General features: G+C 51.8%; 10 protein-coding genes and 4 non-coding genes across 18 annotated transcripts; 6 read left to right on the forward strand and 8 right to left on the reverse strand.

Moving 5' to 3' along the window:
- Nucleotides 1–8,052: 8,052 nt before the first annotated feature.
- Nucleotides 8,053–37,980, reverse strand: TBL3 (transducin beta like 3). Of its 3 annotated transcripts, XM_066275276.1 has the most exons (23): nt 37,877–37,980; nt 36,022–36,073; nt 35,844–35,939; nt 35,709–35,756; nt 35,423–35,564; nt 35,243–35,327; nt 34,989–35,159; nt 34,830–34,905; nt 34,655–34,748; nt 34,387–34,568; nt 34,159–34,300; nt 34,022–34,080; nt 33,835–33,938; nt 33,174–33,321; nt 32,858–33,088; nt 32,715–32,785; nt 32,476–32,632; nt 32,339–32,397; nt 31,966–32,069; nt 31,793–31,864; nt 31,547–31,705; nt 31,014–31,466; nt 8,053–9,041 (listed from the first exon to the last, which is right to left on the reverse strand). In XM_066275276.1, the coding sequence occupies exons 1-22, from the start codon at nt 37,915–37,917 to the stop codon at nt 31,357–31,359; spliced, it is 2,403 nt and encodes an 800-aa protein (XP_066131373.1). In that variant the 5' UTR covers nt 37,918–37,980; the 3' UTR covers nt 8,053–9,041; nt 31,014–31,356. The 3 variants fall into 3 exon arrangements, with proteins under 3 accessions (XP_066131373.1, XP_066131371.1, XP_066131372.1); XM_066275274.1 differs by having other exon boundaries at nt 35,844–36,073; XM_066275275.1 differs by lacking the exon at nt 8,053–9,041 and adding an exon at nt 24,988–25,935 and having other exon boundaries at nt 31,346–31,466; nt 35,844–36,073.
- Nucleotides 9,038–13,158, reverse strand: SYNGR3 (synaptogyrin 3). Its single transcript, XM_066275282.1, has 4 exons — nt 12,714–13,158; nt 10,064–10,301; nt 9,716–9,858; nt 9,038–9,630 (listed from the first exon to the last, which is right to left on the reverse strand). The coding sequence occupies exons 1-4, from the start codon at nt 12,810–12,812 to the stop codon at nt 9,421–9,423; spliced, it is 690 nt and encodes a 229-aa protein (XP_066131379.1). The 5' UTR covers nt 12,813–13,158; the 3' UTR covers nt 9,038–9,420.
- On the reverse strand, nt 17,402–20,540 carry GFER (growth factor, augmenter of liver regeneration). The gene is made up of 3 exons (XM_066275273.1): nt 19,964–20,540; nt 19,379–19,575; nt 17,402–17,985 (listed from the first exon to the last, which is right to left on the reverse strand). The coding sequence occupies exons 1-3, from the start codon at nt 20,225–20,227 to the stop codon at nt 17,823–17,825; spliced, it is 624 nt and encodes a 207-aa protein (XP_066131370.1). The 5' UTR covers nt 20,228–20,540; the 3' UTR covers nt 17,402–17,822.
- Nucleotides 27,031–27,123, reverse strand: TRNAP-AGG (transfer RNA proline (anticodon AGG)). Its single transcript is given in 2 exon segments — nt 27,031–27,065; nt 27,083–27,123. It is a non-coding gene; the product is annotated as a tRNA-Pro (tRNA).
- Nucleotides 27,691–31,204, forward strand: NOXO1 (NADPH oxidase organizer 1). 3 transcript variants are annotated; one of them, XM_066275279.1, is made up of 8 exons: nt 27,691–28,955; nt 29,045–29,140; nt 29,354–29,429; nt 29,541–29,721; nt 29,875–30,056; nt 30,151–30,258; nt 30,534–30,651; nt 30,733–31,204. In XM_066275279.1, the coding sequence occupies exons 1-8, from the start codon at nt 28,890–28,892 to the stop codon at nt 30,998–31,000; spliced, it is 1,095 nt and encodes a 364-aa protein (XP_066131376.1). In that variant the 5' UTR covers nt 27,691–28,889; the 3' UTR covers nt 31,001–31,204. The 3 variants fall into 3 exon arrangements, with proteins under 3 accessions (XP_066131376.1, XP_066131374.1, XP_066131377.1); XM_066275277.1 differs by having other exon boundaries at nt 27,692–28,955; nt 30,151–30,264; XM_066275280.1 differs by having other exon boundaries at nt 27,693–28,955; nt 29,060–29,140; nt 30,151–30,264.
- A 4,005-nt stretch (nt 37,981–41,985) lies between the features above and the next one.
- Nucleotides 41,986–48,906, reverse strand: RNF151 (ring finger protein 151; the record flags this gene model as incomplete). Its single annotated transcript, XM_066276839.1, has 5 exons — nt 41,986–42,452; nt 43,005–43,101; nt 43,406–43,551; nt 48,300–48,348; nt 48,608–48,906. Coding segments are annotated over 5 exons (1,026 nt in total), but the record flags the coding sequence as incomplete, so codon positions are not given.
- On the reverse strand, nt 48,424–48,547 carry LOC136336734 (small nucleolar RNA ACA64). The gene has a single exon (XR_010731556.1). It is a non-coding gene; the product is annotated as a small nucleolar RNA ACA64 (small nucleolar RNA).
- A 99-nt stretch (nt 48,907–49,005) lies between the features above and the next one.
- Nucleotides 49,006–51,449, forward strand: RPS2 (ribosomal protein S2). Its single transcript, XM_066275281.1, has 7 exons — nt 49,006–49,213; nt 49,299–49,388; nt 49,689–49,796; nt 50,052–50,225; nt 50,307–50,466; nt 50,739–50,830; nt 51,314–51,449. The coding sequence occupies exons 1-7, from the start codon at nt 49,037–49,039 to the stop codon at nt 51,392–51,394; spliced, it is 882 nt and encodes a 293-aa protein (XP_066131378.1). The 5' UTR covers nt 49,006–49,036; the 3' UTR covers nt 51,395–51,449.
- On the forward strand, nt 49,852–49,985 carry LOC136337094 (small nucleolar RNA SNORA64/SNORA10 family). Its single transcript, XR_010731804.1, has one exon. It is a non-coding gene; the product is annotated as a small nucleolar RNA SNORA64/SNORA10 family (small nucleolar RNA).
- Nucleotides 51,450–51,529: 80 nt separating the features above from the next.
- Nucleotides 51,530–53,864, reverse strand: NDUFB10 (NADH:ubiquinone oxidoreductase subunit B10). Its single transcript, XM_066275283.1, has 4 exons — nt 53,592–53,864; nt 52,264–52,402; nt 51,957–52,096; nt 51,530–51,692 (listed from the first exon to the last, which is right to left on the reverse strand). Exons 1-4 carry the CDS (start codon nt 53,737–53,739, stop codon nt 51,583–51,585), a joined length of 537 nt encoding a protein of 178 aa, XP_066131380.1. The 5' UTR covers nt 53,740–53,864; the 3' UTR covers nt 51,530–51,582.
- A 4,992-nt stretch (nt 53,865–58,856) lies between these two features.
- Nucleotides 58,857–68,882, forward strand: RPL3L (ribosomal protein L3 like). The gene is given in 11 exon segments (XM_066278327.1): nt 58,857–58,906; nt 58,908–58,986; nt 59,430–59,622; nt 62,167–62,335; nt 64,555–64,690; nt 66,748–66,934; nt 67,029–67,189; nt 67,391–67,492; nt 68,006–68,101; nt 68,337–68,456; nt 68,741–68,882. Coding segments are annotated over 11 exon segments (1,350 nt in total). The 3' UTR covers nt 68,798–68,882.
- A 368-nt stretch (nt 68,883–69,250) lies between these two features.
- Nucleotides 69,251–73,727, forward strand: MSRB1 (methionine sulfoxide reductase B1). Its single transcript, XM_066275284.1, has 4 exons — nt 69,251–69,401; nt 71,407–71,555; nt 71,899–72,013; nt 72,889–73,727. The coding sequence occupies exons 1-4, from the start codon at nt 69,347–69,349 to the stop codon at nt 72,918–72,920; spliced, it is 351 nt and encodes a 116-aa protein (XP_066131381.1). The 5' UTR covers nt 69,251–69,346; the 3' UTR covers nt 72,921–73,727.
- A 12,096-nt stretch (nt 73,728–85,823) lies between these two features.
- HS3ST6 (heparan sulfate-glucosamine 3-sulfotransferase 6) lies at nt 85,824–94,022 on the forward strand. Its single transcript, XM_066278328.1, has 2 exons — nt 85,824–86,347; nt 92,731–94,022. Exons 1-2 carry the CDS (start codon nt 85,935–85,937, stop codon nt 93,344–93,346), a joined length of 1,029 nt encoding a protein of 342 aa, XP_066134425.1. The 5' UTR covers nt 85,824–85,934; the 3' UTR covers nt 93,347–94,022.
- Nucleotides 94,023–118,425: 24,403 nt separating this feature from the next.
- Nucleotides 118,426–118,531, reverse strand: LOC136336945 (U6 spliceosomal RNA). The gene has a single exon (XR_010731679.1). It is a non-coding gene; the product is annotated as a U6 spliceosomal RNA (small nuclear RNA).
- Nucleotides 118,532–121,896: the final 3,365 nt, after the last annotated feature.

The following is a 121,896-nucleotide window of genomic DNA, read 5'->3' on the forward strand; positions in this document are numbered from 1 at the left end:
GAGGAAAAAGGGACACTGGAAGGTAGGCTTCCCCCTCACTCCTCTAAGGGAGGGTTCAGTCTCTTCCAGCCCTGCTCCAGCCACCTATGACCTAACCTTGCCCAGAATGCTGGGGTTTGTCACTGAAGGCTGAGGTGCCCAGGGCCGTTGGCCCCATCTACAACACTGTGGACGAGCCTAGGGTATTTCTTCCAAGAAGCAGGTAAACTGATCTCATTTGCACAAGGGCCACTTAACTATGTCTTGCCTGAATAGTCAGGTTTTTAGTTCTTCCCTCAAAGATCTCTGTTGTGGGTGTTGATAGTCCTATTTTCTGCTGCTTTGTTTAATATATAGTGTTTCCTTTATTCCTCCTACCTCAATGCCCCACTCATATTTCAGGCTGGGACCTACTCCTAATTTAGAGCTCTCTTTCCCCCTTTTGCCAACTTCTTTTTTTTTTTTTTTTACAGAGGCAGAGATAGACAGGGACAGACAGACAGGAACAGAGAGAGATGAAAAGCATCAATCATCAGTTTCTCGTTGCGCATTGCGACTTCCTAGTTGTTCATTGATTGCCTTCTCTCATGTGCCTTGACCGTGGGCCCTCAGCAGACCGAGTAACCCCTTGCTGGAGCCAGCGACCCTGGGTCCAAGCTGGCGAGCTCTTTGCTCAAGCCAGATGAGCCCGCGTGCAACCTCGGAGTCTCGAACCTGGGTCCTTCCGCATCCCAGTCCGACGCTCCATCCACTGCGCCACCGCCTGGCCAGGCCCTTTTGCCAACTTCTATTATGAATTTATCTTTGCCACCCAGCTTAGTGTATCCCAAGGTTCTCTTTACCATGCCACAGTCGCAGAGCTCCAGGGAAAAGCAACCTGGTCTCATCTCTCCAGGCAGAGGAGAACAGAAGCTCCATCTCCACACATGCTGCAGATGGCTTTTCCAATCTACCTGAATCATTACCAGCTAGAAGCAGCGGTCATTGGGACTTGGACGTGAGCTGCAAAGTATAGAATTGTGACAACAATTCCAGTGCCATGCGGACTTTTCCTGGACTCCTGCTCCTTGTGACAGCTCCTAACAGACTGGGGTTGGGTTGCATTTGCAGGGATCTAGAATGGTGTTGGTGCCAACTTGGACTTGGTGAACATGTTAAGGACACTACTCAGTTATGGATTGTTGTTGTATTGACCAAGAGTTTGCTTAAAGGCTTTAATCACAGTAAAAAAATAAATAAATAAAAAATAGAAGACTGGATAAAGAAGATGTGGCACATATACACTAGGGTATGCTACTCAGCCATAAGAAATGATGACATCAGATCATTTACAACAAAATGGGATCTTGATAACATTATACGGAGTGAACTAAGTAAATCAGAAAAAAACAAGAACTGCATGATTCCATACATTGGTGGGACATAAAAACAAGACTAAGAGACATGGACAAGAGTGTGGTGGTTACAGGGGTGGGGGGAGGGAAGGAGGGAGAAGGGAGTGGGGAGGGGGAGGGGCACAAAGAAAACTAGATAGAAGGTGACAGAAGACAATCTGACTTTGGGTGATGGGTATGCAACATAATTGAAGGACAAGATAACCTGGACATGTTTTCTTTGAATATATGTACCCTGATTTATTGATGCCATCCCATTAAAATTAATAAAAATTTATTTATAAATAAAAAAATTAATTAAAAAAAAGGAAAACTCTCCCAGTTTTTGTAGGATGATGTAGCAGCACGTGTGCATGCAATGATGACATAACACCGTGTATACAGTAGAGCAGCCCACGCCATGCCAGTCGAGATGTGGACGGTACAGAGGAAAGTTCAGTGTGTTCTGCGGCTCGCTAAATTCGAATCCATAACCAAAGTGCAACGTGAATATCGGCGCGCTTATAATGAAGCGCCACCACATAGGAATAACATTACTTGGTGGGATAAGCAGTTGAAGGAAACCGGCAGTTTGGTGGAGAAACCCCGTTCTGGTAGGCCATCAGTCAGTGACGAGTCTGTAGAGGCTATACGGGATAGCTCCCTAAGGAGCCCTAAAAAATCTGTGTGTTAGCCCACATCGAACTGCACTGAATAGGTATGAAACTGGGAGAGTTTTCCTTTTATTTGGTGCATATTTCACATTTCTATCGTCTTTTTTTTTTTTTAACTTTTTTATTTATTTATTTTAGAGAGGAGAGGGAGAGACAGAGAGAGAGAAGGGGGGGAGGAGCTGGAAGCATCAACTCCCATATGTGCCTTGACCAGGCAAGCCCAGGGTTTCGAACCGGCGACCTCAGCATTTCCAGGTCGACGCTTTATCCACTGCGCCACCACAGGTCAGGCCCCTCTATCGTCTTTTGTTGCTTTCCTGTGACTGGTTAAAAGTGCACCATGACTTTACGGACACACTGTAGTTTGAAACCCAGGCTTGCCAGGTCAAGGCACATACAAGAAGCAACTACAGTACTATTACTACTAATACAAGTTGATGTTTCCTGCTCCTTTCCCCTCCCCTCTAAAAAAAAAATCTATAAATAAAATCTTTAAAAAAAATTAAACAACTAAAGTGAAGCAACTACAAGTTTATGCTTCTCATTTCACTCCTCCCCCTCTCTCCCTTCCTGTCTCGCTCTTTCTGTTAAATAAAGTAAAGAAACACAACCCATAATACTTGGGACTACTTTAGTTCTGGCTGTGTGACAAGCACTGCTTTGAACTCTTTACATGTGTTAACATTAATGTATTTACATGTTACACCCCACTCTACGTGATAAGAACTATTATCCTTTTACAGAAAGGGGACCTGAGGCACAGACAAGTTAAAAGACTTGCCTGGCCCTGGCCAGTGTATCAGTGGATAGAGCGTCGGCCCAGCATATAAACGTCCCAGGTTCGATTCCCAGTCAAGGCACATAGGAGAAGTGGCCATCTTCTTCTTTCCTCCTCCCTCTCCCCCTTCTGTTCCTCTTGCTCTCCCACAGCCAGTGGCTTGATTGGTTTGAGCATAGCCCCAGGTGCTGATAGCTCTGTTGGAGCGCATCAGCCTCAGGCACTAAAAATAGCTCAGTACTAGAACATTGGCCCTAGATTGGGTTGCCGAGTCCTGGTCAGGGTGCCTGTGAGAGTCTGCCTCACTATCTTCCTTCCTCTCACCTAAAAAATAAAAAACAAACAGAAACGACTTGCCCAAGATAACCAAGCTCGAATGTGGCAAAGCCAGCATGCCAGCTCCAGAGATGTTTTTATTTTTTAAGTGAGAGGGACAGAGAGACAAAAAGAGAGAGAGATGAGAAGCATCAATTCTTCATTGCGGCACCTTAGTTGTTCACTGATTGCTTTCTCATATGTGCCTTGACTGAGGGGCTCCACCTGAGCCAGTGACCCCTTGCTCAAGCCAACAACCTTGGGCTCAAGTCAGCGACTTTGGGCTTCAAACCAGTGACCTTTGGGTTCAAGCCAGCAATCGTGAAGTCATGTCTATGATCCCACGCTCAAGCCAGCAACCCTGCACTCAAGCTAGTGAGCCCACACTCAAGCCAGTGACCTCAGCGTTTCGAACCTGGGTCCTCTGCGTACCAGGTCATGTTCTATCCACTGTGCCACCCTCCGGTCAGGCAAGAGATGGTTCTTAACTGCTTCACTTAACCAGGAGGTTACTAACCAATTAGAAATCTTAGAAATGAAAATAGTTGGTTTCAAAAGTAAACAAGACTGCCCCAGCCAGATAGCTTGGTTGGTTAGAGCATTGTCCTTAAGTGCCAAGGTGGCCTGACCTGTGGTGGCGCAGTGGATAAAGCATTGACCTGGAATGCTGAGGTCGCCGGTTCAATACTCTGCACTTGCCTGGTCTGAGGCACATATGGGAGTTGAAGCTTCCTGCTCCTCCCCCCTTTCTCTCTCTCTCTCTCTCTCTCTCTCTCTCTCTCTCACTCTCTCCTCTCAAAATAAATAAATAAGTAAAAATAAAAATAAAAAAAAGTGCCAAGGTGGTTGGTTCGATCCGCAGTTGGGGCAAATGCAGGAATGGATCCATATTCCTGTCTCCACTCTCCCTTCCTCTCTAAAATCAATAAATTTAAAAAAAAATTTTAAGTAAACGAGACCAAACTGGGCAAATCTCCAAAGGGCCGTTGGTCATGGAATGTGGCTGTGAACGCTGCATGGTACACCAGGTGGAGACCCCAAGAGCAGAAGGTGGTGAGAGGGGACATTTGGGGAAATCATGACTTTTTCCCAAGCACCGAAGAAAGATAAAAAAAAACAAGCACTAAAGCCTGACCAGGTGGTAGATAGAGTGTGGACCTGGGACACTGAGGACCTAGGTCACAGGTTGTCATCTTGAGCACAGGGTCACCAGCTTGAGCATGGGGTTGCTGGCTTGAAGCCCAGGGTCACTGGCTCCGTTGCGAGCCCCTCAGTAAAGACACATATAAAAAAGGAATCGGTGAAAAACTAAGGTGCCACAACAAAGAATTGATGCTTCTCATCTCTCTCTCTTCCTGCCTGTCTGTCCCTGTCTCTCTCACTAATAAAAAATAAAAAAAGGGAGAGAGAGAAAGCAATCAATGAAAACTAAAGTGCTGCAACTATGAGTTGATGCTTATCTCTCTTTCTGTCTCTCTCTCACTAACCAAAGGAAAAAAAAAAAGCACTAAGGATAATTTTTAAGCCACAGCTCATGGAAAAATAAAATTAGTATCAAAAAGGAAAAAAAAATTATTACCAAAATGACAGATACAAAGGAATGCAAATTGTACTGTTATCACTGTTCTCATCAGCAGTGTAAGATTCTTTTTTTTTTTTTTTTAAGTATTTTATTTATTGATTTTTAGAGAGAGAGGAGTGAGAGAGAGAGAAATAGAGAGAGAAGGGGGGAGGAGCAGGAAGCATCAACTCCCATATGTGCCTTGACCATGCAAGCCCAAGGTTTCGAACCAGCGACCTCAGTGTTCCAGGTCGAAGCTTTATCCCACTCTGCCACCACAGGTCAGGCTCTTTTTTTTTTTTTTTACAGAGACAGAGAGTCAGAGAGAGGGATAGACAGGGACAGACAGACAGGAACAGAGATGAGAAGCATCAATTATTAGTTTTTCGTTGCGCAATGCGACACCTTAGTTGTTCATTGATTGCTTTCTCATATGTGCCTTGACCATGGGGCTACAGCAGACCGAGTAACCCCTTGCTGTAGCCAGCGACCTTGGGTCCAAGTTGGTGAGCTTTGCTCAAACCAGATGAGCCCACGCTCAAGCTGGCAACCTCGGGGTCTCGAACCTGGGTCCTCTGCCTCCCAGTCCGACGCTCTATCCACTGCGCCACCACCTGGTCAGGCAGCAGTGTAAGATTCTAAAAGAACCTCCCAAGATTGTATCTAGAGAGTGGCTAATATTCTGCCAGCTTTGGAAATGGGAGAGAATGGCAGAGATACACATTCCAGTCCTGGCCCGCTCCAGTAGCTGGTAATGGGACACTTTGTCACAATGTTCAAGAAGAAAAAAAAGAAACAACTGTTCCTGATCTGTGGTAGCACAGTAGATAAAGCATTGACCTGGAATGCTGAGGTTCCTGGTTCGAAACCCTGGGCTTTCTCACTCAAGACACATATAGGAAGAAACTACGAGTTGCTCCTTGCCCACTTTCTCTCTCTAAAAATTTTTTTCTCCTTTTCCAAATGGAAGGAGGGGAGATAGAGACAGATACCCGCATGTGCCCTGACTGGGATGCTCTGCCCATCTGCAGCGTTGCTCCATTGCTCAGCAACTGAGCTCTTCTTAGCACCTGAGGCAGAGGTCATGGAGCCATCTTCAGTGCCTGGGGCCAACTCGCTCCAATCAAGCCATGGCTGTAGGAGGGGAAGAGAGAGAGAGAGAGAAGCGAGAGGGAGTGGTGGAGAAGCAGATGGTCACTGCTCCAGTGTGCTTTGGCCAGGAATTGAACCCAGGATATCCACACGCCAGGCTGATGCTCTACCACTAAGCCAACTGGCCAAGGTTCTTCTAAAATTAATAAATAATATTGTTTAAAAAAATATCCTGAAAAATAATAGAGAACTACCTCCTTTCAAGTTCTAAGGAAGCCTGACCTGTGGTGGCACGGTGGATAAAGCATTGACCTGGAATTCGAACTGGCAACTCGAATGCTGAGTTGCCAGTTCGAAACCCTGGGCTCGCCTGGTCAAAGCACATATAAGAGTTTATGCTTCCTGCTCCTCCCCCTGCCCTTCTCTCCCTCTCTACCCTGCCACCTCTCTAAAATGAATAATAATAAAAAAAACTTTAAAGTTTTAAGGAAAATGACTTAATATTTATATACCCAGTAAAACGATCTGTCAAGCCCTGGCTGGGTAGCTCAGTTGGTTAGTGTTGTCCTGATATGCCAAGGTTGTGGGTTCCATCTTCAGTCAGAGCACATACAAAATCAACCAATGACCCTGAACCAGGTGGTGGCATAGTGGATAGAGTGTCAGCCTGGGATGCTGAGGATCCAGGTTCAAAACCCGAGGTCACTGGCTTGAGTGCGAGCTCATTCAGCTTGAATGTAGGTTCATCAGCTTGGGTGTGGGGTCACTGGCTTGAACATGGATCATAGACATGACCCCATAGTCACTGGCTTGAGCCCAAAATGTTTCTGGCTTAAAGCCCAAGGTTGCTGGCTTGAGCAAGGGGTCACTCGCTCTACTGTAGTGTGCGCCCACCCCACCCCCCAAGGTACATATGAGAAAGCAATAAAAAAACAACTAAGGTGCAGCAATGAAGAATTGATGCTCGGCCCTGGCCCATTGGCTCAGCAGTAGAGCGTCGGCCTGGCGTGCGGGGGACCCGGGTTCGATTCCCGGCCAGGGCACATAGGAGAAGCACCCATTTGCTTCTCCACCCCCCCCCCTTCCTTCCTCTCTGTCTCTCTCTTCCCCTCCCGCAGCCAAGGCTCCATTGGAGCAAAGATGGCCCGGGCGCTGGGGATGGCTCCTTGGCCTCTGCCCCAGGCGCTAGAGTGGCTCTGGTCGCCGCAGAGCGACGCCCTGGAGGGGCAGAGCATCGCCCCCTGGTGGGCAGAGCGTCGCCCCTGGTGGGCGTGCCGGGTGGATCCCGGTCGGGCGCATGCGGGAGTCTGTCTGACTGTCTTTCCCCGTTTCCAGCTTCAGAAAAATACAAAAAAAAAAAAAAAAAAAAAAAATAATTGATGCTTCTCATCTCCCTTCCTGTCTGTCCCTATCTTTCCCTCTCTCTGCCTCTCTCTCTCACACACACACACAAAAGAATCAACCAATGAATGCATAAATAAGTAGAACAATAAATCGATGTTTTTCTCTCTTCTTCCTCACTCTTATTTAAAAATAATTTTTAAAACTATCAAGAAAAGGGAAATAGCCTGACCTGGCGGTGGCGCAGTGGATAGAGCGTCGGACTGGGATACAGAGGACCCAGGTTCGAGACCCCGAGGTCACCTGCTTGAGTGCAGGCTCATCTGATTTGAGGAAAAGCTCAGCAGCTTGAACCCAAGGGTCGCTGGCTCTGGCTCCAGCAAGGGGTAACTCGGTCTGCTGAAGGCCCACGGTCAAGGCACATATGAGAAAGCAATCAATGAACAACTAAAGTGTTGCAACACGCAATGAAAAACTAATGATTGATGCTTCTCATCTCTCTCCGTTCCTGTCTGTCTGTCCCTGTCTATCCCTTTCTCTGACTCACTCTCTGTCTCTGTAAAAAAAAAAAATAAACATTTTTTTTAAAAAAAAAAAAAGGGAAATAATATAAAGTCTCAAAGTTTACATCCATTGACTAATCAACTACTAAAAATATATGCCCACAAGAAATATTTAGTATTCCTGCTATTATGAAAGAGTTAAGAGATGGAGATCTCCAGCATTTCCGAGAGCCTGCTCATTTGAGCAATCCAGTTTCAGACAAGTGTGACGTGTGGGGGGAGGCTGGTGGACCTGGAACGTCCAGAACATGGAGGCCAGCCTGGCTTCCACCTCCCTGCCCTTCCTAGATTCTGGACCCTGGTGCTCAGATCCCAGCCATTGCCGCTGGGAGGGGCAGCGGTAGAAATGAGTGCCAGAGTATCTAGGCCACAGTAATCTCATTTACAGTCTTTATTGTAAAGAAGTTGCAGTTGGAATATGGGACACTGAAAATACACAATCACGGATTGTTCTTTCAGAGGCGGGAAGGAAAGATCCATATATACAAAAATTGTAAACATGTTCACTTAAATATCCACTTAATAACTGACCTATGCTACAATGTACAGGGTTGTCACTCAACTGCAACTCCAGAGGGAGGCATTTCTAAGAATAAAATGTGGCAACCTCACTGGTATAATATGAAAAGCCAGTTTCAAGCAATGCATGAATAGTCAGCTATGCAGAGGGATCCCAACCCTGAACTGGGCCTTAAAATGGGGTGCAGGCTGGGGAGCTGAAGAACGGGTCCAGGAAGCAAAGGTAAAGGGGTTTACATGGAATGGCTGTCTCAAGGGCACCATGGGCAGATGGAGCCTCTCTCCACACCAAGGGCTTGTCTTGCCAGGCACGCAGGTGTCCCAAGACTCCCTTGAGTAATTTCTTACAGAAGGACAGGGAGAGGGCTAGTGCTCAGACCTACAGCCATGTAGTGCCTTCCTGGCCAGGAACACTCACACCCAAAGCAGAGGCTTGGGCCAAGGCATGGAGGGGCTGGAGCAGGGGCCACAGAGGGGCTGCTGTGGGAAACTACTAGGTGAAACTTGAAGACTTGACCACAATCACAACACCGACAGGGCCAGGCTACTCTAGTGAGCAGGTGAGAGGAAATGAAGGGAGGCTCCAGACAGAGCATGTGCCCCAACAGGATGAACCACCGTGACAAGTACAAGCACTGTGACTACCCACTGGGACATGGGATGGGGAACAATGACCATGCTCCCTGGGACATAGTATGGAGGTGGAAGCAGTATTCCTGCTCCCTGCACCTGGCTATTGAGGGTAGCTGGATCCCTGATGCCAGTGTGGACCAGTGAGCCCCAGGCAGGCTGCCTCATGAGGGGAATGAGCCCTGCCCAGTCTGATCCACTGGAGGCTTGAGGACACTGGCGGGTAGTTCATTTGGTTAGAACATCATCCAGATACACCACGGTTGCCAGTTTGAGTCCGTCAGGGCACACACAAGAAATCAACCAACGAATGCATAAATAAGTGGAACAACAAATCGATGTTTCTCTCTACCTCTTTCCCTTCTTCTCTCTCTAAAATCAATAAATAAGTTTTAAAAAAATAACGGTACTGGGGGGACTTGGGGGGTATAGCCCGGGCAACCTGGGGGCCACCCTCTCTTGGCCCCATAGAGCTCATAGTGACCACTTCTCCATCCCTGGTGCTGGGCCAGGAGGACATGAGGGAGGTCCCAGGGGGCCTTAGGCCCTGCACTGGTGGGGTAACCTTCCAGCCCTGGGCTGGGCCCACCAGCCCTTAGTAGGCAGGCACCTGGTACCCTCTGGGGCTGGTGTCCAGGGTCTCGGTGAAGGGCGGGCTCTGGTAGGTCTCGGTGCACTCCACACCGCTGCCCACTGGGTAGCCGGGGTAAGTCTGGCCTGCCCCGGTGCCCAGCTGTTCCGCGGCAAAGAGGGACATGTCGGTGCCTAGGCGGAACCGCTGCAGGGCCTTCACGGTGAGCGCCACCTAAAGAGGAGCCGGAGTCAGCCAGAGCAGCCACAGCCTGGCCTGGCCCAGCCCTACCTGGCCCTCACCCACAGTCCGCACTCACCCAACTGAGGATGGAGAAGAAGCTGAAGGTGATGGCGGCCCGCGCTGCGTCTCCCGCCTGCATGGTGCCTCGTCCCGGCGCTGTGCGCTGCCACTGGTTAGTGAGGAAGCAGAAGCCCACGAACCACAAGAAGGACCAGAGCCCTGCGGGTGGGAAGGTTATAGGGACGCTCCTCTGGAAGACTCCGCTTAACCAAGCTGGCAACGGGCGCCTGGATACACAGAGGCCCCGCCCAGGGCTGCACCTATCCCATCCCCTCGTAATCACAATGACCTCCACCACACGGTCCACTAGAAGCCCCGCGCATTCCCCTCCCAGGCCCGCCTCTCTTGGCCCGGCCATGCCCACCTGAGAAGCCCAGATCTAGCAGCACCGCGCGACGGCGGTCGCGGACGCTGCTGATCTGCTGGAAGCGCACGTCGAGCAGCAGGAAAGCGGCGCAGGCGAGGAAGGCCCCGAGGCCGAGCACGATGCCGAAGCGGCAGGCACCTGCGTTCCCATTGAAGACACAGCGCAGCTCCGGACCGCTGTCGTTGTTCACGTAGCCCTCATTAACGATGGGCCCGAAGACGGCAATGGAGAACACCTACGGGCAGCGGGTGTTGCTCAGGGCCTGGCGGTGGCGCCTGCCCTGCCAACGACTGCAGTCTCCAGGGTCCATCGCGTGCGGCCACACCCTCGGGTCTGTCTGTGCGTTCCCTTGCGAAACAGGACCAGTTTCTGGGTGAGGGTCTTCAGGCACCTTTCCCTCAATACCTCCCTCAGGCATTTAGTAGTTATGGACGAGTACCATTTAGTGAGCATCTCATATGCTCAAGCTACTTTACAGGTGTTCGCTCATATAATCCTCCTAGAAAACCAGGAAGGTGCCATTCGTTGTTCTTATTCCCTTTACAGATGAGGAAATTAGAGCTCCAACGGGTGAAGTGATTTGTTTGAAGTCACATTGCTGATAAGAGCCAGGGATGACATTTGAGCTGGATCTTCCACACTGAGTAGGTCACTTCATGTTCCCACACTCAAGAGTGTACGCACAGGAGCCTTTACGGCACCCATGATTCCAGGCTTGCAAGGGTGCTGGGGGAGGTAGGTGTGGAGCCAGGAGAGAGGCCACAGAGTACAGCCAAAACAGAGGGACAGCTGCACAGAACTGTGGGTCAGGTCCTACATGGAACCTGCCCTCAGCATTTAGGAGCTGTGTGGCCCTGTTTTCTAGCATGTCATGTGTAGTAACAGGCTCAGCTCATGGGTGTTGGGACAGAAATAATGCCCACCCAACATCCTACACTTGATGGGCACTCAGGGGATGATGACCCCGTGTGACTATGATTAATTATTAATACCACTCACAAGTGTTTGGGCTTAAAAGGCAACAGCTAGCCTGACCAGGTGGTGCGCAGTGGATAGAGCGTCAGACTGGGATGCGGAAGACCCAAGTTCGAGACCCCGAGGTCACCAGCTTGAGCGTGGGCTCATCTGGTTTGAGCAAAAATTCACCAGCTTGGACCCAAGGTCGCTGGCTCAAGCAAGGAGTTGCTTGGTCTGCTGAAGGCCCACGGTCAAGGCACATACGAAAAAGCAATCAATGAACAACTAAGGTGTCACAATACGCAACGAAAAACTAATGATTGATGCTTCTCATCTCTCCATTCCTGTCTGTCTATCCCTCACTCTGACTCTGTTTCTGTAAAAAAAATTAAAAAAAAAAAAAAAAAGGCAACAGCTCTGGGCAAGTCACCGCTTTTATAAAAAAATACTTCCAGACCTGTGGTGATGCAGTGGATAAAACGTTGGCCTGGCATGCAGAGGTCCCTGGTTCGAAACCCTGGGCTTGCCTAATCAAGGTACATACGAGAAGCAGCAACTATGAATTTATGCTTCCCACTCCACCCACTGCCTTTCTCTCTCTCTCTCTCTCTCTCTCTCTCTCACACTCTCTCTCTCTCTGTGTATATATATATATATACACACACACATATACATACATATATATATATATATATATCCTCTCTCTCAAATCAACAAAAAAATCTAAAAAAAATAAAAAAAACTTCCAGTTTTTCTCTCCTTTCCCACCCCAGCTCCTAGAGATCTAGTCAAGAGGTAGACTGAGGCCCAGGATGTGGACTCACACCCCCAAGAATGGTCCACAAATCGAACCACAAATGGGACCAGAAGGGAAGGTTGCTACAGCCTGGTCCAGCCAGAGTCGCTGCACAGGACAGTGCAGGCCCCCTGCCCCACCCTGGGCACCGTCCTGTTTGAAGACCAGAGAGTAGGTACAGCTACCACCTACCGTTACCGGCTGAACAAAACCCAGTTTGGCACCCCATCTCCCATCTCCCCTACCTGGGAGAAGAGCGGGAAGGACAGGCCACCCTGCCTAGGGATGCCCCAGTAAGCTAGGATGTCCCAAAATCTGCCCCTCCCACACCACCTCCAGTCAGCCCTCCCAAAGCAGAGTCCTATCTGGCTGGCTGCCCCACCCAGAAGGATCTCTGAGCATCGCGCCCTCCAACTCACAGATGCAACTGGGGAGACCTGCCTGGGAAAGGCCAGCTCCCTTCAAAGGAGCCTGGAAGTTGTGTGTGCCAGAAAGCAGAGGAACGCTCTGCCTGATCTTCTCGGCTCCCGTAGCCCCTCCTCAGGCTGAGGCTGAGTGCCCGAGGCCCTCCGCGAATCCCGTCCCCACCCCGATGCCTGCTTCCAGGTCACGAGAACAGGAAGAACGGAGCGAGGGTTGAGGAAGGGAACTGTTAGACCTAAAGAGCAAGCAATTGGGGGTGGGGGACGGCGGGCGGTGACCTCTCAAGGTCCCAGGCTGTCGCCACCGGCCCCTCCCCCGCCCGCAGGTGGGCGCGCCCGGCCGGTTGACGTCACCCCAACCTGCGGCCGACGGGTGGGACCCGCGAGGAAGAGGATGGGGTAGAGGGGCAGGGGGCAGGGATGAGGGATGCAAGGTGAGACGCGATCAGGTATCCGGGCACGGGCCACTCACCCAGGACACGACTCGCAGCAGTGTCTGAGGCCGCCGCACGAAGCTCACGGGGTCCAGGGCGGCCCCCGCGCGGCCCGCGCCGAACGAAGCTCCTTCCATGGCCGGCCCACCGGGCCGCGCGCTCCTGGTGTCCTCTGTCCGTCTGTCTGGCCGGCTGGCCGGCTGAGCTCGAGACCTCCCGGGGCTGCTGTGGAAGCTGCTGGTGCTGTCGCTGCCTCTGCCGCCTCCCGGGAACGCGCGCTGGCCGCGGCGGGGGCGCGCGGGGCGGGGCCGAGCCCCCTCCCGCCTCAACCCCCCTCCTGGTCCACGCGCGCGGCTGGAGCCCGCGGGTCCTTCCGCCCCGCCCTCCTTCCACTCCCAGTCTTCAGCGGCAGGACCCGTTTCCGAGGTGGACTCGCCAGTTCACCATCAGGGGGCAGGGCCAAAGGGCTGGGGCTTCCACCGCTCCTCACGAAGAGGAGTCAGCGGTACAGGCTGACACTGGGCCCCGCCTTTGCTATATCCAGGTGGGTGGACAGAGGGGACCTGACCCCGCTCCTCCAACAAGCAGGGCTCTGTCATGAATGTGTAACCGAGGCTCTAGGTCTCCAGAATCCACCCTCCCACCCCACCCCCGGCGCTCAGGAAAGGGAGCCCGACTCCCTGGTTCTGGTCCTTTGCAGACCAGAGATTGGTCACTGGGGCCTTTTTCCCCATGACTGCTCACTGCACCCTCGCTTTTCCTTCAAGGAGTTCTAGCCAGGGGCACTTGTCCAGGTGAGCAGAGACCGCAGGCCAGTATGGGTAGGAGTTGGGGCATCTCTGCTCCTTTCCTGTAGGTAAGACAGCTGTCATTCCCAGGGTGAATAAGCCTTCCACACTCCTGCGTTTCCTGGACTGACTTGTGGCTGACATTTAGTTTGGGGCCAGGGAGTGGGGAGAAGCATCAGAGATAGTTTAGCCCTGGCTGGATAGTTTGGTTGGTTAGACTAGCATCACCCCAGAGCACTGAGGTTGCTAGTTCGATCCCTGGTCAGGACACATACAGGAACAACTTGATGTTCCTGTCTCTCTCCCCCGCCCTTTGTTGAAATTAATAATTTTTTTTTTTTTTTACAGAGAGAGGGATAGACAGGGACAGACAGACAGGAATGGAGAGATGAGAAGCATCAATCATTAGTTTTTCGTTGCACATTGCAACACCTTAATTGTTCATTGATTGCTTTTTCATACGTGCCTTGACCACGGGCCTTCAGCAGACCGAGTAACCTCTTGCTTGAGCCAGCAAGCTTGGGCTCAAGCTGGTGAGCTTTTTGCTCAAACCAGATGAGCCCTCGCTCAAGCTGGCAACCTCGGGGTCTCGAACCTGGGTTTTCCGCATCCCAGTCTGATGCTCTATCCCCTGCGCCACCGCCCGGTCAGGCGAAATTAATAAAAATTTTTAAGAAAGGAGATGGAGGCCCTGGCCAGTTGGCTCAATGGTAGAGCGTTGGCCTGGTGTGCAGGAGTCCCGGGTTTGATTCCCAGCCAGGGCACACAGAAGCGCCCATCTGCTTCTCCACCCCTCCCCCTCTCCTTCCTCTCTGTCTCTCTCTTCCCCTCCTGCAGCTGAGGCTCTGTTGGAGCAAAGTTGGCCCGGGCGCTGAGGATGGCTCCATGGCCTCTGCCTCAGGCGCTATAATGACTCTGGTTGCAACAGAGCAACGCCCCAAATGGGCAGAGCATCGCCCCCTGGTGGGCATGCCAGGTGGATCCTGGTCAGGCGCATGCAGGAGTCTGTCTGCCTTCCCGTTTCCAACTTCAGAAAAAAAAAAAAAGAAAAAAAAAAAAAGAAAAAAAAAAAAAGAAAGGAGATGGGAGTTTGGCTGAACTAGGGCTTACTAGCCCCATGTGATTGCTGGGTCTTTTCTACAGAACCCCTAGCCCCCAGTTAGACAGTGTCCCTTCAGGGTTCCTTCCAGCAGGAGCCCGGATGACTCCTGTGTTTCTATCCAGGACTCGAAGACAAGTCTGCATTTGTTGAGCAAGTACTTCACAATGACCTGCGGGAGAAGGAACTATTATCACTCCCATTTCTCAGGTGGTAAATAGGCAGGCCTGATGAGTTCCTAGATCATAGAAAGTGAAGAGCTATGACTCAGATCCAGGTCCCTGCCATGGCATCTGTGTGGACAGAGGGAACCCATCCCAGGGCACATGTGGCCAGAGGTGCTGCCCAGCAGTCTTCTGGCAAGTGCATTACACTGCATCTAGCCCTACCACATCTCACCTGTCAGCAACTGTTCCCCATCTTGGTCTCTTGCATTATCCACTTACCTCATTTTAATCACTTACATCAACACCCAAACATGCTACACCTTCTTCTGTCTTAAACATTCACTCTTGACTCCAATTGCCCTCCATTGATTGATTTTTTTTAGAGAGAGAGGAGTGAGAGAGAGAGACAGAGAGAGAGAGAGAAGGGGGAGGAGCAGGAAGCATCAACTCCCATATGTGCCTTGACCAGGCAAGCCCAAGGTTTCGAACCGGCGACCTCAGTGTTCCAGGTCGACGCTTTATCCCACTGCGCCACGACAGGTCAGGCCTCCAATTGCCCTCCAGTTGTCTATGTCATCACTGCTCCCTTTTATCCCAGGAGCAATTCAGACACAAGTCCAGACCCTCCTGGAAAGGCTTCTAGATGTCACCCACTCCTGTTTATCTTACGTCATAGGCCCTTTCTTGTCACCCCTTTCAGGTTCCCTCTTGTCCAACCTGTGACCATTAAGCCTTACGGGCCCCAGGACATGGTCATGGCTCTTTTCCTGTCTATGCTCACTGTATTGGACTACGCTAATAGCTCCAGCCAGAACCTTCCCCTGAACTAGAAATCTCGCTTCTCTTAGCCTGGCTGCCCTGGAAAACAGTCTGCAGTGAAGTCTGAGTTTTATGGGGAGTGAAACTTCAGGGAAGCCAGAGTTAGGAAATAAGGGAAGTGAAGCAAGGAAGAGGGAGCAAGTATAGGTGGTGTTTTCCTGAGCTGACCACAAAGGCTCACAGGCTACTCAGGAAAGGTCAGAGAGAAAGAAGATTCGTGCTGGGGACAGCCCATCTGGGGGAGGCACAGCTTATCTGCTGGCAGCTCCCCACCCAATTCTTTGTGGCGCCTGGCCCCTTGGGTAGCACCTTGTGGAAGCCAGAACCCCTGCAAGAATTGTCAAGTGAAGGTGCTGAGGAGGCTGTGGCAAAGGCTGGCCTAGGAAGAGACTGAAAGACCATGGGAATAGAGGTGACCAGGGCTTTATGGCTCCAGAAATGAAGCACATTGTTGCTGGGCCATCCTGGCAGGGAGCAGGTCTGGCTGAGCAGATCAGAAAGGCTCCAAAGATGGGGCTAGGTCACCCCTAGACCTGCTCCACTCACAACCTTTCTCTATCACACTGAATCACAGAGCAACTCTATCCTTCCAGCTTCTTGGGCCAGAACCCAAACCCCTTTGGCTCTTCCTCTTGGCTACAACTCAGAGTATATCCAGCATCCTCTCCCATCCACCATAGGCCAGCTTCCCCCTCAGTTGCCACATGGGTGCCTGCCTCATCCCAGCTCAGAGGAACCTTTCCAAAATCGGTGTACCCATGCCTTTCTTCCTTCTCAGGCGTGTTATCTCCTAAACTCTAAGGGTCCTCATGTGAGACTTGCAACTAGGGGAGTAATGGGCAGCAGCAACTTGTCCTGGGCTAACCCCCTGAACCTGTCCACAAAGGCCCCTTTTCTCTTACTTTCCAATGAGCCAAAGCAGGTGCACCTAGGCTCTCTCCTGTTACTTCTTCTATCCTAAGCCTTCCTTGTTTCACTGTCCCCAGGTTTAATAAGCATACTCTCAAAATCACCTGGACTCGTACTGTGAAACCCTTCCTGTATGAAATCAACCTACACACTACTGGCCAGCTCAAGGCAGATCCACTCGGGTCTGGTTCCTATCCAGTAACAAGAGCAGTGACCCTTGGGTTGGGGAAGGCTAATGACTAGGTTGGCATTCTAAGAGGACTTCTGAGGGCGAGTGAAATTCTGATTCTTGATCTAGGTGCTGGGCCATCATGGGGGTGTGTTCAGCTTGAGAAAATTCACTCTGATTTGTGCTGTTTTTCAATAAAAAGCTATAAAATAAATGAACATTCCTTAGCCTCAGTTCCTCCAAGACCTTACTGTCACAGAAGCTGAATACTAAAACCACACCTTTACTGCAGCCTTGAAGACTTCATGCTGACTCCCCTCCTCTCTCTGACCCTCCCCCAGCTCTAAGAACTCAGACTCCTTGCTGTTCCTGGAATATCTGGGCCCACTCTTGCCTTGGGACCTCTCCTTTCTCCATTGGAGACAGAACCTGGACAGGAAGAAACAGCTGACCACAGAGGGGTGAGGGCAGGCCCTGCCCATTGCTGCAAGTCCCAGCACAAAATACACGGAAGTCAAGATTCTCAGTCACTTCAGCATTATATTTTTGTCTGAAATTCCAAGGAAGCTTGCCCCAGAAAGCCTCCGACAGGCCTGGTACAGCTATAGAAGGCCAGAGGCCATGTGCTGGGCAGAAAATGGGCTGCAGGGTCAGTGGACTCTCAGAAAAGAACCTGTACTTTCTCTCCCCAAGGGACTGACCAGGGTGAATTCAACTTAGTCCCCATGCCTCTTTCTTGAAGTGCAGACTGCACCCCGCCTCTAGGCCACAGTCATTGTGGCTGTCCCTAACTTCACAGTAGGGAGATGATGGCCTGATCTTGAGGGTTTTGTGGAACAGGGGAGCCCAGCCAAGCCTATCACCTTCCTGTGTGGGGAATTGGGCACCAGGGTGTGAGGTGGGCGGGAGGCTGCATCCTGGACAAAAGGGACAGCCTAGGCTGTTCCTCCTCCTTCACAGGCAGCCCCACAGGGCCGCAGCTAAGGAGGAGGCCATTGGAGTGTCTGCAGCAGGCACCTTTCCTTCAACTCCAAACCTGAGAAGGAAGGGGCCCCATGGGCAGTGTCTGGGGATCACCAGACTGAAACACAACAGGCTCTGGCTCAGCTGCAGTCTCATGAGTGCTCTGGTGCACTTTAATGAACGCCCTGCCCCGCTCAAGCCAGGGAGCCTCATGGGCTCTGGCTGGCCACCCTCTAGTCACAGGAGCCATCCTTCCAGCCATCACGCCAGCGCTCGTCCACTTTAGAGCAGTCAAAGTCCGGCTTGCCTAGCTTGCGGTTCACCTCGTTGTGCAGGCGGCACAGCCATTGCGTTAAACATGTCCTTGTGCGCGTGTCAGGCTGGTTCCTACATATCCTGCATAGGGGGAAACACAAGAATAAGGGCAGGCAGGACCTGACCAGGTGGTGGCGCAGTGGATAGAGCATTGGACTGGACACGGAGGACCCGGGTTTGAGGCCCCGAGGTCGCCAGCTTGAGCATGGGCTCATCTGGTTTGAGCAAAGCTCACCAGTTTGGACCCAAGGTCATTGACTCGAGCAAGGGGTTACTCTCTCTGCTGTAGCCCTGCGGTCAAGGCACATATGAGAAAGCAATCAATGGACAACTAAGGTGTTGTATCGTGCAATGAAAAACTAATGATTGATGCTTCTCATCTCTCTGTTCCTGTCTGTCTGTCCCTGTCTATCCCTCTCTCTGACTCACTCTGTCTCTGTAAAAAAAAAAAAGAGAGAGAGAATAAGGGCAGGCAGGGAGTTCCACTTCCCCTGCTCCACTTTGCCTGCTCAATTCAGGCAGAGATGGGTATGCCCTTATGTTCTGAGAGTAATTTCCAGAGCAGGGTTGACCCTGTAGCATCCAGGCATGGTGGACTCCTAGACTTGCTCAAAACCCCACTTGGGGAGCTTGGTAAACACTGAAAAGAACCTAGGGCAAAACATTAACATGGACCAGGCAACTTTACAACCTCATAACAATCATAAAGTCTCACCCCAGCTTCCCTTGCCCCAAGCAGTGTGTGGAAGAGGGTGGGGCATGCATAACTAAAAATCAGACCTGTTTCTTAGCACATGGGGCCCTAGTGCCTTAGCTCAGCAAGAGGCCTCCTTCTGCCTGACCTGTGGTGGTGCAGTGGATAAAGCATCGACCTGGAACGCTGAGGTTGCTGGTTTGAAATCATGGGCTTGTCTGGTCAAGGCACACATGGGAGTTGAATCTTCCTGCTCTGCCATTCCTTGTCTCTTTCTCTCTCCCCCCTCTCTCAAATGATAAATAAAATCTTTTTTTTAAAAAAAGAGGCCTCCTTCTAACCTCCCAGGCTTCAAACAGCAAGGGCTGCTCTGCCCCCCATATCCAGCCCAGAAATGCCTATGGGTGCCGAACAATGGCTCTTGGACTACCTAACGAGAACGTGGCTTTTGTAAGCAAAAAGCAGTGACTTCTCAAGGTCCTGAAATCGGCAGTCCTACTCTAGAAATCAGGCAAAGTGGAGTCCTCCTTAACCTGTGGTATATCCTCCATCAGTACTAATCAAGGGACTTCATGAGGGAAACCCTCCTTGTGGGCTGCATGACCTTTGAGTAGAAAGATGGCTCATATGATCCAATCCCCACTCTGTTGGTCCCTGCTCTTGGCAACCCTCTGCCACCTTTGGGCCTATTTCTCTAGGCTTTCTTTTATATCAGTCAGTCAGGGGCCCCAGGCCCAGGCGGGATGCTCTGTTGCCTGCAGATGGTGCTGTGAAACTTACCTCTCCCTTATGTCTTCTGCACACTCCTCACAGGGGTAAAACTTGGAAAATAAATGTATGAGTTGGGCCATGTCTTGCTGCTGTTCTGGGGTAGGCAGGTCAGGGTAGTAGGCCGCCAGGGTGTGGAGCACAGACCAGCTGTGGCGGCCCAGTTCCTCACGATCCTGAGGGCAATCTTCCCTAAATTTGCTGTCCCGCTGCGGAAGGAGGCCGACCAAGAATCAGTTCAGTCACCCCGGACCAGAAGCCTACAAAGCTCCCCTTTTTTCCTCCCCAGTACGAAGTCAACTATCCCCAGACATTAGTCCTGCAGCGGAGCGGGCCCACATGAGGCTGAAAGCCAAAAGGCCGGGCCTACCTTGGCTATAAAGTTCAGAAACAGCTAACCCTGACGGACATAAGCCTGTCAGTGATGGGACCTGTGTGACCGCTTGGTCTAAGCGTTGGGAAGTCTGTCTCGGGAACCTGAGAACAAGATGTGGGCACCGAGGGTTGGGGGCAGGGGAATCGTGTGCGTGCCGCGGGTAGGGGTGAGCAGGGCTCGCGGGCCTCTGCGGGGAAGTGGCGCTCCCCTGTCATTTGCACCTTCTGCTGCGTCCTCATCCATGACCTGAAATCCACGCAGGCACGGCAGGGGCGTCTCCGGGAGATGTCCTCCGCGACCTGAGAGTCGGGGGTCGGCGCCACGGTTGGAGTCGGGGCAAAGGCTGCGGCAGCATCTCTCCGCCCCGCGCCCCGGCCGCGCGCGTCCGTCACCAGGTCCTCCATTGCTTCGGAGCGCGCGCCGCCGGGCAGGAAGGAGAAGAGGTTCCCGCCGCCGAAGCGACCCCGTTCGCTGGGTGCCGCCATATTGCCCGCGCAGTGCCTGCCGGGCCAGCTCGGTCTCCAGAAGTGGCTCCAGGTCGGCCTCCAGGTCGGCCTCCAGGCCAGCGCACGCGCCGCCGCCAGGACACCTGGCGCGCGCGCCGCTGGTTCGGGCTTGGAGACCTGGCCCGAGGTGGGGCTGGGGTTGGAGTCGGGATTGGGGTCAGAGTCCGGAATGGGGGCGGGGTTCGGCGTGGAGGCGGGGCTAGGTGTCGGGGTAGGCACCCGCGAGGAAGCTAAGCGGGAGGCCGGGGTTCTGGCCACGGACGCGCCCGAGGCACGGGCTGGGACAAAGGCGGGGCCGAAGGCCCGGGTCCTAGCCACGCCCCTGGGTCTAGTTCCCCGGCCCGAGACCAGTTTGCGTCGTCCATGGCGATGCTCCCGCTTCCTCCAGTAGAAAACCAGCGTGTTGCGGAAGCTGCGCCGTGGCCGCGCCGTGGAATCGGGCTGCGGCCGAGGCGAAGTCTGTGTTGCAGTCCTGGAGGCCCTCATTGATCAACTCTGGCAATCTCGCGTACCTGAGGCCAGGCTCTGTACCATCAACTGGGGGCACGCCCCCAAACCCGCTGCGCGGCGCCATGGCAACGTGGGGCGGGGCCATGAGCACATAGAGGTCCGAGCGCGCTAGGGCCTGGTCCTGGGTCCGCCCCCCAAGGCGGACGCCATGACAGTGAAAGCTAGGCAAAGCTAGGTAGGAGGCGCAGACTTCTCTGGGCTTCTACGCAAAGCCGGTGTCCCTGATCCTCCAGCCTGCATGAAGAAGTTTAACCCACATCAGCAGCCTTGGCCAGGTAGCCCAGTTGGTTAGAGCCTTGTACCAGATGCCAAGGTTACAGTCCGTCAGGGCACATACAGGAATCAACCAGTGAATGCATAAATAAGTGGAACAACAAATTGATGTTTCTCTCGCCCTTCCTCTGTCTCTAAAATCAATTTTAAAAAACAGGAAAAAACAAAACATTTGCCCTGGCCAGATAGCTCAGTTGGTTACAGCATCATCCCAAAGCACAGAGATTGCCGGTTGGATTCCCCAGTCAGGGCACATACAGGAACAGCTTGATTTATTTCCTGTCTCTCCTTTCTCAAATCAACAAAACAAACATTTTTTTCTACTTTTTTTTATACATATTTTTTCCAAAGTGAGTGAGAAGTGAGGTGGGGAGGAGGCAGACAGACTCCCAAATGCACCCAACAGGGATCCACCTGGCATGACCACCAGGGGGTGATGCTCTGTCCCTCTGGGGTGTTCCTCCACTGCAATCGGAGCTATTCTAGCGCCTGGGCCAACTTTGCTTCAATGGAGCCTTGGCTGCGGGAGGGGAAGAGAGAGACAGAGAGGAAGGAGAGGGGGAAGGGTGGAGAAGCAGATGGGCGCCTCTCCTGTGTGCCCTGGCTGGGAATTGAACCTGAGACTTCCACATACCCGACTGACGCTCTAACGCTGAGCCAACAGGCTAGGGCCCCTAAAATAAAAATTTTTTTTAAAGAATGTTTAGCCGGTCAGGCTAAAACAAACTTTTTTTTTTAAGTACCTAATATGTTATTTATTTATTTTTTTTCCTGAAGCTGGAAACGGGGAGGCAGCCAGACAGACTCCTGCATGCGCCCGACCGGGATCCACCCGGCACGCCCACCAGGGGGCGACGCTCTGTCCTGACCAGAGCCACTCCAGAGCCTGGGGCAGAGGCCAAGGAGCCATCCCCAGCGCCCGGACCATCTTTTTGCTCCAATGGAGTCTCGGCTGTGGGAGGAGAAGAGAGAGATAGAGAGAACGGAGAGGGAGAGAGGTGGAGAAGCAGATGGGCTCTTCTCCTGTGTGCCCTGGCCGGGAATCAAACCCGGGACTCCTGCACACCAGGCTGAAGCTCTACCACTGAGCCAACCGGCCAGGGCCTAAAACAAACATTTTTTAAAAACCACACATCAGCCTGACCAGGCAGTGGCGCAGTGGATAGAGCATCGGACTGGGATGCAGAGGACCCAGGTTTGAGACCCTGAGGTCACCAGTTTGAGCGCTGTCTCATCTGGTTTGAGCAAAAGCTCACCAGCTTGGACCCGAGGTCTCTGGCTCAAGCAAGGGGTTATTTGGTCTGCTGTAGCCCCACGGTCAAGGCACATATGAGAAAGCAATCAGTGAACAACTAAGGTGTCGCAACGAAAAACTGATGATTGATGCTTCTCATCTCTCTTCGTTCCTGTCTGTCTGTCCCTATCTATCCCTCTCTCTGACTTTCTCTCTCTCTCTGTCATTGTGAAAAACAAAACAAAAACAAAAAACACACTTCAGGAGTGGCCTAAGGCATTGGTCCCCAACCCCCAGGCCGCGGACCGGTACTGGTCCATGGGCCATTTGGTACTGGTCTGCAGAGAAAGAATAAATAACTTACATTATTTCCGTTTTATTTATATTTAAGTCTGAACGATGTTTTATTTTAAAAAAATGACCAGATTCCGCCTGACCAGGCGGTGGCGCAGTGGATAGAGCGTCAGACTGGGATGCGGAGGACCCAGGTTCGAGACCCCGAGGTCGCCAGCTTAAGTGCGGGCTCATCTGGTTTGAGCAAAAAAAAAGCCCACCAGCATGAACCCAAGGTCGCTGGCTCCAGCAGGGCGTTACTCAGCCTGCTGAAGGTCCACGGTCAAGGCACATATGAGAAAGCAATCAATGAACAACTAAGGTGTTGCAACTCGCAATGAAAAACTAATGATTGATGCTTCTCATCTCTCTCCGTTCCTGTCTGTCTGTCCCTGTCTATCCCTCTCTCTGACTCACTCTGTAAAAAAAATTAAAATAAAAAATAAATAATTAAAAAAAAGAAAAAACTAATGATTGATGTTTCTTATCTCTCTCCATTCCTGTCTGTCCCTCTCTCTGACTCACTCTGTCTCTGAAAAAAAAAAAAAAAGAGAAAAGAAAAAATGACCAGATTCCCTCTGTTACATCCATCTAAGACTCACTCTTGACGCTTGTCTCGGTCATGTGATACATTTAATCGTCCCACCCTAAAGGCCAGTCTGTGAAAATATTTTCTGACATTAAACCGGTTCGTGGCCCAAAATAGGTTGGGGACTACTGGCCTAAGGGATACCTCTGCTTCCATAGGAGCACTCATTCATTCTGCAAATATTTGTGCAATACTTAATCTGTTGCAGGCACTGTTCCAGATGCTGGGCAGGGCAGAGAACAAGATCCAACCTGACCTCCTCAGCTCACCGACCAGATGGAAAAACCGAAAACATAAAAAGGAAGTACATTAATAAACATTCACTTACAAACTAGGGTGGCTGCCATAACAGGGCATAGTAAATTTAGGTGACCTCCTTGAGAAGGGGATCCTTAGGCAAAGACCTGAAGGATGAGGAATCAGCTGAGGAGGGCAATAAAGGACAAGGCTGAGGTTAGAGGGTCTTAGCCGCTTGCATAGGCAGAAAGTCCAGTAGGGCCTGATTGGTAGTGGCACAATGGATAAACTGTCAATATGGAAGGCTGAGGTTGCCAGTTCAAAGCTCCAAGGTTGTTGGCTCTGAGTGCAGGCTCGTAAGCACAGGGTTTGCTGGCTAGAGCCGGAGATCATCCACATGATCACAAAGCTTGCCAGCTTGAGCCCAAAGGCTGCTGGCTTGAGCAAGAGGATACTGGCTCTGCCTCTGACACAATCAATACATAGTAAAATGAAAGCAACTGTGAGTTGATGCTTCTCATCCTCTCTCCTTTCCTGTCCATCTCTCTCTCTCACTCTCTTAAAAAAAAAAAAAAAAAGCCAACCTGACGTGTGGTGGCACAGTGAATAAAGCATCAACCTGGAATGCTGAGGTCGCTGGTTCAAAACCCTGGGTTTGCCTGGTCAAGGCACATATGGGAGTTGATGCTTCCTGCTCCTCCCCTTCTCTCTCTCTCTCCTCTCTAAAATGAATAAATAAATAAAGTCTTTAAAAAAATAAAGCCAGTGGAACAGGACCTGGGGAGGATAGATCCAGAGGTGGGCAAGGCCCTTGTCAGCAGATATGGGAACTGGGAATTTATTCTAAGGACCATGGGAAAGTACTGAACAGTTTTGGGTAGGGCAACCTCCACCTGATCTCATTTCTGTTTTGCAAAGATTTCTCTGGAGAGTCAAATTTCTGGGAACAAGTGAGGGACCATGGGCACTGGTTTGGGGGACTGTTGTAGTTGTCCAGGTGAGAGATAAGGGTAGGGGCGTTGCAAAGGGAAAGAATAGAAAGGATCCAGGGTTGCAGGGAGTGTGGAGCAGGAGTTGTCAGTTGGGGAAGTTGAGGGGGTCTCAGTACCCTTCTAGGACCCTGGCTGTTAGTAAATTGACCATTCCCTAGCTTCTAGCCTTAGTCTTCTAGAGGAGAGGGGCCTGTTCCAACCTAGACTCTGCCAGGCCAGGTTCCCTCAACATGGCCCCCACCGAGGTTGGGGCGAGTACAACAGGTGGGCTAAAGGCATTCTGCAAATCAGGCCTATGCCATCAGGTGTTCATCGCCTAGGCCAAAACCAGGGCGGGTCTGAAAGCTTCAGAGAGAGCCGCTGGAAGCACACACAAATGCTCTTTGTCCAAGGTGGTTTCCTGGAAGGATGCTGTTGGGCAGATAAAATATATTATGCTCACTTTGTTAAAGGTAGTGCTGCCTGCCGGGGTCCAGCCCCGGGGGGAATCCAGGGGTCCCACAGGAAGAGACGGCGTTGGCGAAATCGAGTGAGAGAGCCAAATTCTTTTCTTTCTCTTTATTCTCTAGTTAGCATTTACTGCCAGGCATCTCTGCCAAATGCTGGTCTAGCTTTCTTTTTATGCACACACACTAAGTTACAATCACATGGTATTTTGTTTCACTATGGTTACATATTTCCAGATAACAGTTCATTCATATCTATAAGCTATAAATCAGGTGGTAAGTCATTCAAAGTAGTTATACAATAGCAATAACAATATTGGTACAAACTTCTAAAAGATCAGTACTAATTAATAACTCTACTGTTGTGAGTCAAGGGCGCAGAGAGAGAGATTAACAGACGAAATCATCAAGGACTAGCAAAGGACCACCGCTTGCTCAGGCAAATGGCCTTGAGTTCATGCATTGTCCTAATTTTTTCACAAGACTACAAAAAGCTTGTTTTACTGAGAAATTGGCGTAACATCAAGAGTAACTTTTGCTTAAAGATACATAGAAAAAAAAAAAGATACATAGAGTGCACCTGCAAGATAGCTTAGTAGCAACATAATATCAGAAGGCATTAATTGCTATTGCTTCTATGGATCCCACCATATTCCTCTCCTTATCCTTGGAAAATACAAAAATCTCTTGAGAATGTTTCACTGAGAAAAGCCCAGCAACTGCCTTCAGTCACAAAACAAGTCTCTTATTTTTTTATTTTTATTTTTTTTTACAGAGGCAGAGATAGACAGGGACAGACAGACAGGAACAGAGAGAGATGAGAAGCATCAATCATCAGTTTCTCGTTGCGTGTTGCGACTTCTTAGTTGTTCATTGATTGCTTTCTCACATGTGCCTTGACCGTGGGTCTTCAGCAGACCGAGTAACCCCCTGCTGGAGCCAGCGACCTTGGGTCCAAGCTGGTGAGCTCTTTGCTCAAGCCAGATGAGCCCGTGCTCAAGCTGGTGAGCTCGGGGTCTCGAACCTGGGTCCTTCCGCATCCCAGTCCGACGCTCTATCCACAGCGCCACCACCTGGTCAGGCCAAAACAAGTCTCTTAGCAAAACATTCTTTTCTTGCCAGCTGCGCTCCCATCCAAGGCCACGCAACGGGCCACTCCACTACACCTTACCTAAGATTCTATTGTCTAGTCAAATTTTATTTACTATATTCATACACTAGTTAAGTTCTAACTTTATTCTTTCTAACATGATTAATAAGAAGAAATTCTTCTACAAACTTAACCCTTTACGAGGGATATCATAGCCAGCCTCTTATGTTTATGAGCCCAGTTCAAGGGGCTAACAGGCTTTTCTGTGGAATTTACACCTTTTGTCTCATTTCCAAAGAAATTACTACAAATCTACAGGGAAAGCACGGTACTATTATCCCTGTGCCATAAACAATAGCACACACCTAGAAAAAGGGGGTATAAGGCCAGATTAATTCAAAAGGTCAAAGGGGGAAGTATCGTTGTGCCTTTCCTTTGCGGTGACTTTGTCAACCAGCAGCCGTTGGTCTTCTCTGCTGTGACTTTGTCAATCAGCAGTTTTTGATCTTCTTCTGCTGTGACCTTGTCAGCCAGCAGTTGTGGGTCTTCTCCTGCTGTGACCTTGTCAGCCAGCAGTTGTGGATCTTCTCTGCTGTGTGACCTTGTCAGCCAGCAGTCCTTGATCGGCTTCCGACAGCTGCCCACATGGAAGCTGTTGCCCAGGTGATATTAATGTGTGTTGGGGGCGGGCTGTGGGCAGGCAGGGCCTTTGTAGCCTGGGGCTTGGTTTTAGGACTAAGCCTTTCCCACTCTTTTTTTTTTTTTTTTTTCATTTTTCTGAAGCTGGAAACAGGGAGAGACAGTCAGATAGACTCCCGCATGCGCCCGACCGGGATCCACCCGGCACGCCCACCATGGGGCGACTGCTCTGCCCACCAGGGGGCGATGCTCTGCCCATCCTGGGCGTCGCCATGTTGCGACCAGAGCCACTCTAGCGCCTGAGGCAGAGGCCACAGAGCCATCCCCAGCGCCCGGGCCATCTTTGCTCCAATGGAGCCTTGGCAGCGGGAGGGGAAGAGAGAGACAGAGAGGAAAGCGCGGCGGAGGGGTGGAGAAGCAAATGGGTGCTTCTCCTGTGTGCCCTGGCCGGGAATCGAACCCGGGTCCTCCGCACGCTAGGCCGACGCTCTACCTAGGCCGACGCTCTACCGCTGAGCCAACCGGCCAGGGCTTCCCACTCTTTTTGATGTGGGGTGGTGCAATCCCATCATGTCTATGATAAGTGACTTTGTATTAGAGACTTCCCTATTTTGTGTATTGGATTAAAGGTTTGGATTTCTACACAATAAAGTGGGGGCAGAACAGAAGCTTGCTCTTGGTTCCTGAGATTAGCATTAGAGAGCAGAGAGCAGAGAAAGGCCACCTGGAAGAGGCCAGGAGAAGCAGCCAAGATGGCGGAGTGTTGAGTGAGAAGCCAGTTTGTGCAGAGGTTGTGTAGGGAGAAGGAAGGAGATGGGGAACAGAGGTGAGTAAGTCTGGTGAGCTAGAAACTTTTTTTTTTTTTTTAAATTAATTTATTTTTAATTCATTTTTAGAGAGGAGAGAGAGGGAGAGAGAGGAGAGAGAGACAGAGAGAGAGAAGGGGGGAGGAGCTGGAAGCATCAACTCCCATATGTGCCTTGACCAGGCAAGCCCAGGGTTTCGAACCGGCGACCTCAGCATTTCCAGGTCGACGCTTTATCCACTGCACCACCACAGGTCAGGCCTAGAAACTTTTGATTCTAGGAAACTCGGATAAGTCAGTAGCTTTGTGAGCACTGAATGTGAGTGGGTTTTGGAGCCCAGTGTGTGTTTTTACTTGCCTGCCGGGTGCAAGCTAGGATTAAAAATGATGGCTCATCAGTTTTTGGCTCCATTGTTTCTTTACCGACTGTCCGAATCCAATGCGAACCTGCATGGGCCAGGCTGCTGTGATGGTGGCCCTGGCTACTGGCTTTACAGATGCCCTCCAGACTGACCCCTCCCTGAAGGACTTGGAATAGGATGAGGGTTCCAACACAGAACAGGTGGCCACAACAGGCAGGAGGAACCACTGTGTGCCAAGGTTATATGGGGCTCCATTAGTCTCCCCTATAAGGAAACATCCCAGAATTGTGGGGCACCTCCTCTGGAGATTCTAGGGTCTTCTCAACACTCTAGTGGGGAAATGGTCACTCCTGATCTCAGAAGCTGCATTTGTAGTAACTTGTAATAAATTGCTGTATAAGTACTGCACGCTAACTGCTTAATTGTGCCACTGGAGCCTCAACTTGTAATAAATTGTAAATTAAGAGGCAGCTCTCAAAACAGACCTAGTCACTGCCACCCCCAAATGCCAGTGACTATAGAGATGGACCACCACAGAGGGAAACCCTCTTGGTTGAGCCTGTGAGGCCCAACCCTCCTCAACACACAGGAAAACTGACATTTCCACTTAACACAAACTTCCTCCTTGTGACTTTGGGAACTTAAGAGATCTTTCATCTAATGTGAGGATTAAGCTTTTCCTGGTGACAACTGCATATCAGCTCTCCAGGCAGGTTCAAAGACAGTGCAGTGGGGCACACCCTAGCAGGAGGCATTCACCAATCCCAGCATTACACAGGGCGTGCCATTGCTGCAAGGGTGAGCCAGGCCCAGCGGCACTTTGATGGCTCTTCCTTCTCCTCCCTCGGTCAGATCTGGGCAGAAGGGCCTCAGGCAGCAGTCCCAGACCCTCCACTGCTTTTGTGCTCCCCCTCCTACACCCCACCCCCACCCCCATGCTCCTGCTCCACCCAGATCTTCAGTTTGGGGATCACTGAGGAAGCTGACAAGTACTTCAAGGACCTGGCAGGGGAATTCCAATCCCCAACTTCCGGGTGCCCAGGGACACCTCCACTCCCCGTGTTGGCGGCAAGAGACTCGCCCACACATTGGTCCCAGAAGCCTAGGACCTGAAGCAACAAGGCCACAGCCATGGCAGGCCCTCGGCACCCTGCGTCAGTACATGCAGCAGCTCTGGTGCAGACGAAGAGGCTCCAAGTACGACCTAGTCCCTGCCTACCTCAGGAGAAAACAGGGAGGAAGGGAGGGCGGGAATTCACGGTCCAGTCCCTCTCAGGTGCCCCCAGTCTTTCCTTCAACAGACGTTCGCCTTCTCTGTGGGCTGGTCGGATGACAGCAACACCTTCATACGAAGGAGCTGGGACGATTTCAGGAGGCTCCACGTGAGTGAACCTGGGGTGACCCTGCCTTCCTCCAACTGAACGACACCCCCCCATCCCCATAGTACTTGCCCTTGACCCCTTCCCCCATCCCCATAGTACCTGCCCTCATGCCCATGCTGGCTTCCAGCCCCTACGATACCAGCAAGGGACTCCTGACCTCCCAGGGTAACCCAGTGGTTTCTCAAAGACCAATAAGCCGGTTCTCGCCCATAGAAGACTCTCAAGGAGACCTTCCCGGTGGAGGCAGGCCTGCTGCGGAGATCCGACCGAATTCTCCCCAAGCTTCCGGGTCAGGCCGCGGGATCCTGGGAGGGGTAGGGGCGGCAGTGGCAGCAGCAGCGTTGTGGTGAAAGCCCTGTGGCGGGGTCCCATGGTCTGTCCCTTCGTGTCCTGCCTACAGACTCATCTGCATGGCTGTTGGTGCGCGGGGGACGTACGGGCCGTGGCCTGGCGCGCCTGCGGCAGCTGGAGACCTATTTGCGGATGCTGCTGGTGGCAGAGCGCGTTTCCAGGGGCCCAGTGCTCATTGGCTTCTTTGAGCCACAGCCCCAAGACCTGGAGCCCTCGCTGCCACCTGGCAGGTGCCTGACCTGATTCTAACTCCCTGCGGGAAGCATCTAGAGGGTAGGCCCATCGTGGACAAAGGGCCTAGGAGGTACAGTGCTGGGTGTACAGTGAGAGGGATGGCTGCCTATCCCCACACACCTGTCCACTGCAACCACTGCCCTTTCCAGCCTGGTGATCTTGCCTGTCCAGAAAGAGCCCCTGCCTCGCCCTGTGGGCAGTCTTGTCACAGGCAGCCTGGTGGCTCTGAGCCTGCACTGCCTGCAGCCCTTCAGCACTCAAGACACGCGGGGCCAACCTTTCCACGCACAGGCCCAGGAATCCCTAGATGTGCTGCTCCGCCACCCCTCAGGTGGGGCTGGGCAGGAGTTTGGGGACTTGATCTGCTGCCCCAAAGACCCCAGCATGCCTGGGGATTTGAACCCCCACCCACCTCTTGTACACAGGGTGGTGGCTGGTGGCTAATGAAGACCAACAGATGGCATGGTTTCCTGCTTCCTACTTGGAGGAGGTGGCCCTGGGCCAGGGACAAGAGAGGGGACAGCCCTTAGGAGGTAGTGGTATGTCCTCCCCATGCCCACCTCCCCTACTGGGCAGTGTGTAGCAAGGCTGGGTGGCAGGAAGCACCTGACCCAGGGGAGGGCTAGACAGCAGCCCCCTAGTATGAGAATGGTCCTCAGAGCAGGCAGGAGCCCCACTGGTTTTTAGTGGTCCTTGATATCAGCAGAGATCTAAAGAGAAAGGGAGAGCCTGGAGGTGGGGATTCAGTCAGACTGATGGGGAAACAGAGATGGGAGCCCTGTGGTAACCTCCCAAGTGCCATTCCCAGCGTCCCAGTTCTGCGCTTCCCAAGCCTACAAGGGCAGCCAGGCTGACGAGCTGTCAGTGCCTGCAGGGGCAAGAGTGCAAGTGCTGGAAACGTCGGACCGAGGCTGGTGGCTGTGCAGGTGCGGGCCTTTGGTGGGAGAGTTTAGCTGGGAAGGGGGGGCGCAGGGCCAAGCGCTAACTAAACCCTGCCTTCCTTGCAGGTTCAGTGGCCGTACTGGTCTTCTCCCTTCTGTGCTACTGCAGCCAGACGGGCTGGGTGCGTTCCTGAGCACACCAGGGCTCCACTCCGTGGCGGAAGAGGGGCAGGACAAGGCAGAGAAGGTCCAGAGCTCCTCTGAGTACCCCCAGGCCATGACTCCTCCTCCAGTGGTACCTGCCCGCCCCCTTCCGAGTGCCATTCAGAGCCGCTGCTGCACCATCACCCGGAGAGCACTGAGGAGGGACCCACAGGGTCAGGGACCTCCTTGAGGGTGAATGGAACCACATGGAGGGCTGTGCTGTGCACCCCACTGCTAGAGCAGCTGCCAGAGGCTCCAGACCCCAGGGACGATTGATGGCAGCCACATCATCCCCAGGGCAGGGGGAGATGCATCTGAGGATGGGACTCCCTGACTGGTAGAGCCAAAAGGCCACACTCTCCCATTTCCTCTGAATAAAGTTGATTAACCCACACCCAGTGTCCATGCTGAGGGGCAGGCCTGTTGGGTTGCAGCCAGGCCAAGGTACAGGGATGGTACTTGGCCAAGATTGTGACCAGACCTGGGTTGATACAAAGCCCAAACAGACACAGGGAACTTAGATAGAAAAGTACACCTTTGTATGTTTCAGAGAGCAGAGGGGGCTGCAGGGAGGGTGGGCAACTTCATGTTGTGCCACAGGAAGTCTAGGAAGGTAGCTGCCTGCAGGGTCCGGCTGAGCCGCTGAAAGTGCCGCTCTGCGGATGACAGATGTCGTCAGGGGATCCAGAGTCTGGCCTGGCTATTCCTCACCCCCACCCAGGGCACGTCCATGTACCAGTGTAGGGCAGCAGGGCCTCAAGTGAGGCCTGTACACCCTCGTAGGCCAGCAGCTCTTCTGGGGCCTCGTGCCGCAGCAGCACACCCAGCACGGCCTGGGCTTCATGGCAATGCCGGGAATTGGTGTTCCACGTCACACAGAAGCGCAGCAAGGCCTCTGCAGGTGACAGGGACACTCAGAACTGCCTGTTGGTCCCCCCGCTCATATCAGCCCTGGTCAAGCCTCTACCCACCCACCCCAAACCTTTCTGGTCTCGCCGCAGTCGGAGCACTGTGGCTTCCAGTTTCTCACAGGCCTCAGGGTCCCTCCGGATGGCTGTGGGAGGAGGAAAGGTAAGCCCCAGGGAAAGAGCAGGACAGACCCCAGGGAGAGTGCCCCCACCCCTGCCACTTCCAGGAGCCTTTGGCAGCACTGACCCTGGACAACAGTCAGCACAGTATGGGGCCGGTCCAGGGAGATGGCCAAGCCCAGAGCCTGCAGGTACCGCTTCTCCTGGAGCAGGTTGTCCAGTTCTTGCTGTCTGGCAGGGGAAGGAGGGAAGAGGACAGGGCCACAGGGTAAGCTGAAGGCAGAGCCATCAAGGGGCTGGCTCAGGAGTCAGCAGACCAGGCCTCAGCAACCACTGATGGAGAGCTGTGTCGCCGCTCCAAGCCTCAGTTTCCCCATGCAATAAAATAGGGGTGATGCCAATATACCTCCTCTCGGTAGGGGGGTGATGATCATGCATGGGAAGTGCCAGACACATGGGTGACACTCACAGGAAGCCAGATGGGGACCCTTCCGACTTACTTGACTACCTGTTCCTCCTGCTTGGCCCGCTCCTCTGCCTGCTCCATCTCAGTAACATCCTAGGGTCAGATTAGGGTCAGAGGAAAAGCCCACTCTGCCCTTCCCACTCCACATCGATCCCATCCACGCCCACACACCTTCCAGATGATGACCCGGGAGTCGCTAGCGCCAGTAAGAGCGCGGTCATCCAGCTGGCTGCAGTGCAGCCCCCAGACCTTGTCCTGGTGGGCATCTAGTGTCCTCACGCACTCATTGTTCTTGATAGTCCAGAGTTTCACGAGCCCGTCGGAGCCGCTGGGTTTGGGATTGGGATGGGGCTCAGCACTGGAGCCCGTCCCTCAGCTTGCCCAACCCCTTCCTGCCCCAGCCAACCCACCTGGACAGCAGCTGTGTACCACGGCTCACAAAGGCCACCTTCAGCACAGAAGCATCATGCCCCTCGAAAGTCTACAGGGTTAGGATAAGGAGGGCATGAGAAAGCATCAAGTAAGGGCTGGGCCTGGGGTGGGGGCAGCTTACCTTAAGGCAGCTGAAGTCCTGCAGTGCCCAGAGTTTGACAGTGCCATCGGCTGAGGCAGTGGCCAGCACCTGGTCCATGGGTGAGAACTGGACACACCAGAGGCCACGCCGGTGGCCTGAGAAGACACCCAGCAATTGGCACTGCGGCAGGGCCCAGAGCTTGGCTGTACGGTCCTGTGAGCCTGTGGCCAGCAGCTTGTCATTGGGGGCAACAGCTACACTGTTGATGTCCTAGTGATGGGAACAGGCAGCAGCTCAGATACCTCTATCCCAGTGAGGACCTTGCCACACTGCCATCCCAGTGCGCTGTGATTACCTTGTCATGGCAGCGCTGTGTGGCCTGGGCCTGTAGGAGGACAGGGCCACTGTCTGGGGCTATACTTTTGGACAGCAGGGCTTTGGGGAGGGGCCACAACTTCACAGTGCAGTCCTGGCTGCCCGTCACCAGAAAGGTCTCCTTTAACCTGTGGTCCAAATGGGGGGGAGGGGAAGACATCTAATGAGACCCTACCAGTGCATGCCTACAGGACCATGGTCCAGACCAGGGGGCTGTCCCAGAACGCAGATGGCCCGAGTCACCCAAACACACCTCTGAAACAACTTGCCTACACTTAAGCCCACACTGCCCACCCTTGGTGCCACCACACCAGGTGACTTTGTCCCAATAATGGGATTCCCAGCTCTAAATGCAGGAAGCACCTTCCCACCTGGAACTTGTTCATTGTCATTCTCTCTCTGCCCCAACACCCTGCCCCTTTTATCCACCCAGCCCCAAAGCCACTTCTGAAGACACCCCCCAGGAACAGCGCCTGGAGTGCCCTAGCCCTTGTTCTTTATTCCAGATTCCTAGGCTGAAGCTTTAGAGAATAAGGCCAAAGCCACCACCTTCTCCTCCTATCTCCCTGAGCTGGAGCTCCATCAGCAGGGACTAGGCCTCCATGTCCGTGACACACTGGACCCCAGCACTGGCCCACTACCTAGAACAGCAGATGGTGCCCACGCTGTGGGTGTGCCCAGAGCCCTGAGCCACACAGGTCACCTCGCCAGCCTTGTTCATCCTCCAGACGCGAATGCTCTGGTCCTGGGGATGGGAGGGGTGAGGACAAAGGCTGGGACAGGCCTTCCCGTTGGGGACCCACACCTCCACACCTTGGGGAACCTCACCTTGGCAGCACTGGCAAAGAGCCACCCCTTCCGAAATACATCCAGGGCCAGGACAATGTCTGGGAGAAAGTGGAAGGGGAATAGTCAGAGATCAATTAAGGAAAGGGGTCCTAGGGGCATCAGACTGGCACCCTCACCTGTGTGGCCATGGAGAATCTGGCAGGCTGATGTCTGTAGCTCAAATACTTTCAGGCAGGGGCTGTTGGAGGCCACAACAATGTGGGAGTCCTCAGACCCAAGGAACCGGACATCCAAAACCTCCTCACTGTAGCCAGCAAACTGCAGGGTGGAGAGATGGGAGCCAGGGTCCATGTGAGAAGAGGGTCAGTGTCCACAGGCCATAGGTTGACCGGGGTGGTCCTCACCTGTTTCTGCAGCTGTAGGGAATGTGCTTCATAGAGCAGAAGGTTGTGGTCAGCAGTGACACTGAGGAGCAGGCCGGCAGCTCGGCCCAGGGTGCAGTGGGTCAGCTCCCGTCCAGGGCCTGCCAACTGCTGCTGTGTGTACACACACTGCCCAGAGGCTGCCTCCCACACGCGCAGTACGCCTGTATGGGGACAGAGGGTGCTGGGACTCATGGGTTCACGGGGTACCCCCAGCCCCTGCCGCCTGCCCTGGCCTGGCCCCACACACCTTGGTTGCCAGCTGTCAGGAAGTGCAGGCCTGCAGACTTCACACCCAGCTTGGGTGCCAGCTCCTCTGGCAATAGCAGCGCGGCCTCCACACTCTGCGGAGGAGCAGGTCAGAGGGGGCAGCCTCACCTCAAGCCCCACTCCACTCACTGACCCCGACCCCCTGGTTCTCCCACCTCAAACACAGGGATGGTCCTCAGGGCCTGGTGGCTCCGCAAGTCCCAAACAATGCAGATCTTGTCCCGGCCCGAGCTGTGGGAAACAGTCACTTCAGTTCCTGTGGCTCGGCCGTGACCCTCCCCTGCCTGCTAATGCCAAGGTCGCTGGCTACTGACCTGAGCATGGTGTGGCCATCAGCACTAAAGGTCAGTGAGGTGACAGTACTGTAGTGGGCAGTCAGCACAGCCAGGCACGACTGGTCCTGTAGCGACCATATACGGATGGTGGCATCTGTGGCTGAGGAGAAGAGCAGCAGGTGTGCGGGGTCCGGGTGGAAGGCCACCAAACTGCAGGCAGATAGGTGGGGCAGGTGAGCTTTGTAACCCCAGCATGATGCCCCTCTTACCCAGTCTCTGCTGCCCCTACTCACTGCACGACACCTGGCGAGCCTCGAAAGTGGTGTGTCCCATAACGCCGCACAATGTCCCAGACGCGCACAGCCCCATCACAGCCACCTGTGGAAATGTGTTTGTGCTGAGGCGGCTGGTGAGCCCAAAAGCCCCTGCCCATCTGCTCGTCACCTGGCCCACCCACCCAGGTGAGGCCCTACCTGTAGCTAGCAGTGTGGAGGTGGGGTCGAAGGCCATGCTGGCCACAGGGGCTGTGTGTATCGCCTTCCACAGGTGGGAGACACTGCCTTCTCGCCAGGTCCACTGAGCCAGGAGCAGCGCCCGGCTGGCTGTCACTAGCACCTGTGTGTGTGTGTTGGGGGGGGGGGGGAGATGCAGCTCAGCTGGGGTGGGTTGGGAGGGACAGAGGCAGGGCTACCCATTCTCATAGACTCAAAGTTTGATTGGGAAGTAGTGTAGCCCACCTCCTATCCCTGCCCCGTATACCTCATCATCAGGACTGAGGTCAAAGGCAGTAATGTCCTCCTGGTCCTCCTAGGGGTGAGAGTGGGCACACAGAATGTCACGAGAATAGGCTGCCTTTCCACACTAGCTCCTAACCTTGGCTCTCCCTGCCCTCACCTGCTCCAGGCTCTGCAGGATGGCCCCTGAGGCCACATCCAGAATGTTGACTTTGGTACCGCACACACAGAAGAGGTGCTGCCCAGTCTGGTCCAGCTGGTGACAGAGGGATGTCAGCCAAGGTAACACTTTGCAGTCCCTGCATGCCCCACCACCCTGCCCTTCCCTGGACTGGTACCTGCACCTTCCCGCCCTTGTAGAAAGGCTCGATCTTGTGCTCGACAGCATAGCTAGAGAGAGAACAGAGGGAGAGAGTGAATCACCCACCCTCTGGTCTCCAGTGCCAAGCCCTGTGCTGGGTGCTTTCCCAGAGGTCAATCCAATAGACCCCCATGATTGAGGCCCTGGACAACAATAGGAATGGGGTGGTGATAGTGCTGAGTTCTTTTCACTGTTCTGAGGTGGATTCTTTTTTTTTTTTTTTTTTTTGTATTTTTCTGAAGTTGGAAACAGGGAGGCACTCAAGACGGACTCCCGCATGCGCCCGACCGGGATCCACTGGGCATGCCCACCAGGGGGCGATGCTCTGCCCATCTGGGGCATCGCTCTGTTGCAACCAGAGCCATTCTAGTGCCTGAGGCAGAGGCCATGGAGCTGTCCTCAGCGCCCGGGCCAACTTTGCTCCAATGGAGCCTTGGTTGCAGGAGGGGAAGAGAGAGACAGAGAGGAAGGAGAGGGGGAGGGGTGGAGAAGCAGATGGGCGCTTCTCCTATGTGCCCTGGCCAACCCAGGACTCCTGCACGCCAGGCCAACGCTCTACCACTGAGCCAACCGGCCAGGGCGTGAGGTGAATTCTTTAACCCCTTGTTAAAAGAATATTTGAGATCCAGAGCTGGTTGGTGATCCACAGAGGGTCCATCAACAGCACAGGCAGTTGAACCACCCAGTTTCCCCAGTGCCAATCAGGGCAAGCCTTGGGGGCCTCCTGCTGGCTGTGGAAGGCCAGGCCTGGCTACCAGCCCGTGGCAACATGCTCAACATCTTCATCCCTGAGGTCCAGCCTGAATGAACCCTTCCCAAACTCTTGTTCCTTCCTCCGTCCCCAGCCTGGTCTGCATCCCAGTTCCAGGTTGCCACAGTCCCTCCTCAGCTGCCTCCATGCTAGTCCAGGTCACGGCTAGTCCATCCCCTCCAGAGAGCTGCTCCAGCCTCTTCATCAGGCCCCTACCCACTCTCTCAAACCCTGCTGCCATAAAGGCCTATTAGAACATAACTCTGTTTATGTCACTGTCCTGTCTTTTCTTAACATGTTTCTGAGATCCTGGCAGAAGGGGACACTGCTGACCTTTCCTGTCTGGAACAGGCTGTTTGTACCCTGTACCTGGCCTGGACTTCTCTTGACAGTTTTCAGTGGCCCCTAATTCCACTGGAGGGGAGGGAGCCTTATTGCCAAGATGAAACAAAGCCTCCGACTCCCAAACCCAATCCACTATCCGGAGCTTCTTTGGTCAGTGCTTGTCACACACTGATCACACTGATGAAAAGAATTTGCTTAGTAAGTTTACCCCATCAGACTGCACTGACCCTGTCCCTTTCCAGACACTAAACACTTAGCTATTTGGCAGAGGCTTGGGGACTAAATAAGCACAGGATTCGGGGCTTCCTGGACCACTGCTGTCCTGCCCGTCTCTTCCTGCTCCCCGGAGAAGAGGAACGGCAGGTGAAAGATCCCAGCTGCCTGCCCCAGAGAAGGTTGTCCTCAACTACCTGAGGGTTGAGAGGCCCCACTCCAGTTCCAGCCTCCTTGCGCTCAGCCCGCCCCTTCCTCCTCCTCTGGGATTTCCCGTTTCTGTCCCCAAACTGGCTCCTAGTGTGAAGTAACTCACGCTGGCTACGCCCGACCAGGCTCCACTGTCCCCCTTCCCGGCAGTCATTGCCGGTTTTCCCACCTTATAAAACTGCAGCTGCCGCGACCCCGGTCCTTATCCTCACGGCCTCCCCAAACACAAATGGACATCAGTCCACGGCGAGCGCATTCGCTACTCTCGGTTCCCTCTCCCTGCGGTGCCCACAGCCCCAGCGCCCCAGCTCACTTGGCTTTGAAGCGGCCCACTCCGGCCACGGCCTCCTCCATGTTGCTGCCGCTGCAGTCGCCCCAGCGTGAGGGAAACCAATGCGCGACTCCGTGCTGCCCACGTGTTTTGGTGGTATTATCGTCGGCTACTCTGTGACGTCATTGTCACCGCGCGTTGGGCGCCATCTTTACTGTGGGCAGTGACAGCTGTGATGAGAAGCGGAAGTTGCAGAGGCATTTCCTGCCTGGAGGTCGGAGTGTATATGGGCTCCAGCCTGGTGGGATTCACTAGCTGTCCTGTCTTTTATTTTTAAAACTTATTATTGATTTGAGAGAGAGAGAGAGACAGAAATACCGATCTGTTCCTGTATGTACTCTGACCCGAGATGGAACCTGCAACCTTTGTACATCTGGTCCATGCCCTAACCATCCGGTATCCGGCCAGGGCTATTTTATTTTATTTATTGTGTGTGTGTGTGACATACAGAGAGAGAGAGAGAGCAACAGATAGGGACAGACAGGAAAGAGATGAGAAGCATCAATTCTTCCTTGCGGCACCTTAGTTGTTCATTGATTGCTTTCTCATATGTGCCTTGACTGCGGGCCTTCAGCAGACTGAGTAACCCTTTCCTGGAGCCAGTGACCTTGGGTTCAAGCTGGTGGGCTTTTGCTCAAACCAGATGAGCCCGCGCTCAAGCTGGCGACCTTGGGGTTTCGAACCTGGGTCCTCCGCATCCCAGTCCGAAGCCCTGTCCACTGCGCCACCGCCTGGTCAGGCTTATTTTTAAAACTTTAATTGAATTTATTGAGGTGACACTGGTTAATAAAATTACATAAGGTTTCAGGTATAGAATTCTATAATACGTTACCTGTATATTCAGCCTTTTTATTTTTTTGAAAGAGAAGGGAGAATGAGACAGGAACATAGAGCTGCTCTTAGGTGCTCTGACTGGGAAATGGAACCCATAACCTTGTTTTGGGATGATGCTCTTAACTGACTGAGCTAACCGACCTTTTTTTTTAAAGATTTATTGATTTTAGAAAGGGGGCAGAGAGAGAAAGAGAGAGAGAGAGAGGTGAGAGGGGAGGAACAGGAAGCATCAACTCATAGTTGCTTTTTTTTTTTTTTTAACAGTTGTAACTGTTACAACCCTTGAGGATTTTTTTAAAATTTTTTATTTTATTTATTCATTTTAGAGAGGAGAGAGAAAGGAAGAAGGAGAGAGGAGAGAGAGAGAGAGAGAAGGTGGGGAGGAGCTGGAAGCATCAACTCCCATATGTACCTTGATCAGGCAAGCCCAGGGTTTCAAACCGGCGACCTCAGCATTTCCAGGTCGATGCTTTATCCACTGCGCCACCACAGGTCAGGCCATAGTTGCTTCTTCTATATATGCCTTGACCTGGCAAGCTCAGGGTTTGGAATCAGTGACCTCAGGATTCCAGGTTGATTCTTTATCCATTGTGCTACCACAGGGCAGACTATATATCCAACTTAAAAAAAATTTTTTTTATTTTACCAATTTGAAAGAAAGATGAAAGAAGAGATACTGATTTGTTTTCCATTTATTTACGCATTCGTTGGTTGAGTGTATGTGTCCTGACCAGGGATTGGTTCTACAACCTTGGTGAATCCCGACAATACTCTAACCAACTGAGATACTTGGCCAGGGCTATATTTGGCCTCCTAATGGAAATTTAGAAAGGAAATGTTTACTAAAGTAATCCTAAGGATGCTGTTCTCTCAGCATTCTGGGGTTTGGTGGTGAGCACCTCTGAGAGTAGCTAGAGCTTTGAATCAGGTCCTGCCTCGGGGTTTTACATCTTGGTATGCGAAATAACACGGGTAAATGAATAAATCAGGAAATTTCAGAGTCCTTAAATATTTGAGCACAGCCTGACCAGGTGGTGGTGCAGTGAATAAAGTGTTGGCTTGGGATGCTTAGGACCCAGGTTAGAAACCCCAAGGTCACTCACTGGCTTGAGTACAGGCTCATCCTGCTTGAGGGCAGGGTCACAGGCTTGAGTGTGGGATCACAGACATGACCTCATGGTCACTGGCTTGAGCCCAAAGGTCGCTGGCTTGAAGCCCAAGGTTGCTGGACTGAACAAAGGGTCACTGGCTTGGCTGCAGCCCTCCAGTCAAGGCATGTATGAGAAAGAAATCAATGAACAACTAAGGTGCTGCAGCAAAGAATTGATGCTTCTCATCTCTCTCCCTTCCTGCCTGTCTGTTCCTGTCTCTCTCTCTCTCTCTCTCTCTCTCGCACTTAAAAAAGTTATTTATTTTACAGAGACAGAGAGAGAGTCACAGAGAAGGATAGATAGGGACAGACAGACAGGAACAGAGAGAGATGAGAAGCATCAATCATCAGTTTTTCCTTGTGACACTTTAGCTGTTCATTGATTGCGTTCTCATACGTGCCTTGACCGTGGGGCTTCAGCAGACTGAGTGACCCCTTGCTCAAGCCAGCGACTCTGGGTCCAAGCTGGTGAGCTTTGCTCAAGCCAGATGAGCCCACACTCAAGCTGGCGACCTTGGGGTCTTGAACCTGGGTCCTCCGCATCCCAGTCCGACGCTCTACCCATTGCACCACTGCCTGGTCAGGCGAGAGTCAGCAGTCTTAAGATCTGCCAAAACAAAATCACCAGCTGTTCATACTGCCTTGAAACACTGTATACAAGTTCTAATATCAGGGAAGAGGAGCCTATATGTTAATTTCTTTTTCTTTTTTTCTTTTTGAGAGAAAGAGGGACAGACAGGCAGGAGAGAGATGAGAAGCATCAATTCATAGTTGCAGCACTTTAGACGTTCATTGATTGCTTTTTCATATGTGCCTTGACCTGGGGGCTCCAGCTGAGACAGCAACCTTGGGATTTAAGCCAGCGACCTTTGGGCTCAAACCAGCAACCATGGGGGTCATATCTATAATCCCACATTCAAGCTGGATAAGCACACACTTAAGCCAACGACCTTAGGGTTTTGAACCTGGGTCCTTAGCACCCTAGGTCGATGCTCTATCCTGGTCAGGCCATTAATTTCAATAACAGGAAAACAAAGCCTTGATACTATGAGTATTTATCTCCTAAGACCCCAACAGACAGGGTGCTCAGACTAGGTGAGTTAGCTCACTTGTGCCTAGTGCCAGGTATACACGGCACGATGCTTTGCTTGAACACTGCACCCTGTCACCTGAATTCTTTCTCATGAACGTGATAAGAACTGAGGAGAAGCCCTAGGGATGCAGGTCTTCTCAGTGACACAATTGCTTTCTCAGGGTGGTGGCAGAGGCTTCATGGAGGTGACACCTGAGCAAAAATGTGAAGTAGGTGAAGCAGGGATCCCTGTGGTTATCTAGGGGAACAGTGCTTCAGGATAAGGAACAGCCAGTGCACAGGCCTAGCATTAGGATGAGCAACAGGAGCCAATGTGGCTGCAGGGAGTAAGAGGGGAACATACGAGGAGGAAGTCAGAGATACAGGGGGTTCCTTGTGAGTTGTGATGAAGTGGCTTTTACTCTGAGCTCAGGAATTTGAGTCCTTTGTACTATTGACTATGAATCTGGTAAGCAGATTGGTAGAAAATAACTGCGAAGACTCTGAAAAACCTTTTTGTTGCAGGGGAGGTGGAAAACATTTACCAGGAGATATTCATGAGTGGAAAGAAGCCAGGCAAATGAGAGTGAGGGAAAGAGACTTTGGACAAGAAGAATAACCAAGGTTAAAACCCAGAGGTGGAGCTCTGGCCAGATAGTTCAGTTGGTTAAAGCATCAATCACTTCCATGTAATAAGATCCCGGGTCAGAGCACATACAGGAACAGGTAAATGTTCCTGCCCACCCCCCACCCCTTCCCCACCCTGGCCAGATAGCTCAGCCAGGTTAGAGTGTCACCCCAACGCACAGAGGTTGCCGATTCGGTCCCTAGTCAGGGCACGTACAGGAGCAGATCAATGTTTCCATCTCTGTCTCTCTCAAGTCAATTAAACAAACATAAACAAACTAACAAAAAAAGACCCAGAGGTGGGAAAGAACTTGGGAGGGGTCAAGGGGAAGAGGCCAGTGTTCCTGCAGGGTGAAAGGAGGAATACCTGGCGATGTGGGGGTGGCAAGCACAGAGATGCTGGGGTAGCCAAGTCAGGCTCGCATTTATTTACCACTGAATTACAAGGTACTTTGGGCTTGGACCGCCCCCACCTCAGCATTCTGTTGCTGGGAGCCCATGAGCAGTGCATCGTCCTCTAGCAAGTCTCCTAGCTGAGCCAGCTGCCGGCGGATGAAGTTGGTGGTGCGGTACACCTTGCGCATGTGCCGCAGTAGGCACCGCACCAGGGTCCGGCCACGCTCCTGGCGCTGGCCCCAGGCCTCGAGCAGCTCGCGGTGGCAGTTGTGATGCACACGCTCTGCTGGGCCCAGGGTGCAGCGCTGGTGGGTATCGCGCTGGCAGTGCTGCCGGTGCTCTGCCAAGGCTCCACGTGGCATCCGTGTCATGCAGTCCTCGCTGGGGCAGACTATTAGCTCAAAAGGGCATGAGTTCTGGTGTCCCCTGCGATGGGCCAGGGGGCAGGTCACCAAGCAGCCAGTTTCGGCGTTCTTGCACTGAGGGTGGGGGAGAGCACCGGGTGAAGCTTCGGAGCACCCATCCCCAAAGAATCCCCCATCTACTGACTAGAAACCAGTGAACCGGGAGCCACAGAAGCTCTTATGGCACCAATGATGTGGAGAGGGGAGCAGTTGGACAAATGCTTGGAGGTGAGAAGAATCTCGGTTTCTGAGAGGAGGGAGTCAGACCTCGAGGCCTGGAAAACAGGGAGGTTAATGGCTGAGTTGGTATAGTCAGGTACGCCAGGCACTTGGCATACTTACGGGACCTCAGGGTCCCATCTATTAAATTAAGGGGCTGGAAGGTTAATGGCCATCACAGAAGACACTAGCCTCTAAAAATTTTCTATGATCCTTGTTTTACATGAGACCCCAGGTGCTCAGAGATGATCTAACTTGCCCAAAGTAACACAGTAAGTAAAATGCTAGAAATGAGACAACAGATCTGATGACACCAAGTCTGCAGTCCGTGTTGCTGGAGCAGAAGCCCTGGCCCTGCCCCCAGCACCAGGGGCAAGGAGGGTGGTGGCAGTGGGTACTTGGAGCTACCTTAACTTCCAGACGGCCAATGGTCTTTTGGAGTTTATTCATATGGACCATCGCTTTCCGCTTCACCTCTTTCCTGCAGCACGGACAGGTCTTTTGTCTAGGAGGCATGAGGTGGGGGTGAGTGTTGGGATTGGAAAGGGAGCAAGTGGCAGAAACAAGTTGGTCCCTTCTCTAACTGGAAGAGGCACGAGGGCTTGACAGGGAGCTCTCAACTCTGAGGCCAGGATCTGCAGATACCACAGGGTGAGGGGACCCGCATATTTGTGTCCCAGAAAATTTAGCAGCTGAATCTTATGGCCACTGGGGCTCTGTGCTTTGCAGACGTTCCTCTTTGTTCTGGGTTACAGAATGGCCCTTATCCCCACCCCTGCCTTCCCAGCCTCTAAGTAACCCTGTAGCACCTGGCCAGCCACCGGAGGATGCACTTCTTGCAGAAGATGTGGCTGCATGGTAACCTCACTGGCCTCCTGAGAACCCCATGGCAGACAGAGCACAGAAAGCTGCTGTTGGGAGGGCTGGTGAAGAGGTTGAGATCATACCCGCCACTCTGCAAAGACCAGGCTGGGATAAGGGGCTGGTTTGGACCAGGATCAGGTCACCCACTCCATATGCTCAGAGACCCCAGCAAGCTTTGGGTAGAGAGGTGGGTCACATGAGAGACCCAAGTGGAGGGTAGGGTCAGCACCCACTTTGAAGCTAGAGGGTCAAGATCCTCGAATACTAACCCCCAACAGGAGTTACTATGGGCCAGAGTCCTCTGAAAAGTTTCTTTGTCCCATTTGGGAGCTTGGAACCCACTTTCCACTCTTTCTCAACATGAGAATTGGGGTCCAATTCTAGGCAAGTCTCGAGTTAAGTACATATCTAAGAGCTGGAGGCCAGCGGGTTTTGGGCTCACCATGATCTGTGTCTGGAGGGCAGCTCCTGACCTCTGGGGCTGAGGACTCTCCAGTTCACATCAGGAATGAACTGACATCACAGTGGCATTGTCCAACTTAGGCCAATCACAGCGCTGGTCCAGGGCCCTCTGGGATCCTGCACCCACTTGGCTCTTGGTCCTTTCTCTAAAGTGGCACAGATGAGGGAACAGCCCAAACCTGGGACAGATCCCTGGAGAACCTTCTTTGATGTTGGTTGACAGCTGATATTCAAACAGCACTAGCCCAGGAACCAAGCTTCTGAGGATAGTTGTCCCAAGACTGAGGCTTTATTCAGTAGGAATTGTTTTCCTCTCCTTCTTCAAGTAGTGTTGCCCAAGTGCCTAGTTCTCCAAGAGCTCAAGGGCTTTAGGATCTAAGCCCTATGATGCTCCAGGCAGGGAAATTACTGGGTTCCCATGCAACCTGCAGTACTACATTAGGAAGAGCAAGCCTGTGGGAAAGACTTCCAGAGTAGGTAGGCTTCAACCATCTGGGAAGGCCTATGCTAAAGGAATGGGGAAATCAATTCCAACTTGAAAGACCAGCCTGTTCCCATATGTAAGGCACAGAAGAGTGAACTGTGATTCCATACCACAGAATGGGGAATCATCAAATCCAAAAATCCTAACCCTGTACTGCGGGCAACAGGGAGCCAGTTTGAACTGTGACTCTCACACCCCTATCCTTGCTATTGGTTAGCAGGCCCAACCTGACTCCCATCAAGATCATCAAAATCTGCTGATGTGCCCTGGCCAGTTGGCTCAGCGGTAGAGCGTCGGCCTGGCGTGCAGGAGTCCTGGGTTCGATTCCTGGCCAGGGCACACAAGAGAAGCGCCCATCTGCTTCTAGACCCCTCCCCCTTTCCTTCCTCTCTCTCTCTCTCTTCCCCTCCCACAGCCAAGTCTCCATTGGAGCAAAGATGGCCCGGGCGCTGGGAATGGCTCTGGATGCAACAGAGCAACGCCCCAGAGGGGCAGAACATCGCCCCCTGGTGGGCGTGCCGGGTGCATCCCGGTAGGGCGCATGCGGGACTCTGTCTGACTGCCTCCCGGTTTCTAGCTTCAGAAAAAAAAATAATAATCTGCTATGTGGAAGGTAGGTATGGGTTGTGAGACCTTAGGAGTCACCCAACCCTAGAGATGCCAAGTTCTACCCATGTGGCATCCCACACAAGTCTCTCCACAGCAAACAATGATACCAGCGCAAACAGATGTATTTTTCATGTTCACGAGCAGGGGACAAAAACACCCAACACACGCACATAAGTTAGACCACCAGCTTTATTGAAGGACGAGGCCCTGTCCAGGTAGCTCGGTTGGTTAGTCATCCCTAATCACCATGGCTGCAGGTGCCATCCCAGGTCAGGATAAATACAGGAACAAGTCAAGTCAATGTCTGACTTCCTTTCTAATACTGGGGAACAAAATTTTTGTTGCATCCACAAAAACACTTGTTCTTACCTAATTCAAGTGTGCTGATCTCAAATCTGACATTAGTTTTTCTCTGTAAGCTACAGGTTTTTTGCAATTCAAGATTTTAGGTTTTCATCTTACTGTAAAATTTTCAACTTTAGTTTAACATAATGAAGTAGAATGTCTTCTTGGGCATCATCTTTGTGAAGATATAATAATTTACATAATGCAGTAAATACACTAAAAGATATGATTGTATCAGAATTTGCCTACAATTTTGAAATAGAACATATATATATATTTTACAGAGACAGAGAGAGGGATAGATAGGGACAGACAGACAGGAACGGAGAGAGATGAGAAGCATTCAATCATTAGTTTTTCGTTGCGACACCTCAGTTCATTGATTGCTTTCTCATATGTGCCTTGACCGAAGGGCTACAGCAGACTGAGTAACCCCTTGCTCGAGCCAGCGACCTTGGGTCCAAGCTGGTGAGCTTTGCTCAAACCAGATGAGCCTGCGCTCAAGCTGGTGACCTCGGGGTCTCAAACCTGGGTCCTCCACATCCCAGTCCAACACTCTATCCACTGCGCCACCGCCTGGTCAGGTGAAATAGAACATATTAAAATATTTTTTATTTATTGATTTTTTAGAGAGAGAGGAGCGAGAGAGAGAGACAGAGAGAGAGAGAAGGGGAAGGAGCAGGAAGCATCAACTCCCATATGTGCCTTGACCGGGCAAGCCCAAGGTTTCGAACCGGTGACCTCAGTGTTCCAGGTTGACGCTTTATCCCACTGCGCTACCACCGGTCAGGCGAAATAGAACATATTAAAACACTTATTTTAATCAAAAAATTTGCGCAAAACATTTAAATCCTATTCAGGCAAAAATTTGCGTTTGTAGCTCTTGCATTTGTGTACTTGTTCAGGACAATCTCGTTTGATGCTCCAGCAGTAGTCTGCCATCATATTTCTGTCCCATCGCCCCTGATAACACTCATCCATCGTTTTCAGATCTTCATGAAAGCGTTCTCCCTGCTCATCACTAACAGCTCCAAGATTTTGAGGAAACTTATCAAGGTGACTGTTCAGGAAGTGAATCTTAACGCTCATGTTACATCCAATGTTGCGGAATGCCAACAGCATCCTTTGAACCAGAAGTTCATAGTTTTCTGCTTTTTTGTTGCCAAGGAAGTTCTTTGTAACTGCCACAAAAGACTGCCATGCTGCTTTCTCCTCCTTATTCATCTTCCTAGCAAATTCTTTGTCACGTATGAGAGTTCGAATTTGAGGTCCATCAAATACACCTGCTTTTATCTTCTCGAAAGACAAGGCAGGAAAAGCAGAAATAATATGTTGAAAGCATTCACTTTCTCTATTCAAAGCCTGAACAAACTGCTTCATTAAGCCAAGTCTGATGTAAAGTAGGGGGAAAATGATCCTGTCTCGATTAACTACAGGTTCATTCACAATATTCTGCATCCCTACTTCCAGAGCTTCACGTTTCGGCCACTCCTTCTGTGTCCAGTGTTTCTCCCGAGCTTGGCTGTCCCACAAACACAGAAAGCAAGGATACTTCGTGAAACCTCTCTGTTGTCCTAACAGGAAGTTTACCATTTTAAGATCCACACAAATGATCCAGTTATGCTCCTCATACTTCAGTAAGTCAAGGACAATTTTTATGTCATTATACTCTTCTCGCAAATGAGTTGAATAACCAATTGGAACCGCTGCATAAACATTACTGCTGTGTAGGAGAACACATTTCAGACTCCGTTTAGAACTGTCAAGAAATAGCCGCCACTCTGTTGGACTGTAAGTGGTAACACCTAGCTGGCTGAGAAGACTACTGATATCATGACAGTAAACAAAGTGCTTGTCTTCGCAAAAAAGGTCCACAAAAATTTGTTCACGCTTCCTGAAACGGGATACTTTAGCTGACTGGTGAAGTATGTTCTTTTCTTGAAGCTTGGAGGCTAATAACTCAGCAGCTTTCTTTGATAGGCCCAAATCTCTTACTAAGTCATTCAATTCGGGTTGGCTAAACTGCTGAGGGGTTAATGACCGCTTGACATCAGAAGACCCTTCAGATTCTACAACCATTTCCTCATGCATCTTATCAAAATACACTTGATCACCATGTTCACTTTCTTCGTCCTTATAAGAAATAAAACCATTGAAAACTGGAACCGGGAGTGTCTCAGAGTGTGGGATAGGTCGTATTGCTGAAGGAATATTAGGATATGCGATCATATGCCGTTTTTTCTTGCCGATGCCCTTTGTATGGATCAGACAGAAATAACAGTCACTGCTGTGGTCCTTAGGTTCACCCCAAACCATGGGAATACCAAAAGGCATTCCTTTGCGTTTTCCTTTTGTCCAGTCACGAAGCATTTCCTCACAACTATGACATACAATATGAGGAGCCCAATTCTTGTCTTGATTGCTAAGAGGAACTTGAAAATAGGCAATATATGCACGTGTCACAAATGATGAAATATTGCGCCTTTGACGTTGAAGTGTGTAACAGCCACATATATAACAGAAGGTGTCAGGACTATTCTTACATTTACGCCTACCCAAAGAAGCCATGATTCAATCTTAAAACAAAATAAGAAGGTGCTTTTATAAGATAATAATTTTTTACATTTAAAAACAACTACAATTATGTAAAAGTGATGTTTGCAAAACATTAACTGCCTTGTGATTATGTTCAATCTAAGAGTCGTTGCCCTTTAACTCCAATTTAAAAACCAATGCATGCCATTAACTGTAACAAAAAGAAATTAAAATTGCATAAAAACTAGAGCATGCACCAAAAAATGGATTTCAGATTTGGAATCAGTGATGCAGAAATATATAGGAAAAGTTCTAAAACCTCATGCAACAGAAAATGAAAACAAAAATTGTTCCCCAGTGAAACACACACACTGACAAAACACACGGAGAGTAGTAATCCCTACCCTCACTCTCCTGGCCTCCTCAGTCTCAGGTGTGGGCCATCCGGGCGTCCTGCAGGCAGAAAATGGGGTCAGAGATCTGATTGCTGCGCACGCGATAGGCAGCATCGCGGCCCCGAGCAGGGGCGCGTGTCGGGGCCTGGGTTTCACCTTTCCACATCGAGTGGGCGGTGAGCTAAGGCCCCTGGTGGCTCTGGGCGCCGAATCTCACCCACGCTTACGGCCAAAGCCGCAGGTGATTTTCAACCAACGCCGATTCCGACCACCACCCAGCGACGAGTAGGGACCAAAACCTACTTAAGAGAACCTACCTGCAATACGAGGGCGCGGGCACAGGCGCCGCGCGGCCAGAATTTATAGCAGCTCTGCAGTCCGATTCTGGGGCGGCAGAGCTGCAGACGCGCAAGCGCGCGCAAGGCTCCGCGGTGAAGGCCCCACAAAGCCAATCACAGGCTGTCTTATAGGCCTTTGTAACACCCGCGATCCGCGCGGTGCAGTCTCGTTCTCGCGGTATTTGGCGCCATATAAAAACTCCCACCCAGCACTTTCTTTTCCTTTTCAGAGGAGACACGTGAGTGTCCTTTTGGCCCGTGGGTTTGGCATTTTTAGCGGCGGGAGTTCACGGGCATGGGGCTGGACCCGGGCTGGATCGTAGTGTCAGGCGGGAGCCCCAACCCAGACGACCGCGAATGCCAGGGCCTCACTGGTTGGCTGTTTTTTTTTGTCGCTTCCTTTAGCAAATGGCGGATGACGCCGGTGCTGCGGGAGGGCCCGGAGGCCCGGGGGGCCCTGGAATGGGAAGCCGCGGTGGCTTCCGTGGAGGATTTGGCAGCGGCATCCGGGGTCGGGGTCGCGGCCGGGGTCGAGGCCGGGGCCGAGGCCGCGGGGCTCGCGGAGGCAAGGCGGAGGACAAGGAGGTAGGTCCGGGCTATGCGCGCGCGAGATGGGCCGTGTACGGCACCCAGCAGTCTGTTCTTGTCATCGGGACCATTTTTTCTCCAGTGGATTCCGGTCACCAAGCTGGGGCGCCTAGTCAAGGACATGAAGATCAAGTCTCTGGAGGAGATCTATCTCTTCTCCCTGCCTATCAAGGTAACGCGTGGACCCTTTTTCCTTGGTGCAGCCTTGGGGAGTCCCATTAGGCCTGAGGTGGAGGAATGAGATTTATTTCAGGGCCGTTGAGGGGCTGTGGGTGTCCTGTCTCTAACGTTGGGTTATCAACTTGGAGAGGAAACCAGATTGGACAACCAACCAGAATACCACCAGTCCTGCATACCATGTGGTTTTCCACTGCGCCACCACCTGGTCAGGCTCCATGTGGTTTTCCAATGAGGAGTGTTCATAGGTGATGTTGATTTGAAATATTTTAGTCACAAACCTCACTTCTTGCAGGAGTCAGAGATTATTGACTTTTTCTTGGGGGCATCCCTTAAGGACGAAGTTTTGAAGATTATGCCTGTGCAAAAGCAGACACGCGCTGGCCAGAGGACCCGGTTCAAGGTATCCCAGTCATCTTGTGTCTTCCTGTTTTGTCTCTGCCAGAGGGTTTTGTGTGACTCTCTCAGCTCTGCATAGTTACACTGGTCTGCACATGTGTGACTTTCGTAATGGAGAGAGAGAGAAAGGACCTCCTCAGGACATCAGGCTGGCCTCACAGTGGCCACTCTTTCCTTGAGGGGTGCAACAGGCACTGGGTAGTGGTTACTGCTGGCTGTGCAGGGCAGTAGACCACCAGTCACTTAAGTCTCTTCACAGGCATTTGTTGCCATTGGAGACTACAATGGACACGTCGGTCTGGGTGTTAAGTGCTCAAAAGAAGTAGCCACTGCAATCCGTGGGGCCATTATCCTGGCCAAGCTCTCTATTGTTCCTGTTCGGCGAGGCTACTGGGGGAACAAGATCGGCAAGCCCCACACTGTCCCTTGCAAGGTAAGCTGGATGGTAGTAATTGGTGGGACCTTCAGTGGCAGGTTCCCTCCTGCCCGTGTTCTGACCCCTCAACTCTTCCAGGTGACAGGCCGCTGTGGCTCTGTGCTGGTGCGCCTCATCCCTGCCCCCAGAGGCACTGGCATTGTCTCTGCCCCTGTGCCCAAGAAATTGCTGATGATGGCTGGTATTGACGACTGTTATACCTCGGCTAGGGGCTGCACTGCTACCCTGGGCAACTTTGGTAGGTGGCCTGCACATGAGCTATGATAGCCTCTCCGCTCTGCTTAGTCTGGGTGTGATTGGTGGCGCATTTTCAGAGAGCAGAAAGGCCTAAGTGCTCAGGAGACTAGCCAAGGTGGCCTCTCCTCCTAGGAGTATTATTCTGTTACTTGTTTCCACTAGAGTAGATTCTAGGAGAGCATGGATTATTTCTTTTGTTTACTAACATATTGTTACAGTGTGAATGCACCGGACAGTTTGGGTAAATCCACCAAATGCTTTTCCCTTTTCTAGCCAAGGCCACCTTTGATGCCATCTCCAAGACCTATAGCTATCTCACCCCTGACCTCTGGAAAGAGACTGTGTTCACTAAGTCTCCCTATCAGGTACTGCCCACCCACCATCTTGTTAATTTTTTTTTTTTTTTTATTAAATTTTCTGAAGCTGGAAACAGGGAGAGATAGTCAGACTCCCGCATGCGCCCGAATGCCCGACCCGGGATCCACCCGGCACGCCCATCAGGGGGCGATGCTCTGCCCATCCTGGGCGTCACCATGTTGCGACCAGAGCCACTCTAGCGCCTGAGGCAGAGGCCACAGAGCCATCCCCAGCGCCCGGGCCATCTTTGCTCCAATGGAGCCTTGGCTGCGGGAGGGGAAGAGAGAGACAGAGAGGAAGGCGCGGCGGAGGGGTGGAGAAGCAAATGGGCGCTTCTCCTATGTGCCCTGGCCGGGAATCGAACCCGGGTCCTCCGCACACTAGGCCAACGCTCTACCGCTGAGCCAACCGGCCAGGGCCCCACCATCTTGTTAATTTAATGCAAGTTCATTGTGTCTGGCTACAGCTAAAAGCCTTGTCTGTCTTTCTAGGAATTCACTGACCATCTTGTAAAAACCCACACCCGAGTTTCTGTGCAGAGGACCCAGGCTCCTGCTGTGGCCACCACATGATTTTATATAAGGAAAATAAAGTGAATTATGCCTGTTAATAGTTGTTTTCTCTCTGTTGTTTGAAATTGTGAATAGGTGGGCACAACAGGGGCTCATCAGTCTGTCAAGGATGAAGGCTGAAAGTGACAAGAGAAACAGGTTTCATTACTCTTTTATTTTAGCAATGGTGGCAGTCATGTGAGAGGGACTCAGGAAGCAGCAGCAGCAGCCTCTTTAGCAGCTTTTCTCTCTGCAAGCATCCTCTGCTTCTGTTTTGCCAGGCACTTTCTGGCAGAATAATGGGCTCCTAAGTCGTGATCTAAGAGAGATGGGGGAAGGGAGTCATGAGCCACGAAAGTAAGCAGCTAAGAAGGCTACTGAGCAGAAAAGCAATCTGAAGAACAGTGATAATTACACTCTGCAAGGCTGACTGAATCAGCCTTTGGGAAATGTCTGTAGAAATCACAGGTACATAGATTTCAGAACCACTGTTCTAGCAACTTCCAGCCCACAGCAGTGGACACTGGAATAGAGGGTTGGGGACTTTGGCTAGCAAGAGGGGTCAGGCTGGGATGAAACTCACAACGGTCCTGGTAGGCCTTGGCCACCTGTGTGAACTGCTCCACCTCCTTGGCACAATTCTGCTGGTAGCTTTCACCTTCCCTCTGCTGACAGGCCTTCAGCCTTTCCTGGATAATGTTGACGATTTCTTGATCAACTTTGCTGAAAAAAAAGGAAGGTCTACAAAGACTGAAAGATGTGGGAACCCTTCTACCCCAAGATCTTGGCTGATCACCATCCTGTGCCCCACCTCCCTCAGGGCATGAGGGCCTAGTATGGGATAGCTGCTGTGCAGGGCTCAGGATTTCCTGGTCAAGGGCAGGACATACTAGTCTCTTCTCCATTGCATTTCTGCTTCAAACATGCATAAGACATCCTTTTCTTTGCACTCCGTAATGTCTGGCACCCGGCGGAACTCCCGGTGGTAGTAGTAATACTTGTTCTTCGCGTGCTGCTGCTCTATGAACTCTGCAAAGAGAAAACTCCAGATTCAAAGTCTCCATTGGTTTGGACAGAACACAGTTTAGATGAGCTCTTAGCTTTATTTCTCATAAGCCATGCCATGGGAGGGGCAGATTTCCCATATGTTCCTAGTTTTTACAAAGGGCATGTACAGACAGTCCTGGGGAGGACTGGGCTACGAATGTCCAGGGTTATGGAGAGGGCAGGTCCTGATTAAGACTAGAATGAGGCACAGAGGGAAGGCAAGATTCAGAATCCAGGGTGTCCCATACCCTGCTATACACTCCACTTGCCGACCAACCCCCATCACAGGGGTCCTACTGTGTAGACCGAGGCTCTGATGGAGCCACCAGCATGGTGTTGTAGCCCCATTTCTGCCACCGCTGACCTTGCCTAAACTCCACTGGGAAAGCAAGTTGGACCCAGTGAAATCTAGACTTGTGAAACACTTTCTAAGAAATTCCAGCAAAAAGGAGTGGGTCCACTGCAGTGCCTTTTCCAGACTGGGAGTCTGGTTCGCTGACTTGACCCTAAGAGTCATGGCAGTATGCCATGCATCCCAAATGTTGGTAAATTAATAAAATTAGTTAAATACATGGATGGATTGCCTGGCACTAGTGACTGAGGGCAGAGGAAGTTCTTGCTGCTGCCCTACGCGGCTGGCTGAACCACAAACGGCAACAAAATGCTGTTGTAAACCTTCCCCCTGGTTCGGACCCATGGTGGGGGAATTGGGACAGCAGCACGTATAGGTTGAGGGGTTAGCCATCACCTGACCACCCCGGTCATTTTTGCAGGCATGCACAGTGAGCGGAGAACCCCTCCATTTCAACACCTGTTTGCTGACGCCTACTGTGTACAACGCAGGATGCAAGGCGTGCAGGGAGCCTGGGGTCTAACTCCCAGTGCACAGATGACTGCGATAGACAAACAACCCCTAATATTTGGGCGAGGTGGGAGACAGGAGTGCGTGGAGAGTCACCCAAGCGGCGGGGCCGGGGAGCACTGAAGGGTCCTGGTACAAGAGGGGAGCGCCCCCCGAAGCAAGGCCTGAGATCAGTGGGGGGGTCCAAGTAGGCGACAAGGCTCGCAAATGTCCAGGTTGCGGCCGGGGATAGTCACGAGGGCGAGGAGCGGGGTGTCCAGGCTGGGTCACGGGAGCCCCGGGGAGCGGCGAGGCCGAGTGAAACCGTACCTCTCACAAGGGTCACAGGTCGGTCCACGAGGAGGTCGAAGGCCTTCGTTAAGTAGGTGATGGGGTTGGGCAGAGAGGTCTGCGGCGAGGGCGCCGGCGTGCGGCGCGGGGGCACGGGGTACACGTCCTTGTCCCAGCTGTCGGGCATGCCGGCGGCTCACGGCGGGATCAAGCTCAGACGCGCTGTCCCTACCTCCGTGTCCACCCCGTGGCCTAGTTCGCCCCCAGCAGAGGACGCCCAAAGGCGGTTGCGGCTGCGTAGGATAGGCGGCGCCCGCAAGGCACCATGGGACTTGTTCTCCCGACACGCCCACGTGTGGGCTGGGACAACGCCTCACAGCCTGGGCGCCCTCTCGTGGTACCGAAGCGTCATTACACATATGGCCTCACCCCCTGGGTCTCAATAGAGCGTCCCTGCTTACATTCTAAAAGGTGAGGTGACCAACTTTTTTACAATGAAAAGGACAAAAATAAATTGAAGAAAACAATATTGTAAATAAAAGAAACATTTTATTCATTGCAACAATAATACACTATAATATGATAAATGCATAATAAAAACATTTGTAGTATTTTATATTGTGATTATGCTTATATGCCTATTAATTTTTAATAATTGTAAGAAAAAAGTACTCATTTAGTAAAACTAAATATCAAACGAAACCACTAATTTGGAGTGATATTTGGGTGTATTTATCATTTTCTAATTTAAAAACGTGTTTTATGCAACTATTTAATCAAAATGCATTATTAATAGATATAATTTGAGGTTAGATTTCCACATTAAAACTCAAATTTCAGGAAAATACTGGTAAATAAAATTATATACATATGTGAAAATTATTAAATAGATAATGAATTAATAAAACATGAATTGTGCTTACCTGTCTATGATTGAATATTCACTGAGAAAGAAATAATCGTGAGTCTACAATGTCATATGTGCCGTGTTGTGTTTCAGTAAGAAGTACACAAAGCCATTTGCGCGCTCGGTATATCGTGCGCTCTTTCAAGTTCTCCTGCGCGGAGTGCATGTGTCTCATAATCGCGTCTCGCCGCACTGTACTGATCCTTGACGAATCGTCATGTCAAATACAAATACGTCACATCACATGCGATGGATCGACTTTGCATCCATCGAATATGGACATTTATAGATTAGTCTTCCAATATCAAAAAGGGAGACATGTAGGAGGACACTTCGAGGAAGGATGGAACTTACAAAAGAAGGACTGTCCTCCCTAAAGGAGGACGATTGGTCACCTTATAAAGGGGACTGACACAGGAACAAGAGAGCTATTAAGTTCTGTGGGAGTTCAGGCCCATGCCAATGCAGCAAGGAACAAGATGAACACAGCTGGCTCTTCTGAAGAACTCAGGATGGTAGAGCAAACACATAACACCACAGACTCAACAAATCAACACCAACTACTCTCCCAGTACACTATCTTGGATTGCCCATTCCCTACAGCCCTCTCTGGGCTCCACTGTGCCTGCCAGTGGGCTTGGGGGGCCTGCCTGGGGCAGAACAAGAGGCAGGGCTTGACCCTTGGAGCCCCCACTAACAAGGAGAGATGACTTCTGTGCTGGGTGCAGGGTGCTCTGGCCTGGTTCTGATGGTCTCTCATCCTGGCCCTGAGTGAGTGCTGTTGTGCCCCTGCGGCACCTTCACTGACCAGGACACTGCTGGCTGACCTCTCTGATCTCCACACCTGGCATTGTTGCAGGAATCAAAGGAGGATAAGACACCCAGACAAGAAGGAAGAAAGGTTTATTAGCCGGTGGAGTAGTATGACCCCAAAAGAGGCAACGAAACACGTGCTCTCCGAAGTTAGATTTCTTACATCTTTTTTTTTTTTTTAATTCATTTTAGAGAGGAGAGAGAAAGGGAGAGGGAGGGGGGAGAGAGAGGAGTAAGAGACAGAGAGAGGCCCTGGCCGGTTGGCTCAGTGGTAGAGCGTCGGCCTGGCATGTGGGGGCCCGGGTTCGATTCCCGGCCAGGGCACATAGGAGAAGCGCCCATTTGCTTCTCCACCCCCTCCCCTCCTTCCTCTCTGTCTCTCTCTTCCCCTCCTGCAGCCAAGGCTCCATTGGAGCAGGGATGGCCCGGGCGCTGGGGATGGCTCCTTGGCCTCTGTCCCAGGCGCTAGACTGGCTCTGGTCGCGGCAGAGCGGCGCCCCGGGGGGGCAGAGCATCGCCCCCTGGTGGGCAGAGCGTCGCCCCTGGTGGGCGTGCCGGGTGGATCCCGGTCGGGCGCATGCGGGAGTCTGTCTGACTGTCTCTCCCCGTTTCCAGCTTCAGAAAAATACAAAAAAAAAAAAAGAAAAAAAAAAAAAAAAAAAAAAAAAGAGAGACAGAGAGAGAAGGTGGGGAAGAGCTGGAAGCATCAACTCCCATATGTGCCTTGACCAGGCAAGCCCAGGGTTTTGAACCAGTGACCTCAGCATTTCCAGGTCGACGCCTTATCCACTGCGCCACCACAGGTCAGGCTAGATTTCTTACATCTTATACACCTTTACAGCTTTAGCTTTCACGTGACAAATGCCTGATTTCTATGACTTCTTTGTTTGCAGGCCTATGTGACTTTCGTGTCTCCAGGAGGGGGGATGGGAGGAGGTAAGAGAGGAGGCTGGAGGGTCTGTCCTTGCCTTATTACTTATTCTTCTCTCTGGAGCTGCAAGTTCATTTTAAGGAACTGTTAACAAGCAAGGTCCATAGCTGTGTTTTATTATTTTTCAAACTTCTGTCTGCCCTTGCTCCGTCATCCTGAACACTGAGGTCACAGGCTGGAACGTAAGACCCCAGACATTGCAGGCCTTCCTCTCCTCTGCACTATTCTGGTTTCTACTCCTTCAGCATGGCCTCTGGACCAGAAACAGAGAGCCATCAACTCTTTGGACACACAGAATCTGGAAACACAGAAATGTCAACTCTTCAAATCCTAAACTCTTAGAAACACATACTGTCAGATGCAAAGCATCCTGACACTAGTCTGCAACATTGGACTGAATGAGAGGACCCCGTGGAGGCAGGCTGAACTGCTGCCATGGCCACGATTCCCTAATAGTGATGAGGTGCTGGCTTTCTGTTGCTGCCTGGGAGCAGAGGGATTTTTTTTTAATTTTTTTTATTCAGTGAGAGGAGAGGAGGCAGAGACAGACTCTCACATGCGCCCGGACCGGGATCCACCTGGCAAGTCCACTACGGGGTGATGCTCTGTCCATCTGGGGTGTTGCTCCCTCAGCAACGGAGCTCTCCTTAGTGACTAAAGCGAAGGCCACAGAGCCATCCTCAGTGACTGGAATTGAACCCAGGACATCCACATGCCGAGCAGATGCTCTACCACTGAGCCAACTGGCTAGGGCCAACAGAGGGGCTTGAAGACCATGTAGCAGACGCAGAAAAAGGCAAGCAAGGAGTGACCCAAGCTCTGTGGCTCAGTGTCCCACCCCCCTGCCCTCAGCCCGAGTGCCTGGAGCCTGTCCCGCCATGGCTGAGTGTCCCGTAGCACTCTAGCACCAGTGCTCTTCCCGCTGCCCTGAGTCTGCAGCGGCCTCTTCTGCACTTCCCTTCCTCAGGCAGCCTCGCTCCCTGGCCCCCTCCTCTGGTGGAAGGGTCACCCCTTCCCAGTGATCTTATTCCCAAGGGGCTCAGCCCGAAGTATTCAAAGTAGTTTTGTAATTTTTTTCTTTTTTTCTTTATTCATTTTTAGAGAGGAGAGAGAGAGGGAGAGAGAGAGAGACAGAGAGAGAGAAGGGGGGAGGAGCTGGAAGCATCAACTCTCATATGTGCCTTGACCAGGCAAGCCCAGGGTTTTGAACCGGCGACCTCAGCATTTCCAGGTCGATGCGTTATCCACTGCGCCACCACAGGTCAGGCAGTTTTGTAATTTAAAAACAAAGAATGGTGGCTCTGGCCTGATACTTTGTTTGGAGCACCATCCCAATGCACAGAGGTCACCAGTTCAATTCCCAGTCAGGGCACATACAGGAACAGATAAATATTTCTGTCTCTTTCTCTCTCTCCCTTCCTCTCTCAAATCAATAAATTTTAAGAACCCCCCAAAATTGTGACATTTTAGTAGCATAGAATCTTAGCACTGAGTAATGCTAAGACCCTCAGAGACATCTTAGGCATATAAAACTCTGGTTCTACAGCTACAGAACTTTATTGTTTTTATAAAGTTAAAAAATGTATGTATTTATTTATTTGTTAAGTGAGAAGCGGGGAGATAGTGAGACAGACTCCTACATACATCCTGACTGGGATCCACCTGGCAACGCAAATCAACTGAGCTATTTTTAGTGCCTGAGGCTGACGCGCTAGGACCAACCGAGCTATCCTCAGTGCCCAGGGTGATAGATGCTTGAACCCATTGACCCACTGGCTGTGGGAGGGGAAGAGGGAGAGAAGGGGAAGCAGTAAGGGGAGAGAAGCAGATCGTTGCTTCTCCTATGTGCCCTGACCAGGAATCAAACCTGGGATGTCTATACTCTCTGCCAATGCTCCATCCACTGAGCCAACTGGTCAGAGCCAAAGTTAAATATTTTTTAAATTTATTGATTGATTTTAAAGAGACAGCAAGGGAGAGAGAGAGAGAAACATTGATTTGTTGTTTCAGTTATGTATGCATTTACTGGTTTGTTCTTGTATGTACCCTGACCTGGGATCGAACCCACAACCTGGGCATATTGGGACAATGCTCTAACCAACTGAGCTACCTGTCCAAAGCAGCTACAGAACTTTATAACCATAAAATCTTTGAGTCAAAAAATTAGAGATTTCAATTTCCCTTTCATTAAAAACTTTAGTTCATAAAAGTATATAAATGTTCTTGGATCACAGTTATTTATAGTTGAGGGATTCTGATATTGAATCAGGGCCCTGGCGATTCTCTGGACGCAGAGTCAACGCTCCCTCTCTCCCCCACCTCAGGCGCCCAGCACTTCTGAAGACGGGACAGGAACCCCCTAGGCTTCAATGCCAGTGAACTGGACTCCAACCCTCCTCTCAGGCAACTGCAGGAGAGAAGCCCCAGCCAGGATTCCTTGCCTCCCACCAGGCCAAGTAGTTCCTGTCGTGAGGGTGGGTCTCACAAGAAAGAAAACAAAGTGGGTGCGACCCACTCCCAGGGCCCTTGGGGAAAGGAGTGCCAGTCCTGTGTCCAAGTGTCCTCACCCCAGGCTGCCCATTTCATGCCCCCTCACCGCCCCACCCCAGGCCAAACCTGCTCCTAGAACCAGAGCCCATGCCTGCCACGGGAGATGGCCAAGCTCCCCTGCCAGGGGCTAAATCTGGGATCTGGCGGCTGTGTGTCCTGGCCCTGCCACTCGACTTCCAGCACCTGGCAGGGAGGCCTCTTTATTTCCTGACCTGCTGGGACCCGCTGCCATGGTCAGTGGGCTGGGGGGCGAGAGCTGGAGCAAGCTGGCCGCCTGGGGAGGGGCAGGTGGGCTGGAGTCTCCCCCAGCAGGGACAGTCCTTGGGCCTGTGAAGGAGTAGGGGATTGGAGGGGACCACAGGGGCCAGAGCTCAGACTGCCAGGCCTAGAACAGACAAGGAGATAGGTGACTAGTAGCAGCTACCTGTCTCCGTAGCCCTGGCCACAATGTAGGCTCACCTCTCCTGGGCCCAGCCAGGCTGGGAGGGCCTGACATTGGCTTCATCGGTAAGACACTGCCCTTGGGCAAGCCCTCCACTGCTTGCCTGCAGACAGGGGCACTGAAAACCACGGAGCCTCAATCCAGGGTCTCTAGCTCTGGGTTGGGCTCTGGGACCACCCAGCCATTTTTACCAGGGTGACTTCAGCTCTAACTTCCATCTTCTCCTGTCCCCAGTCCCACCGGAAGTTCTCTGCCCCTCGGCACGGACATCTGGGCTTCTTGCCCCACAAGAGGAGCCGCCGGCACCGGGGCAAAGTGAAGACATGGCCTCGGGATGACCCCAGCAGGCCTGTGCACCTCACGGCTTTCCTGGGTTACAAGGCCGGCATGACACACACTCTGCGAGAGGTGCACCGGCCGGGCCTCAGTGAGTGGCCACAGAGGGACACACAGGGCGGGGGGGTTTGGACAGAGCACCCCTGACTGTCAGAAGATCTGGAAAAACTTCCAAAGGTTAGGAATCAGAACTGGACTTCAAGAGGGGAAAGAGCCCGGGAAAGGGCGAGGCCCCGCCTGTGAGAAGGGCAGTCAGAAAGATGACCCTCTGCCTACTGGCCACTGGCTGGCCCTTGAGGTAGATCCTTTTTTTTTTATTTCCAGGGACAGAGAGCCAGAGAGATAGGGACAGACAGACAGGAATGGAGAGAGATGAGAAGCATCAATCATCAGTTTTTCCTTGCGACAACTTAATTGTTCATTGATTGCTTTCTCATATGTGCCTTGACCGTGGGCCTTCAGCAGGCCGAGTAACCTCTTGCTTGAGCCAGCGACCTTGGGTCCAAGCTGGTGAGCATTTTTTTTTGTTGTTGTTTAAACCAGATGAGCCCGCACTCAAGCTGGCGACCTCGGGGTCTCGAACCTGGGTCCTCCGCATCCCAGCCCGACGCTCTATCCACTGCGCCACCGCTTGGTCAGGCGAGGTAGTTTCTGTCATTGCCCCCAATTTACAGATGAGGACATGGAGCAGCTATAAAACATGCTGGTGGCCCAGTTAGTAAATGGAGAAGCCAGAAGTCAAAGGCAGGCACCCAGTTATACAGTTATACTTACTGTTTTGAGATTGCTGTTATTCACGTGTGGTTGAAAGAGGCAATACAGAGAGATTCTGTGTACCCCTCACCCGGTTTTCCCCAATGGGAACCTCCTGTGAAGCTATACATCACAACAGGGTGTTTGTTGATCCATGTTTCCCTAGTTGTGTTTGCATGCACGCATGTGTATTTAGTTCTACATGGCTCTGTCATGTGTACGTGTGTGTATCCATTACCTCAGAATATTCCACCCCCACATGGGTCCTCCTGGTACCCTTTTATAGCCACAGTTCCCCCAACCTTTTGACAACCACTCACCTGTTTTTCATTTCTCCTAATATATATATATATATATATATATATTTTTTTTTTTTTTTTTTTTTTTTTTTTTTGCATTTTTCTGAAGCTAGAAACGGGGAGGCAGTCAGACAGACTCCCGCATGCGCCCGACCGGGATCCACCCGGCACGCCCACCAGGGGGCGATGCTCTGCCCATCCAGGGCATCGCTCTGTCCCGACCAGAGCCACTCTAGCGCCTGGGGCAGAGGCCAAGGAGCCATCCTCAGCGCCCGGGCCATCTTTTGCTCCAATGGAGCCTCGGCTGCGGGAGGGGAAGAGAGGGACAGAGAGGAGGGAGAGGGGGAGGGGTGGAGAAGCAGATGGGCTCCTCTCCTGTATGCCCTGGCCGGGAATCGAACCCGGGACTTCCGCACGCCAGGCCGACGCTCTACCACTGAGCCAACTGGCCAGGGCCCCTAATATATTTTTTAAGAAAACATTTCTTGTGCCTGACCTGTGGTGGCACAGTGGATAAAGCGTCGACCTGGAATGCTGAGGTCACTGGTTCAAACCCTGGGATTACCTGGTCAAGGCACATATGGGAGTTGATGCTTCTTGCTCCTCCCCTCCCCTCTCTCTCTATCTCTCTCTCCTCCCTCTCTCCTCTCTAAAATGAATAAATAAAGTCTTAAAAAATTTTTTGGAAAAAAAAAAAAAAAGAGAACATTTCTTTTACTCTGTATCAGCCTCAGTAATAACATCCATAAAATCATGGGTTTTTGACAAATTATAGGTTTTTTCCTAGAACTCATCAACATATATTTATAACTATTTTTAAATTTTTTAATTTATTTTTGAGAGAGAGGAATAGAAAGAGAGAGAGAGAGAGAGAGAGAGCAAGACAGGAATATTCATCTGTTCCTGTATGTGCCCTGACTGGGATTGAACTGACAACCTCTGTGCTCTTGGACGACGCTCTAACCAACTGAGCTGTCCAGGCAGGGCTTAAAATTATTTATTTATTTATTTATTTATTTATTTATTCATTTTAGAGAGGTAGGGAAGAGAGAGAGAGAGAGACAGAGACAAGGCGGGGAGGAACAGGAAGCATCAACTACCCTGTGTGCCTTGACCACGCAAGCTAGGGGTTTCAAACCAGCGACCTCAGCATTCCTGGTCAACGCTTTGTCTACTGTGCCACCACAAGTCAGGCCTCATTTATAACGATTAAAATAATAATAATAATAATAATAATAGAAAAGATCATTTGTGCCCTACTAAAGAAGGCCCAACCTTACCCTTTGGGGGGTTGCTGCCCTGGTTGTTGCTCTCCTGGCCCATCCCGGGATGATCTGGTGGGGAATTTCAGTTTCAGAGTGAGCACAGACCACCCGTGAGGCTGCGCACAGGGCAGAGGAGGGAGAGAAGGGGCAGGCCGAGGCTTGGAGGTTGGTGAGAGCTCTTGTGGGGAGGGCCTCTGTTCCATCAGTCCTGGGCCTGCGTTGCTCCGTCCTCCCTCACGCCGGAGGGGCTACTGTCCCACGTCTACCCGTGGGCCCTGGAGGCTCTCTCTTCCATGCCTGTCTCTGTGTTTCATCCAGAAATTTCCAAGCGGGAGGAGGTGGAAGCTGTGACAATTGTGGAGACGCCTCCTCTGGTGGTGGTGGGTGTGGTGGGCTACGTGGCCACCCCTCGAGGCCTGCGGAGTTTCAAGACGGTTTTTGCAGAGCACCTCAGTGATGAGTGCCGCCGGCGCTTCTACAAGGACTGGTGAGGGCCCTGCAGGCGGACGGTGTGAGGGCGGGACCCCTGGGGGTGGGCGGGCCCTGCCCCTTTAACTCCCCACCTCTGTGCTGGAATAGCGGGTGGGCGGGAGAAGTGTCAACAGTGTGTGGAAGGCAGGAAAGTGTTTGTGTGTGTGCATGTGAGGGTGTGTTTGTGGGTAGGGATGCCTTCAATTCAGTAAAAGTTTAACAGACTGGAGAGGATACTTGGATAGAGGAAAAAGAGGAAGCTGGTATTTTTTTTTGAGAGAGAGAGAGAGAGAGAGAGAGAGCGCGCGAGAGAGATGGGAAACATCAACTCAAGCCTGACCTGCGGTGGCGCAGTGGGTAAGAGCATCGACAAACTCATGGCCTGACCTGTGGAGGCACAGTGAATAGAGAGCATTGACCTGGAATGTTGAGGTCACTGGTTAAGGCACATATGAGAAGTAACTACTACACGAGTTGATCCTTCCCTCTACTCCCTTACCCCCTTTCTCTTTCTTTCCTCTCTAAAATCAATAAATAAAACCATTTTATTTTTGCAAGAAAGGTGGGGCAGGGGGACAGACAGGGACAGATAGAAAGAGAGAGATGAGAAACATCAACTCATAGTTGTGGTACCTTAGTTGTTCATTGATTGCTTTCTCATATGTGCCTGACGGGAGGGGGTGCGCGCGAGTCAGTTGTCCCTTGCTCAAGCCAGTGACTTTGGCCTTCAAGCCAGCAACTGTAGGATTATGTCTATGATCCTACCCTCAAGCCAGCGACCTTCAGGTTTTGAACCTGGCACCTCAGGGTTGTCCCAGGCTGACACTCTATTTCAGGGGTCCCCAAACTACGGCCTGTGGGCTGTATGTGGCCCCCTGAGGCCATTTATCCAGCCCCCACCGCACTTCCGGAAGGGGCACCTCTTTCATTGGTGGTCAGTGAGAGGAGTCCTGGATGGAGGAGTACAGGATGTGGATGCATCCTGTGCTCCTGATGTACTGTATGTGGTGGTGCCGCAAAGCACGGAGTTGCTCATGTACAGTACTACTTCCAGTGATGCGGGATGCACGCGTCACGGCTCCGGAAGCACGTCATATCACTTGTTATGGCTAGCAGCTAGCAGTGACAAATATGGAACCGGACATTGACCATCTCATTTGCCAAAAGCAAGCCCATAGTTCCCATTGAAATACCGGTCAGTTTGTTGATTTAAATTTACTTGTTCTTTATTTTAAATATTGTATTTGTTCCTGTTTTGTTTTTTTACTTTAAAATAAGATATGTGCAGTGTGCATAGGGATTTGTTCATAGTTTTTTTATAGTCCGGCCCTCCAACGGTCTGAGGAACAGTGAACTGGCCCCCTTTGTAAAAAGTTTGGGCACCCCCTGCTCTATTCACTCTGCCACCACTGGTCAGGCTGACAAGCTCTTGTCATCAGAAAGGCATTCTTGGACCTCATATCTTCCCTGGTACAAGTTCTGAAAGAAAAGCCCCCCCCCCCCCCCCCGAACCTCATAGACACACCCCTGCTTATGTAGACAGAGGCACAGCTGGCTGACCTGTTAGAGTCTTTGTCATCTCTCACTTTCAGGCATGCCACAGACACCATCAAATGGGGATGGCAGTGGTCCCTGCATCTTGGGGCTGTGTGAGGATTAGATGAACAAAGTGGGTCAAGGGCTCAGCACAGAGGAAGTGCTTGGCAGATGCCAGCTGGCCTTTTCTCTATTTTTATTGTTATCAACCTGCTCCTCATGCAGGGGTTTTGACCTTTGTGAACCTTGGCTTCTTCATCTGTAGAATGAGGGTAATAGTTAGTGTTCACCACCCGGGGTTCCAGTGAGGGTTAGGAACAATGTGCCGTTCAGTTTTTGCTTCAGAAGTGAGGTCAGCACCGTATCAGTGTGGGCAGGTGGCCACCATGCTCCTTCCCGGAGCTCCTGCACATCTGCCACTCACCCTCAGGCCCCAGGAGGCAGGGAGAATGCCCAGTTTACAGAGGAGGAAGCCGAGGCCCAGAGAGGGAAGGACAGGCTGTGCTTAAAGGTGGTGACTTGAGCCAGCCCCAGGACTCCAAGGAGGGCCTGGCAGTGGCCTCTCCCAGGAAGGAAAGGAGGAAGGAAGGAAGGGGACATTTACTGCTCTAAGACCCATGCTTGGTGGGTGGCAGGTGGGCAGGGGCTCAGGGAACCACCCCAGCGGGCCCTTCTGAGCACCCTCTGTGCATGGCTCAGGCACAAGAGCAAGAAGAAAGCTTTCACCAAGGCCTGTAAGAGGTGGCGTGATGCCGATGGCAAAAAGCAGCTTCAGAAAGACTTTGCCGCTATGAAGAAGTACTGCAAGGTCATTCGGGTCATCGTCCACACCCAGGTCAGCCCCCTAACCCCAGCCCACACCAAATCAGCCAGTTCACCCCCTGGGCTTCCCCTCCCCCACCCCAGCCTTCAGGAGCCGTGACAAATGTCAGCCTAAAAATACCAGGAGTTCTGGGCACAGGACCAAAGGGTTGGCTGCCTGCAGCTGCAGGGATGGGATGCCAGGGGTCAGTGTGCTCTGAGGACCATGGGGCACGGGCCACACCCCTTAGTCTGTCAAGACGCTGAAATGCCCTTAAGGGTTTGGCTCTCCTGCTACATGTCTGGTGTAGAAGGCCAGCTGCCTCCCTGTGGGTTCTGACACAAAGGTGTGCATAAATCACATTTGTACATGGGATCTGGCTTGATGTGGGCTGAAAAGTTACCCTCTGGCTTATTCTAGAACATTCCTTGGGGAAGGCTTTTGTAAGGAAGCCTCAGGGACAGCTCCCCTTCTCCCGCCCATTTACTCTCACACTTGCAGTTCCTGCTTACTTATGTCATTGATTAATGTCCATGTCATTTGAGCTCCATGGGGGCAAGGACCATGGCTACCTGTTCAGTGCTGTGTTCCCGGAACCCACAAAGAGCCTTGTATACAGTAGGTGTTCCATAAGTACTCGTTGTTGAGCACTATGCTGTGACCTAATGGTGTTCCTGCTTCCACCTGTGCTTCACAGAGCAGCAGGTAGAGATGTTGAAAAACATGAATCAGATTGCATCAGACCATGCACTTGCAATAAAACCCGAGTTCTGCCCTGGCTGATTGGCTCAGTGGTAGAGCGTCAGCCTGGCGTGTAGAAGTCCCGGGTTTGATTTCCGGCCAGGGCACACAGGAGAAGCACCCATCTGCTTCTCCACCCCTCCCCCTCTCCTTCCTCTCTATCTCTCTCTTCCCCTCCTGCAGCCAAGGCTCCATTGGAGCAAAGTTGGCCCGGGCACTGAGGATGGCTCCATGGCCTCCACTTCAGGCTCTGGAATGGCTCCAGTTGCAACAGAGCAATGCCCCAGATGGACAGAGCATCGCCCCCTCCCTGGTGGGCATGCTGGGTGTATCCTGGTCAGGTGCATGCAGGAGTCTGTCTCTCTGCCTCTCCGCTTCTCAATTCAGAAAAAGAATAATAATAAAATAAAACCCACACACAAAAAAAACAAAACCCCGAGTTCTTCCCTATAAGACTGCCTGATCAGGGCCCTGCTAACGTCTGACTCCGTTCCGCACTTACTCCTCCTTGTTCCCCATGGTCTGGACACACTGGTCTCCTTTTTGCCCCTCCAACTTCCTAGGATCTTCCCTGTCTCAGGACTATTGCACTTGTGGTTCCCTCTGCTTCAAAAGCTCTCAGATCTTCACCTAGTGGCTCCTTTTTACTGGTGTCACCTCCTTAGAGAGGCCATCCCAGACCATCCTGTGTGTAATTATCAGAAAGTTTACCCCTCTCAGCCCTGGTAGGTTGGCTCAGTGGTAGAGCGTTGGCCTGACCTGTGGATGTCCTGGGTTCAATTCCCAGTCAGGGCACACAGGAGAAGCGACCATCTGCTTTTCCACCCCTCCCCCTTCTCTCTCTCTCTCCCTTCTTGTCCTGCAGCATGGCTTGATTGATTTGAGCACATAAGCCCCGGGTGTTGAGGATGGCTCTGTGGAGCCTCCATTTCAGGTGCTAAAAATTGCTCGGTTGCAAGCATGGCCCCACATGGGCAGAGCATTGGCCCCAGACGGGGGTTGCCAGGTGGATCCTGGTGGGGGCACATGTGGGAGTCTGTCTCTCTATCTGCCCTCCTCTCACTTGGATAAGAAGAAAAAAAGAAAACTAAACCCTCTCCAAGGGTTTACTAGGCATCTGTGCCCCAATTAGGTGGCTCCCTGGGGACCGGGGCTCTGTCTGCTTCATTCTGTGCTGTACCCCAGTGCCTAGCCCAGGACATGGCATATAGCCAGACCAGACACAGGAACCTATGCTGAATGAATGCAGGTATGCATGCAAGCCTGCTAGGGGTACCGGCTGGTCATGCCATGTCTGCAGATGGGGGTTTGACCCTCTGGAAATTGACTGGCCTTTCTGTGTCCTGCAGATGAAGCTGTTGCCCTTCCGGCAGAAGAAGGCCCACATCATGGAAATCCAGCTGAATGGCGGCACAGTGGCTGAGAAGGTGGCGTGGGCCCAGGCCCGGCTGGAGAAGCAGGTACCAGTGCACAGCGTGTTCAGTCAGAGTGAGGTCATTGATGTCATCGCTGTCACCAAGGGCCGGGGCATCAAAGGTAGGGCCAGGCAGAGATTGTAGCTCCTGGAAGGCTGCCTGGAGGTGATGGGGGCCAGACTGGTCTCTCATTTACCAACCCCTTCCACCTGCAGGGGTCACCAGCCGCTGGCACACCAAGAAGCTGCCTCGGAAAACCCACAAGGGGCTTCGAAAGGTGGCCTGCATTGGTGCCTGGCACCCTGCCCGAGTGGGCTGCTCCATTGCCCGGGCTGGGCAGAAGGGCTACCACCATCGCACGGAGCTCAACAAGAAGGTGTGTCCGAAGTTCTGGTGAGGGGCGACGTCATGACCAGACCCTAGTTGGTGGGGTGCATGACCCAGACACTGTCCGGCCCCCAAAGACTCTGAAATTCACCCATCAGTGGCTGGGTCTAAGCCCACAGCTGGTGAGTTTGGACACATTGCAGGCCCAGGGGCCACCTGCTGCCCTCAATGTGCCTTGTTCTCCTGGCAGATCTACCGAATTGGCCGAGGGTTGCACACAGAGGATGGGAAGGTGGTTAGGAATAATGCGTCCACCAGCTACGACATGACTGACAAGTCTATCACGCCGCTGGTGAGAGTGGGCAGCCAATCTGGCTGAGGGGACCTGGTGAGCATGCGTGGGGCGGGTGTGTGGGTGCTGCAATGTCCCAAGAGCTCAGGCGCCATCAAGCAGCTGCCTGGTGGAATGAACCCCTTGCTTCCTGCACTCTTCGAGCCTCCTCTGCAGAAAGCTTACACTCCAGCTGCTGTCACAGGATGCAGAGTGCAGCAGCTCTGCCTGTGGCCTTGGAGGTGGGCTGCCTGGGTTTGAGCCCCAGTTGCAGTTGCAGTTGCAGTATGTGCTGGAGCAGGTAACCACCCCTGAGTCTCAGTTTTCCCCTGTGTAAAATGCAGATGGTTAAACGAGACATTGCAGAAGATTTAGGGTGTGGCTCAGATGCTGCTTTGATCAGTGATAGAGGGTGTCATCCCCTAGTCAGGGGGCCACCACTAGCTTCTTCTGATCACAGCTGAGTATGGGAGTTCTCCCAGGGTTCCCAGCTGCTCCCTAACTCAGTCTGGACCTTGACCCACCTCCCTTCAGGGTGGCTTCCCTCACTATGGGGAAGTCAACAACGACTTCATCATGCTGAAGGGCTGCATCGCGGGAACCAAGAAGCGGGTCATCACACTGAGGAAGGTCAGGGCAGGCAGTGGGTTGGGAGCTGGGGAGCAGGAGCCCTCTGGGCTTTGGGAAGGGTGGGTGGCTGGCCTGCCCTGTCCCTGTCCTCCTGCCTGCTCTGAAGAGGAGTGGGTGTGGGAGGGTGGGGAGACCAAAAAGGGAGCGGTTCTAGCAGGAGATGAGGGTAGACTTGGAGTTACTGGAGGGGTTGGGGACCTCCATCTTGAGGTTCTTCTCTCCCACGCATCCCCAGTCCCTCCTGGTGCACCACAGCCGCCGGGCCTTAGAGAATATTGAACTCAAGTTCATCGACACCACCTCCAAGTTTGGACATGGCCGCTTCCAGACAGCCCAAGAGAAGAGGGTCTTCATGGTGAGCCCCTGCCACTTCTCTGGGGCTCAGACCTCACATTCTACTTGCTCCAGAGTGGGAAAGCTGGAGTAGATTGGGGTGGCGGGATGCCTCCTGCTCTCATCCACAGGAGGGGACTTTTAGGAGTCCAGTTCTGGGCATTGATTCTTGCTGGTAAAGAAATGGAAGAGGGACAATGGTGGGTGTGGGCAGGGCCGGCTCTGGGGAGACTTCCGGCCGGCCAAGGGCAGTATTCTGACCCAGAACCCTGTGACTGACGCTCCTCCTGCCTCCTACCCTCACAGGGTCCCCAGAAGAAGCATCTTGAGAAAGAAAAGCCGGAGATTTCGGGAGACTTGTAGGCGGTTTGGGATGAAAGGAGCCTGAAAGAAGTGCGCGCGACCCTTGCCTGTCCCCCTTATCTAATAAAGGCTGGAGGCAACTCTTCCCGCGGTGTCTGAATTGAGGGCATGGAAAGGCTGGTGAACCGTCTGTGGCAGCGGGCTTAGCGCCAGGGTAGGAAGAGCACACCCGGTGCGGTCGTCACCCCAATCCCAGTGCAGCTCAGCGGCGCCCCCTGGCGCTGGGTCTCGGGGACGCAGCACAGGAGTAGTCTTGAGGAGTAGTCGATGGGCGGGGCCTGCTGGGAAGACGAGAGAAGGCGGGTCCTCGGCAGGGTGCGGGCTCTCACGGAGGAGGAAGCCGGAACTCTCGTCCTCATTGGTACGAGGGAGGGGGCGGGCCCTTTGGAGGCGGGCCCCGCGGGGGGTGTCCCGGCGTCCCTGGACGTGATTGGTCCCCTGGAGGGGGCGGAGCCCCGGGCCCGGGTACTAGGCGCAGGCCGAGAGGTCTTGGGTCGGTGGCCTTAGATCTGTCGAAAGCGAAGATCGTGCAGCGGTCCGGTCGGCGCCATGTCATTCTGCAGCTTCTTCGGGGGCGAGGTTTTCCAGGACCATTTTGATCCCGGTACAACCTGTAACCTCCTGGGAGAGCAGCGGGGCAGGGGAGCGCACTAGAGGGAGCGTCGCTGCCCTGGTGTGATAATGGAGCCCTGGAGTCCCGGGAATGGGAGGCACAAGTTTGACCGCGCGGGAGGAGCGCATATGGATAAAGGGGATCATCGAGGAGGGAGGAGTCTGAGGGGCTCGGAGAGTACGGGTGCTTGAAGGGAAGAAGACTTTAGAGAGAGGGGTTCAGTGTCCTCGAGGAGGAAAGCCTTGGAGTGTGAGAGTGGCCGTTCCCGAGGAAAATCGGTGGGGTCAGGGTACAGAGGGGCAGTAGAGAACCTAGATCAGGCTGTGCGCTTCAGAGGGGCGCAGTGGAAGAAGGTCTTGTCCAGGGGCAGCTCCTGTGACAGAGCTGCCCTTTCTCGCGGCTGTACCTTCTCTCTGATGTTAACCCTGCCTTTTCCCTTCCTTGGTTCCTAGTACCCGCAGGGTAAGCCGGCAAGCACGGAACGTCTTGTTCCGATCCGAATGTACTGGCCTCGGTGGCTCCCCAACCTACACAGGGCCCTGGGATTGGGTAGGCCACCAATGGCCAGTGTAGTGAAGTTTGACTTGGACAGGGTGGGAGGAGTGGGGTTGAGTGCGGTTTGTGGCGTGGCCAGCCCTCAGCCCTGGTCCCCAGCTTTGAGAAGCCCTGGTAAATACCCTTTTGGGCTGTGCTGCCTGGAAATGGACTAATTTGGTAAAAACATGCCACAACCAAGACTAGGGCAGTGACTTACTTGGGGTGGGATCTGTTGAATATCAGCCCTCTAGCTAGGCTCTGACACTGAGCATCTATGGATATCCGCTGTGACATGGACCCTCTGGGCAAAGCTTCCCTTGAGACCTGCTGGCTTTGGGAGCCTCAGGCTACTCTGCCAAACCGGTAACTCTGCTCCTGCAGCAGCTCCTGGTTCCACTTTGCTTCCTCCTTCAGTTGCTGGTAAAGGCTCAGTAGGACTCCAAGGGAGGTTGTCCCCAGGCCAGGCAGTGGGTAAGAGGTACTTGCTTCTTGTCTGTAAGTCAGTTTCATTCCCCCCCACCCCACCCCCAATCTTTACAGGACAAACTAAATAAAGCCTGTTCTTCTTGGCCCTCTGTCTTCTTGTGGGCTGTTTGACCTGGAGGCCTTTTCTCTGGGACCATTCTCTTTGGGCAGGGAGAGCAGGCCAGTGGCTGGGAGTCAGTCTAGCTTCCTGGCCTGGGGACAGCCTCCTTGGAGTCTGGGAACTACTGAGCTTTTACCAGCAACTGAAGGAGGAAGCAAAGAGGAACCAGGAGCTGCTGCAGGAGCAGAGTTACCTGCTTGGCAGGGCAGCCTGAGGCTCCCAAAGCCAGAGGGTCTCAAGGGAAGCTTTGCCTAGAAGGGTCCATGTCACAGCTGATATCCATAGATGCTCAGTGTCAGAGCATAGCCCTCTAGAGAGCTGATACCCAACAGATTCCTGCCAGTTTGCTGCGCAGCAGGACAGCCACTCGGGAAGAAAGGTGGGGCTAGGTGGTGGTGCTGGCCTTGTCACAGTCCCCGCTATGTGGGGCCTATGAAGGGTAGGAGTGCTGATTAAGACTCAAGGAGGTTCCATGGTGGAATGGTTAGCTCTCTGGATTCTGAATCCTCATCAGGCTCCCCGGGTTCCTTTCTGGTTGCACGCCCTCTAGCTGAGTGGTTTGTATCACTGAACTTCAGCTTCCTCATTTGTACAATGGAAAGGTCTGCATCACAGGGCTGTTGAGAAGAGTCAATGAGACAAGTGTGAAAAGTGACTCTCCTGGTGGCTGGCACATGCTAAGAACCACTAAATATGAGCTCAGTGGTGTGTCTCCCCCATATAGCCAGTACCCGGGTGGGGGTGTGGGGAAGGTGTGCAACCCACTCTGTGAGTGGAGAGAGTGCTGTTTTCTACTGGGTTTGAGAAGTTGGGAACTCACCCTAAAAAGGCTGAAGGCAATGTCTCTGCTTCTGCCTCCGCTTCTACCTCCAGGTGTCTACGTGTGCGCCAAGTGTGGTTACGAGCTCTTTTCCAGCCGCTCGAAGTATGCACACTCTTCCCCATGGCCAGCCTTCACCGAGACCATCCATGCTGACAGTGTGACCAAATGTCCAGAACACAATCGGCCTGAAGCCTTAAAGGTGGGTGGTAGTAGCAGCAGGTGAGAAGGGGGTATTGACCACTCCTTCCTTCCTTTTGCTCCTCCTGCAGCTCTAAGGACTTAGAGTCTATCTATCCCAGGCCTCCGGCCTCAGCCAGTGAGGCTGCCACTCCAAACCACTGGGAGAGCTTGGGGTCCTGGTGGGAAGAGGGAAATGGGATGACTTTTCTGCGCAGGCTCTGGGACGGAGGTCAGCCTCTCCTGCCGGCATTTATCCTGGGAAACGGGCATGGGAAAGACATTGTCTGCTGGTGGCAGGAGGGGCCATTGCTGTGGCTGTTGTATGGTCGGAAGCTCACATGACTGTTTTGTGTTCTTCCCAGGTCTCCTGTGGCAAGTGTGGCAATGGCTTGGGCCATGAGTTCCTGAACGATGGCCCCAAACGGGGGCAGTCACGCTTCTGAATTTTTAGCAGCTCACTGAAGTTTATCCCTAAAGGTAAGCTTGCCCTTAGGTGGCTGGGCACAGGCTTGTCATATATTTTAGAGGCCCTGGGCAAGGGGCATTTGTTCTCATCCACTTATAGTGACAAAACATGGGGGCACCAAAACATGCTGCACAGGATTGCCCAGGGTCACCCTAAAAGACAGCTGCAGGACAGGGATGGGGGAGCAGATGTCCCGCCTCTTGTGCCTGATTGATCACATGTGTCCCCAAAAGGGGCACGTGAGGGAAGATGTGGCAGAGGCTCTTACCCCCTCACAAGTGGGAAGCGGGCTGGCTGGAGGCTGAGGGCCAGGGTGTGTACCTGGAACTGGCCTGTAGTGATAGGTCAAATATGCATTCCTTTTGGTATTATTCTTATTACTGATAGTTTGTTGTGGGGAGTTGTATTTTCTTTTCCTGCATTTTATTTGAGAACAGCCTCCTCTCTGAACTTTGCTCTCCTGTTCATACAAGCACTCACAAATCACCACACGTCTTTTTGCACGCCCAACCACCCTTGGGACTCTGCCCAAAGCTTTATAGCTCAAATGCCAGTACCTCACTTGCCCCCTGCCAGACGATGGCCAGTTCCTAGTCTGTTTCATCCTCTGTAAAATGGTGCTGCTGACAGCACCTGCTAGCTGCCGTCACTGGGGGCTAAGCTGGGGTGTCGGTAGTGGCTGGTGCATGGTGAGGTACGATGATGCTTCTGTCCTTTTGTAGTCACTCATTCTCTGTCTATGCAAGAAGAAGAGGCTCTGGCTTGTGATGAGGCACAGACTCCCCTGGCTTGCAGGCTGCTGTGGAGGGGGTTAGCGCAGGGGCAGGTGTCTGAAACATGATTGAGCAAGAATTGGTTTTTCTCTGCCCCCCTTCCTTTCTTTCAGGCAAAGAAACTTCTGCCTCCCAGGGGAACTAGGTGGGCAGTCCTCAGCCATCCCATACTCCGGCCACCCTAACTTGGAACTGGAACCCCAGACAGGGAAGGAAAGCAGCTGAAACATCGGGAAGGTTCCCACGGCCTTGGCTCTGCCCTGGTTTGCCACCTGTGGCCCATATCCCGCGGCCAGGAGTGTTCTGGAGGCCCCGGCGGTCAGCTCATGTTGGCCTCAGGGAGGTGGGCTGTGGGCCCGGCTCATCTGTGAATGACGGTATACCCCACCTTTACTTGTCCTGGCCCACTGCTCCCTTCCTGTCTGTTTGGACTCACCCTTGTGGGGCCCAACTCTGAGACGACTCTGGCCTCGTCAAGCTTGTACCCATCTCCCTCCAGCTGTGTTAGGAGACCAGAATACAAATGGAGGCAGTCTCTGCGGCTGCTCCAGCCTCAGTCACTGCATGATTCACTCTGGTTAAACCCTTCCAGGCAACCAGAGTGTTGATGATTTGTGACCTGTGGCAGGAGTGGACCGAGGGGACAGACCTTTGGTCTCTCAGTTATGAGAAGAGAAACCCTGAACCCCGTTTCACAATCTCTGTGGCCGCTGCTTGCCTCACTCGGGCTTAGGAAAGCACGTATTGTGACATTACCTTGACTGCACAAGGTTGGGGGCCTTGGAGCTCACAGCCTGCAGTCCATACCTACCCAGGGCATAGCGCCCATGCTTTACTGCACATGCGCTGAAGCTCTTGCCATCTGGGAGGGTGGGTGATACTGAAGCCCTCCTTCCCGTCTTGAATCCTCTCTGGAGTAATCTAGAAGAGATGAATAAACAAATGAAACCCAGGTCTGCTCTGTTGATTGTCAACATCAGAGATGCCAGGATACCAAGGTCAGGATTTTCCCAGTTGTTTCATTTGTTCCACAAATATTTATTGGACATCTGCTTTATGCAGGTTCCAGCCTCAGTGCTGTGATGCTGCATGTGCAAGACAGACGGGGCACTAAGGTCCTACAGCACGGTTGAGGAGACGGTAAATTCATGTCAGGTGATGAGAAGGGCTGTGGGCCACTGCAGCAGAGCAATGCTAGGGTGTGTGGAGGGGGTGGGGAGGGGGCTGGTGCTCTGCTTCCAGGGGGTCAGGGAGGAGGATACTGAGGAGAGGTCATCTCAGCTCAGCGTTGACAGGTGAGAAGCAAGGAGAGAACTGCCCAGGCAGAGGCACAGCATGTGCAAAGACGCTGAGATGGCAGCAAACTCGAATGCCCCAGGCCCTGTGCGGGGAGCTGTAAAATGTGACCTATGAGGAGGTATGCTATGCTCCATAAGCACTACATGATTTTTGCCATATATATATATATATATATATATATACACATATATACACACACACACACACACATTATTGATTGATTGATTTTTAGGGAGAGAGAGAAAGAGAAATACCAATTTGTTCTATTTGGTTGTGCATTCATTGGTCGCTTCTTGTATGTGCCCTGACTGGGGATCAAACCCGTAACCTTGGCATTTCAGGACAACACTGAACTACTGTCCAGGGATGCAATTTATATTGACAGAAATCTGGGGAACATAAATATTAAGGGGTGTGATAATGGTGATAAGAATATAAAATTGGGCCTGACCAGGCGGTGATGCAGTGGATAGAGCATCGGACTGGGATGCGGAGGACCCAGGTTCGAGACCCCGAGGTCGCCAGCTTGAGCATAGGCTCATCTGGTTTGAGCAAAAGCTCACCAGCTTGGACCCAAGGTCGCTGGCTCGAGCAAGGGATCACTCAGTCTGCTGAAGGCCCACGGTAAAGGCACATATGATAAAGCAATCAATGAACAACTAAGGTATTGCAACACGCAACAAAAAACTAATGATTGATACTTCTCATCCATTCCTGTTTGTCTGTCCCTGTCTATCCCTTTCTCTGTCTCTGAAAAAAAAAATGTATATTGCATCAAGTTGAATTTTGTGTGTGTGTGTGACACACACAGAGAGAGGGACAGATAGACCAGAAGGGAGAGAGATGAGAAGCATCAATTCTTCGTTATGGCACTTCAATTTCTCTGACTGCTTTCTCATATGTGTCTTGACCAGGGGGCTACAGCAGACCGAGTGACTCCTTGCTCAAGCCAGCGACCTTGGGCTCAAGCTAGTGAGCCTTGCGCAAACCAGATGAGCTCACGCTCAAGCTGGCGACCTCGGAGTTTCGAACCTGGGTCTTTCATGTCCCATTTCAACACTCCACCTACTGTGCCATCACCTGGTCAAGCAGGTTGAATTTATTGATGGGGCTTACCAAGTAGAGATTCTGGATTTTTACTTTCTATTTTATTTTATTGATTTTTTTTTTTTCCATTTTTTCTGAAGCTGGAAACAGGGAGAGACAGTCAGACAGACTCCCGCATGCGCCCGACCGGGATCCACCCGGCACGCCCACCATGGGGCGATGCTCTGCCCATCCTGGGCGTCGCCATGTCGCGACCAGAGCCACTCCAGCGCCTGAGGCAGAGGCCACAGAGCCATCCTCAGCGCCCGGGCCATCTTTGCTCCAATGGAGCCTTGGCTGCGGGAGGGGAAGAGAGAGACAGAGAGGAAAGCGCGGCGGAGGGGTGGAGAAGCAAATGGGCGCTTCTCCTGTGTGCCCTGGCCGGGAATCGAACCCGGGTCCTCCGCACGCTAGGCCGACGCTCTACCGCTGAGCCAACTGGCCAGGGCCTATTTTATTGATTTTTGAGAGAGAGAGAAAGAAGAAGGGAGAGGTGAGCACTTCACTTTATTATTATTTTTTAAAACTTATTTTTTAAGACTTTATTCATTTTAGAGATGGGGGGAAGGAGCAGGAAGCATCAACTCCCATATGTGCCTTGACCAGGCAAGCCCAGGGTTTCAAACTGGCAACCTCAGCGTTCCAGGTCAACACTTTATTCACTGCGTCACCTCAGGTCAGGCCTGTTTATTTTATCGACTTGAAAGCAGAGGAGAGAGACAGGAACATCCATCTGTTCCTGTATGTGCCCTGATCGGGACTGAACTGGCAACCTCTGGGCTTCAGGAAGATGCTCTAACCAAATGAGCTATCTAGCCAGCTTGCTTCACTTTAGTTGTGCATTGGCAGCTTCTTGTATGTGCTGGCGACCTTGGGGACTTTATGGTTTCGAACCGGGGACCTCAGCATCCCAGGTCAACACTCTATCCCTTGCACTACCACCGGTCAGGCTATTTTTATTTTTTGAGATTCTGGATTTAATGTTGAGGTTAGAAAGGATTCTAACAGTTTGTTCGGTTGGCTGAAACATGGACCAAAAAGTGACCCACACTAAATGGAGTTGAAATACCAGACCTGCCTTAGTGCACTCTAGAGAAAATGATCCAAAGGCTTAGGGAGATTGGATGTTACAGTGTATTTGTCATTTAAGACCCTCCTGGGAGTGTCTGGGAGACTACTGTTCACCGCATTGTGAGGGGAGTCCCAGCATCCAGGAAGAGCTCTGTGGTCACTGTTCTGTGTGGGTCAGAACTTATGTGAGAACTGCTGCCGTGGAATTGGGAAACCTAAATGCAGTGGGGGTCATTGGGTCCTGAGATGTCCTGGTCCAAGTGGAGGCATTTAATGGCCAAGGTCAAGGTCGGTGTGGTTATCCTAATAGCAGAGTCAAAGCAGCAATCAAAAGAGTCTGACTCTTACTGACCTGTGGCATTGGCTAGTTGATCATGATGTTCCTAGAAGTTAAATAGATGGGAAACTTGCTGAATTCTTTAAAAAAAGAATTTATTGATTTTTACGGGGATTGGGGTAGGGAGTGAGGTTTATCAACTCATAGTTGCTTCACTCTAGCTGTTCATTGCTTGCTTGTATGTGCCTTGACTGGCAAGCCCAGGGTTTTGAAATGGCGATCTTAGTGTTCAAGGTCGACACTCTATCTACTGCACCACCATAGACTAGGCATTAGCTGACTGAATTCTTTCTTTTAATTTTTCATATTCTTTAAGTGAGAGGAAGGGACATAGAGAGATACTCCTGCATGTGCCCTGACTGGATTCACCTGGCAACCCCCGTCTGGGGCTAATGCTAGAATCAATTGAGCTATCCTCAGTTCCTGGGGCCGATGCTCAAACCAATCAAGCCACTGGCTGCAAGAGGGGAAGAGAGAGAAGGGGAGAAGGACGGGAAGGGAAGCAGATGGTCGCTTCTCATGTGTGCCTTGACTGGGGATTGAACCTGGAACATCCACACGCCAAGCTGACACTTGATCCACCGAGCCAGCTGGCCAGGGCCCTGAATTCTTATTTGAGCTGTATAAGCAGAAAAGTTTTAGGTCAAGTGCACAAAAGTCTAACTTGAGTTGTAAAAACGAAGTCATGACGCTTCAATCACTTCCCAGACTTCAGCCAGTATACAGACCCAGAACTCCTTGAATGAAGAGGAACCCTTAAGGAAGACCCCTGGTATGCTGCCAAAATATATCTTAATCTTTCTTCCAGCCTTTCCTAAAGGGGCCTTTTACCAGAGTGCCTGTGTAGAGAAAAGGAAATAACCTATCACTTTTGGGACTTCTGGCCACTGGCTCTAAACTGATACCATCCAGGAGACACAAACATCACTGTGTCAGAGTAGGGGCTTGTGGAGGTCAGGTGGTCAATGGAGTTTTAGTTAAGACCCATTCCTCAGTTCGTCTATGGGTCCCCAAACCCATCTTTTTTTTTTAAATTCAGTGAGAGAAGGGGAGGTAGCAACAGACTCCCACATGCACTCCAACCGGGTCTACCCAGCAAGCCCATTAGGGGGCAATGCTCTGCCCATCTGGGGTGTTGCTCCATTGCTCAGCAACGGAGCTCTTTTCAGTGCCTGAGGGAAAGGCCATGCAGTTATCCTCAGCACCGGGCGCCAACTCACTCCAATTGAGCCATGGCTACAGGAGGGGATGGAGGAGAGAGAGAGAGAGTGAGGGTGAGAGAGAGAAGCAAAAGGGGGAGAGTGGAGAAGCAGATGGGTGCTTCTCTACCACTGAGCAAACTGGCCAAGGCCTTTCCAAAGCCATCTTGTGTCTTTTTCCCCCCAGTACTGAATGCATAATTGGAATAGACACAGTCTGGCTGGGAGCACCCCCACATGGGGAAGAGAGAAGAGCTGGGCCTACAGGTGTGAGGGCTAAGGTGTTGGAGTAGGGGTGGCTGGGGAGGGAGGAGGACAGTGGGGCCCCTGTGTTGCTGGCCTGGTAAGCCTGCTCATTCCTCAATGATGGGACTCTTCCCTCCTCCAGTCCCCAGCCATAGGCCAGGAATCCCAGCTCTGGCGTGAGGTCACTGGTCTGTGCAGGGGCTGCCTGAAGAGGGGCTGCTGGTTCACTTGCTAGGCCCTAGTGGTCTCAGCTCACTGTGCAACCTCAGGAGGAGCACTTAACCTTCCTCTGTCTGCGGAACCCAGCCCGGCTCCTTGTTGCAGACCAGAGAGCCATGTGGGCAGGGAGTGACATAGATGCATGGATTTTTTTTTTTTTTTAACAGGGACAGAGAGAGAGTCAGAGAGAGGGATAGGTAGGGATAGACAGACAGGAATGGAGAGAGGTTAGAAGTATCAATCATCAGTTTTTCGTTGCGACACCTTAGTTGTTCATTGATTGCTTTCTCATATGTGCCTTGACTGCGGGCCTTCAGCAGACCGACTAACTCCTTGCTCAAGCCAGCAACCTTGGGTCCAAGCTGGTGAGCTTTTTGTTCAAGCCAGATGAGCCCACGCTCAAGCTGGCAACCTTGGGGTCTCGATCGAACCTGGGTCCTCCACATCCCAGTCTGATGCTCTATCCACTGCGTCACTGCCTGGTCAGGCAGATGCATGGATTTTGAGGTCCCCTCACAGGGGAACCCAGTGATGGATAGCCATGGGCAGGGTCTGTCTGCCAGAAGCCTGGTGGGGGATGGGTATCTCATGTGGAATCATAATTGTCCCCACTCTCCTCCTCCAGTGGGTTGCACCATAAACTGGCTCGCAGCCTCAGTTTCTCCTTGAGAAACAAAAGGCTCTTTGAGAGCCCAGCTCTTTCCACTCCAATGCACCCTCCTTGCCAGGGTGGCCTCCAGGCTCAACCTTGAGAGCCAAGGACTGCGTTCAGGGGCAGATGGGTCCTGGTGTTCTACCATTATTAGCCAATAGCAGCCAGCAGGCCAGGGCACCGGAGACCAGTGCACCCCAGGCAAGCAATGGGTGGAAGAAAGAAAAAATCTCCCTGGGCCCCGTTCATCGCCTCAGAGAAGCACGCAATAAATGCTTGCAGCCTGACCTGTCGGTGGCACAGTGGATAAAGCATCGACATGGAATACTGAGGTCATGGGTTTGAAACTGGACATTTGCCGGGTCAAGCCACCTACGAGAAGCAACCACTGAGAGTGGATGCTTCCCACTCCTCTCTCCACCTCTGTCTCTATCCTTTCTCTAAAATCAATAAGTAAAATCTTAAAGTAAAATAAAATAAACGCTTGCAGAATGGATGAGTGAATTGGCAATGCTTGGGACTTTTGCTCACCTATGGCTGGCGTTCTTTTCTGAGTGACAAGTGCCGGGAGAGCCGTGACGCTGGTGGGGGTGTGGCCCAGGGCAGGTCCGGTGGGAAGCCCCTGACTATGCCTGAGGGGAGGATACGCAAGTGCAAGAGTGCACCAGGGGGAGCAGCCAAGCCAGATGAGGGCCACCGCGCCCCCACCCACATATGAGGTCCTGCTGTGGGCTCAGCGCGATGACTTCCAGGCCCTCGGGCTCTCAAGGTCCCGTCCGGGGAGTGGGAGCAGAGAATGTGAGCAGGAGCGATCGGCAGGGGGCGCGCTCGCTCCGTCCCTCTGCAGGTACCAGAGGCGCCGCGAAGGCGCAGCGGCAACAGCTTCTACGACCCTGACTGGTCCCAGGGCCCGGGCCCTAGTCCCTCCGCCACGCTACCCATAGAGCCAGTGCCAGTACACAGGCCGACGCCTCATGGCATCCGAGGGTGCGGGCGCCGGTGGTTTTTGGGGCCCCATTTGGTGGACTTTACGAAAGTGACAGGTCCAGGGAGGGCAGTCGAAGCCCGGGGTGGCCCTTCCTGAACCAGCTGGAGAAGGACAGAGCTGGGTGGTGGGGGAAGGAGGTACAGGCAGTGGAAACAGGCGATGGGAACAGGGGCAGGGGTAGGGTGGATGTACCGGGTGAAGGCAGGACGCCCTGGTCCTAGCCCATTCTAGCGCATCTGGGTGGGACTCACCTGCACTGATGTCCTGGCTTCCCTCCCCTGCAGCCCTCCCATGCCCTCAAATTGCACCTGCTGCCACCCTAGCCCACTGGGGGACACCAGGTTTTGAGGTTTCACCTCCCATGCATCTTTGCCCATTTGTTTCCCCCACAACAGTGACAGCTTCCAGCCTCCCCCAACCAGCGTGATCTTTGTAAAATAGTCACCAGACTAGGTAACTTCCTCAGTGGTTCCCACAGGCTCTGCTTGCTTGGGTCCCATAGACCCCGCCTCTCCAGCTTGATTTCCCATGAATGATTCCATAAATGACAGCAGCGTTATTTACCTGTACCCAATACTCAGCAGCTGGGACTCTGGACCAGAGAGACTCCATTCTAGAAACATGCCCCTGTGTTCCTGCCTTCCAGAGTTTGCTGTTCCTTCTTCTTTATCATCCTCTCCCCATGCCAGAATCCTCCTGGAAGCTGTTGCTGGTGGCTCTGCCCAGTGGCTCTCTCCCCACACTGCAGGGGCCCTGGGCAAGTCTTCCACATGTCTGCACAGACTGGGTTCTGGCTACCCCTTGCAGCTTCCACCCAAGCCCAGGTCAACAGCTCCTCAGTGCCAGTGACTAGCACGTATTCATCTCATTTTCTTTCCCAAATACCAAGCCCTGAGGCTGCACATAGTAGCGTCAGAGAATGTAGGTAGGTCAAATTGTACTGCCTTCTGCCCACTCCCTCTGTGTCCCATGTGCATGAGTGTGTCCCTGGTGTGGAGAATGAAGGGACCCCAGGACCACCTATCACCCTACCCTGGCCATGGGTGCTAGGACTCTGTTTAGTGGAAGTCAGGGGCAAGAAGCACAGGGAAGACAGTTGGTGGCTTCCTGTGGCAGACAGGAGAGGCTGCTGGGAGAGGACCGAGGCTTACCTGCGGATAAGCTCCTTCTACGCCAACCCCTCACCCACTGCCCCCAGCGCCTGTCTCCAGGTGTGATTTGTTCCTTGTAAAACTCCGGAGATTACCCATGATTCAGCCCTGGCTTCATGCCTCATCATGTTTCATCTCCAGCCAGGATGTTTATAAGCTACTTCTGGCTCCGAAGAGCTTGGTGGCAGCATTGCCAGAGAGAAGAGAGACAGGACAGAGAGGAGATTGGATCCTGTGGGGTCTGCCCCACAAAGTGCGGGCTGCCTGTTGCCCTGAGATTCCTCTTCCACCTCTGACTCCAGTGGCTTTTTGCTTCCTTAGTCTTGACGTGTGTTGTGTTATTTTTGTTGTTGTTTTTGGCTGGGCCCCCAGCTCTGAGCCCACAGGTCCTGGTGTACGTCTGGATGTGGGGGTAAGGCAGGGGAACTAGAGTCAGAGGGAGGACAGCAATGACCTGTATAGGGACATGGGTGGGGTCATTGTTCTCTGAGGAGGAAGAGTGGAGGTCGATTTTGAAGGTCCTATTGTCAGAACAGAAAGCTTCAGCTTAGGGAGTGCCCTGTTGGGGGGGAGTTTGAGGCACTTGCCTCAAGATGCTGGGCCCCAGGCTCTGGGTTCTGGGTCTTCCTGATCACTGAGCTATGCCTGCTGTATGTCTGTCTGGCCTCCTGTGGGGGTGGGGTGCTTCCCTGGGCGTGAGTGGGGATGGAGTGCAGCCCTCCCTCGGTGTCTTGTGTGCTGGCCAGGCTAGACTTTCTCCTGAGAGTAGGTCATTGGTGTATGGGGAGATTCAAACTTAGGGTTTCCCACACTGGGGGGCAGTGGTTGGTGCCTGTGGCAGGTCTCTGAACCTCACCTTTTTTTGCCTGTACACCCCCCCCCACACACACACACATGCACTCACACACATACCCATACACACAGTCCTATGCCCTCTATGGAGAATGGATTTCCTGAGCCTGTATCAGATCCCTTGCTCCTGATGGAAAGTACTCACAGTCCTCTTCAAGTCCATGGAGCTGCTCACCAGGACACAAACAAACAGCCCTGGCCACAGAGCCTCAGTGGTCTGGTGTAGGCCACTTGGATAATACCTAGCCTCCCCCATGATGCTCAGGGGCTTCCACTCTCAGAGGCCTGGCTTGGGGCTGTGAAGCTGTGGGGAGAGGAGGGATTGGAGTGGATGTTGAAAGGGTCCTGTTTCTGTGGGACCCTCTTCTCTTGTTCCTTTAGACTCACCTTGTGGATAAAGGTTCTTACCAGCTTTTCTCACTTGAGAGCTGGGACTGCTAGCCTAAATTTCTTTCTTTTAAAAAAAATTTTCCCTGGCTGGTTGGCTTAGTGGTAGAGTGCCGGCCTGGCATGTGGATATCCCGGGTTTGATTCCCAGTCAGGACACACAGGAGAAGCATCCATCTACTTCTCTACCCCTCCCCCTCTCACTTCTCTCTCTCACACTCTTTCTCTCTTCTCCTCCTGCAGCCATGGCTTGATTGGAGTGAGTTGACCCTGGACGTTGAGGATGGCTCCATGGCCTCTGCCTCAGGCACTAAGAAGAGCTCAGTTGCTGAGCAACGGAGTAATACCCCAGATGGGCAGAGCATCCTCCCCTAGTGGGCTTGCTGGGTGGATCTCCATCAGGGCACATGCAGGAGTCTGTCTCTGCCTCCCCTCCTCTTACTGAATAAAAAAAAATTTTTTTTTTAAGATTTTATTTATTGATTTTTAGAAAGGGAGAGAGAGAGAGAGAGGGCAAGAAGCATGTTCACTTTAGTTTTCCATTGTTTCTTGTATGTGCCTTGACAGGGCAAGCCTGGAGTTTTGAACCAGGGACCTCAGTGTTCCAAGTTGATGCTCTATCCACTGTGCCACCACCAATCAGGCATCCTGGATTTCTACATTGTAACAAATGAGCTGGGCCAAACTGGTAGGCAAGAAGCAATTTGCAGGGTGCAGCTATGGATCCTTGCCCTCTCCTGGTGAAGGAGCCAGTGGCAAAAGGCCCTCTGTCTATGCTGCTCTCTCCAGGAAGATCCAAGGGAAGAGAGTGAGGGTGCCAGTTGGAACCCTTCCCTACACAGGAGCGGGGTCTGGCTCTTCTGGCAAACCCTGCAGCCTTAGGCAGGATTCCTGCAGGTGTGTAGCTGCTCCAGGGGGCCACTGAGCTGGGAAACTTCTCATGTATCCCTCCTGACACTGGGGATATTGTCTTCTATGGCAAACCCTTCTGTGCCACAGTGTCCCCAGGTCTAGCTGGCCACCAGGAATAAGACCCAGCTTCTGACAAGCTGGGCTCACTGGCCACCTTGAGACCAGGGAAGTCTTTCCCTTCCAGTCTTGTCCCCAAGGAGGGAAATTATGAAGTACTCAGGTCTCCTAAGGTGGGAGCAGCTTCAGGGCACCCCTTCTTGTGTTGGGGTCACTGTCACATGTCCAGGGCCTCCTTCTCAGGAAGCGCTTAGGAGCTGGACACCCACAGAGGTGGCGGCCAGTATTATTTTTGTTTTATAAAGTAGGAAAGTGAGGGTCAGAGACTGGATACCTGCTAAGGTCACCTACTTGGGTCAGGGGATGGGGCAGAGCCAGACATAAGTCAGGCTCAACATCCTTGCTGTCAGCTTTGTGCTATGCTGGTGCGTCCACCCCCAGGGATGGGCTCCTGACCCCTCCATCTCGTTCTCTGAAAAAGGGAACTTGGAAGAGAGGGATCTGGGGGTGGGTGGGGTAGATGGGTTAGATGTCTTTTAGGGGCCCCTCCCTGGGAGAAAACCACATCCTCTACGCACTCAGGCAAATCCGGCATCCTAAGTGGAAAAACCCCACATAAATCAAGGACAGCTGGGCCGCCCTTGGCTGCAGCCTCCTTGCCTTGGACTTCCAGCAGTCTCTGTGAGTGGGTCTGGGGGGTGAGGGTGTGGTTCTAGGGGAGGGAGTTCCTGGAAGCCCCTCAAGTATGAAATCTCTCCCAGCTGTCCCCCATGGAGGGGGTTATTAATCACATTCCAGAGGGGGGCAGCTTCCTGCACATCCAGCCCTGCTGCCTGTGGGTACCCAGGTTGGGGGTGCCTGTCTTGAGTACAGGCTGATAAAAAGGTAGAGCGGGGCACGGGAGAGGAGCTTATATATAGACTCTCTCAGTCACACTCACACATGAATGCAAACACAAACACGCAGTCATTTTCAGGCACTCAGTAAACACTCATGAGCACTCACCACAGTTAGGCATGGAGAAGGGACCAAGACTGACCCTGTCCCTGCCTTTGCCGAGCCCATGGGTTGGTGGAGGAGACAGATGGGTGCCAAAATCACCCACAAAGAAAAAATTATACTATGTGAAGGGGACACATAGCTGGGCAGGTGGGACATGGATTTGTGAGGCCAGGCTGGGTCTTCTGTCCACAATGACCTTGCACCCTGGGACTCCTTCCCTAGACTCTCCCTCTCTACCTTCCTGTGCTCTGGCCATCCTTGTCTTCTCCCCCAGGGACGGTACTTACTTGGCCCAGTGGCATGAGCAGCTCAGCACACCCCCTCTTCCAAATCTTCCCTCATCCTGGCCAGTAGGCTACCACATTAAAACCACATGCATGACTGATGGCTGGCCGAAGGAGGATGGACAGACGGACCTTTCCCTGGCCATCCTGTGTGGGCAGGGGGTCCAGATGAGGTGAGAGGGGAATTAAGCTCTGGCCATCCCGGGTCCTCAAAGACAAGGGCCCCTGGGGAGATCTGGTCGGGTAGAAAGGACTTGCTGACCTGTTTCCTTCCCTGACCAGACAGGGCAGGATGTGGTGACCTTTTTAGGACATTCCCATGGCCTGGTCTCTTTTGGAGTCCCAAAGTCACTTTTCATCATGTGACTCAGAGAGGGGAATCCACTGTTCCTAAGTCACAAAGGCGGGAGCTGGGGTTGGACCCTAAAAATAAGGTAGGGCAGAGGCAGAGTGGAGGAGCCACTCAGACATCCTGGGGTGGTGGGGGAGGCAGCAACCCCATGCATGAGGAGCATGGAGAGACAGCTTCTGAAATTCCCAAGTTAAACCTTCAAAGAGACTCTTCATAGAAGGCTGAACACAGAGTTATTGTCTGACCCAGCCATTTCACCCCTAGGTATATACTCAAGAAAAATAAAACATGTTCACACAGGACTTTCAAATGAATGCTCACAGCAGCATTATTCTCAAAAACTACCGTAAAAGGTGGAAACAACCCAAGTGTCCATCAACTGGTGAGTACACAAACAGGAGAATGTGGTCCATCCATAAAGGAACAAAGCCCTAACACATGATACAATGTTGATGAACCTCAAATATACCATGCTAAAGTGGACCTGTGGTGGTGCAGTGGATAGAGCGTTGACCGGGGACACTGAGGTCCCAGGATCAAAACTCTAAGGTCACCGGCTTGAGTTCAGGCTCACCAACTTGAGCGCTGGGTCGCTGGCTTGAGTACGAGATCATCAACATGATCCCAAGATTGCTGGTTTGAAGCACAAGGTTGCTGGCGTGAACATGGGGTCACTGCTCAGCCTGAAATCTCTATTTAGATTTATAAGCATGTTCTAAAATTGATTATGGTGAGGATTGCACAACATCCCCATCCCGGAGCCCGAGGGTGAAGACTTGGAGCTGAGAGGTCTTGGACTCCAGGATCTCCCAGCCTGCGAGTCCAGGTATTCTCTGAGGCTCCGAGTCGCGCCGAGGCGTCTGTGGGTGTTGCTGTAGCCGGGGCCCCGCAGTGCCCCAGGAGGGGCGGGGTATCCCGACCCTGGCCCCGCCCCGCGTCCGCTCCGGGGCGGTGGGGAGTCTGAACGCAGAGCAGAAGCCCGGCACCGCGGGCTGAACGCCGCGCGGACCGAGATGCGCGCCCTCCTGCAACCCCTGCTCCCGCGCCTGGACGCGGTGCGGCCGTATGGCAGGTAGCGGCAGCCTAGGCGGCGGGGCCAGGTGCTGCCAGGGCGTGGGGGCAGGGTCGGCGGCCACGCTGCGGGCATCCCGTGCGCCTCTACTGCTCGCCGCGCTGGTGTTGGGAGCCTACTGCCTGTGCGCCCTTCCGGGCCGCTGCCAGCCAACTGCCCGCGTGCCTGTGCCGGCCCCTGCACCCGCGGTGCCGCCCCACGCCACCCGCACTCCGGGTACGCGGGTCCTGCCGGTGGCCAGTGGCCCCGGCCGCCGGCGCTTCCCGCAGGCGCTCATTGTGGGCGTGAAGAAGGGCGGCACGCGCGCCCTCCTGGAGTTCCTGCGCTTGCACCCCGACGTCCGCGCGCTCGGCTTCGAGCCCCACTTCTTTGACAGGTGGTACGAGCGCGGCCTCGCCTGGTACAGGTGAGCGCCTGGGTCCTTCCGCCCCATCGGCTTCCGTGCGCGCCCTGGCCGGTGCTTTCCGGGAAACAGCGTGGTGCGCCCCTGGGCTATCACCCGGGACGCAGCTGGGAGAGGTCTAGGGCATCGCGGGCTGAGACAAGCCGGGGGAGGGAGGCTGAGACAAGCGAGGCTTGGTTGGGGACGAGGGGTGCGATCCCAGCTGAGAAGCAGTTTCAAGCTAGTGGGGTTTGAGAAGGGTTAGAAATTCGTCAGGCTCTGTCACCCTCCCTTGCTGGCCAGTTACCCTAAAAATGGGCCTCTAGGATCCATGTAGTCTTCTGAAAAGTGTCTGCCTCCCAGGAGTCATCTTGGCAAGAGGAATCCTCCGTGGTCCTGAGGGTTAGCCTGTCCTGGGGAACACCAGCCCCTCCCTGCTGAGGATGGCACTGAAGGCCTGAGTATGAGGCCCTGCCTGCTGTCTTGGTCTGTTGCACACAAGCCTGTCACTGTCTTGTTCCTTCCTGTGGGGGAAATGAGAGCTTACAGCTGGAGACAGTTACCCCACTTTCTGAAGCTCTTACCTCAGCCTCTAGTTTGGGACCAGTCCCTATGGGGCAGAGAGGACCCTGCCCAAGGTCACCTGGTGAATTAGTGGCAGGACCCAGACTCTATGCCTCCAGGTATGCCAGTTTCTCTGTTCCCAGATTCCTTGCCTCCATCCTCATTTGCTTTCTTTGTCTTTTTTCTTAAAACCATTTATGGGTGCATTGGCTGGATAGCTTGGTTAGTTAGAGCGTTGTCATTCCCACAGGTTGTGGGTTCGATCCCTGGTCAGGGCATATACAGGAATAGATCGATGTTTCTGTCTGTCTCTCTCTCTCTCAAATCAATTAAAACAAACAAACAAACAAACAAACAAAATCCCCCCAAAACCACCCACAGGTTAGAAGGAGCCCCCGTGAAAACAGGGGCTTTGGCTCCTGAGCTCTGAAGGGTTGCTGCTGTCAGGGCATCCTAAAAAGTCAAGTGCTGATGGCAGGAAGGCGAGTCCATCCTTGGATTTCACTGATGGAATCCTGCCATCCTCTGAGCTCAGGGAGACCACTACCTACTCTGACAGTGCTGCTGGCATCGCAGAGCACCTCTATCGCTTCCTGCTGTGGAGAAAACAGGGCAGAGGAGCTGGGGAGGGGAGGGAAAGGGGAGAGAAGGAGGTGGGACCATGGAGGACACACAGTTACCTGTAGTGCAAACATCAGAGTTCATAATGATCCCAAGAACTTAATATAGAGAGACGGGGGGGGGGGGGGCGGGGGGGGGAGGTGTAGACACTGAGCTGGGAGACACTTGGGGGCTGCAGAAGAGGCTGGATGGAACAGGTTTAGCTTTAAAAGGGTTCTCAAAGAGCTAGAGATCCTGAGGTCCCTTTGCGGCTGCCCTGGGCACATGCTCCATCCAGCTCTGAGGCACAGGCCTGGGGAGGATGAGAGGCAGCAGACACTGGACTCAGCCTGGAGGTCAGGTCCTCAGCTCTGGGGGGGTTTCTTGGGCCACTGGGGTACCCAAGATGGGAGTCAGAGGACTCAGGAGCGAGTTTATCTGTGGTACAGAAGGGACTTTCTCCTTCCTTAGTTTTAGAGCCACCACCACTGTGGGGAGGGGTGGGTGCAGAGGATGCAGAGGGTCAGGTCCTGGTGACCTTGCCCCATTAATCCAGAGGTTTTGTCTCTCTCTGGGCTGGTGCACAGTCAGCTGGAGCTGGGCTGGCTGAGCTTTTGGAGTGCCCTCAAAGGGTCAATCTCACCAAACTAATCCCAAGAGGGTTGGATGCTCTTTCCACCTGAATTCTAAGGGCATGAGAGAGGATATGGGTGCAGGGGCTCTGGAGTCGGAGTGCCTAGTGCATGTGGTTATGTGCTGACATGTACAAATGTGGGCTTGATGTGCTCAGAGGTGTCCTGTGCCTCTGGCCTTTTTATCCTTTTTTTAGTTGGATTTTTTTTTTTTGAAGAGAGAAAAAGAGAGACAGACAGACAGGAAAGGAAAGAGATGAAAAGCAACAACTCATAGTTGTGGCACTTTAGTTGTTCATTGATTGCTTCTTACAGGTGCCCTGACCTGGGGGCTCCAGCTGAGCCATTGACCCCTTGCTCAGCCAGTGACCTTGGCTCAAGCCAATGATCTTGGACTTCAAGGCAGTGACCCATGGGCTCAAGCCAGCTATCATGGCATCATGTTGATGACGCTGTGTTCAAGCTTGTGACCCCGTGCTCAAGCAGGCGACCTAGTGGCTTCGAATCTGGGACTTCAGGGTCCCAGATCAATGCTCTGTCTCCTGCGCCACCACCCTTCAGGCTAACCTTTTTCCCCCAACCTGCTCTGAGTGTGCAGGGAATCTCTGAAAATGCGCACCCCTTCCCCAGCTGCAAAGAAGGTGTCCAGCCTCTGGGCATGGTCTGGTGCTGGTGTTTACTCCCAGGACCCTGGGCTGAGCCTCCAGGGCTTCAGAGCCCTGTTTTGGGTGGAGGGTTAGGGCAGTGACTAGAGGAGGAGTGGCCAGAGCCCCCAGCTGAGTTTCTGGGACACCTGTCCCTGCTGGGCTGTGACTGACCTCATCCCAGGCAGTGACCCTGGCCCCTCCCATCACCTTAGAAGGTGGCTCTTGGGGCTGCCCAAAGTTGACCTTGGCCAAACCTTTCCCCCTCCCTGGGCCTCAGTTAAACCCTCTCTCAGACTCTTGATGATCCTTCCTTTTGGAGATTGTGACCTCCAAACACCCCCAAACTCAGCATTCGCTCATCTGTTCATTCACTCACTGAACACCCTCTGTTTGGCAGGTGCTGGGGTCTCCGGACAAACACCCCATGATCTCCTCAGGAAGGCTATCCTGTCTGGGGGCAAGTAGGGCTATACTTTGACCTTAGTATTTGAGAAAAGCAAGAGAAAACAAGAGGGGTGCAAGTGGGAGAAACCCTCTTGGCTCCTGGGGGGAGCTCCTGTCACTGGGACAAACGTCCCACCCCCAACACCCTATGGGTCCACACAGGAACCCTCAATAGTTTTGGCTAGGTCCCAGGCTCTGCTGGATGGGGCCCAGGCGAGGTGTGGGACACGAAGGGGGATGAGACCAGAGAGAGAGAGTGGCATGGGGCTGGAGAGAACAGCAGGAAAATGAGGACCAGATGAACAGGGAGTGGGGGTCTGGGGAACAACTTCTTCGATGTTTGCCATGTGGAGGTCAGAGTCCTGTTCCTCTCATCCCCTCCCCCATCCTCACCCTCCTCCCTGCCGTGCCCAGGACAGGCTCCTGGGGTGGGGGGCGGTGCATATAAGTAATTTGTCCTGGAGATCTCAGACCTCAAAGCTGATTTTTTTTTTTTTTTGGTATTTTTCCAAAGCTGGAAACGGGGAGAGACAGTCAGACAGACTCCCGCATGCGCCTGACCGGGATCCACCCAGCACGCCCACCAGGGGCGAAGCTCTGCCCACCAGGGGTCGATGCTCTGCCCCTCCGGGGCATCGCTCTGCCGCGACCAGAGCCACTCTAGCGCCTGGGGCAGAGGCCAAGGAGCCATCCCCAGCGCGCGGCCATCTCTGCTCCAATGGAGCCTCCGCTGTGGGAGGGGAAGAGAGAGACAGAGAAGAAGGGGGGGGTGGAGAAGCAAATGGGCGTTTCTCCTATGTGCCCTGGCTGGGAATCGTACCCGGGTCCCCCGCACGCCAGGCTGACGCTCTACTGCTGAGCCAACCGGCCAGGGCCCTCAAAGCTGATTTGTAGTCACAGTGGGCCTGGAAAGTCTATGATCCATCCCCATTCCTATCCCCCTTCTACATGGTTCTGGGAGGCCCCTCCCACCTCGAAACAAGGCGCTGGGGCAGAGCTGCTCCTCTGACTTGGTGGTGTCCTTCCTTGCTGCTCCCTGCCCCCAGGCAGCGGTGTTGGGTGGGGGTGGGGGGATGTTCAGAACTGGGAGGGGAAAAAGGGTGTACTTCTGGGGCCACTTGGTTCCCGGGGGAAGAAAGGGATAGGAAGAAGGTGTCAAAGATGGGGGGGGAGGTCCTGGTGTAATCAAGACCAGTCCCTTTCCTGAAGAAGAGGGCACTGAGGGAAGGACAATGACTTCTGATCCACTCTCTGTTCCAGCACAGGCTTCTCTTTGTGGGTCTCAGCATTGAGATCCGGGGGGGGGACTCCCCTTCTTCTGACTCCCTCTCATGGAAAGGGGGACCCCCTGAGCTGGCCAGCCCTGGCCTCAGTCCTTGTTAACACCTGAGGTCTCACCAAACTAATCTCAGGAAGGCTGGGGGCTGTTCCCACCTGTATTCCCAGGGCACGAGGCAGGGCGTGGGTGCAGGGACTCTGGAGACAGAAGCCAAGCTGACACCCCCCCCTTTTCCAGCAGCTGCAGCCCAGGGATGGGAGTGCTGTGGGTCAGTGTCCACCCCAACCCCGAACCTCTCTGAGCTGTAGTGTGCCTGCCTATCAAATGGGGCAGGGAGTGGGTTCCAGAGAGATTTCCATCTCACTTTGTCACCATGATGGGGAAACAGAATTGTCACCCCACCCTCCCCTGTGATTTCTGTGGACCAGTTCTGCCCAGGGCCTTGTTTTGAGAGGGAGGGGGAAGCTCCCAGAGCCAGAAGACCCTGCGGCCCACGCATTTCCCCTGAACCCATGGTGTGGTGTCGGGGCGCCACTAGAATGCCTGGGACTTACAGCCCAAGCATCCTCCAAGCCAGGCACCCCAGCCTGTGGGCCTGTACCCCTGTGTGCTCACTCAGCTTGAGTTTCATTATGGAACTGAGCAGGAAGAGGAAGCTGGGATCCTGCCTCACAGGAGCTTCAGTCTGGGGGTCCTTCGGCTGGGTGAAACCTGACCTTTCTCCTGTGTGTCACCTCCTGGTTGGGGTCACACCTGGAGGCCGCCAGGGGGGGCAGGGGCAGTCCCCTCAGAGGACTGGAGGCAGGGCAGGGCCTTGGGCAGGGCTCATCCCCTCTGAAGGCACAGGTCCCACAGCCTCTGCCTTTATTGACCTACTTTCTGGCCCTCTCTCCAGTCCTCTCTTGGAGCTGTTTGCTCAGCTGGCTTCGCAGCACTCTGCCCCGCCTCTTCCTGTACTACCTGGCTGGCAGGTGAGGCTTGACCTTGGGAAACTGCTCAGGACACCTGGCCTAGGCAGTGGGCTGCTCAGGAGAGTCTCCCCCAAGTTCAGGGCAGTCAGGGGGCTGTCAGCAGCCAACTCTCCCAGAAACTGGGGATGGGGTCTGTGGCCTCCTCCCCTGGCCAGAATGAGAGGAATCAGAAATGCCGCAGTCACAGCCTTACAGCCTTAGGTCTGAGCCAGGTGTGGGAGGCCTCGTTGCTGAATTCTTGGAATGGGCCCTCAGGCCACCTCACTCACTGTTCTCCAACCTGCTGGGCTGTGCTGGAGGCTTTAGGCATGAACTGGGCCTGGTCAGAGAGAATGAGCAGGGTGGGTAGGGGGAGGCTGTGCAGGGGAGCGAATGAGAAGAGCAGCTGTCCCTTGTCTGGACACTTGTCTATAATTAATGACCTAATTTGGGGGACACCTTCAGCCACTTACTGAGAGTGTGACCTGGGATAATTAAAGTGCAGGAGGCCTTTGGGGTGGAACTCTGTGAATGGCAAGTCCAGGCCACTGGCTGACGGGTGGCTGGACAGGGGTGAGAGGCACAGCAGTGTCAGGGTCGTGGCGCAGTCTAGCCAGGGCGGGCAGCCTGGCAGGGTGAGAGGCACAGCAGTGTCAGGGTCGTGGCGCAGTCTAGCCAGGGCGGGCAGCCTGGCAGGATGAGAGGCACAGCAGTGTCAGGGTCGTGGCGCAGTCTAGCCAGGGCGGGCAGCCTGGCAGGATGAGAGGCACAGCAGTGTCAGGGTCGTGGCGCAGTCTAGCCAGGGCAGGCAGCCTGGCAGGGTGAGAGGCACAGCAGTGTCAGGGTCGTGGCGCAGTCTAGCCAGGGCGGGCAGCCTGGCAGGGTGAGAGGCACAGCAGTGTCAGGGTCGTGGCGCAGTCTAGCCAGGGCGGGCAGCCTGGCAGGGTGAGAGGCACAGCAGTGTCAGGGTCGTGGCGCAGTCTAGCCAGGGCGGGCAGCCTGGCAGGGTGAGAGGCACAGCAGTGTCAGGGTCGTGGCGCAGTCTAGCCAGGGCGGGCAGCCTGGCAGGATGAGTTCCCGCTGCCAGCCTACACTGGGGCTGGGTGCGCTCAGCCTCCGTCCTAGTGGGTGGGCCTGGGAGAGGGGGGAAAGCTCACCTATCTTGGATGTTTGGGGCTTTCCTGGGGGAAGGGGAGGAGAGTCTTGGGGCCCTGGGGCTGGTCTATAATGGGAGGGCTTGAGGGGGACCAGCACCCTCCCATGCCCACTTCTCCTTCCACACACCGCTCAGGAGCCTGATGCCACGTACCCTGGATGGGCAGATCACCATGGAGAAGACTCCCAGCTACTTCGTGACTCTCGAGGCTCCTCCCCGCATCCACAACATGTGCCCGGACATGAAGCTGATCGTGGTGGTTCGGAACCCCGTGACTCGGGCCATCTCTGACTACGCGCAGATGCTCTCCAAGACCCCAGGCCTGCCTAGTTTCCGAGCCTTGGCCTTCCTCCACGGCCTGGGCCCAGTGGACACAGCCTGGAGCGCCGTGCGCATCGGCCTGTACGCCCAGCACCTGGACAACTGGCTGCGATATTTTCCCTTGTCCCACTTCCTGTTTGTCAGCGGTGAGCGCCTGGTCAGTGACCCGGCTGGAGAAGTTGGCCGCGTGCAGGACTTCCTGGGCCTCAAGAGGGTCGTCACAGACAAGCACTTCTACTTCAATGCCACCAAGGGCTTCCCCTGCCTCAAGAAGGCCCAGGGCAGCAGCCGCCCCCGCTGCCTGGGCAAGTCCAAGGGCCGGCCCCACCCCCGAGTGCCCGAAGCAGTGGTCCAGCGTCTGCGGGACTTCTACCAGCCCTTCAACCGAAAATTCTACCAGATGACCGGCCAGGACTTTGGCTGGGACTGACGCCTGGCCAGCCCACAACCTGCCTGGAGATACTCAGTAACCTTAATTTATGCCTGTCATCCAGCCAGAGCAGGCGGTGTGCACAGGCTGGGTAGAGAGAACTATTTAAGAAATAAAGTTTGGATCTGTGCTTTTCCACATGACCTTGAGAGTTGGAGATGGGGGCTAGACATGCCACTGCCCAGGGAAATGATAATCATACTAGCCAGCTCTTTTTTTTTTTTTTTCTTGACAGAGAGAGAGAGAGAGAGAGACAGAGAGACAGAGACAGAGAAAGGGACAAAATAAGGACAGACAGACAGGAAGAGAGAGAGATGAGAAGCATCAATTTTCATTGCAGCACCTTAGTTGTTCATTGATTGCTTTCTCATATGTTGTGTGCCTTGATGGGGGGTGGGCTACAGCAAAGCAAGTGACCCCTTGCTCAAGTCAGCAACCTTGGGCTCAAGCCAGCAACCTTGGGCTTCAAGCCAGCGACCTTTGGGCTCAAGGCAGCAACCATGGGGTCATGTCTATGATCCCACGCTTAAGCTAGTGACCCCATGCATAAGCTGCTGAGCCCACACTCAAGCCGATGACCTCAGGATTTCGAACCTGGGTCCTCTGCGTCCCAGTGCAGCACTCTACCCTCTGTACCACCACCTGGTCAGGCCATACCAGCTAATGCTAACAGGCTATTGGAGTCCCAGAAGAGGACTAAAACTGATACTTAAATACTCCTTGAGGTGTGCAATGAGCTTGGCCACATGTTGCAGATGAGTAACCAAGTTCGGAGAGGTTTAGGGCCTGCCCAGGGACATAAAACATAGCCTTGGTGATTTTGGAGGCCATCCTAGGGCTCTCTCCCCAGCCCCAAGACACCAATGGGCGTCCCATACTCTTTGTTGTTTTTTTTTTACAGGGACAGAGAGAGAGAGTCAGAGAGAGGGATAGATAGGGACAGACAGACAGGAATGGAGAGAGATAAGAAGCATCAATCATCAATTTTTCGTTGCGACACCTTAGTTGTTCATTGATTGCTTTCTCATATGTGCCTTGACCGTGGGCCTTCAGCAGACCGAGTAACCCCTTGCTTGAGCCAGCGACCTTGGGTCCAAGCTGGTGAGCTTTTTTTTTTTTGCTCAAGCCAGATGAGCCTGTGCTCAAGCTGGCAACCTCGGGGTCTCGAACCTGGGTCTTTTCGCATCCCAGTCCAACGCTTTATCCACTGTGCCACCGCCTGGTCAGGCACGTGTCCCATACTCTTGATGAGAAAACTGAGATCCTAGGTTACCTAGTTGAGTGGTGGGGGAGGATTAAAGTTGGGTTTGCCCTACTCTTTAAGCTGCACCCCTTCATTAGTTAATTTGGTGTCTTACTGCCCAGTGGGTGTTCCATCCTGGAAACCTGGAGCAGTTACTGCACCGTGAGGGTGAGGTGACTCCTGAGTACAGGAGATGCTGCCTCTAACAGCCTTCTATCAGTTCCCACACAGCCCCAGCACTGCCCACCACAGGCCCCACCCACCAGACCCTGCTCCTAAACAGGGCACACCCCCAGGTCCTCCCTGTCCCAGTTCTATTGTGTTTACCTGGCTCCCAGGAGAGGTGGTGATAGGCAGGAATGAAGGCTCATCTGCAACCCAGCTCCCTGCTCAGCTCCTAAGCTAGTCAGGCCAGACTGAGGCAGGCTGGGGTTCCCTGTCCACTTCTCTACCCCTGGGAATGCCAGGCCCCTCAGTAATGACTGTTATCTGCTCCTGGCCACAATGCTGCCTGCCAGGTGTCCAGTTGCACTGACAATGACCTCCAGAGCTCCTTAGGCCCAGACTTGGCACACCCAGGCTGCCCAGCGCTCCCTTGTAGGACCTGGTGGTGGCCTCTGCATCCTAGACCTTGGGTCTATCATATCCTTGACCCTGATGTGGCCTTTCCACCCTGGGCTACTTGGAGCCATACCCTGTCATCAGAATGAGGGAAGATTTTTAAGGGGGCAGCAGCTTGTCAGTTACCATTCTCTTTAGCTGACTCTGAGCCAGTGGCTCCACCAATCACCCTGGCCACCGTCTTTGTCATACCACCCACTTATGGTGTGGATTTGGGCTAGCTGATGTTGGTATATGAGAAGAGGCTCAGCAGGAGGCGGGGAGGGAGATGGGAGCATCTGCTTCCACAGCCAGGAGACCTGCCCTTTGCCCTCCGAGTTCGGTCTCAGAGGATAGACACTCCGGTCTGGAGCTGCTCTGAGAAGCCAGCACTGTCTTCTAGACCCACCATCAGCTGCAAGCCAGGAGCTGGGCTGGGGGCTGGTCCCAGGTTACCCTGGTGAAACTGTGGTAGAGATGTGGGCAGATGTGGGTGAGATGTACCACTAGCCTCCTCCCCAACTTGGACCTCTGACATGGGGAGTGGGGAGGGCTGGCCCAATTTACAATAACGAGGGTGCTCCGTTCTGGAATCCCTGCTGGCTGGGGAGCACTTGTGCCTGACATCTCTGTCCCCATTCCCTATGCTGGGGTTCCACTTAGGGATGGCAAGGCAGCCTGCCCTGGCATGCAGGGGCAGTAGGGAAGGCAGGATAGCCCCTGACCCCTGTCCTAGTTCCCAGCCTGATCTATGCATGTTTCTTCTCCCTGGACATACCCTTGTCCCAACTTCTGACACCTCATGCCTGGGTGGCTTCAGGGGCCCCTCGCTGCTGCTGTGGTACCTTTTATTCTCCAGCAATGAGCAGTCCGTATGCATGGCGACCAGAGGGGTGTCTTCCGAGTAAACTAGATCCCATTATTTTATTTTTTATTTTATTTTATTTTTTTATTTTTATTTTTTTTGAAGCTGGAAACGGGGAGAGACAGTCAGACAGACTCCCGCATGCGCCTGACCGGGATCCACCTGGAGGGGCGTCGCTCTGCCGAGACCAGAGCCACTCTAGCGCCTGGGGCAGAGACCAAGGAGCCATCCCCAGCGCCCGGGCCATCTTTGCTCCAATGGAGCCTTGGCTGCGGGAGGGGAAGAGAGAGACAGAGAGGAAGGAGGGGGTGGGGGTGGAGAAGCAAATGGGCGCTTCTCCTATGTGCCCTGGCCGGGAATTGAACCCGGGTCCCCCGCACGCCAGGCCGACGCTCTACCGCTGAGCCAACCGGCCAGGGCCTAGATCCCATTATTTTAAAACACTCCTGACCTGGCCGGATAGCTTAGTTGGTTAAAGCATTGTCCCAATGGGTTAACCAGTAACAGAGGTTGCTGGTTCAATCCCTGGTCAGATCACATACAGGAACAGATTGGTCTTTCTGTATCTCTCTTTCTTCTTTCTCTAAAATCAATAAAATAAATATTAACAAACAAACAAACAAACAAAACACTCCCATCTTCTCCTTCATTCCTATTGCTTCTAGAATGAAGGCCAGCTATCAAGCCCTCTGAGGTATACCTTCCTAGCCCACCTGTGTGCTTTTCTCACCCCTACACTTCCGTGCCTGTCAGCAACTTCTACCTCCTGCTGTGGTCTTTCTGACCTCTTAGCCTTTGCACATGCTGTTCCCTCTATCTGGAATGCCTTTCCTGCAGAATATGCATACTGAGCTGGAGGCAGCCTTTGAACAGGGCAGCTGTGTTCTCACTCTGGGCTTATTTCCTCCCCACACTTAGAGTCCCTTTCTTGAGCCTGCCGACACAACCCACTTTTCCCTTCCTGAAGCTTCTTGGGTACAGAGCTCTGGGGGCCACTAATTTTTCTGGCTTCAGGGCCCAGGCTGAGCTCAGAAGGCAGGCTCTGGAAGCCGTAGGGAGAAAGGGTAAACTGGTGTGGTCTGCTCACACCCCTCTCAGTGGAAACTGGTCCTAACCAACTGCAGTGCCTGGGCTTTGGAACACACTGAGGGCAGATGTGGCGTGTCCTCCCAGCTGTGTGTGGGAGTGGGGCTCTGTGGGAGAGTCATCAGCCTTTAATTAAGGTCCCTAAATTGCTTCCCCAGCTGCTTAGTGAATTTTTCATGTTGGAATGTTCTAAAAGGGGTGAGAAGTGCTGATTCAATCACCCTCTTCCTATTCTGTCCGGTGGAGGAAAAGGGGACAGGGACCACTTCTCCACCCCTCCTATCCTAGCCAGGCTGGGCTGGAATGGTTGAAGGTGGAGATCCTCACATCCCTGGGAATCCGGGAAGCAGCTTGAAGAAGTCTGAAAGGGGCTGCCTCTACTTTAGGGTCCCCACCCCACTCCAGACCTTTTGGCTGTGGTTGGTTCAGGCCGGGATCCATGCAGCCCTTCCCCCCTGCCACAGGCACAAGCAGGTGCAACTAGGTGAGCATCTATAGGCTGTATTACTGTAGGCCGTGTACCCCAAGGCCTGGAAACCCCAGCTGGAGATAGGAGAGGCATCAGGACCTAGATCATCCACCCCATTGGTCCTGAGTATTTTCCTAGCATGAGTCTTCATTCTAGACGAGACCCAGAAAGTGCCAGCAGTTTGCCTGTCCTCCTTCTTATCATGTGCACATTACTTTCTATCCTCCTTCGAGGTGGCTCCTCTGCCCAGGGCTGGGCCATCCTCTCCATGGTCACATCTGGGACCTGTCCCCACAGCCAGATCCAGAAGACCTTCCAAGCTTTAGACGGTCCCATTCTGGGAGGGGCCAGGCCATGGATGAGGGGGGCTTAAGGCAATGTGGAAGTGGAGCCAGCCTTCAAGTGAACTGAAAGCTCAGTAGTATAGGGAGAGCTCAGAGAGAGGAGGTTCTGGGCGATCTTTATTTGTTCTCCATTGGCATAAAGGGTTATATAAGGGGTGCATGGACCACATTGTAACAGGACGAGCTTACAGGGAAGATCAGTTTGGGGACATATCAATGAGAGGGTGAAGGGAAACTGCACAGACACAGCTCCCCTGCTGGGAGTTGTGCTGTTCACAGCCCCAGGTGACACCAGGGGTTGGTCCTTCTGTTCCTTTCTGGGGGGAGGTAGGACATCCTCCCCAGCCTCAGTTTCCTCCCACCTCTGCATTCCTCAGTCCTAAGCTGGAGATTTGAGGGGACCCTCTACAGATCTCTGGGCTCAGTCTACAAGTGGCTCTTCTCCAGGACTCCGTGCAGGGCAAGTTCTAGCTGCCCCATCTCCCTGGATGCTCTGGCTCATCATGGCAGGAGTTGGCCTCTGTCCTCTTCCCTGAACCCCAAAGCCATCTCCGGGCAGAAAACCAGGGCGATTGTAGGACTCACCTCCCTCTGTATTTCCTGCCTCTCAGTGACACTGTCCTATGCTGCCTACTGTCCAGCGTTTGAAAACCACTGTTTTCGTTATGTAGGTTTTGCCTCATTCTTCTTTTTCTTTCTTTTTTTTTTTTAAAGATTTTATTTATTAACTTTTTTAGAGAGAGGGGGGAGAGAGAAAGGGGGTGAGGAGTGGGAAGCATCAACTTGTAGTAGTTGCTAGTCATATGTGCCTTGACCGGGCAAGCCTGGGGTTTCGTACCAGCAACCTCAGTGTTCCACATTAACGCTTTATCCACTGCACCACAGGCCAGGCTTTGCCTCATTTTTCATTTGTTGAAAGCAAATGGATAAATCCAGTCCTTGTTACTCTATCTTGGCCTGAAGTGGAGAATTTTACATCACAGAGAAAGAAATAAAAGGCAGGGGAGCGTGGACAGTTTAGGATTGGCTGGTTTGAATTCTCCCAGCGACCTTGGGGTGCAGGGGCTGTCCCTAGTTGTCTGGTGGTTGGCCTGGGTGACTTAGGTCAGGGCAGTGTTGGTGTGGCGTGTGAGGGTCAGGGGAAGGAGGTGGTTTGGGAAACGGGCTCTGGGAGATGTAAACAGACCACTGTGGCTGGTAGCTTGCCTCCGTGATGAATGGATGTCAAATAGACAAATACGGAATCTAAAAAAACCGAGAACACCAGCCACAGGTCCTTCTGTGGCAGCAGCTAGTCCCTTTGGAGCTCTGACCTCTTGCCAAGCTGTGAACCACAGCACCCCCCCTCTGCCCCCACCACAGAGATTTGTCTCAGACATACGCTACGCTCTGGGACATTTTGGGTTTCAGGCCGCTGGGGCCCTGGGCTAGGCATCTGCCCAGACATAGGACCCGCTGGCTGGTTGCAGCAGCCCTTCCATGGCCCGTGGACCTTGGGAGACTGCCTGGCGGGAGCTTGTCCTGCCCCACCCCTCCCCACCCCACCCCTCCCCACCGTGCACCCTCTGGAAGACTCTCTAGCCTGCTCCCAGGGCAGGAGTAGTGGGTCTGGGGTCTGTGGGACCAGCTGGGGCACAGTCTGGCCTGAGAAGAAGTTTGATCAAAGCCTCAGGTGAGGCCCATGATGGCTCCTGGAGGTGGGTTAGTCTGCTGAGGCCCAGAGGCAGGGCCCTCACTTTGGACAAGGCTGCCAGGGCTGCCTCTTCGGACAGGCTGAGGGCAGAGCCTGGCCGGGAACACCCTGGAGGATTGGCTGATTGGGGATTCTGTCTGTTGTGGCCACCATGGGGACCCAATAGACAGCAGGCCAGTAGAGTGGAGGAGACCCCCAGGTGGGCGTGCACTGCAGCTGCAGGTGATGTCCCCTCCCCTGAGCGCTGCTGCCTGGGACGTTTAGCCCCACTCCTCAGAAATGATGAGGTTCTTTCAACAAGATTCTCAGTACGGGCACTGGTCAGGCTTCAGGGACATCAGACAGGGAGCCAGGGACCCTTCTCTGGCTCTGAGCTAAATATCCAGCTTGAGGCCAAGGAATTCCTCTCATTTTGTCTAATCTGAGCCATACTGCATACACTTTTCCTTGGAAGAGGCGTACGAAAAGTCAGTCAACCAAGACAGTTAATGCAAAACTGTTGCCAGGAGGGTTTCGTACAGGAGGATTCTGATTAAGAGGAAAACAAGAACTGTATGGGGCACTGAGAACAATCGAAGATCTTGTTCTGCTTGTGTCTGTGATCCCAGACGTCCCTGACGGCCACAGGCGCTGGGGGAAGAGTTAGCCCAGCCTGACAGCTGTCCACAGGTCAGATCCCATCACTTGCTTCCTCTTCCACACAGGAAGAAGGGATATCTGATGGAAAGCCAATCTGGAGACTAATGCTTTGACTGCCACAGGGAAGCCTGTCTCCCACATGAGAGGATGAAAGATCGAGGGGCCGTACAGCAGGGAAACTCCTCTGTCAACCATGCCAGTTTTTTTGGGGGAGAATCATCTGGAAACTGTCTGACTCCCTCGTCTCACTGCCTGGACTCTGGGTGGAGAGTGCGGGGAGACTCCTCATGAAGGGGGTGTGTGCAGGGGGCTAGTGCTCCCATCACTGCTGGTTTTGTCGGGGTGTAAAGTAGAGAGATGCACACAAGCTAGGAAGAGCATTGCGGGGGCACAGAATTGCAGACAAGACCCAGAAAAGCAAGAAGAAACAAACCCAGGATTCCTTTGTTCGTAGGAAGTTTACTACCTCATGGTGTGCCCAGAAAGAGTCCAGAAGCCCAGGGAGTTAGAACGAATGGGAAAGAAGGAAAGGAGCAGATGCCAATTATAATAGTGACGGCTAGTGTTTCCCACGCACAGAAGAAAGTATTTAAAGTACTAAGCACAGTGTTGGCCTCAGGCAAACGCTCAACCAATGTTATTTTATTTATTGGGTAGCTATGTTATTATTCGCATTTAACAGATGAGTAAATAGAGGCTGAGAAAGGCCCTGTGTTACCAGGAGCTGACAGAGCTTATACACCCAGGCTCAGACCCAGTGTGCCCATGGCTCAGACCCTTAACATCTGTGCTGTGGCATGAGTTTGTTCAAGTGGACCCCACCTTAGAGCAGAAGGAGGAAGCAGTCCCTTGGGATTGGCCCTTGGCAGACAGGTATGGTAGGCAGAATTCTGAGATGGCCCTCAAGACTTCTAGTCCTCGGAATGCACGTCCTATAAAATCTCCTCTCCCTGAGTGTGAATTTGATAGATGTCACTCTTATGATTCGGTTGCTAACCAGTTGACTTTGAGTTTGTCATAAGAAAGAGCCTCTGGGTGGGCCTGGTCTGATCAGGTGAGCTCTTCAAAGGGGGTCTAGTTTAATGGGTACGGGGTGATAAAATGTGGAACTAGATGGAGGTGGTGGTGACACAGTATTGTGAATGTACTAAACGCCCCTGAATTGTTCATTTTAAAATGGTTAAATTTGTGTTATGTAAATTTCACCTCAATAAAAACAAATAAAAAGGGAGTGTCTTGCCTGGCCTGTGGTGGCACAGTGGATAGAGCGACGACCTGGAATGCTGAGGTTGCTGGTTTGAAACCGTGGGCTTGCCTGGTCAAGGCACGTATGATGAGCAATCAATGAACAGCAAAAGTGAAGCAACTGTGAGTTGATACTTCTCATTCCTTGCCCTCACCTACTTCTCTCTGTAAAATAAATCAATAAAATCTTAAAAAAACAAAAACAAAGGAGTGTCTTAGCATGGACTGACTGGGTGACTTAAACAACAAACGTTCGTCTTGCATAGTTTTGGAGGCTAAAAGTCCAAGTCAAGGTGCTGACAGATCTGGTCTCTAGATGGCTGTTTTCTTATTGCGCCCTCACATGTGTGAAGAGCAGACACAGGAAGCAAGCTCTGTGTCTCTTCTTTAAAAAAAAAATTTTTTATTTATTGATTTTAGAAAGAAGAGAGAGCCCTGGCCGATTGGCTCAGTGGTAGAGTGTCGGCCTGGCGTGTGGAAGTCCCGGGTTCGATTCCCGGCTGGCACACAGGAGAGGCGCCCATCTGCGTCTCCACCCCTCCCCCTCTCCTTCCTCTCTGTCTCTCTCTTCCCCTCCCACAGCCAAGGCTCCATTGGAGCAAAGTTGGCCCGGGCGCTGAGGATGGCTCCATGGCCTCTGCCTCAGGTGCTAGAATGGCTCTGGTTGCAACAGAGCGACGCCCCAGATGGGCAGAGCATTGCCCCCTGGTGGGCGTGCCGGGTGGATCCCGGTCGGGCGCATGCGGGAGTCTGTCTGACTGCCTCCCTGTTTCCAACTTCAGAAAAATACAAAAAAAAAAAAAAAAAGAAAAGAAAGAAAGTAAAAAGAAAGAAAGAAAGAAAAGAAAGAAAGAAAAAAGAAAGAAAGAAAGAAGAGAGAAAGGGGAGGAAGAGTGGGGAGCATCATCTCGTAGTAATTGCTTCTCACATGTGCCTTGACCAGGCAAGCCTGGGGTTTTGAACCGGCAACCTCAGCATTCCAGGCTGATGCTTTATTCACTATGCCACCACAAGTCAGGCAACTATGTCTCTTCTTGAAGGGGCACTGATCCTATTCATGAGGCTCCACCCTCATGACCTAGTCACCTCCCAAAAGCCCTGCTTCCTAGTGCCATCACCTGGGGGTGGGGCTGTGGTGGTGAGGATTGCAACATATGGATTTTCGGGGGACACAAGCATTCAGTCCATAACAGGGGGTCTGTAAGGCAGAGATAGAAGAAGTCAGAGAAACCTCCCTTGCTGGACTGGAAGAATGGCCTATGGAGGCCTGGTGGAAAGGAAGCAGAGACTGCCTCTGAGAGCTGAGAGTGGTCCTGACCAACAACTAGCAACAAAACAGGGACCTCAGTCTGACAAAAGTAAGGAAATGAATTCTGTCAATAACTACGTGAGCTTGGGAGGGGTCCCTCGACCTCAGATGATGTGAAACCCTGAGCTAAGCTGTGCCCAACTCCTGATTCACAGAAACTGTGAGGAAATAAATGGGTGCTGTTTTAAGCTGCTATATCGGTGGTCATTTGTTACATAGCACAGAACACTAATACAATAGGGTGGTGGGCCAGCCAGGAAGAACTTCTGGTGGTATGAACCAGTCTGGGCTCAGACTGGTTCATACCGCCCTTACTTTCTAGACAGGGAGATGTGAAGAAGAATCCAGAAGCTACAAGGTGATGAGTTGGTTTATACCAGTAGTTTCCACCCACAGGCCCATGCGGGTGGGCAGCGTTTTTTTTTTTTTTTTTTTCCGAAGCTGAAACGGGGAGAGATAGTCAGACAGACTCCCGAATGCACCCAACCGGGATCCACCCGGCATGCCCACCAGGGACGCTCTGCCCACCAGGGGGCGATGCTCTGCCCCTCCGGGGCGTCGCTCTGCCACGACCAGAGCCACTCTAGCGCCTGGGGCAGAGGCCAAGGAGCCATCCCCAGCGCCCGGGCCATCTTTGCTCCAATGGAGCCTTGGCTGCAGGAGGGGAAGAGAGAGACAGAGAGGAAGGAGGGGGGGTGGAGAAGCAAATGGGCGCTTCTCCTATGTGCCCTGGCCGGGAATCGAACCCGGGTCCCCCGCACGCCAGGCCGATGCTCTACCGCTGAGCCAACCGGCCAGGGCCAATTATAATTATTTTTTTAAATTTATTTATTTATTTATTCATTTTTAGAGAGGAGAGAGAGAGGGAGAGAGAGGGACAGAGAGAGAGAGAGAGGAGAGAGAGACAGAGAGAGAGAAGGGGGGAGGAGCTGGAAGCATCAACTCCCATATGTGCCTTGACCAGGCAAGCCCAGGGTTTCGAACCGGCGACCTCAGCATTTCCAGGTCGACGCTTTATCCACTGCGCCACCACAGGTCAGGCCCGTGGGCAGCGTTTTTATGCCACCTACCCCACCACTCTTCTTCAGAAGTATTGGGAAGGCTGGCGCCACTCGGGACGAGACCCTGTGGGTGCAGTCTGGTTTTCATTAAGTATCATAAGCTCAGAATAAATTCTCGCTAGAAACAAATGTTTAGTCCCTGACCTGTTGCAAACACAAGTGCTTTAAGACACAGGTCCTGAAACCACGAGGACGATGTGCGTGGCCATTCAGAAGGCCCCTGTCACGTGGTAGTGCCTTTGGTGGGCAGGACCGGTTGGGACGGGAGGAATGCCAGATCTGATGACAGTGGCCTCAGCTCCTTGCTGCGGTAACATCAAGTCAGAGCTGGCAAACCATGGTGAGAAGGGTCTGTGTCCTCGTCTAGGCATCAATTAGGAGGGGTTGTGTAAGGGTACGTGCTGTCACCAGGAACTTTTCTGGGGACTTTTTTTTTAGTTCTGTGACACGCTTGGTGTACTTCAGGCAGAACTCACTGAGCTCCCTCCCTCTGTGAGCGACCCCCTCCCAGCCCTGTCTGTGAGCAGAGATGGAAACCCAGGCTGACACTTGGACCTTCCACAGGACAGGACCTTCCCAGCCGACAGGAAGCCAGGCCACAGCAGCTTACCTCCCAAGGGGAGGGGCCCATGGTGGGTTGAATAGTGTCCCCCCAAATTTATGTCCACCCAGAACCTGTGACTGACCTTGTTTGGAAATACGGTCTTTGCGGATAGATTTAGTTGAGGATTTTGAGATGAGAGCATCTTGGATCAGGGTGGGTCCTAAATCCAGTGACCGTGTCCTTCTAAGAAGCAGTGAGGATGCAGTGCAGACGCACAAAGAAGAGGTCATGTGATGATGGAGACAGAAATGGGAGTGATGCCAACAAACTCTAAGGATGAAACCCTGTAAGTTTCAGAGGGAGCCCAGTCCAGGACACCTTGATTTCATGCTTCTGGCCTCCAGAACTGTGAGAGAATAAACTGTTTACTCTTATATTTTTAAGACACTCACTTTGTGGTTCTTTGTTATAGCAGCTCCAAGAAACTAACACGGGGCCAGAGAAAAGGAACCGACGTTTGTCCTCCTCCGTGTGGCTCCTGGAAGCAGGTCAGCACTAGGTGGGAGCTGCCTGTGTGTCGGGGGGACATGGCAGGGCCTCAGTGACCACGAGTGTCCTGAATGTGGGAGAGAGGCATGGGGCTCCACCTGAGGGTAGCTGACTACCTGAAGCAGCTTGTTGGCATGGCAAGAAGGAGCCTTGTCTTCCTTTTCTGTTGCCGCCTTTACAAATCACCACAAACTTAGGGTCTTAAAGCAACACAGATGTGTTACCTTATAGTTCTGAAGGCCAGAAGTCCAGCATGGGTCTCACCAGGATAAAATCAAGGTGCTAGCAAGGCAGCATCCCTTCTGGAGGATCCAGGGGAGAATGCGTTTCCTGCTCAGACTGTTGGCAGAATTCAGTTCCTTGAGGTTGTAGGACCAAGGTCCCCTGATGGTTGTTGGCTAAGAGTCATTCCTTCTGGGGACGGCCTGCATTCCTGGGCTCCTGGCCCCTTCCTCTATCTTTAAAGCCAGAGACAATGGGTAAAGTCCATTTTATGCTTCAGATCTCACTGACTTTTCTTATATTGTCACATCTCTTTCTTACTGCAGCTTGAAAAAGGTCCTCACTTGTAAGGACTCTTGTGATGACATTGGGCTCACCTGGATAATCCTGGATAATCTCCCATCTCAAAATCCTTAACCCCATCTGCAGAGCCTTTTTTTTTTTTTAATTTTATTTATTTATTTATTTATTTTTTACAGAGACAGAGAGTGAGTCAGAGAGAGGGATAGACAGGCACAGACAGACAGGAACAAAGAGAGATGAGAAGCATCAATCATTAGTTTTTCATTGCGCATTGCAACACCTTAGTTGTTCATTGATTGCTTTCTCATATGTGCCTTGACCGTGGGCCTCCAGCAGACCGAGCAACCCCTTGCTGGAGCCAGTGACCTTGGGTTCAAGCTGGTGGGCTCTTGTTCAAACCAGATGAGCCCGCGCTCAAGCTGGCAACCTCGGGGTCTCGAACCTGGGTCCTCAGCATCCCAGTCCGATGCTCTATCCACTGCGCCACTGCCTGGTCAGGCTGCAGAGCCTTTTTTACCATCTAAGGTACATATTTACAGGTTCTGGGAATCAAGATGTGGACACCTTGGAGGGGGGCATAATTTTGCCAATTACAGGCCCTTCAGGAATGACTCAGGACTTGTCTCTGCTTGAGGGCTCTGAGTCACAGGCCAGCGTCGGGGGGAGTAGTGCCTCACAACCCTTGGCTGGCCCTGTCTCCACCTACTGGCTTTTTCCACTTGAGGGCTGGTCGCCTGCTCCTGTCAGCTAAGGTGTCACAGGGTTTCCAAGACTGGCCACATCGCACACTCCTGGGAATCTCAGGCCCCCCTCCAGGCACTGAGATTCAGCATGTCCACGGGACCAGAGGTTTCTGTCTAACAGGCTATCAGGTGGTTCTGATGCTTGGCTGGCCACCACTACCTTGCCCACTCTTGTGCCCTTGGCTGGTGCAGAGAATTGAACTTGGCTTTCTCCTTACTGCTAAGTCAGGCTTCTCAGTCACAGCCTCTTACGTGCAGCTCCTGTGGTGTGTGTGTCCTGTTCTCGAAGTTGGAAGGTGAGGCCTGTGGGAGATGCAGCATCTCATTCTGTCCCCACGTGGGCTGGGCCCCTGGACATGGCTCCCTAGACGCTGGCACAGTAGATACCCAGTGAACCCCTGGACTGCATTTCTCTCCTGCAAAGAGGGAAGAAAAGGCTTATGAGTAGAGAGCCTTGGAGAATAAGACCCCACGGATCTTGGATGGCGGTAGGTTGGCCATGCAGTCACTATAAGAAGCCCCCTCTCTCTTGCCCCATGGATTGAGGCCCTCAGAGCAGCTCCCCTGGGCTGGACTTCCTCCCGAGTGCTGCTGATCTGTGTGATCCCTCAAAAAATTGAGGCCCACACAGGGCTAATGGGAGTTTCACTCTGTTTTGGTGTAGCTGGCCTTGTACCGCCTGCTTCTTCTCCAAGCTTGTTCTTCTAACCGTCTCCTCCAGGGAAAGCCAGACTCCAGCCCTCAGGGCCAGGCTGGTTTACTTCATCCATTCTGAACTCAGGGGAGAAGGGTGTCCTGGTCATCACGGTACTGACAGTGACAGTGTGATCCTAGCTGTTAGTTTACTGAATGCTCACCACACGTTCGCTATCCCTCCCGCAGGGTACATGGATTGTCTCTTGTTTCTGCAGCCTTAAACGACTTCATGAGGAAGGTGTAGCTATATTCAATTGTACAGATGAGGAAATGAGGCTCTGAGGGGCCGAGTGACTCAATGAAGGTCATGTCACTGAGGAAAGCCCCCGCCACAACTTCAGCCCCGATCTGCCTGCCCCAGAACCCAAACCCACACCCTGTCAGAATGCGAATGGGGTACCTGCGGTCCAGCGGGTGCTGTGAGATCAGGGAGGCAGGGGGTCATGATGACAAAGCCTTCCAGGAGGAGGTGGGAGCTAGGCTTCCCGGAAGTAAGACGGGGTGGTGCCTGGTCTCCAGAGCGGCCAGGTCTCCTTTGGTGCTGGGAAGACAGCCGGTATGGGGTGGGGTAGTGCTGGCTCCGGGCACAGCTGACTGGTCCTTAGTCAAAATTCACCTGTGTCCCCTCCTGCATTCACATCTTAGGATGATTTGTGTCTGTCCCCTCCCACAGCTAAGGGATACCAGGACAATGCAGGTGGCTCCAGCACTCCTCCCATACCAGATAAAAAAAAAAAAAAAAAATCAAAGCCACATCTTACTTCTGCGAGAATGAGAGGAGAAGTCACTTCATAAATCACAGCAGGTCTTGCCAGGGCCAGGTGTGGGCCTTTAAAACGCAACCCAGAGCCCCTCTGCGTCAGCTCCATTTCCTCCCGTTCTCTCTCCAGTGCTCCTCCTTCTCCTGGAGGGAGTGCGAAGCACACGGTTGACCACATTTTCTATCTGTCAAGGGTGCTAACGGTGGCAGGAAGATGGCGTGCCTATCTTTCCCAATGTGCACAAACTGTGCCAAGATGTTGTGCCTGCCTCACGTACCGCTGAGGCCTCCTTCCTGGTGCGGTTTTACTCTCAAGGCCTCTGGATGTGGCTTCTCCTTAGGGGCAGGACTTCTGTTCCAACCCTGCCAGGTGAGGGGGCTCTTGGAGAAAGCCAACTGATAGACCAGGTGCAAGGCTGGCCCTCCCCCTGGTACCGGGCAAGGACCCTCTGCATTTCTGCAGCTCTGTGCAGAGAGTAGCTTTCAGTTGTTTCCCAAATGGGTTGGGCTTTGGTTCCTGCAAAACCAACATTGCTTCCTTTTTCCACCTGGTCTGTAGGGAAAGAAAGGTCAGAGACTGGGAGTTTTGGCCCTGGGAAGCAAAGGGAAGGGGCTTGTCCTGATAGGTACACTGGCCCATCGGATAGGACAAGGGACTCGGGACCCCGCCCCCCCAAGCTTCTTCATCTGTCACTTGGACTGAGGGGGGCTTGATGACTGTTTTCACTCGTAATTTTTTATCTCAATCATTCCACAGGTATGCTCCAAGCATGCACCACATACCCCGCACTGCTAGGTTTTGGAGATGCCTTGTGAACGGAGCAGAAGTGGTCCCTGCCTGGCAGAGCTTTTTGTCTGTCCAGGAGGGAGGCAGACAATAAAAAAATATTCACCCCACGCACGTACAGTCTGATAAGCGCCAGGAAGTGAGAGGATTTCAGATGGAGGACGTGATAAACTAAATAATGACCGCCGAAGAGGTCCATGTGCTAATCCCCAGAACTTGTGAATATGTACTTTACAGAGTAAAAGGGGCTTTGCAGGTGGGATTCAGTGAGGAAGATGGGGAGATTGAGATCTGAAGAGGAAGAGATTATTCTGGATTATCCCAATGTAATCACAAGGGTCCTTATAAGAGAAAGATAGTAGAGCCAGGGTCAGAGAGGAATAGTGAGGATGGAAGCAATGATCTGAGTGATGAAAATAGGCCAAGGAATGTGGGCCCCTAAAGAAAGCAGACAGAGTGTTTTTCTAGCAGAAAGAATAGCATGTGCAAAGGTCCTGAGCTAAGCAGCTCTGAGGCTCTTAGAACTGCAGTTCTCAAAATTTTTGGCCTCAGGAGCCCTTATACACTCTTAAGAATTCTTGAAGGCCTCAAAGAGCTTTTGTTCATGTGGATTAAATTCAGGGCCAGCTACATAATTTGCAGGGCCCAGTGCTAAACAAAAATTCAGGATCTCTTCAAAAAGTAGGAAAAAAGTGCTGGTAAAGTTACTGAAATAGAAAGTTTTCCCCTTTCTCCCACAATATCCCCCTGTCTCGCTCTCTCTGTCTCTCTCTTTCTCTCTCTCTCTTTTTTTTCCTTTTTCTATTTTTCTGAAGCTGGAAACGGGGAGAGACAGTCAGACAGACTCCTGCATGCGCCCGACCGGGATCCACCCGGCACGCCCACCAGGGGCGACGCTCTGCCCACCAGGGGGCGATGCTCTGCCCCTCCGGGGCGTCGCTCTGCTGCGACCAGAGCCACTCTAGCGCCTGGGGCAGAGGCCAAGGAGCCATCCCCAGCGCCCGGGCCATCTTTGCTCCAATGGAGCCTTGGCTGCGGGAGGGGAAGAGAGAGACAGAGAGGAAGGGGGGGGTGGAGAAGCAAATGGGCGCTTCTCCTATGTGCCCTGGCTGGGAATCGAACCCGGGTCCCCCGCACACCAGGCCGACGCTCTACCGCTGAGCCAACCGGCCAGGGCCAGGTCATCATTTCTTATGGCTGAGTAGTATTCCATTGTATATATGTACCACATCTTCTTCATCCAATCCTCTATAGAGGGACACTTTGGTTGTTTCCATGTCTTGGCTACTGTGAATAATGCCGCGACAAACATGGGAGTGCATGTGTCTTTACATACCAATGTTTTTGAGTATTTTGGGTAGATACCCAGTAAAGGGACTGCTGGGTCATACAGTACTTCTATTGTTAAGTTTTTGAGGAACCACCATACTGTCTTTCATAATGGCTGTACCAGTTTACATTCCCATCAGCAGTGAATGAGGGTTCCTTTTTGTCCACAGCCTCTCCAACACTTATTATTGCCTGTCTCATTGATAACAGTTAATCTGACAGGTGTCAGGTGGTACCTCATTGTAGTTTTGATTTGCATTTCTCTAATAGCTAGTAAAGATGAGCATCTTTTCATATATCTGTCGTCCATTTGTATGGACATCCATTCTTTTTCTTTTCAAGAGAGAGGCAGGGAGAGAGAGAGACAGAAACTTCGAGCTGCTCCTGTATGCGTCCTGATCAGGGAATCGAACGGGTAACCTTTGTGCTCTAGAATGATGCTCCAAACCAAGCTCTACAGAAAGGGCTTAATTTTTACTGATTTTTAGAGAGAAGAGAATGAGAAGTGGGGGGAAGAGCAGGAAGCATACAGTGGTAGTAGTTGCTTCTCATATGTGCCTTGACTGGGCAAGCCTGGGGTTTCGAATGAATAACTTCAGCATTCCATGTCTACACTTTATCCACTGCACCACCACAGGCCAGGCAGTGGCTCTGTTTATATTATTGTTTGCAAGTGTTTTATCAATAGGGTTGTTGAATTTTATCAAATGCTTTTATGGTGTCTATTGAGATAATGTATTTTTTTGTCAGTCTTGTATTGATACGATATATTCATGAACTGACTTTTAAAAAAATTTTTTTTTCTTACAGAGACAGAGAGAGAGTCAGAGAGAGGGATAGGCAGACAGTAAGGAAGAGATTAGAAGCATCAATCATTAATTTTTCGTTGCGTGTTGCAACACCTTAGTTGTTCATTGATTGGTTTCTCATATGTGCCTTGACCGCGGGTCTTCAGCAGACCGAGTAACCCCTTGCTCGAGTCAGCAACCTTGGTTCAAGCTGGTGAGCTTTTGCTCAAACCAGATGAGCCCGTGCTCTAGCTGGCGACCTCGGGGTCTCAAACCTGGGTCCTCTGCATCCCAGTCTGACACTCTATCCACTGTGCCACTGCCTGGTCAGGCATGAATTGATTTTTAAATGTTAAATGAGCCTTGCATTCCTGGGATAAGTTTCATTTGATCATGTTGTATAAGAAATACTGAATTGTAGTTTTCTTGTGATCTCTTTGTCTGGTTTTGGTATCATTGACTTTACAGAATGAATTGGGAAAAGCTGTATTTTTTTTTTTTTTCAGAAACAGAGTCAGAGAGCGGGACAGACATACAGGAAGGGAGAGAGATGAGAAGCATCAATTCTTCGTTGTGGCTCCTTAGCCTCCTTAGTTGTTCATTGATTGCTTTCTCATATGTGCCTTGACCAGGGGGCTATAGCAGAATGAGTGACCCCTTGCTCAAGCCAGTGACCTTTGAGTTCATGTCTATGATCCTACGCTCAAGCCAGCGACCCAGCACTTAAGCTGGTGATCCCGTGCTCAAACTGGATGAGCCCGTGCTGAAGCCAGTGACCTTGGGGTTTCAAACCTGGGTCCTCTGAGTCCCAGTCTGCCGCTGTATCCACTGCACCACCACCTGGTCAGGCTGGTGATGACTCTTAATTTATTAAGGGCATTTGCTCAGGGTTCTCTCCAGCTTTGCATCCTCCAACCAACTCATATCACACTGAATGGCTTCATCGACTTTATTAAACTGGGCCATCCAGGCAGCAGAGGGAATGGGCCGCTGAGGAGGGTAAATGTCCCAGTCTCCCCCTTCTTCTTCATACATTTTATCCAGGGAGGGGTCTTCATTCTCATGAGGGTTATCGAGCACACTCCTACTTTCACAGAACTCTGTGAAATCCCATCGTGCTGCATCTGCTGAAGTTTAGTTTGAGTCCCTTTTGTTTTCATTTTTTCCCACAGCCACTGTAGTGCTGGAATTGCGCTGGGTTATTATTGATACATACAGGGAATTTGCGTCTTCTGTTAGGTGTAGTGGGCAAGGGGGGTTGGGGTACGAGGAAGCCCAGATTCTCGCTGGGTACCACTGAACGTGGAAAATACAGATTATGTTTTAAGAGAGAGAGAGAGAGAGCCTGACCTGTGGTGGCACAGTGGGTAAAGTATTCAACCTGGAATGCTGAGGTCACTGGTTCGAGGCACATGTGGGAAGCAGCTGCTATGAGTTGATGCTTCCTGCTTCTCCCCACCCCTCTTTCTCTCTATCTCTCTCCCTTCTCTCTAAAAATCTATAAACAAAATCTTAAAAAAGAAAAAGAGAGAGAGAGAGAGAGAGAGAGAGAGACAGGAAGAGAGAGCGAGTAAGAAGTACCAACTCATAGTTGCTTCATTTTATTTGTGAATTGATTGCTTCTCGCATAAACCTTGACTGAGGATTGGACCTCGGGCTCAAGCCAAGCCAGCAACCCCTTGCTCAAGCTGGCAACCTTTGGGCTCAAGCCAGTGACCTTGGGATTGTGTTGACAATCCCACTCTCTAGCTGGTGACTTCAGCCTTTTGGATCAGTGCTCTATTCACTGCACTGCCGCTGGTCAGGCCCAGATCTCCATTTCCGAGTCCTGCCCCAGCAACAGAGGGTTCTCGTGTCAGAAACCTGGGTAAGGCTGTTGGGCCGAGACATTCATGTAGTAAAAGGGTCTGGGGATATTTACTTCAGGATGTGTGTTTTTTTTCTGAAGAGTTCATCCTTTAGGCTGCTCGAGTTTGAAGTCTATGCCTGGGAGAGTTGATGGTGGCATGCTGACCCCCTTGTGGCCTGACCTCTGCAACCCAGAGTGTCTAAGGTTTAATTTTCCATTTATAATCAATAAATATTTGGAGGGAGATACTTTGGTATTATTCACATTTTCTTTTTCCCCTTAAATTTTCGTCCACTAATTTTAGCATTCATTGGTGCAACAAGCATTTCGTTTGGATTCTAGAAGTTCCCCGAGCAGCTTTTTTTCTGGTCTGCACAATCAGTTTAAGAAGCTGAGGATCTTCAGACCAAGTCTTTCTAAAGAACATCATGACTTAGCGGACCCAGAAAAACTGTCACTAGCTGAGCACATCAAGGTGACACAGTTACGAGTGGTTCTTGCAAGACACTCTGTCCATAGTCCTGTGAGAGAAATGACCTGTGGGTTCTGCCCGGTCTTAGGTTTGGGTCATGAATGTGACTTTAGGATTAGATCAAACCCCCATCGTTGCCACCAGTGTGTCACTTTTGTCAAGATGAATGTGTGCAATTAACAAAGGCGCCAGGGCTGGCTGGGAAACCAATTATAACAAACACATCAGGTATCAAGAGCGTGGCACAAACACAGCTTCCTATCGACTGACGCCAATCATCTTTGGCACTCAAGGTCTTCAGCCCCTGTTTTTCACACCTTCAGGGACCATTGTAAAATGTCAGTTTTCGGGCCTTTCTGAGCGCACTCTTTGGTGTCTGCTTTGTGATATACCTGGGGTATGTAAGCAGAGAACTATGAGGTATTGTTTGCTGCTAATATCTGCTTTGTTCTGACTCTTCTCTTACATTATATAAAGCTTAGAGGAAAAGTGTATAAAGAAATAAAACCCAAAAGGCAGAACCAGGAGAGTGAGTGATGGCATTCATCTATTGCCTGTGCTTCATGGGGCTGGGGTGATGGAACCCGTGGGTTGGGAGGCTGGTTTGCACCCACAGGAGAATAGCTCCCACTGTCTCAGCTGCTGGTCCTCTGGTGGGAATGTGTTTGCTGCCCCCATGGCCGGGTGGGCAGAGGCCTCTGGCTGCCAGCACACTTCCAGGAATGGGACCCTCACTCCAGAGCTTTCTAAGGTGGTCCATTACACTGCTAGACTGAGAGCCCAATTCCTGAAGTTCCTCCTCCCCAGTCGCCTGGGTTCCATCTCCTCAAGTTGTCAGAGAACAAGTCTCCACCGCAGTGACCTGAGGGCAGCATCGTGCGCCTGTCTTTCATCCCCAGAGCCCAACGTAGGGCCTGCCCCTGTCTGTGCTCGGTGAAGCCTTGTGGAGTTCAGTCATAGGAGTGGGGAGAGCTTTTGGCAAAGAAACAGGCTCAAACCCTGAAATCATGCAGACGTCTGGAACCTCCAGAATGTTCTTCAACAGAATATCGCCTGTGCTCATTATCTGATGCTGTGTGTGGGGGTTCAGCGTTGCTTACTAGTGTTCTGCATCAGTTAGCCTTTTGGCTCAGCACTGGCTCAGGGAGGGAACAGGAGGGAGGGTGGTGTGTGTCCTATGTCAGGGTCGGGGCGGCCCAAAGGAGGGAAGGTATAGGTAGCAGGATGGGTCTCCCTTGCAAACATCAAAGGAGAGCCTTACAGTTATTTTAGGGATGAGAACACTTGCATGTCATTAGAGCAAATTGCAAACCCTCTTCTAGAGGGTTTCCAGGTGAGGGGCCAGAATGTGTTTTGACTTAGTTGTCATTGCTGGGGTGGGGGTAGGGAGCATCTGTGCCCCTTGCTCTTAGGGGCTGGCAGAACCCAAAGAGGATTGAGCTTTGTGACCCATCTAAACAAGTTGGGTAAAGGGGAGACAGTTGGCCAGATGGGCTCCAAGCCAGTCTAGACACAGTGTCTGAGCCCTGTCTGTCCCGGAAGGAGACAGTGCTGGCTGGAGCTCATAGACCAAGTCCAAGCTCGTGTGAGGAGGGAGCAGCTTCCATTGTCACGCCTCCTTCTCAGACCCAAACTCTTTCACTTACAAGTCCCCTGTGATGACATTGGGCCTGCCTGGGGCCTTCTGGGACTCTGTGCCTAAGAGCAGGACAAAAGGCCTGCGCAGGCACGGGGTGGGGGTGGGGCACTGCTGGTTCTCTTCAGCTGTCACACTGAAGTCAAGTACTGTAATTCCTTGGTGGGGTTGCTGTGTGTCCCGGAGGCCTACCCGGCTCTCCAGGAGCAATTGGGCCACAGAAAAGACCTTCCGAGTCGGTCAGCAGGTTGCAAGGATGAACAAAACATCCTGGCATGTGCCCATGATGTCTCTGCCCTTGTCAGTTTGACACTCTGAACCAGTCAGGTGACGCAAGGATGCTAGACTTTCAGGACTTCTGCTGGTTCAAAGGGTTCTTGCGATACAGGGTGATTAGTCCTAGAAGAGCTGTTTGGCTTTTCTCAAGTTAATAAGAGATAGCTTTTTGTCATTCTTTTTTTTTTTTTTTTTTAAACTTTATTTATTTATTTATTTATTTATTTTTAACAGAGGCAGAGATAGACAGGGACAGACAGACAGGAAAGGAGAGAGATGAGAAGCATCAATCATCAGTTTCTCGTTGCGCATTGCGACTTCTTAGTTGTTCATTGATTGCTTTCTCACATGTGCCTTGACCGTGGGCATTCAGCAGACCGAGTAATCCCCTGCTGGAGCTAGCGACCTTGGGTCCAAACTGGTGGGCTCTTTGCTCAAGCCAAATGAGCCCGCGCTCAAGCTGGCGACCTTGGGGTCTCGAACCTGGGTCCTTCCGCATCCCAGTCCAATGCTCTATCCACTGCGCCACCACCTGGTCAGGCGCTTTTTGTCATTCTTATTCACTACATCTCTGTAACCTAGATGCTCATTAAGAGATGGAAAAGGACACATTGTGGAAAATAAAACTCTGAGGTAGCATAATGATGCCAATATATTTCTGATTTTCTGTGAGATAAGTGAAAGTGAAGCACAATTGTTCTGGGCCTAGTTCTGCGAGGCTGTGTTTGGCATGGAAAGCAAGGCAGGCACTTCTCTACAGGTCTTGGTGTTTGAGCAACACAGGAAAACTTGGAGAGTTCTGTGGGCCGGGGAGTCAAGAGAGCCTGTGTCGCCAGGACTCCCAAACAAAGGGAGGAACTCCCAGCAGAAGTGCCCAAATCTCCCAAGTCCTGGGCAAATAAACATTGGGACGCATTTACAAATAGCTCGACCAAGCAGTGGTGCAGTGGATAGAGTGTCAGACTGTGATGCAGAGGACCCAGGTTCGAAACCCTGAGGTCGCTGGCTTGAGCCCAAAGGTCATTGGCTTGAAACCCAAGGTTGCTGGCTTGAGCAAGGGGCCACTTGCTCTGCTGTAGCTCCCTGGTCAAGGCACATATGAGAAAGCAATCAATGAACAACGAAGGTGCTGCAACGAAGATTTGATGCTTCTCATCTCTCTGCCTTCCTGTCTGTCTGTCCCTCTCTCTGTCTCTGTCACAAAAAAACAAAAACAAAAATAGATAGATGCAGATGTGTCTGTCTAGTAGGCAGTAACCAATTGCCCATCAGTTACCACTATTTTTTTTTATCAGTTCTCACAACTTACAGGGTTTTAAACTAGCTCAAAGATAAAGAAAAGCTGATATAACCTGGGAAGGCCTCAGTCAGGACTTTCAGTAATCCTTTTGTGCATTTTAGGTTCTCACAGTTTCCACCCACAGTCTTCCCCTCTCCTTTGGGCCCTAATAGTCTCAAAGAAAGTCTAGTCTTGATCATGAACTAGATTGGTCTCATTGGATTTAGCCTGGTTATTTGTACAGGAGTGGCCAGGGCATTAATTCACCATATAGACCTTCTTCAATTTTCTTGCCTGAAAAATCTCCATAAGAAGTCTCAAACTGGATTTTCAGAACCTCTGTTTCCCGAGGTGTGAAAAACCAAGCCCAAAAAGCTCTCTCCATCAATTTTCATCTGTAGCTTCTGAAAATTTGTGTGACTTCTTCTCTTCCGTAGGTCCCACAAATTTCCCAAGATTCTCTGGCACCCTTCAGTGCTCCTGTCAGCCTGGTACCAGGGCCATTTTCCTGGGAGGGCTTTGTGGATGTGGATTTATAAGTAAAACCAACTTTTTGTCTTTGAAGTGGCTGGTCCTATCAGATTCAGTGAACACTGTCTCCAGTGTGAGCCTCCAGCATGGCAATGGATACACAATTAATGTATCAGTTATATCCTGGCAGAAAGTAAGACAGATTCTTATTGAATCTATGCCATGAAGTATTTTGCCATGAAAAAGTATAAGAGTTTCTGAATTCTGGGGAATCAGTGAAGATCATATACCATTTTTAAATGTTTCATTCAAACTTATGAAAACAGTTTTACTAAATTGCTGTGGATTCCAGATCCCTTACAAAAAGAAAAGGGCTTCCTTATGTATTCAGAAACTAGAGCTTTAGAAATATAGGCCTGACCTGTGGTGGTGCATTGGATAGAGCGTTGACCTGGAAATGCTGAGGTCGCCGGTTCGAAACCCTGGGCTTGCCTGGTCAAGGCATATGTGGGAGTTGATGCTTCCTGCTCCTCTCCCCTTTCTCTCTCTCTCTCTCTCTCTCTCTCTCTCTCCCCCCCTCTCCTTTCTAAAATGAATAAATAAAATAAAAAAATAAAAATAAAAATAAAAAAGAAGTCAATCTAGGTATAACCAGATTTATTCAACTTCGTAGCGAATGCAGTGACCTGTATGCGTCTTCAGTCTTTAAAGAAAAAAAAAAAAAAAGAAAAAGAAATATATCCACCATAGTCCAAAAAAATAACTACAATAACATTTCCCTCTAAGTGCTGTTCATCCTGTGTGATTAATTCTTGTTCCCCTGGACTGAGGGTCTCTTGAAGCCTTCTGCTTCTCAACTAAGCGAGTTCTGGAAATCCTGACTCAGACCGCTACCATAATCTGAAGGCAGTTGGAGTGGTTTCAGCTCAGAAGCTTGTTCTCAAGAGTTTATTCTGGGACATGCCAATAATCTAGAAGAACCTCTATGGTCCTTTCCTGGAGGCTGAAGCTTGTGAAGACACGATAATGAACTACAGGCTCTGGCCTGTAGTTTATACAAGCAGCCACACAGGCATCAGAGTCAAGTAAAAGCTGTCTGTAGGCACTGAGACTTAGTGGCTCTGCTTAATTTATTATTGATAATTTTCAAATCTGAAAGGTTTGATGAGAGATCATAATAAGAATAATGCAATTGCTGAGGAAATCTGGTTGTTTCTAGGGCATGCAAAACAAGGTAATAGAACTATTCAAAAAAATTAGACAAAATGTCTCTAAGGCTAATGTCTAAGACTAATGATTAAGACTATTTTCTGTTTTGTAATTCTTTTTAATTTTAATTTTTTTGTTATTTATTGATTGATTTTAGAGGGACAGAGAGAGAGAGAGACAGAGACAGAGAGAAGCATTCGTTTACCGTTCCACTCAGTTGTGAGTTTACTGGTTGCTTTCCTTTTGTGCCCCAGTGGGGTATCAAACCTGCAACCTTGGCATTTCTGGACGGTGCTCTAACCGACTGAACTAACTGGCCAGGGCAAGCGTATTATCAAAGAAATCACTAAATATTAGATCTGATTTATAAAAGTGGATGGACATAATTTTAGAAAGGAAAAAAATCTCCAGATAGAACATATTATCTTGAGACATAATACTTTTTTTTTTTAGTTGTTTTTTGTCTGGGAAGCTTTTTATTTCTCCTTTGATTTAAAAAAAATATGGAACGCTTCACAAATTTTAATGGTTTAACTTCATCACTGGTAGTAACAACATCTTCTGTGGACATTTTTTTTTTTTTATTATTCATTTTAGAGAGAGGAGACAGGGACAGATAGAGACCCTGTCATGGGTCTCATGTCATCCTTGCGCAGGGGCCATGCTAATCTTCTCTGTATCGTTCCAATTTTAGTATATGTGCTGCCGAAGCGAGCACAGAGACATAATACTTTTAACCAATAACATTAAGTAAGTCAGGAGTAGATTCAGTAAGTCTGGAGTAGACATCCATATTCTTATTTATTTATTTATTTTAGCAAAAGAGAGAGAGAGAGAGAGGGACAGACAGACAGGGACAGATAGACGGAAGAGAGAGAGATAAGAGGCATTAACTCATGGTTGCGGCACCTTATTTGTTCATTGATTGCTTCTCATACGTGCCTTGACTTGGGCTCCAGCCAAGCCAGCGACCACTTGCTCAAGCCAGAGACCTTTGTGCTCAAGCCAGCTACCTTTATGCTCAAGCCACCAACCATGGGGTCATGTCTATGATCCCACATTTAAGCCAGCAACCCTGTGCTCAAGCTGACAACCTCGGGGCTTTGAACATAGGTCAGTACTCTATCCACTGCACCACTGCATGGACAGGCAACACCTATAGTCTTATCACACTTTATGGGAGCTCCAATGTGCATTACCAACTGAAATCTCTGGCTTCTAAGATGCTACAACTCAAATAAAATTAATTAGGTTGAGAACAAGTGAACATTCCAAATAGTAACTGAAATTGTGATTCCCTTGTTGACAAACAGGCAAAGTACACCCAGGATACTGATAAATGTAAGCAGAATTATTTTGTAAGAGTTCTGATCAGTATTGAACTGAGAATAAAGAGAATAGACTGTCCATACTTGAGGAAAAAGAGTATTTTTACAGTTGTGAATTTCAACTGTTAGTAAGTCTGGAATTTGAATGTTGAATAATTTTGGAAGATTGATTTTTTTTAAATGGACAGTTTGAGAAAAGAAATGTCAACAGATTATGAATAGAGCCAGAACAAGCCCCATTTTGCTCTCTTGCTGCTTCCTAACTAGAACTAAGGAATGCAGCTCAGTGTGCCACCCCCTCTGAATGGACACTCCCCTCCTGTCCCATCAAGGGTCCCTCAAGATCAGGACAATGCCGGCTGGCTGGTGGGAAGGCTCCAAAAAGCAAGCGACACATGAATAAATTTATGAATGAGCACAGATCACCTGTCCACATGGGTGTCAGTTTTCCTCCTAGTGGAAGAAGTCTAACAAAAGAATTTTTTTTTAGAAGCAAGGAAAAACAAAACCCCCAGTCACTTGCCTCATGGACTGTGGCCCTGGAAGAGAATGGAGTGCATTGAGTTTCATGAGCCGGTTCTCTGAAACCCAATGTTTGAGAGAGCGGAAGGTTGATTATTCTAAAATCTGATAAAAGAGTCTAATATTCAAAATGGCACAGTTACGCGCACAGCTTAGAAAGGAGACACAGCCAGATGCTCCCAAGATAGACTGGAATTATTTTGTCATCTAGAGGAGACACTAATGTTTTTGGAGAGTGATGGTCTAAGAGAGCTGAAGGTTTTCTGTCATTTGAATGTTGATTTATAATCACTCCCAGTCTTGATCATTCTTTCCTTTCAAAAGCGCCAGTATCAAGACCATGAATAAATAAATGCAGATGCTTTATCAGACACTCGCCGAATGCAGGGACACAGGAGGGAATGCCGCAGATCACATCCCTCCACTGCAGCCCAGGGAGCTGAGAGTCTGTGCAGGACCCGAGGAGGAAGTGTGGGATTCCACTGTGGATCCACTCGTCATGAGGAACGAGAGAACCTTGAGGCTAGGTTGAGCTTTTCTTCAGGAATTCAGCTCCATCTACCTGTCACACACACACACACACACACACACACACACACACACACACACACAACTGAGTTTATAAATCAGTAAGTCTGAGCAGGATTTCTAACAAAAACCTGCAAAATTAGTGTCGTTAAAAAGTGTCCACAGCCTGACCTGTGGTGGCGCAGTGGGTAAAAGCGTCGACCTGAAACGCTGAGGTCGCTGGTTTGAAACCCTGGGCTTCCCTAGTCAAGTCACATATGGGAGTTGATGCTTCCTGCTCCTCCCTCTCTTCTCTATCTGTCCCTGTCTCCTCTCTCTAAAATGAATAATTAAAAAAAAAAAAGGCCCACAGCAGATGTTGTTACTACCAGTGATGAAGTTAAACCATTAAAAAAAAATCCAAAATAGCAGCATCAATGAGAAAACCTAGTCTTAAAGGACAGACCATCAAAATGTCCCATGGTACCTGTCTTACTCAGCGGGTCAAAGATTCCTTCTGACAGTGGGAGCTACTTGAGGGTGTGGTGTGCGTGGGGGTGGGGTGGGGGTGGGGGCACTCTTTTGGAGTTAGTTTAATAGATCCCTGGAAAAGAGGGCAGGGGTACTGGACCCATAAGAGAGGGTACACGTTTACAAACTGTAGCTTGTGCAGTTGATAGAAATTACATACAAACTTTATGCTACTACAGGGAGTATCTCTACTTTGTATACTTATATACTGTCCTTAGAAATTTTGAACTTGAAACCCGCCCAGGCAGCTCTGATTTCGACAGATAACTCTGTCAATGAAGCTGTCTCAGATAGAATCTGTTGTGTTCTACAGTGATTTCAGTGCTGGCTACGGAAGATACTTTTTTTTAATTTTTTATTAATAGTTAAGGTCATAACTGCCAATGCCATCTTTAGAAACAGAAGGTTGCTAGAAACAATATTTAGGTGTTCCTCTTACAATGCATTCATTTGTAGGAAGGTTCTGATGTCTAAGAAAAGATAATTAGAACATAATTTTAAGATGCAATGAAGCCTGATCTCTGAAATGGCCAGCAAAATCCAGTGTCCTGTAAATAAAGCTTGGCCACCATTTAAGGGGGCTAGAAAGGGAATGAGTAAGTTCTATATATGGCATGGCAGGGATATTTTCAGAGCTAAGTGCTCTTGGGAAAGCCACTGAAGAGGATGTGCCAGGATCCTGGGGCCTTTCACTTGACCTTGGGCACAGCTCCGACAGGGTCCCAGCAATACAGATGTTCCTTGACCTACAGTGGGGGTATGTCCCATTAAACCCATCATACGTTGAAAATATAGTAAGTTGAAAATGCATTTAATACATTTAACCCCTCAAACATCATATCTTAGCCTAGCCTAGCCTACCTTAAATATTGCTCAGAACAATCGTATTAGCCTACAGTTGGGCAAATCATCTAACACAAAGCCTGTTTTATAATGAAGTGTTGAATATCTCATGTAATTTACTGAATACTGTATTGAACCTGAAAAACAGAAGGGTCATCAGAGTACTCCCCAGAAATATGCACGACTGAAAGCACACTGGACCTGAAAAATAATAAGAGTATCCATTAACAACTAATGAGAAGTGATCACTGTTTAGATACTGGGCAGCCTGCTTTCAGGAACTAGCTCATTAACTCTTCATAAGAACTCCATGAAGTAGGTTCTACTTTTATCTCCTCTTTATAGTTGTGCA

The sequence above is a fragment of the Saccopteryx bilineata genome, chromosome 4 (assembly GCF_036850765.1).
Source record: "Saccopteryx bilineata isolate mSacBil1 chromosome 4, mSacBil1_pri_phased_curated, whole genome shotgun sequence".
In the NCBI taxonomy this organism is placed as follows: domain Eukaryota; kingdom Metazoa; phylum Chordata; class Mammalia; order Chiroptera; family Emballonuridae; genus Saccopteryx; species Saccopteryx bilineata.

What these genes read in the sequence shown, in the direction of transcription:
- SYNGR3 (XM_066275282.1), bottom strand. Translation starts at nt 12,812, where the DNA reads ATGGAAGGAGCTTCGTTCGGCGCGGGCCGCGCGGGGGCCGCCCTGGAC. An exon ending in TGCTGCGAGTCGTGTCCTGG is followed by an intron (nt 10,302 to 12,713) that starts GTGAGTGGCCCG and finishes CGCTGCCCGTAG; the next exon opens with GTGTTCTCCATTGCCGTCTT. An exon ending in GCTAGATCTGGGCTTCTCAG is followed by an intron (nt 9,859 to 10,063) that starts GTGGGCATGGCC and finishes TCCCACCCGCAG; the next exon opens with GGCTCTGGTCCTTCTTGTGG.
- GFER (XM_066275273.1), bottom strand. Translation starts at nt 20,227, where the DNA reads ATGGCGGCACCCAGCGAACGGGGTCGCTTCGGCGGCGGGAACCTCTTC. An exon ending in GGATGAGGACGCAGCAGAAG is followed by an intron (nt 19,576 to 19,963) that starts GTGCAAATGACA and finishes CTCCTTCCGCAG; the next exon opens with CGGGACAGCAAATTTAGGGA. An exon ending in GCAGAAGACATAAGGGAGAG is followed by an intron (nt 17,986 to 19,378) that starts GTAAGTTTCACA and finishes CCCCCTATGCAG; the next exon opens with GATATGTAGGAACCAGCCTG.
- NOXO1 (XM_066275277.1), top strand. Translation starts at nt 28,890, where the DNA reads ATGGCAGGCCCTCGGCACCCTGCGTCAGTACATGCAGCAGCTCTGGTG. An exon ending in CCCTCGCTGCCACCTGGCAG is followed by an intron (nt 29,722 to 29,874) that starts GTGCCTGACCTG and finishes TGCCCTTTCCAG; the next exon opens with CCTGGTGATCTTGCCTGTCC. An exon ending in ACAGCCCTTAGGAGGTAGTG is followed by an intron (nt 30,265 to 30,533) that starts GTATGTCCTCCC and finishes TGCCATTCCCAG; the next exon opens with CGTCCCAGTTCTGCGCTTCC.
- TBL3 (XM_066275274.1), bottom strand. Translation starts at nt 36,071, where the DNA reads ATGCTGTCGAGCACAAGATCGAGCCTTTCTACAAGGGCGGGAAGGTGC. An exon ending in CAGGAGGAACAGGTAGTCAA is followed by an intron (nt 32,070 to 32,338) that starts GTAAGTCGGAAG and finishes TTCCCCTGCCAG; the next exon opens with ACAGCAAGAACTGGACAACC. An exon ending in ACTGCGGCGAGACCAGAAAG is followed by an intron (nt 31,706 to 31,792) that starts GTTTGGGGTGGG and finishes TGTCACCTGCAG; the next exon opens with AGGCCTTGCTGCGCTTCTGT.
- RPS2 (XM_066275281.1), top strand. Translation starts at nt 49,037, where the DNA reads ATGGCGGATGACGCCGGTGCTGCGGGAGGGCCCGGAGGCCCGGGGGGC. An exon ending in GCAAGGCGGAGGACAAGGAG is followed by an intron (nt 49,214 to 49,298) that starts GTAGGTCCGGGC and finishes TTTTTTCTCCAG; the next exon opens with TGGATTCCGGTCACCAAGCT. An exon ending in TCACTAAGTCTCCCTATCAG is followed by an intron (nt 50,831 to 51,313) that starts GTACTGCCCACC and finishes CTGTCTTTCTAG; the next exon opens with GAATTCACTGACCATCTTGT.
- NDUFB10 (XM_066275283.1), bottom strand. Translation starts at nt 53,739, where the DNA reads ATGCCCGACAGCTGGGACAAGGACGTGTACCCCGTGCCCCCGCGCCGC. An exon ending in ACCTGTGACCCTTGTGAGAG is followed by an intron (nt 52,403 to 53,591) that starts GTACGGTTTCAC and finishes TTCTCTTTGCAG; the next exon opens with AGTTCATAGAGCAGCAGCAC. An exon ending in ATGCAATGGAGAAGAGACTA is followed by an intron (nt 52,097 to 52,263) that starts GTATGTCCTGCC and finishes CTTTTTTTTCAG; the next exon opens with CAAAGTTGATCAAGAAATCG.
- HS3ST6 (XM_066278328.1), top strand. Translation starts at nt 85,935, where the DNA reads ATGGCAGGTAGCGGCAGCCTAGGCGGCGGGGCCAGGTGCTGCCAGGGC. An exon ending in CGCGGCCTCGCCTGGTACAG is followed by an intron (nt 86,348 to 92,730) that starts GTGAGCGCCTGG and finishes CACACCGCTCAG; the next exon opens with GAGCCTGATGCCACGTACCC.